This window comes from Gossypium hirsutum, chromosome A07, assembly GCF_007990345.1.
Source record: "Gossypium hirsutum isolate 1008001.06 chromosome A07, Gossypium_hirsutum_v2.1, whole genome shotgun sequence".
Classification (NCBI taxonomy): domain Eukaryota; kingdom Viridiplantae; phylum Streptophyta; class Magnoliopsida; order Malvales; family Malvaceae; genus Gossypium; species Gossypium hirsutum.
Window position 1 is genome coordinate 51,652,573 of NC_053430.1, and position 144,179 is coordinate 51,796,751.

Consider the following 144,179-nt stretch of genomic DNA (forward strand, 5'->3'; position numbering starts at 1 on the left):
GTCAAGTATCTGTTCTAAACCAAGTTCATAGCAGTCAGGGTAAGTCTTTGTCAGGTTAAGTTTGATTGTCTAGAAAGTTAGGTTTGCTTGTATGTTTGTGTATGTTCTATTGGTAACTTGTGTATACCATGTATGTATTTTGTGAACTAGATAGACCATCTACTAGTATGGATAAAGGCAAAGCAAAACTTGTTTGAATTCTCAGCATTTTCGGTGAGTGGTTAAGAATCGCCATATGTGTGTTAACTATCATGTTTTCCAATATGAGTGTTCAAAGTTCATTACTTGTGTGCTAACTGTTATGCTTTCCAAGATCTTTATTTTAAACTAAGTTCCAAAAGTAAGCTTTTCCTATAAAACTTTGTTTTTAAGTTCCGATACTCTGTTTTCAAGATAAGTTTTGAAGTTATGTTTTATGCATGCTCTTGTGCAAGCATATGTTTTAAAGTATGTTTTAAAAAGTACGGTTTTAGAAGCTATGTTTTTACGAGCTCTTTATGCAAGCTCTATGTGATAAGTATTTTGTGCGAGCTCATATATGAGATTATATGTTGGATATATTAGTATTCCAAAGGATTATGAGTACTCACCTATAAGTTCTGTGATTTGGGCGTTGAGGTCTTGGGACATGTGGAGTGATAAGGGAATTTTGGGCTATGCTCCATTCACAGAGTGTATAGCTTTTCGCTACACTTATGGAATATGTTGATGACTCTCTTAGTCACAAGTAAGGCAATATAAGAAGATTTGCTTATCCAATAGTAAGTTAAGACAAGTGTTAAGAGAATGTTTTATGTTCTTCAATGATTCTGATAAGTCAAGTATAAGAGCATGCCTCATGCTACACAAGATCAATATATGAACAAGGCTAAGCCAAGATTTTAAATATGATTTTAAACAAGTACATCTAAAACTATTTTTACAAACTTATGTTTTTTGATAAGCAGGTTCTGCGAACTGGGTCTCACACCTTCACCACAAACCCAAAACGCGATACGATTTTCAAAATAAGTCTTCCTTCTATTTTAAACTCTATATTTTAAGCATACTCTGATGATTCCTAATTATTCACTGAGTTCACAATGAACTCACCCCTTCTTTTCTTACTCTGTAGGTAAGTAGGTCGCAGATAGCAGTGGCAAGGTAGATGAACCAGGTAAGGCCAATCCCTAAACGGAGAACGAAACCTGGAGAAAGGTGATGGGTTTTATATATGTGGGTGTAGAATTATTATAGTTTGATTCTGTTATTAAAATAATTTCCTTAAAAGCTTAAGTTTGTTCTTAAATTTTACGAGCCTTGAAGTTAACCTTTTGTTGTTAATTTCTCTTTCACAGCATGAATAAAGTTTAATGTTTATTAATTCTCCTTGTATGCGTGCCAGTTGTACTTTCTTTAAAACTTTATCAAGGTATGACATAATACCATATGTGATTTAGTTTTACTGCGAAGTACTATTCTTTGTGACCCCTGTATGTTTTTGTAGTAATTATCTTGCTTTTAAGCGAACCCTACAAATTATGCGACCCCTATTGGAATAACCCTACTATTTGCGAAGCCCGTATTACTTGCGAGCCTAGATATATATATTTAGATGCGAACTTCTATATTTTTAATCCCATGTTTTTATGCAAACTTATATCTTATGTTGCAGTGCGAACTCATGTTGTACTTTGTTATGCGAACTTATGTTGGATGATATATGCGAACCTTAATAATAAGTTTTTGGTACTCATGTATTTATGTTTGAATGTGTGTGCTCTATAGTACACTGTTTATTTCCATCATGCGAGCCTATAAGGTTTACTGATTAGGAGGCATGCGAACCATTCCCTCATTTTGTCTGATAAGCTCGCATGTTTTTTCTTCGATGTATGATATTATTCCACTGATTTGCTTTAACTTATCATATTATATGTTGTAAGTAAGTAGTGTGTTGGAGGTTAGGTTGAGAGTTAATGAAGAGTCACTTCGGTGACTTATGTAGCTCACCAAATTTAGGTCGAACCTACTCAATCGGGTTTGGGGTGTTACAATACCGGTCCTGTGGTGCCATGACACTGGAGTGACAGAATGCAATTTTAAGTTAATGATGTTTTCATCTGCACAACACATTTTGTTTAGTCTTATGACTTGTAATTGACGTAGTTAGGGCAGAACATATAGCTATAAATGTTCATATTTAGCCTAAGTTTAGAAGGTTGACCGAGAGAGCCATTTTAGATTAGATTTTTAGGATTTTAATTTTAGTTTTAGTTTTCTTTCAATTTAGTTTTTTTTATTAAAAAAAACATAAATTTTTCTCTTGTTTTGACTCGGATTCGATTTGGATCCAAGCTTTCGTTTATTTAGTTTTTATTAATTTATTTTTGGTTTTAAATTGCAATTGGCGTGATCTTCGCAACTGTCAAAGGAATTTCAACTTTCACATGCAACTCGATATAAAAAAGGATCAATTTCTATATTCCCTTTCTTTATTTAAATATTTACTCTGCATGTTTAATATGAAATGAGGAAAATTGCATCTAGATCCATGAGTAGCTAATTTCCTTAGGAAGATTAACGATTTGAAGTTGGAATAATTAATGGAATAATTAGGGTTTGTTTTTGAATTAGTTGGATTAAATATATGTGATTAAACCTTAGGATTGACGACACTAGGAAATAATTTAGGTAAATGAGGTCGAAAGAATAGTTTATCGAGTACATCATAATTTATCCCAGTTTAAATGGCAAGGTCGAAAGATAAGTTGCTTTTGTTGATTAATTAATTAATTAGAGGTTGAAAGGTAATAATTGGTTAGTTAATAGCTAATTCAATAAAACCCGAGTTCTGAAGTTAATTAGGAACACTGACGTGAGTTAATCTTCTACTTGTTTGTTGGATTTAATTTCGATTGTTAATTTGCCTTGCTTAATTTTATTTAATTTATGTTGTTTCTGTTATTTATTTTCAATTTTATTCGTACTATAATTTTAGGTTATTTCTATTTAGCCCTATTAATGTAGAGAAGTGAATTTTGGTTTAATTCAACCTCTCTTGGGTACAATCCTCGGAATACTTGAAGAAGTGTTTTGTTGTAATACTTTAATATATTATAATTTGACCCGTATATATGTAGACACCGCTGCTTTATTTGATATCTTTTTGCTACATTATTTTCGATTTAGACATTCACACATCTAGCGACGGTCAATACCCGACCTACGTTTTGGATAAAGTTGCGAGGAAGTTGAACTCATGGATAGAATTGTACATATTTTTAGGATATCCAAAGGCAAAAAAGGATGGTTTGATTTATAATCTAAATGAGCAAACTGTTATAGTGTCAACTCATGCTACTTTCCTTGAAGAAAGTTACATGAATGAATTCAAACTTTGGAATAAAGAGGTACTCGAGGAACTTTTAGGAAATATACAAAACCCTACAGAAACAGTTCTAGAACCAACTCCTAATAGTAAACCTGTAAATGACCAGCAGCATAGAGTGCTTAGCCGCAGTGGGAGGGTCTCTTATAGGCCTGTGTTCTTCCAATTTGATGGAAGTGTTTTTAGCACTAAGTCTGCGAAACAGGAAGATGATGAACCACTCACGTATGATGAAGCGATGTAGAGTCCTAATTCCAAGCTTTAGGAAATAAATATTGAAACCGAGATGGATTCTATAGACTCTAACTTAGTTTGGGAACTTGTAAACTTATTAGAAGGGATAAGACCCATAGGGTGTAAATGGATCTACAAGAGGAAAAGAAATTCATATGGAAAAGTGGAAACTTATAAGGCCAAACTTGTAGCAAAAGGTTATGCTTTGAAAGAAGATATCAATTACGAAGAAACCTTCACTCTGATTATGATGCTTAAATTAATCCACATATTACTATCCATTGTAGCGACTATCGATTACGAGATTTGGAAAATAGATGTCAAGACAACATTTTTGAATGACTATCTTAAAGAGAGCATTTATATGATGCTACTCACCAGATATAAAGCTAAAGGAAACAAGCATAAAGTTTGCAAGCTGCTTATTTTCATATATAGACTTAAGCAAGCATCTCACTTATGGAATCAAAGATTTAATCAAGCAATCAAGATTTTTGGATTTAAGCAAAATGTAGATGAACCTTGTGTTTATAAACATTTAGGGGATGGAAAGGTGGTCTTTCTCGTTCTATATGTCAATGACATTCTTAGAATGATGTAGGGATATTATCGTCGGTTAAACTGTGGTTATCATAAAAAAGTGATAGCATTGTCTCCAGCTTCATACATAGACAAGATATTGGAGTATTATGCAATGATCAGTTTGAAGAAGGAAAATCAACCCTCGGTATCAGGATTTCATCTCTCTTTGGAGGATTGTCTTAAGACTGCGGAAGAAAGAGAATATGAGAAGTCCAATTAGCATCTTGGGTGTAATACCCCTTACCCGTATCAGACGCCGGAATAGGGTTCGAGGTATTATCGAACTTTAAAACAAGCACACATAGAAAATCGAGCCATAAAATTTTTATACAAATCAATTTCAGTCATACATATGCGAATTGTCTTTTATATGGGCCTACGAGGCCCCAAACATACATCGAAGGTGGTTCGAGACTAAACCGAGAACTTTAGAAAGCTTTAGGATAACTTTGATTATTTTCATGCTTTGGAGAGTCACACGCCCGTGTGGGTAGGCCGTATGATTGCACACGCCCATGTGACATGGGACACACCTGTATCCTCAACCCGTGTAACTCTCTGACTATGACGTCATCAATCAAATAAGGTCACACGGCCAAGTCACACACCCGTGTGCTTGGGCCATGTGGCAAATTAAATTCCAAAAATTAAGTGCAGACTTCACATGACCTGGGTACATGTGACAGCCCTAAATTGACCCTAGTCGGGAAGTGGTTTAGACACCGCTAAGCCGAGTCACCGAAGTATTTGGATGTGATAATTATTGTCTAGAATATGTGAATATGAATGTGTGAAAGTTTTAAACTTCGATTTAGTCGATTGCATGTGAACCTAGTTAATAGGACTTATGTGTGACACTTTTGAAATGCGATAGGTTAATTTATAAGGACATATTTAAGCATGTAGTGAAAATATTGGCTTTGCATGTCAAATACTCCTTTTGTATGCATAGTGGCCGGCCATGATGGAGCATATATTAGACTATGTGGTAAATTTCCATGAAGTGGTCATTATTTTAAGTAAAAGAAAAGAAATAATAAAAGAAATACTAAGGATACTAAAAGAAAAAAAAAAGAAAGAGGGAGGTTATCACCTTGTTCTTCTTGGCCGATTGTAGAGAGGAAGATAGGAGGGTAGCATTCGGTCACTTGAAGCTTGAGAAGCTCAAGAGCCAAGAGGGTCAAAATCTGATAAAGGAAAGGAAAAAGTGATCGAGTAGTCTATCCACAACTATTCAAAGTATTCGAGGTAAGTCTTCGAGTAATGACCCTACTTGAATTATATTGAAATGATTAGTCATACTATGACGGATAGTCGAATGTGCATAGAGACTAAGTTATAAAGCCAATCGAAATCATGCTCTTTGTGAGTGGCTATTGAGCCGAAATTTGAAAGGTTTAATAAATGATTTGTGTTTGAGCCTTAGTAACGAAAATAAGATATGGATGTGTTAAGATTATAGATATATGTGTGCATGAGCATTTGATATATCCGGGCTAAGACCCGAAGGCATTTGTGCGAGTTGATATATCCGGGCTAAGACCCGAAGGCATTTGTGCGAGTTGATATATCCGGGCTAAGACCCGAAGGCATTTGTGCGAGTTGATATATCCGGGCTAAAACCCAAAGGTATTTGTGCGAGTTGATATATCCGGGCTAAGACCCGAAGGCAATTATGCAAGTTGATATATCCGGGCTAAGACCCGAAGGCATTCGTGCGAGTTGCTATACCCGGGTTAAGACCCGAAGGCAATTGTGCTTGCGGTTATATCCGGCTAAATTTCGAAGAGACTTGGGTTTGAATGTGAGCGTTTTGTGCTGTAACTAATTCAATTAATACGCTCGACTAACCCGAACGATAAGGTATGTTTGCATGTGCTTCGGAAAAGTCGATTCGTTTTAAATAGTATTCGTGCAATCAGCTAACGAACTTTCGGCTTTTAGATAGGTTGATACCTTGTGTGTATATATGTTGATGAAGTGTGAAGTAAGTATGATTATGAGAATGTGTATCAATAAAGTGATTCAGTTAGCTATGTGAATGTAATACTTTAGTCAAAGCCGATTTCATTACTTGAAACTTACTAAGCTTAAATTGCTTACCCGGTTGCTTTGGCTCTCTGTTTTATAGATTTTGTTCGTTAGCTATCGGATTCGAGATCAACGAAGTCGAAGTCATCCACACTATCAAAGCTCTTTTGGTACTCTTTTTGTTGAACTCTGGATATGGCATGTATAGGACTACCCCTTGTTGTTTTAAGTACTTTTTGTGATGTATGTGTGTACAGCCATGCGAAAATGGCTTGTAGAAGTGGAGTATGGCATTAGACCATTTGTGTTTATGTATGTTTATATGGTTTCATGATGTGACTATGGTTTGGAATGGAAGTGTTGGGCAAATGATCAGCCATTGGAATGGCTAAATATGATCATATGTGGACCCATGTATGACGAATCCCTAGTTGGTCCATGGTAACCACGGAACAGGTAAAGTTTACCTTGAAAACAGATGCTGACAGCAGCAGTGGTGTGGATTTGAAAAATCACAAAAATTTGTAGGAATGGAGTTAAATAGTGAATAAATTATGTAATCTAACCTTGATGAATCTATTTTCATATGAAAGTAACAAAAAAATCATATGAACAGTATATTAAGAGATATTAAAGTTCTCGTGAAACAGGGCCAGAACGGTTTCTGGATCTCCTGTTTCGACTTTGATAATTCACCATAAATTATCCAGAGATAATTAGAAGTCATGCTTTATATGTGTGGATTCCCCTCTGAGTCTAGTTTCATTAGAAACAAATGGTATCAGTATTGGAGCCCTGTACAAGGAGATATCCAAGTTGTAATGCGCAAAGGTCAGGGTAGTCGATCCCTGTAACATGGGAGACTTTGACTAATAAATTGTACTAATTGGCCCGACCAAAAATTCTAGAAAAAATTACGTAGATGGGTACATGAGTCTAGTTTCAGGGAAAAATCACGAAACAAATTTTCGAGTTGTGAAACTCAAGATATGATTTTTAAAGCGACTATTACGCAGATTGGCAGTGTCTGGAAAATTTTTAAAAGTCTGTTAACACCTCGTGTTCGACTCCGGTGACGGTCTCGGGTTCGGGGTGTTACATTTGATTGGTATCAGAGCTACGGTTTAGTCGATTCTAGGACTACCGTAATGTGTTGGGGTCTAGCTATACATGCCATTGTATGTGATTAATTGATAGTGTGGTGATTTCTGACATTTGCAAATGTGTTTATTTATAGTAATGGATCCCGATCCCGACCGAGCGGTAGCTGATGATCTCGAGAGTGTAGCGCCTGCTCCCGCATGAGGGACAGCGCCGGTGGACTCTCAACCTAATGCTAGTAACCCGAATGATGAAGCTAGACAAGCTTTCTATAGTGTGATGAATGATTGGTTCAACCAATACATTCGAACTAATACGGCTGTTCCACAACCTCCATTCCCGACTAATACAACCCCCGCACCTACAATACCTCCGGTAACTGACCAAATAAGGTCAAATAAGCCCCCAGTTGACAGAATCCGAAAACATGGGGCCACTGAATTTAAGGCTACGGATAGCGACGATGCCGAGCAAGCTGAATTTTGGTTGGACAACACTATCCGGGTACTCGATGAGCTATCTTGTACACCCGATGAATGCCTAAAGTGTACTATCTCCTTGCTACGCGATTCTGCCTACTATTGGTGGAGTACTCTGACTTCTGTTGTGCCCCGAGAGCAAGTAACTTGGGAGTTTTTCCAAACTGAGTTTCGGAAAAAGTATATCAGTCAGAGATTTGTTGATAAAAAACGAAAGGAATTTCTTGAGCTTAAGCAAGGTTCTATGTCAGTTACTGATTACGAGCGAAAATTTGTTAGACTTAGTAGATACGCTCGGGAATGTGTTTCGTCCGAGGCTATCATGTGTAAACGCTTCGAGGATGGGCTGAATGAAGATATAAAAATGTTCATTGGCATTCTTGAAATACGAGAGTTCGTAGTACTTGTCGAGCGAGCTTGTAAAGCCGAAGAGCTTAGAAAAGAAAAACAAAAAGTTGATGTGGGAACTGGGGAGTTTCGTAAAAGATCCTCGGGAAAGTCTCTTCAACAGGCATCGAAGAAATTTCGAGATGATGTGGGCCGGTCTAGAGGCACTTCTGGCCTTTTTAGACGAGACCGTGATCGACCCCCTATGGGTACCCGAGGCACTTCGATCGCTAGTGTTGGGAATGAACGTCAAGACAGAACAGAATGTCGATATTGCGGTAAATGGCATTCGGGGAGTTGTAGATTCCATGACCGCTCATGTTACAAGTGTGGATCAGTTGACCACTTCATTAAAGATTGCCCGAGGCTGTCTGAACAGAATGTAAATCAGAGTGGGAAACCGGGTGCTACCACTGCTCGAGGTAGACCATCTAGAAATACGGGCAATGCTAGTGGTGGTCAGAGAGGATCTAGAGATGCTACGACCAGATCCGAGGCTCGTGCGCCTGCTAGAGCTTATGCTATACGTGCCCGCGAGGATGCTTCTTCGCCTGATGTTATTACCGGTACTTTTACTCTCTTTGACACTAATGTAATTGCTTTGATTGACCCCGATTCTACTCATTCTTACATATGTGAAACCTTATCATCCAGTAAGACTTTACCTATTGAGTCTACTGAGTTCGTAATTCGGGTGTCAAATCCCTTGGGTCGTTACGTGCTTGTCGACAAAGTGTGCAAGAAATGTCCCCTAGTAATCCGAGGTTCCTGTTTTCCGGCGGACTTGATGCTTTTGCCGTTTGATGAATTTGATGTTATTCTCGGGTTGGATTGGTTGACCGTGCATGATGCGGTTGTGAATTGCAAAAGCAAGACTATTGATTTGAGGTGCGCGAATAACAAAGTAATCCGAGTTGAGTCTACGGACTTGGATGGGGTGCCAGCTGTAATATCCTCAATGTTGGCCCAGAAATATGTAAGAAAAGTGTACGAAGCATACCTTGCGTATGTACTGGATGACCAAGAATTAGAAAGGAAACCCGAATCTGTGCCGGTGGTTTGTGAATACCCGGATGTTTTTCCTGAAGAATTGCTAGGTTTACCACCTGTTCGGGAGATAGAGTTTGGTATTGAGCTTGTACCTGGGACTATGCCGATTTCGATAGCTCCGTATCGTATGGCACCAACCGAGTTAAAAGAGTTGAAAGCTCAGTTGCAAGAATTGACGGATAGAGGTTTCGCTCGGCCAAGTTTCTCACCTTGGGGTGCACCAGTATTGTTCGTGAAAAAGAAGGACGGAACCATGAGGTTGTGCATTGACTATCGTCAACTGAATAAAGTGACGATAAAGAATAAATATCCGTTACCGCGTATTGATGATTTGTTTGATCAACTAAAGGGGGCCTCAGTGTTCTCAAAAATAGATTTGAGATCGGGTTATTATCAGTTGCGGATTCGAGATTCGGACGTACCCAAAACTGCTTTCAGAACGAGGTACGGTCACTACGAATTCTTAGTGATGCCGTTTGGGCTCACTAATGCCCCTGCAGTATTTATGGATTTGATGAATCGGATCTTCAGACCATATTTGGATCGGTTCGTAGTTGTGTTCATTGATGACATCTTGGTCTATTCAAGAGATGAGACCGAACATGCTGAGCACCTGAGACTAGTGTTGCAAATGTTGTGGGATAAGCAGTTATATGCTAAGTTCAGTAAGTGTGAGTTCTGGTTAAGAGAGGTTAGCTTCTTGGGTCATGTGGTATCCGCATCGGGTATTCGAGTTGACCCGAGCAAAATTTTAGCCATACTTAACTGGAAGCCTCCAAGAAATATTACTGAGGTTCGGAGCTTTTTGGGGCTCGCCGGTTATTACCGACGATTTGTCAAAGGTTTCTCGATGATAGCTACACCAATGACGAAGCTACTTCAAAAGGATGTTAAGTTCGAATGGATGGAGAAATGTCAGAAAAGTTTCGATCAACTAAAAACTCATTTGACTGAAGCTCCAATTTTAGTGCAACCCGAATCAGGCAAAGAGTTTGTCATTTATAGTGACGCATCCCTACTTGGGTTGGGTTGCGTATTGATGCAAGAAGGTCGAGTTGTGGCCTATGCGTCGAGGCAATTGAAGCCACACGAGAGAAATTATCCGACCGATGATCTCGAACTAGCTGCCATCGTATTTGCTTTGAAAATATGGCGACATTATTTGTTTGGTGAGAAGTGCCATGTATTTTCGGATCACAAAAGTCTCAAATATTTGATGACTCAGCGAGACTTGAATCTGCGACAAAGACGTTGGCTTGAGTTGTTGAAAGATTACGAGCTTGTCATTGATTACCACCCGGGAAAGGCTAATGTGGTTGCGGATGCCTTAAGCCGGAAGTCATTGTTTGCTTTACGAGCGATGAATGTGCATTTGTCTGTTCTACCCGACAATGTGTTAGTAGCTGAATTAAAAGCCAAACCATTATTGACTCATCAAATTCATGAAGCTCAGAAAGTCGATGATGAATTGGTTGCAAAACGGGCTGAGTGTGTTCCGAACAAGGAATCGGAGTTTCAAATTGATGATGATGATTGTTTGAGGTTCAGAAGTCGTTTGTGTGTTCCAAGGAATTCAGGACTCATTTCGATGATTCTGAACGAAGCCCATTGTAGCCGAATGTCAATTCACCCGGGGAGTACGAAAATGTACAACGATTTGAAACGTTGGTTTTGGTGGCATGGTATGAAACGAGACATCTCCGACTTTGTTTCGAGATGTTTAATATGTCAACAAGTGAAAGCGGAACATCAAGTGCCTTCAGGACTACTTCAGCCGATCATGATACCCGAGTGGAAATGGGATCGAGTCACAATGGACTTTGTGTCCGGACTGCCATTGTCAACAAGTAAGAAGGATACGATTTGGGTTGTGGTTGATAGACTGACTAAGTCGGCTCACTTTATCCCCGTGCGTACGGATTTTTCATTGGATAAACTAGCCGAATTGTATGTTTCTCAGATTGTGAGATTACACGGGGTACCTATTTCTATCGTGTCAGATAGAGATCCGAGATTTACCTCACGATTTTGGAAGAAATTGCAAGAAGCTTTGGGTACCAAGTTGCATTTTAGCACTGCGTTTCACCCCCAAACCGATGGTCAATCCGAGCGGATAATTCAGATACTTGAGGATATGTTGAGATGTTGCATCCTCGAGTTCAGTAGTTCATGGGAACGGTATTTACCTTTGATTGAATTCGCTTACAACAATAGTTTTCAATCAAGTATTAAGATGGCACCTTACGAGGCTTTGTACGGTCGTAAATGCCGTACACCATTGTTTTGGACCGAGCTCGGTGAAAGTAAAATTTTCGGAGTTGATTTGATTAAGGATGCCGAACAGAAAGTAAAAGTAATCCGTGAAAGTCTGAAAGCAGCCACAGATCGTCAGAAGTCGTACGCGGATTTGAAACGAAAAGACATCGAGTATCAGGTGGGAGACAAAGTGTTCCTTAAGGTTTCACCTTGGAAAAAGATACTCAGATTTGGCCGTAAGGGCAAATTGAGTCCGAGATTCATTGGGCCGTACGAAATCTCCGGACGAGTTGGTCCAGTTGCGTATAGATTGATTTTGCCCCTTGAACTTGAAAAGATTCACAACGTTTTCCATGTCTCGATGCTTCGACGATATAGATCCGACCCGTCGCATGTAATCGCTCCATCTGAGATCGAGATTCAACCTAACTTGAGTTATGAAGAACAACCGGTTCGCATTTTGATGCGTGAAGTAAAAGAGTTGCGAAATAAGAAAATCCCATTAGTGAAGGTGTTGTGGCATAAACACGGAATAGAAGAAGCCACTTGGGAACTTGAGAACTCTATGAAGGACCGATATCCAAAATTATTCACCGGTAAGATTTTCGGGGACGAAAATTTCTTAAGTGGGGGAGAGTTGTGACAGCCCTAAATTGACCCTAGTCGGGAAGTGGTTTCGGGACCGCTAAGCCGAGTCACCGAAGTATTTGGATGTGATAATTATTGTCTAGAATATGTGAATATGAATGTGTGAAAGTTTTAAACTTCGATTTAGTCGATTGCATGTGAACCTAGTTAATAGGACTTATGTGTGACACTTTTGAAATGCGATAGGTTAATTTATAAGGACCTATTTAAGCATGTAGTGAAAATATCGGCTTTGCATGTCAAATACTCCTTTTGTATGCATAGTGGCCGGCCATGATGGAGCATATATTAGACTATGTGGTAAATTTCCATGAAGTGGTCATTATTTTAAGTAAAAGAAAAGAAATAATAAAATAAATACTAAGGATACTAAAAGAAAAAAAAAAGAAAGAGGGAGGTTATCACCTTGTTCTTCTTGGCCGATTGTAGAGAGGAAGATAGGAGGGTAGCATTCGGTCACTTGAAGCTTGAGAAGCTCAAGAGCCAAGAGGGTCAAAATCTGATAAAGGAAAGGAAAAAGTGATCGAGTAGTCTATCCACAACTATTCAAAGTATTCGAGGTAAGTCTTCGAGTAATGACCCTACTTGAATTATATTGAAATGATTAGTCATACAATGACGGATAGTCGAATGTGCATAGAGACTAAGTTATAAAGCCAATCGAAATCATGCTCTTTGTGAGTGGCTATTGAGCCGAAATTTGAAAGGTTTAATAAATGATTTGTGTTTGAGCCTTAGTAACGAAAATAAGATATGGATGTGTTAAGATTATAGATATATGTGCGCATGAGCATTTGATATATCCGGGCTAAGACCCGAAGGCATTTGTGCGAGTTGATATATCCGGGCTAAGACCCGAAGGCATTTGTGCGAGTTGATATATCCGGGCTAAGACCCGAAGGCATTTGTGCGAGTTGATATATCCGGGCTAAAACCCGAAGGCATTTGTGCGAGTTGATATATTCGGGCTAAGACCCGAAGGCAATTATGCAAGTTGATATATCCGGGCTAAGACCCGAAGGCATTCGTGCGAGTTGCTATACCCGGGTTAAGACCCAAAGGCAATTGTGCTTGCGGTTATATCCGGCTAAATTTCGAAGAGACTTGGGTTTGAATGTGAGCGTTTTGTGCTGTAACTAATTCAATTAATACGCTCGACTAACCCAAACGATAAGGTATGTTTGCATGTGCTTCGGAAAAGTCGATTCGTTTTAAATAGTATTCGTGCAATCGGCTAACGAACTTTCGGCTTTTAGATAGGTTGATACCTTGTGTGTATATATGTTGATGAAGTGTGAAGTAAGTATGATTATGAGAATGTGTATCAATAAAGTGATTCAGTTAGCTATGTGAATGTAATACTTTAGTCAAAGCCGATTTCATTACTTGAAACTTACTAAGCTTAAATTGCTTACCCGGTTGCTTTGGCTCTCTGTTTTATAGATTTTGTTCGTTAGCTATCGGATTCGGGATCAACGAAGTCGAAGTCATCCACACTATCAAAGCTCTTTTGGTACTCTTTTTGTTGAACTCTGGATATGGCATGTACAGGACTACCCCTTGTTGTTTTAAGTACTTTTTGTGATGTATGTGTGTACAGCCATGCGAAAATGGCTTGTAGAAGTGGAGTATGGCATTAGACCATTTGTGTTTATGTATGTTTATATGGTTTCATGATGTGACTATGGTTTGGAATGGAAGTGTTGGGCAAATGATCAGCCATTGGAATGGCTAAATATGATCCTATGTGGACCCATGTATGACGAATCCCTAGTTGGTCCATGGTAACCACGGAATAGGTAAAGTTTACCTTGAAAACAGATGCTGACAGCAGCAGTGGTGTGGATTTGAAAAATCACAAAAATTTTTAGGAATGGAGTTAAATAGTGAATAAATTATGTAATCGAACCTTGATGAATCTATTTTCATATGAAAGTAACGAAAAAATCATATGGATAGTATATTAAGAGATATTAAAGTTCTCGTGAAACAGGGCCAGAACGGTTTCTGGATCTCCTGTTTCGACTTTGATAATTCACCATAAATTATCCAGAGATAATTAGAAGTCATGCTTTATATCTGTGGATTCCCCTTTGAGTCTAGTTTCATTAGAAACAAACGGTATCAGTATTGGAGCCCTGTACAAGGAGATATCCAAGTCGTAATGCACAAAGGTCAGGGTAGTCGATCCCTGTAACATGGGAGACTTTGACTAATAAACTGTACTTATTGGCCCAACCAAAAATTCTAGAAAAAATTATGTAGATGGGCACATGAGTCTAGTTTCAAGGAAAAATCACGAAACAAATTTTCGAGTTGTGAAACTCAAGATATGATTTTTAAAGCGACTATTACGCAGATTGGCAGTGTCTGGAAAATTTTTAAAAGTCTGTTAACACCTCGTGCTCGACTCCGGTGACGGTCTCGGGTTCGGGGTGTTACAGTACACGCCCATGTCCTAAGGTCATGTGAAGAGACATATTATAACATCCCAAATTAGGGCCTAGTAGGAATAGTGGTTTTGAGACCACAAATCTAAAATAGAAATAATTATTTTATGATTTTCATGAGGTCTATGATATGATTGCATGCTTGTGTGAAAGTTTCATGAACAAATTCTATGCATAAAATGTCCAATTGAACTTTAGGGACCAAATTGAATAAGGTGCAAAAATTGTGTTCTAGAAGCTTTTAGCATGAAATTGCTTTAGATTATAAAATAAAAGGACCTAATTAGCAATTTAAACAATTTATAAAAGTTTGGACAAAATGGACATGTGTGGGAAAAATTTTAAAGAAAGACCCTAAGGGCATTTTGGTCATTTGGTAATTAAAAGAATAAAAAGGGAAAATCAAAGAAAAAAATATTCTCATCTTCTTCATGCTTGGCCAAAACTCTCAAGACACCATAGCTAGGGTTTTGTTCAACTTTCAAGTTTGATTGTAAGTGCTCCCGAGCCCCATTTTTATTATTCTTTACATTTTAGAAGTCCTCGTAGCTTGATTTACCTATTTCCACCCTTATTTTGAAGTCGGGTTTATGTATGAAAATTTACCCATTGTGACATGCATGTATTTTGATAATTTATGGAGGAATATGAGAGTTTAGTGTGTGATAAACATATTTTACTAGGTGATTTTTCATAAAAACACCTAAAAAGGACCTTTTTGTAAAATTTGTAAAATAAATGGTTAAAAATATGATTTGAACGAAAATATGGGCTAATATGAGTGTGCTATAAGTTCGGCTAGGCTTGGGTATCAAAGAAAATGAATACATTTCACTTTACGAGCCTAGGGACTAAGTTATAATTATGTGAAAGTTTAGGGGCAAAATTATAATTTTTCTAAATTGTAATTTATGGACTATTTTGAGCAATGTGATGATTAAATGAGCTGAATTTTCTATTATATATCAAGAAAAACGGAGTGTAGACCTAGACTTGGGAAAGAACAAGATTTTGGACTAAATCATATAAATTATCCATATTTTGTACCGAGGTAAGTTCATGTGTAAATAATGAAATGATATATCATGTTTTTAGTATTTTTTTAATGTATGAGTTTATATGATTACTTATTATGTCAAGTATATGAATGATGTTGTAACCTATGAGCAAGAGATTGTGAATGAATTCGACGAGCATGAGATATCGGGAAAAGCCTGTTTGAACCTTAGGAATAGTTTAGGATACAATGTGACATGTCACTAGAAACTATGTGGATATGAGCTCATGAAAATGGGTGTTCATATATGATATGTGAATCCGAGTGCTGGTCTTGTACATTCTACCGGTGGCTGGGTAGCTCGACATGTGTTGCAGGTACCCGTCAGCTTGTGTGAGTAGCCCGAGTAGTTACGTCCTGGCTGTCAGCTTGTGTGAGCAAGCCCATGATTAGCTCGTGAGTGAGCAATATGTGATTGTGATATGACGTAGCATGTGGCTATATTTGATGCACTATGTGCAAATCTTTTGTGTATCTAATAATATTCCGAGTGTTCAATGGGTAAACTTGTGAGTTAATCGACAAGTAAATCAACGAAGAGAGAATATGACAATGTGATTTGAGTTGGTACAGGTATGTACGATAAACTCATATGAATGAGCTCGATATGAGATGAATGTTTGGTAAGATTGAAAATGTGTAAGTTATGTTTACAAATTTGAGTTATATCTATGAATTCATCATAACACTTAAGTAAATCTATGTTATTTCATAAATGGTTATATATATATCTATGATCATGTTGCTATTTATTTGCATGTGAACTTACTAAGCTTTATGCTTACTTCTTTCTCTTTCTTACTTTCTTATAGTATCTCCAAGCCAATTCGGGGATCAAAGGGCATCGGAGGCTCACTTACACTATCAACTGGACATTTGGGGTATAATTAGTCTCAATATTTTGAGTATGGCTTGTACAGGGACTTGGCCTTTTTGTTATATGTCATATTGGTCTAGTCAAATGTGTTGGCTTATGGAAATATTTGATTTATTTTGTATATGGCCATGTGATGTGGTCCATATTGATCATTTGGGTTGTAACCCTAATCAATTATATATGCATGCAATGTTTTATGTTTGATGTGTTTGTTTGTGGATGAGATGTGTGATGAATGGCACATGTGCTAAGTGAATGAATCATGGTTAAAAAGTATGCTCAATCATTGGTATAATTAGGTAAATTAAAAGTAGGTTTAGCATAATGAATGAATATGAAACTAGTGTGGAATGCCATATGAAAGCATGATGTTTTGGATAAGTGACATGTTGCCATTATAAAGGCATGGAATAATTATGTTTATGAGTTTTCAGGTGACTAAATATACTAGGTTGCATGCCATCTTAGATGAATAAGTAAATAAGCATTTAAGGGTGACAAATGGCTTGGAAAATAGCCTATAATTTGTCCACACAGGTAGACACATGGGCTTGTATGTAGGCCGTATATATACACGGTCTGTGTAATGCCTTAAAAACTTAGGGTTTGTAATTTTATCGGTTTTTGGCACAAATTTTCTGTTTGCTTTTATGGTTGGTTGATTTGGGTGTGTTTGGGGGGCTTGAGGAGTCCTGGGGGTTAAGCTTCGGCTTTTGCAGCATTTTTATTTTGTTCTTAAATGAACCTGGTTGCTGGCACTTGTGTCTTATGAATAATTGTGGTTGGTTGTTGACATAAAGAGCCTTGTGGCTTAGTGGCAAGTGGCGTGTGGGCATCTGAGGATGCCGTAGGCTCGAATCCCATGACAAGTAAGGGAGTGTTTATTTTTTCTATGAGGGGGTAGCAACAGTTAGTGTTGGAGTTTGACACTAAGGATGAGGGGTTTGAATTGGTCTTAAGGGTTGTTGCAGAGGATTTCAAGGAGGCATAAGGGGAGGAAATCGTGGAGAGTATCTTGGAATTTGAATTGGGGAAGAGTTGTAGCCGTATGGGTGAGTGTAAGGGTGAAAAATCGGCCAAAGTGTTTTGGGTTAGGCATTTTTGGCAATTTTTAATGAGTAGGAGTGGGAGCCAAATTCTTCCCTTTCTAATCTCGGGTTTCACTCTTTCGTCATTTGGGTTTCATTGTTCTCTTGTGTCGATTTCTTGGTAGTCACTTGGGTTTATTCAGGATTTATTGGTGCAAGTCTTTTAGTGTCAAGTGGCAAGGGTCTTTATACCGAAAAGCTTGTGACGTTTTCTCTAGATTCTTCTTTATTTCTTTCCCTCTTTGTTCCAAGGGCTGCCGAATTAATCTTAAGCCGAATGTTAGTGACCTTTCTCTTCTAAACCGAATCTATTACTTCTACCAAGTCTCAAGCAATTCTTTTTTTTTTTGGTTTCTAAGGTTGGTAAAGCCGAACTCTACCTCTATCATTCTTTTTCTTTTGCTCATTTCTCACTGCTTCTTTCTTTTGGAGGGTAGCCGAATACTTGCCTTCTGGTGGTTGACCATATCGGAGAGGAGCTAACTGTTTCTTAATCTCGTGGAGTTAAGGTAAGTGGTTCTCTAGCTGAATCTTGGAAAGCTCCTTCCTTTGTGATTGGTTTTGTGTCCCTTTGGCCGAAAGGCTGCTTCCTTTTTGGTTGCACGGGGTCGTCTAACACTTTTCTTTCTCGTTCAATGGTTGCTAGAGTTTCGTTTCCTTTAACCAGGGTGCAGGCCGATTACTCTTTTTCCGTGCAAGGGTCTTCTGGATATTGGTAAGTAGCGTTAGAGGATTAAAGTGGTTTCAATACATTGATATTGGGTTGGTCATAGTTTGAGTGTGCTAATAGGTGGTGGTTATTGTAGGTGATTGATTTTGGAAATGTTTCAACTTCAACCCATAGTAGGTGTGTAATTGCAACCCCCTTTCCTGTTTCTGATCAATAATCAAAAGTATGTATCCACACCACTGCGTGACTGTGCATCGGTGAAAGCCGAAAAGCTGAAACTTTGGCATACGAGGTCTCACCGTGCCATACATTAAGGGTGACAACCATCGGGACCTTGTGGGCTTGAGCCATTTTTGGGCTTTGTTGGGCTGAGATGAGCCGTGTGGGCCCGACGGGCTCGTGGGTCCCACACGAATTGATAGCACGGTAAGTGCCAGACTATAGCTAGGGTTGTGAAATTGCATAGCCGCGACCGAAAAGGGACTAGATGGGCTACACGAGCGTGTGGACCCACTCGGGCCGGGTAATCGGCCTCGGGCCCAATGACACTGTTTTGGCCATATGGATTATTTGAGTTATTCGGGATGACTATAGACCCTCCAAGAGGTCGTTAATTGTATCGAGATCCTAAAATTGGTTAAATGACCGAAATACCCCTGAGGGGTAAAAATTACGATTCTACCCCCAGCTGACGAGAGGACTATTAGGTTCTAGCAATATTTTAACTAAAGTGTGATGATATTTATGTGACTAGCTGTGATTGCAACATACTGCATACACTTGGTAATTATGACATTGCATACTGTATGGGGTTGGGTATATGATATGGAGGAAGTTACTGTGCTGGTGACTATGTCACGATGATTATTACTGGTGGTTTACCACACTTACCGTACTGGCAGCTATGCTGCGTTATTTTTATTACTGGCAGCTTCGCTGCATTATTGGTGTGCTGGTTGGGTGGTTTAATTGATATCCCCACAGGTGTGTTGGTTGGTACGGGTGGTATGCTGGCTAGTATGGGATGGGTTGCATTATGCATTTGTACTGATACTGTATTGGGCTTAGGCCCACTTTGCCACTGTTTAGGGGCTAAGGCCCGGACTGTACTGTTACTAAATAGGGCTTAGCCCAGACTGCATTGATACTGTGTTATCTACTGTTTGTTGTCTTTGGGATTACACACTGAGTTTTCGTAAACTCACCTTGTTTCTAATTGTGCAGGTAATCCCTAAGCGTAGATGGTTTGGAGCTGTGAGGGACTCGAAGATGGCCACACAACTGCTTTTATTTCCTCTATTTTGCAACTAGATTTCGTTTTGGGTTTTAATTTATGTAATAAGGCCGCTAGTGGGTTTTATGTTTTAATTTGGATTGTGATTTCTTTTACCAAACTGCTAGTCTAGGAAAACTCGAGTTTTCAAAATAGCATTATTTTGTAAGGAACACGAGCATCCAACAACAAAGTTTTTAAAATGCTTCTGTTATTTTTAATGAAGCGACCAAGGGCAAACGAGCAGGCAAACTTTTTAACGAGAACCTTAGGTAAATAATAATAATAGGATTTAGATTCAGTATTGGATTTTACCAGAAAGATCAAATTTGAATAACACTCTGATGTGACGCACCAGATTCGGCCGTAACGTCTAGGCCAGGTTTGGGGTGTTACATTTTGTGGTATTAGAGCCAGGTTGCAAAACTCGGCCGTAGATTGGGTTTCAAAATTTTGTAATTAATAAGGTTGTTTTCAAATTATGGAAGGTGTTTTGAAATGTGGTTTAGGAAAGTGTGGCACACCGAGTCTCCAGTGCCAAATCTGTAAGTTCTCTGATAGTATCTACTGATTTAAGTTATAATGTGATGCTAGAAAACTGTTATAGATGGTAGAATTATACCAAAAATCTCTGGTTAGAGCAAACTTAGACTGTAGAAGACTGATTTTGGTAATGGGATCTCGATCTGCAGAAACAAAGCTCTAAATTCGGTTTATCATAAATATCTTTTAATAATAAACTGGAAGTATAAAATGATGACATAAAACTTTAAAATTTAGATAAAACGTGTATCGATATGAGCAATAGAGGTACCCGTGGAAGGGGTTCGCGAGGCCGTGGTAGAGGCCGAGGGGGTGTTAGGGCTGGGTCTTCAGCGTCGGGTCACATGCCTGCTAAGGAGACACCGGCTTCACTGGTAACTGAGACTGGGTCTCATGATCGAGTAATTGGGGATGATGCCTTGTCTTAGGCAATGCTTCGAGTCCTCGAAAGGGTTGCTAGAGCGAGTACGGGATAAGTGGCCTGGGGGTCAATTTCTGAGCGATTCTGGTCCAATGGGGCAGAGATCTTTAGGGGTGTTTCTAGAGTAGCCCCGAATGTGGAAGAATATTGGTTAGAGGCTACGGAGCGGATAATGGATGATCTTGACTATACTGTGGAACAGAAATTGAAAGGGGCAGTGTCGTTGCTGCGAGACGAGGCTTATCAATGGTGGCACACTGTGAGCGAAGGCACGCAAGCTGACCGTCTGACATGGATTTCTTCAAGGCGTCCTTCCAAGGGAAGTTTGTGGGTGCAAGTTATGTGGACGTCCGAAGGAAAGAATTTCTGAACCTGACCCAGGAGAACAGGACTGTGGCGGCTTATGAGGCAGAGTTTCTGCGGTTGAGTCGTTATGCTCGTGGGATAGTAGCTATCGAATATAAACGCTGTGCGCGGTTCGAAGATGGAATTTACGATGAATTGAGAATTCTGATAGCTCCACAGAGGGAGTGAGACTTTACTGCTCTTGTCGAGAGAGCGAAGATTGCTGAAGACGTGAAGCACTCTGAGTGCCAGAATCGAGAGAAAGATAGGGGCAGGGACTTTGGATCCTCGAGTTCTGGAGGTAGGCCTTTTAAGAGAGCCAAGTTGGATGGGCTAGTTAGAGCTGGAGGTTCTATTGTTACTGCAAGACTGCAGCCCTGTTCTGACTGTGGAAGATCTCATTTGGGTGAGTGATGGAAAATGATTGGAGTATGTTTCAGATGTGGGTCCACAGAGCATCAAGTTAGGAATTGTCCTTAGAAGCCTACTCAGATGCAAGCTACGGGACAAGGTCATGTTCAACTAGTGAGGGGTGGTCAGCCACTGGGAGGTTATGGACAGGCCAGAGATGGAAATGGGTTTGGACGTGGTCGTAGAGCACCGGGCAGGGGTACAGGTAATACTGAGGTGAGACAACCAGCCTTGGTTTATGCTGCTCGTCTCCGAGAGGATGGTGATGCCCCTGACATCATAACCAGTACGTTCCTGATTTATAATTTTCCTTATGTTGCCTTAATTGATATTGGATCCACACATTCGTATGTTGCGTGCACTGTGTCTGGAATGTTGGGTATTCAATCTGAGAGCACTGCTAGTAAAATGACAGTGTTGAGTCTGCTGGGACAATCAGTTAGGGTGGATAAGTTGTTCAAGGATGTGTCCTTAGAAGTTCAAGGGGTTGTATTTCCTGCGAATTTGATGGAATTACCATTCGGGGAATTTGATATTATTTTAGGCATGGATTAGCTAGTGGAGCATCGAGCGAAGCTGGATTATGCTGCTAAGCGGTTGGTGTTAAAGACTTCGGAGGATGAGGAGGTGGTTGTAATAGGGGAGCGAAGAGATTATTTGTCTAATGTGATATCGGCGTTAAGAGCCAAGAAGTTGGTTCGCAAGGGTTATGAGGCTTTTCTGGCGTATGTTAGTAATTCCGAGACTAAAAGTCTTTCTGTTGGGGATGTTAGAACTGTTAAGAAATTTCTAGATGTTTTTCTAGAAGAGCTTCCGAGCTTTCCCCTAGACCGAGAAGTCGAATTCAGAATAGAGCTTCTACCAGGAACAGCTCCAGTGTCCATTGCCCCATATAGGATGGCACCAAAGGAGCTAGTGGAGTTAAAGGCTCAGATTTAAGAGTTGTTAGACCGAGGTTCCATTCGACCGAGTGTGTCCCTTTGGGGAGCACCAGTATTGTTTGTGAAAAAGAAGGATGGGTCCATGCACATGTGCATTGACTATCGTCAATTGAATAAACTGACCATCAAGAACAAGTACCCTCTGCCGAGGATTGATGACCTATTTGATCAGTTGCGAGGAGCTACTGTGTTCTCCAAAATAGATCTTTGATCTAGGTATCATCAGCTAAAGGTTAAGGAAGCTGATGTGTATAAGACAGCGTTTAGGACTCATTATGGTCATTACGAGTTCCTAGTGATGCCGTTTGGATTAACGAATGCACCCGCAGCTTTTATGGACATGATGAATTAGGTGTTTCAACCCTTTCTGGATCAGTTCGTGGTAGTATTCATAAACGATATTTTAGTATATTCAGGAACTGAGGAGGAGCATGATGAACACTTGCGAATTGCCCTTCAAATTTTGAGACAGAAACAATTGTATGCAAAATTCAGCAAGTGTGAGTTTTGGCTCAAGACGTGACGTTTCTAGGTCACGTGGTATCTGCTGAGGGGATTAGGGTTGATCATCAAAAAATTGAAGCCATGTTGGGTTGGAAACCACCAAAGACTGTATCTGAGATTCGAAGTTTTCTGGGTTTAGCTGGTTATTACAGACGTTTCGTGGAGGGGTTTTCAGTGATAGCGGCACCTTTGACTAAATTGCTGCGAAAGGGGGTGTCGTTTGTTTGGTATGATAAACAACAGGAGAGTTTTGAAAAATTGAAGAAAGTTTTAACTGAGGCTCCTGTTTTGATACAACCGGAGTTTGGAAGGGAATTTGCTGTTTACAGTGATGCGTCACATATGGGGTTGGGATGTGTGTTGATGCAAGAGGGAAAGGTGGTGGTTTATGTGTTGTGGCAGCTTAAAATTCACGAGGCAAATTATCCCACTCATGATCTGGAATTGGCGGCGGTGGTGTTTGCGTTAAAAATCTGGAGGCATTATATGTATGAAGAAAGAACGGTTATTTATACGGACCATAAAAGCCTCAAGTATCTCCTTACTCAGAAGGAGTTTAACCTTAGGCAACGAAGATGGATTGAGTTGCTTAAAGATTATGATTGTTTAATTGAGTACCATCCAGACAAAGCTAATATGGTGGCTGAAGTGCTGAGCCGTAGAGTTTTCTCTGATTTAAGAGCAATGTTTGATCGTCTTAGCCTGTACAATGATGGTAGCTTGTTAGCTAAACTGCAAGTAAGACCGACTTGGACTGATCAAATTAAGGAGAAACAGTTGTTGGATGAGTCGCTAGTTCCTCATTTTCGGTAAGTGGAAAGTGGTGAGACTTTAGATTTTGGATTGAATGGGGAAGGGCTGTTATGTTTCTGAGGTGGTCTATTCTACGAGAGGCGCATAGTAGCCCTTATGCCATGCATCCTAGTGGGAACAAGTTATATCGAGACCTTTGTGAGACGTATTGGTGGCCTGGGTTAAAATGTGAGGTTACCGAGTGTGTGAGTAAGTGCTTGATGTGCCAGCAGGTTAAGGCTGAGAATCAGTTACCTTCAGGATTACTGCAGCATGTTAAGATTCCACTCTGGAAGTGGGAGAGGGTGAGCATGGATTTTCTGAGTGGGCTACCTTTGACACCTTCTAAGGAGGATTTGGTTTGGGTGATTGTAGATCGATTGACAAACTCTGCCCATTTTATACCGGTCTGCACTGATTATTCATTGCAGAAGTTAGCCAAGTTCTATGTGGCTGAAATTGTAAGGTTGCATGGTGTACCAGTTTCTATTATATCTAACAGAGATCCTAGGTTCACATCTCGGTTCTGGAAGAAACTACATGAAGCTTTGGGTACACGACTAGATTTCAGTACTGCGTTTCATCCTTAAACGGATGGGCAGTCTGAGAGAGTAATACAGATACTGGAAGACATGTTAAGAAGTTGTGTATTGGATTTCAGGGGCAGTTGGGAGGATTATTTGCCGTTGGCGGAATTTGCGTATAACAATAGGTACCAGTCCAGTATTCGAATGGCACCGTACGAAGCGTTATATGGGCATAGGTGTCGTACTCCTACTTGTTGACTGAACTGGGGGAGCGACAAATTCTGGGGCCAGAGCTAATTGCTGATATAGAAGACAAGGTGAAACTGATTCAAGATCGGTTGAAAGAAATGTTTGATAGGCAGAAGTCCTATGCAGACTTGAAATGTAAAGAGATCGAGTACTCTGTGGGGGATTATGTCTTTCTTAAGATTTCACCTTGGAAGAAAATTATGAGGTTTGGACGGAAGGGCAAACTGAGCCCTAGATTTATTGGGCCTTATCGGGTACTTAAGCGTGTAGGACCGGTTGCGTATCAACTTGAGCTGCCTCCGGAGCTGGAAAGAATTTATGACGTGTTTCACGTTTCCATGCTTAGGCGGTACCGTTCTGATCTCTCACACATCGTGCCAGTTCAGGAAATTGAAGTTAGGCCTGATCTAACTATTGAGGAGGAACCTGCGCAGATCTTGGACGTGATGTTAAGGTATTAAGAAAGAAAACTGTTCCACTGGTCAAAGTGCTTTGGCGCAATCACGGCGCTGAGGAGGCCACGTGGGTGTCAGAAGAGATGATTCAGCATCAAGACCCTCAGTTATTTTGACCAGGTAAATTTCGAGACTGAAATTTATTTAAGAGGGTAGAGTTGTAACGCCCTAAAAACTTAGAGTTTGTAATTTTATCGGTTTTTGGCACAAATTTTCTGTTTTCTTTTATGGTTGGTTGATTTGGGTGTTTTTGCGGGGCGTGAGAAGTCCTGGGGGTTAAGCTTCGGCTTTTGCAGCATTTTTCTTTTGTTCTTAAATGAACCTGGTTGCTGGTACTTGTGTCTTATAAATAATTGTGGTTGGTTGTTGACATAAAAAACCTTGTGGCTTAGTGGCAAGTAGCGTGTGGGCATCTGAGGATGGCGTGGGTTCGAATCCCATGACAAGCAAGGGAGTGTTTATTTTTGCTAGGAGGGGGTGGCAACAGTTACTGTTGGAGTCTGACACTGAGGATGAGGGGTTTGAATTGGTCTTAAGGGTTGTTGCAGAAGATTTCAAAAAGGGATAAGGGGAGGAAATCGTGGAGAGTATCTTGGAATTTGAATTGGGGAAGAGTTGTAGCCATATGGGTGAGTGTGAGGGTGCAAAATCGACCACAGTGTTTTAGGTTAGGCATTTTTGGCAATTGATGAGTAGGAGTGGGAGTCGAATTCTTCCCTTTCTAATCTCGGGTTTCACTCTTTTGTCGTTAGGGTTTCATTGTTCTCTTGTGCCGATTTCTTGGTAGTCACTAGGGTTTATTCGGGATTTATTGGTGCAAGTCTTTTAGTGTCAAGTGGCAAGGGTCTTTATACCGAAAAGCTTGTGACGTTTTCACTAGATTCTTCTTTATTTCTTTCCCTCTCTGTTCCAAGGGCTGCCGAATTAATCTTAAGCCAAATGTTAGTGACCTTTCTCTTCTAAACTGAATCTATTACTTCTACCAAGTTTCAAACGATTCTTTTTTTTTGGTTTCTAAGGTTGGTAAAGCCGAATCTACCCCATCATTCTTTTTCTTTTGCTCCTTTCTCATTGCTTCTTTCTTTTGGAGGGTAGCCGAATACTTGCCTTCTGGTGGTTGACCGTATCGTTGAGGAGCTAACTGTTTCTTGATCTCATGGAGTTAAGGTAAGTGGTTCTCTAGTCGAATCTTGGAAAGCTCCTTCCTTTGTGATTGGTTTTGTGTCCCCTTGGCCAAAAGGCTGCTTCCTTTTTGGTTGCACGGGGTCGTCTAACACTTTTCTTTCTCGTTCAATGGTTGCTAGAGTTTTGTTTCTTTTAACCAGGGTGTAGGCCGATTACTCTTTTTTTGTGCAAGGGTCTTCTGAATATTGGTAAGTAGCGTTATAGGATAAAAGTGGTTTCAATACATTGATATTGGGTTGGTCATAGTTTGAGTGTGCTAATAGGTGGTTGTTATTGTAGGTGATTGATTTTGGAAATGTTTCAACTTCAACCCATAGCAGGTGTGTAATCGCAGCCCCCTTTCCTATTTCTGATCAATAATTAAAAGTATGTATCCACACCACTACGTGACTATGCACCGGCAAAAGCCGAAAAGCTGAAACTTCGGCATACGAGGTCTCGCGAGCATGCAATTGCTCATGGGTAAACCGTGCCATACATTAAGGGTGACAACCACAGCGACCTCGTGGGCTTGAGCCATTTTTGGGTTTTGTTGGGCTGAGATGAGCTGTGTAGGCCCGATGGGCTCGTGGGTCCCACACGGATTGATAGCACAGTAAGTGCCAGACTATAGCTGGGGTTGTGAAATCGCATAGTTGCGACCGAAAAGGGACTAGATGGGCCACACGACCGTGCGACCCACTCGGGCCGAGTAATGGGCCTCGGGCCCAATGACACTGTTTTGGCCATATGGATTACTTGAGTTATTCGGGATGACTATAGACCCTCCAAGAGGTCGTTAATTGTATCGAGACCCTAAAAGTTGTTAAATGACGGAAATACCTCTGAGGGGTAAAAATTACGATTCTACCCCCAACTGACGAGAGGACTATTATGTTCTAGCAATAGGTTAACTGAAGTGTGATGATATTTATGTGACTGGCTGTGATTACAGCATACTGCATACACTTGGTAATTATGACATGACATACTGTATGGGGTTGGGTATATGATATGGAGGAAGTTACTGTGCTGGTGACTATGTCACGATGATTATTACTGGTGGTTTACCACGCTTACTGTACTAGCAGCTATGCTGCATTATTGTTATTACTGGCAGCTTTGTTGCATTATTGGTGTGCTGGTTGGGTGGGTTGGTTGATATCCCCACAGGTGTGTCGGTTGGTACAGATGGTGTGCTAGCTGGTATGGGATGGGTTACATTATGCATTTGTACTGATACTATATTGGGCTTAGGCCCACTTTGCCACTGTTTAAGGGCTAAGGCCCAGACTGTACTGTTACTGAATAGGGCTTGGCCCAGACTGCACTGATACTGTGTTACCTACTGTTTGTTGTCTTTGGGATTATACACTGAGTTTTCGTAAACTCACCTCGTTTCTAACTGAGCAGGTAATCCCTAAGCATAGATGGTTTGGAGCTACAAGGGACTCGGAGATGGCCACATTACTGCTTCTATTTCCTCTATTTTGCAACTAGATTTCATTTTGGGTTTTAATTTATGTAATAAGGCCACTGGTGGGTTTTATGTTTTAATTTGGATTGTGATTTCTTTTACCAAACTGCTAGTCTAGGAAAACTCGAGTTTTCAAAGTTTTTAAAATGCTTTCGCGGTTTTAAATAAAGCGCTACACCAAGGGCAAATGAGTTGGCAAACATTTTGACGAGAACCTTAGGTAAACAATAATAATAGGATTTAGATTTAGTATTGGATTTTACCGGAAAGATCAAATTTGAATAACATTCTGATGTGACGCACCAGATTCGGCCGTAATGTCTAGGCCGGGTTTGGGGTGTTACAGTCTGCCCAATGGGCATGTGGTTAGACCATGTGCCCCCTGCACCCTAATTAACGCAAACAGAATGCCCAGTAGGAAACACACGGGTAGAGACACGGCCGTGTGTCTCAGCCGTGTGAAGAGCACGGCCTTAGGGCATGGGTGTGTGCCCAGGCCGTGTGAAGTCTGCACTTATTTTCAAGAATTTAATTTGCCACACGCCTAAGCACACGGGCGTGTCCCAAGCGACATGGGCGTGTGAACGACACGGCCTACCCATACGGGCGTGTGATTCCCCAAAGTAAGAAACTTGCTTAAGTTATCCTAAAATTTTCTAAAGTCCTCGGTTTAGTCCCGCACCACTTTTGATGTATGTTTTGGGCCTTGTAGGCCCTTATAAGGGATAATTTGCATGAAATTGAAAAGTTCTAAAATTGAACAAAATTTTATGGCCCAGTTACACGTAAATACTTATGTTTTAGTCCGGTAATGCCTCGAACCCTGTCCCGGCATCGGATACGAGTAAGGGTTGTTACACACACAGTTGTGTCTCTGCCTTTTGTTTACTACTGGGCAATCTATTTTGTATAATTGGGGTGCAGGGGACACACGACCATATCACACGCCAATGGGGCTGACCGTGTGTCACACATGGCCAAGACACATGCCCGTGTGTCTAATCGTGTGGACAATTTCTAGGCTATTTTCCAAGCCATTTGTCACCTTCAAACACTCATATACTTACACTCACCTCATGGCATACAACATGGCACATTTGATTACTCAAGCATTCACATTTATGGTTAAATTATGACTTGGTAATATCAACATATCATCTATTCAAACTATCATACTTTCACATGGCATTCCACACCAATTTTATATTCATCTATCATCTCTACTAACCTACTTTCAAGTTACACATTTGCACCACATTTATAGGCAAACACATTAATCATATTTCATTCACTCGTCATATATGTCATCCATCACACTAATTCACCATAAGCAATTATGACCACATTAAAGAATAAGCATATTTGCATGCATGCATCAATAATTAGGGTTACAACCCCAAATAATCAATATGAGCCACCTCTCATGGCCATGTACAAAATAATCATAATAGCATTATGAGCCAACACCTTGGCTAATCAATATGACACATAACAAAAAGGCCAAGTCCCTAAACATGCCATATCCAAAATGATAAAGCTAACTATACCCAAGTGTTCAATTAATAGTGTGATCGAGTCTTCGACGTTCTCCGATCCCTGAGCTAGCTTGGCGAAACTATAAGAGATGGAAAAGAAAAGGGGTAAGCATAAAGCTCAGTAAGTTCACATGCAAATAAAAGGCAACTTAGACAAGCTTGAATCGTGCATTTAACATAACGAACATAATCTTGGATTTTATTAATTCTCATAAACTTATTCCTCATATATATATAAATACTTGTTCTTACCATGAGCTCATCATATTTCATGTCATTCACATGAGTTCAATATACATACCTGTCCCCGCTTGCACATTATAACTTACTTTCATGTTTTGATGTAATCGTTACGATTAATCATAGAACTTCTTTAAGCTACCCATTGAACACTCGGAATACTATTGGATACATCAGAAGTCTACACCTAAGTGCCTTATATGTAGCCAATGCTACCTCATATCTCAGATCACATGTTGCTCGTTTACGAGCTACTCACAGGTCTACTCATGCAGGCTGTCAGGTATCCACAACACATGCCAGACTCCTTGCCATCAATAACATATGCGAGACCAGTACCCGGACGCCAAAACATGTGTCACATATATCACGAACTCAGACCAAAACTCAATGAGTTTGGATGTCACATATATCATGAACTCAGACCACAACTTAATGAGTTTAGATTGCATAATTCCTAGTGACATGTCACTTGTATCCTAAACTATTCCTAAGGTTCAAATGAGATTCTTCGATACCACATTTCTGTCGAACTTTCTCGTAACGTCAATTTCAATATCTGTAGCACCAATCACATACTCATAGAATAATCAAAGCATACTACTAATAGTAATAAAGCATTAAAATTCACTTGATATCAAAGTAATAGAGATAAGACATAACATCACATATGAACTTACCATACATACAATATTAAAGCATTTAAAGTATGGTACATGTTGCATTATTTTCAAATGAACTTACCTCGGTACAAAATGATAGAAACGAGCCTAATCTTCGTAAACTTTGTTTTTCCCCCGATCAAGACCCGAATCACGTTTTTCCTGATAATCAAGCTTGAAATGTTAAAAACCCTAGCTATGGAGACTCCCCAAAAATTTGTCACCCTTAGAGAAGATGGACAACTTTTTTTCTTGATTTTTCCCTTTTTATTCTTTTATTAAGCAAATGACCAAAATGCCCTTAAGGCTTTTCTTTCAAAATTTTCCTATTCATGTCCATTTTTGTCCAAAATTTTAGAAATTGGTCAAATTTCCATTTAAGGAACCCTAATTAATAATCCAATGCAATTTCATGCTTAAAGCTTCTAGAACACAAGTTTTACAACTTATTCAATTTGGCCCTTAAAGTCAAATTGGACATCTTAGGCAAGGAATTTCTTCATGAAAATTTCACACAAACATGCAATCATGTCATGGACCATCAAAAAATCATAAAATAATTATTTCTATTTTAGATTTATGGTCTCAAAATTACTGTTTTGACTAAACCCTAATTCAAGATGTTACATTTGGGGCATTCAAAGATGACAACACATCAACCCAATCCCGTAGTTCCTTTACTACAACATTAAGGCTCAATAAGTGAGTTTCAAGTCCTTCTTTCCTCTTAATGCACCAACTTCCTTCAAAGATGCAGAAATCATATATTTAGCATATAAATTAATCAAGATATCAAATTTACCTTAGCATTATTCAACAGCATGGAATTATAATGAAAACTACAAAATTTTTTATTAACCACTCATAATTTGCATGAATTATTAGTCTAAAACCACCGAGGATAACTCTATATTCTAGAGTTATCAGTATACTACAAGTGTGATAGGTCGAGTTGTAATATTTATAATGTTACAATGGAACACTCGATTATTCCAAGTTTGAACCCAAGAGATTTTGGGGACAAAGTGATCTCTAAGAAATAAGCTGCAAGTAGGAAGTCTAACTAACTACTCATTAAGTACTATATTACGAAAATTCATAATCAAGGGAAATTACATTAAATTAACTAACTCACACTAGGAAGGACCAAATTGTAAAATAGTCAAAATTATGCAATTAATAATTCAAAACACACAAGAGTGAAGGCAAGAAAAAGGTTATGGATTTCTTTGATGGCTACTTGGGGAAGATGATGGAGACAACAATGAAGGTGAAAATACCAGTAAAGTTTAGATTTTTATGCTTTGAAAAGGAAATGCAACTAAGATATATTAAAAACTTTGGATGACAACCAAAATGCAATTAATACAAGAGTTACAGTAAAAACTAAATAAAACCAACTAAACCCGAAAAAGCTAATAACTAAAACCTAAAAGATGAAAAAGGCTAACTACTTAGCTAAAAAGATGATGGAAAGTAAAATAAAGTTGGATCCTTTAAGTGTTTAGCCAAATGATGGTTTTATCAATTGATTACAATCCCAAAATTTGGAAAAAGTGCCCCTAAAAGTAGTGTATTGGTTGGAGGTGGTGTTGGACAAAAGACTACCACTGCAAGAGTTTTATACTCGTTAGGCAGTGGCGTCGCGTCATCCAAGCCTCGATGTCGCAACATCCTAGATAGTTGTGCACTCGTGGTTAGAGGGGGTTCTTGGTGTCACGACATCACCGATGTTGGCTCTAATTTCTTATTTTCAACACCTCCAAGGATATCATGACTTTGGAGGCTCAGTATCACGACATTGGCTCAAGGTCACAAGATCCTACCCTCTGTGTCGCGACTCTCTCAATAGTAGGCTTTATGTTGATTTTGCGTTGAAGTTTTGCATCCTCAAGCTAAAGGGGCTCGGTGTCATGATATCCATAGCATCGATGTCATGACACCCGCTCTAAATTATGTTTTACTCGAGGTTGGGCCATTTTCATCTTCCTACACCAACTCAAACACCTCGTTAGGTACTTCATGGCATTGTGTTGCCAATTTGGGTCTCATTAGGGACAAAACTCAGCTAACACGTTTATTAACGGTAAAAGTTAAAACTTGACAAAAGTAAATAAAAGACACTTAGAGTGCTTGAGAAAAAGCTCCTTAAGTGTATTGAAGAGCCTAATTTGACATATTAAATTACGAAAGATTAGTCTCGCACAAAACACAAGTAATTTTCAGTAAAGCTTTTATTACTATAAATATCACTAATCGACTTGATTTTGAAAAATTTTACACTTTCATTGTAATAGTAAATCATTTTCTTAATCGAATTTTTCCAACACAAGTCAATTCCCTTTGGATCACCTCTATTGAGGTGATATTTCCCAAATGACAAGAATTTTATCACCGGAGGGTTGAGCACTAATTGCTACAACTGGTGTTTATACTTACAATAATATCATTTTTTTATCTATTTCTCTCTCTTTTATCCCTAAGTGTTAACTTATTTATTGATTAAACTTTTTTTTATTCCTGATATATGTTATAAACTTCTTATATTTTAAATACTATGAAATATGTTAAATATTATTAAAAAAACTTATAAAATAATAATCTATCACGCTTGAAATAAATGTAAAATATTATTTAAATAAATAATAAATAATTACATCACCAAGAAAAGTTAAAAAATTATTATATATATTATTTTATTAATAAATTATAAATTGATATATTCTTAATAGTTTCTTTAAAATGATATAATTTAAAACTTCTATCATATACAATTTTTATCTTAATGTCCTTAATAGTAAATTTCTATTCTTACCTCATTACTATAGTTACATGTGACAGCCCTAATTTGACCCTAGTTGGAAAGTGGTTTCGAGACCACAAAATTGAGTCACAAAAATAATTAGATGTTATATTCTGTACTTATTGTATGTGGAATTTGTATGTGTGAATATTTCGTGCCTTTATTTTATCAATTAGGTATTAATTTATAAGGAAGGACTCATGTGATAAGATTTGAAAATGTGATAGGTGAATTTCGAAGTGGCCTATTAATGCATGAATTATTGACATGGGGGACTTCCATGTCAAATGGACCACTTTTAATGTAGTGGCCGACCTAGGTGATGGGTAATAGATAATATATGCATTTTAGCATTATAATAGTTAGTGGGTGATGGGCATTTCATGTCTTTTATATTAAAGAATTAAATGTTTAATGGATTAATATTATGAAATATGAATTTTTATTAAAAGAAAAGGGTGATAAAAACAAAGTTGGCTCATCTTTTCTTCTTCCATTGTCGTACCTAAAGAAAGAAAAAGAAGAAATTGAAGCTAAGGCATTTGGTCACCTTTAAGTTGATTAATCTTGAATATTTGGTGCCTAGGGGAAAAGTTTCTAAGAAGTTTGGCCATGCATGTAACTAGATTGAGGTATGTTTGATATTATTCTTTGAGATTCATGTATATTTTAAGTTGTAAGTTTGAAATCTACCTAGCCATGGTTCAAATTTTGTTATTTGATGGAGATGATATTCGGCCATGAATGTTACATTCTTGGTTGGTATTTTGATGTCTTTGGTGATGAGGTATAAAGATGGTTGATTTTGAGTGTTTAATAAAAAGGATACATGAATTGTTGTTAAATAATGGTCGAATGTAGCATGATTAAAGATGTGAATAAATTGAAGTTAAGGAGGTTGTCAATGAAAAATATGAGTTGGATGAGCATGCATGTGCATTAGATGCTAAGGGGAAAAATCGGCTAACATGTTGTGTGTATTATGGCCGAATGTGAACTTTGACAATATTGAGTAATGTTTGTGCTTTAAAATGATGAAATGGAGATTATGCTTAAGTGAATTTATAGGTATGTGATGATTGATTTGTGATATGCATGTTTAAATAACATGCAGGCAAGGTATGTGTAAAAAAAAAAGATTTGGTAATAAATCTGCTTGGGACAGCAGAAGTAACATGATTTTGGAAAATCACCATAAATTGTGGAAGATGAGTTAGAAGCATAATAAATTATTTAATTAAATATTAATGAGTCTAGTTTCTTATAAAAGAAACCGTGTAAGCAAAAGAATTTCCGATAATGAGATATTTGAAGTGATGTGGAACAGGGTCAGAATGACTTCTAGATCCTCTGTTCTATTTTTATAAAATCATTATAAATTTTAAAAAAATGGTTATAAGATGAAGTTTCTATGCTTAGACTCCTTAATGAGTCTAGTTTTAAATGAAATAAACGGAAACATATTTTGAATTCTGTACAATGAGAAATTCGATTCGTAGTGAAGAGTGGTCAGATTAGTCCAACAGTGAAACAGGGGAAACTTTAAGAAAAATCTGGGATTGATTGGCCAAACTAAAAATTCTGAAAATTTTATGGATAAATATATATGAGTCTAATTTCAGTTAAAATTAACAGCAATTGATTTTGAGTTTCTTATCTCCAGGTATAAATGATTTAGTGACTGTTGCTCAGGAAGACAGCTTATAGTGAAATTATGATTATGTGGTAAACATTGACAAAAATTTGTTAATGAGTTGCTTATTGATTTCTTATAAGCTTACTATGATCTGTATGTGTGAAAGTCGAATATATATATTATATATTCTGAAAGTGATGCTTGAATAGTCGAATAATGACTAAGTTTAAAATTGTTGAATTTAAGCTCAAGAGCATAGAGGGGCAAATTCGGATAAGGGAAAAGAGAAAGTAATCGAATAGCCGTTGTAATCGTTCGACAACATTCGAGGTAAGTTCTTAAGTGTTTAAGCTTGATTCCTTTTTATATGCCTAAGAGTTAAATTAATATGGCAAAGAGAATGTAAATTTTATTTAGTTAATGTGCCGAATATGTAATGATTTAAGGCTATAAGCCGATTATGGCTATTATGCTTAAGTTGAATTGGATTTAGAAATTTGATGCACTAAATGAGTGTTACAATGAATAAACTATGCCGTATATGTGCTGGTAGAGATCTCACGATTTGTGATTATTAAATATCTAAAGGAAACCATGATGTGTATAAAATTATTTTTATTAGTCCTTTCTAGTAGCCGAATGTGGCTTGGTACTAACGTGATTGATGTGAATTGAACATATAAGAAATGGTTTCATGTTTATGTTCAACTATGAGACCTTGTGTTAAATCGACAATCGATTTCGTTCAATATATTAAGTTGGTCAGGCATGCGATATGTACTTATGCATGTTAAATCGATTGAAATTGAATCATGAATGTGAATTGAGAAGCATAGGTGAAAATGCCTATGTCATATATGCGAGTAACGATAAAATCATCGTAAATTATCGATAAGGATGGGCTATGTGCGGAACCATCTTATAATTGCTAATTTGAATAGTTGTGTGCAAATCAGTGAGCAAGATGTATTGTATTGAGATGATGCTTCAGTGAAAATATACATATGTTCTTTGTGTTGAATGAATATTAAATTAAAGTTATGAGCCGTATGTGACTAGCATATCTAGTCGAATTTGATACTATCAAATGATGTACTAAGATATGTGTTCCAATATGGAAATTAAACCCTATGTGGTTGAAAGGATGAAAATCTTTGTTCATAGATATGTGTTTCAGTTATACATGATTGAAGTGTAAGTTATGAAAGTGGGAAAGAACAGGTGAATTGTCTATCGAAATATGATATTCGGGCTTCGGGCCTAGCAGGCTATAATACCGGTGAGACGATATCGGGCTTTGAGCCTAGCAGGCTATAATGCCGGTGAAATGAAATGTTATGTGAGTTCGGTGTTCCTTGTAAGATAGGGATTTAGCCGAATGTTAAAGATGAAATGATAGTGTATTGTATCATGCTTATATGGCCTAATGGTAAGTATAACATGTTGGTAAATATGCAATGTGCTTTTATAATCGATTGGTAAGTTTGAAATGAATGCGAGTGAAATGTTATGCATAAGCTATCAAATGCTAAGTGTGAAAATGAGATGAAAGAAAAGTGTTTGAGATGTGTTAATATATGATTAAATATGCATGATATTTGATGTGTATCCGGGCTTAAAGACCCGCAGGCTTCGTCCTGGTAATATATCCGGGTTAAAGACCTGCAAGCTTCGTGCTAGTAATAATCTGGGTTAAATCCCTCAGGCTTCGTGCTGGTAATATATCCGGGCTTAAAGACCCGCAAGCTTCGTGCTGATATTATATCCGGGTTAAATCCCGCAGGCTTTGTACTGGTATTATATCCGGGTTAAAACCCATTATATCCGGGTTAAATCCCGCAGGCTTCGTGCTGGTAATATATCCGGGTTAAATCCCGTAGGCTTCGTGCTGGTATTATATCCGGGTTAAATCCCACAGGCCTAGTACTGGTACTATATTCAGGCCTTTGAGCCTAGCAGGCTATTATGCCGGTGAGATACTATTCAGGCCTTTGAGCCTAGTAGGCTATAATGCCGGTGACACGATATCGAGCCTCGAGCCTAGCAGGCGAAATGTCGGTGAATGAATAAAAGTCTAAGGTTAAGGAACCTCGTGTTAGATTGAAAAATGAATACATTCAATACGTTAAGAGGGCCAGGTACGCATTATGTACTCATATGTGAGTTTGATTTGAATTGAATCATAAGTGTGATGTGATACATATGTGAATAAAGTATGTGAAAGTATTTGATTTGATTATGTTATATGAATTCAGATTAAGTGTGATAAGAATGTTGAACGTGCATTATGTGCTTGTGTATATTCGGCCAGATGGCAATATACCTAGAATATGGCCTCTTGAAAAATTGAATAATCGAAGTATAACTGCGTTTATTTGTTTGCATTGCTTAAAACTTACTAAGCTTATAAAAGCTTACTCCGCTGTTACATTCCTCTGTTTTATAGATTATTGACTCCAGTTACCTGCTCGGGTTGGAGTTCGCCGGAGATATTATCACATTATCGAGCTCACGCTATTGGTGTAAGTAAATCCTAGTATTTCGAGTCTATGGCATGTATAGGGTTTTAATGTTGAGTATGTGATATTATAATTTAGCCAAAGGTGTTGGCTTGTATTGATAAAGTGTTTTGGCCATGTGAATTGGCCTATGTTGGCTAGTGATGTTTTGGGCCTCGTAAGCCCATATATGGGACAGATTACATATGAAAAGAAAAGTTTTAAATTGACTGAAATTTTTCGGCACGGTTTTTGTGTGATTGGCTGAGTTTAAGTCGGGTAACACCTCGAACCCTGCTCCGGCGAGGGATACGGGTGAGGGGTGTTACATTGCATTTGAGTCTAACACGTATTCCATCATTGCTTTTAGTCTTACTGCTACAGTACTCAATCTCACCACCATCGTTGTTTTTAATCTCACTGGACTTAATCTATAACAACCCAAATTTTAGTGGTGAAGGAACAGTGGTTTTGGGACCACAAATTTTCGTTGAGTCGGCTTGGAATTATTATTTTTATAATATTTATAGAGTCATTATAGTCATATTAAAATTTGGTTAAGAAATATTAATGTTTAGTTAGTTAAGTAAAAAAAAGACTAAATTGAAAATGGTGCAAAACTTGCTAATTATAAAAGACTAAATTGAAAAAGGTGCAAAATTTGCTAATTATAGCAATTAGGTGATGAAATGGTGTAATTATTAATTGAGGAAGGACTTAAGTTATAATTAAGCCCAAAATAATATAGTAGGACGGTAAATTGATGGATAATGAAAAAATAATGTAATTATAATGGCAAACTTGTAATTTAGTTAAAATTAAAACAAAATTAAGTAAGAAAAAATGCGTTTTCTTCTTCATTTTCCTCTTTTTTCATTGCCGAAACATAATAGAAATAGCTTGGAGAATCAGTTGAGTATAGGAGCTTCCATGTGAGTTCAATTCTTAATTATTTCTTGTAATTTTTATGTTTTTGAGATTATTGCAACTAGGTCCAGCTAGCCTTACCTTCGTTTTTGATTTTGTTAAAAATTTTAGAAGTTATCATTGATAAATATTAGATGTTTGTGATGAATAACATGGATTTGGAGCTTTGATTGTCTTGTGTGATGATTTTGTAAAGTGATTTTTGTTAAATACTGATTTCAGGATTAAATTGTAAAAATTTCAAAATATTAGGGTTTGATTGTGAAATTTAGGTTTATTAGGGGCTGTATGAGGGCCTAGAATATTTTGATAGATTATTGATATGAGAAAATTATTTAATTTAATAGATTAACTAATTAAGGTATTAAATTGCAAAAATTGTAAAAGTTTGGGGTAATTGCGTAAATTCAAAAAATAAAAGGTTATTAATTGTAAAATGGATTGGAAATGAAATATTTGCTAATAAATGAGTAAATTTATATTTTAGATCAAGATCCCAAGATACTAGTGAAAAAGGAAAAATAGCAAAATAGTCCATGAACTTCTGCAATTACTACAATTCAGTCCATGTAAGTTCGTATGGTTAAAATTTAACATTTGTATAAATTGGTGATTGGTATTATGCATATATTATATTGGTGTAAATGAATTATTCTTTGAATTATAATATTGAATTGGATATTCGGTTTGAATGAAACGCGGGATTTGAGTACATTCGCGATTTGGTGTATGACGGGGGTTTGGAGTGGAGATGATATTGGAGGGAGATATCGGCATTTTACCCAAGTAAATTGGGGTTCAACATTTGTTGCGAATCTCATGTTTTATTTTATGTTTGGCGTGATTGGGTGGATCAGCTCTTACAAGCTTCTATTCAACTCTTATGAGCTTTTGTTCAGCTTTCGAGCTTCTGTTGGTGTGTTCAGGAGGATCAGCTCTTATGAGCTTCTGTTGATGATGTACTCTTACTCGTAAGTCATTATTCAAATGGAAAAATCTTGGTAAGGTGATTTATTTAACGAAATTGAAAGATATGTTATTTATTTTTGTATTGATCTGAATACGGATGTATTCATCAATTGAAGTTATGAATGAAAGAGAGTTTACTTGGATGATTTTTATTTATTTATTATTGTTTGATTTATTATAGTTAGTTCGGTAAGATTTTCCTTTAACTTGTCGAACTTACTAAGCTTCATTAAGCTTACTTGTGTTGTTTAATGACATTGTAGATTTTAGGAAGGTTGGACGATCGGATCGGCACTCAAATCACACTATCCAGCTTATCTCGGTAGTTTTTGAAACATTTAATTCGGATTATATAGCATGTATAGGCTCTTGTGCTATTTTGGTTAATGTTTGGCTTATGTAAATGTGATGAATGATATTTTGTGCAAATAACCAATTTGCAAATGGTATGAGAATGAAGTATAGTTGTTATGCTAGTATGTTTGGCTTACACATATTTGAATTCTTGTGATTGTGGTAACTTTATTACGTATATTATTTTGGTATTGCTTGAATGTGTTGATGAATTAAATGAATGTGTATTTTGAGGTAAATTTGTATATAATTGTGGTACCTATGAGGGTGTATTGGCTAGGTACATATGAGGTTGGTTTTGATGCGTTTTTGAACCGATTAATGTCATTTTGATTTGGTATATTTGTTAGTATTTGAATTTCTTAAGGTTCAAGAAATTTGAAATGTTAAACTTGTGTTTTAATGTTCATTTTGAGGCCACATGGCTTGAGACACGGGCATGTGTCTCAACTGTGTGAGTTACTGTAACGCCCCGTACCTGAGACCGTTGCCGGAGTCGGACACGAGGGGTTCACAAACTAAATTCGCTTACTATCGCAGTCCATTTTAAAAATTTCCAGACAGCTGGCTAACTGTGTCGCTGTCACCTTAAAAATCATATCTTGAGTTTCACAACTCGAAAATCAGTTTCGTGATTTTTCCCTGAAACTAGACTCATATGTCCATCTACATATTGTTTTCTAGAATTTTTGGTCGGGCCAATTAGTACAGTTTATTAGTTAAAGTCTCCCCTGTTACAGGGTGTGACTACACTGACCTTCATGCATTACAATTTGGATATCTCCCTGTACAGGGCTTCAATACTGATTCCGTTTGTTTCTATAGAAACTAGACTCAGAGAGGAATCTATACATATATGGCATGACTCCTAATTATCTCTGGTTAATTTATAATGAATTTCAAAAGTCGGAACAGGGAATCCAGAAACTGTTCTGGCCCTGTTTCACGAAAACCTAATTATCTCTTAACATACCACTCATATGACCGTTTCGTTTCTTCCATATGAAAGTGTATTCATCAAGGTTCATTTAAATAATTTATTCACTATTTAATTCCATTCCTACTATTTTTAGTGATTTTCCAAATCTACATCACTGCTGCTGTCAGCATCTGCCTTTAAGGTAGACTTTACCTATTTCATAGTTTCCATGATTCAACTAGCCCTTTTAGCATAAATAGCACAAATTATGATAATGATTAACCATTCCCATGGCCAATCCTTGTTAAGCATATCCACACCTCTCAATAACCATATCTATACCAAATGATTATAACATTATGCTCAAACATATATAAGCCATTTTCGCATGGCTATCCAAAAATTATACAAAACCGAAGGGTACATGACCAACAACAAAAGGGTAGTCCTATACATGCCATTTTCAGAGTTCAACCAAAAGTGTACCAAAAGGGTTTTGATAGTGTGGGCGACTTCGACTTCAATAATCCAGAGTCCGATAGCTGACGAACCAAAATCTATAAAACAGAGATTCAAAGAACGGAGTAAGCATTTAATGCTTAGTAAGTTTTAAGCAAAACAAAGTGTTCTCAATCACTATCATTGGTCATTCATTTCAACTGTTCGATGAAGTTAAACTAGAGCTTCATCTCGATCTATAATATCATTAAACGCAACACTTGGCTGCCACATATATACTTTCGAATAATAATGACCTAGATGGTCAAATATTTCCAAAGCACATTCTTTATCGATTTTCAACTTTCAATAATCCTTTCCACTTGTTCATAATCACATCCATACTTTTAAGTATTTCAACATGACAAGTACTAAATTACCATAGGCACATAAAGAACCAACATATTCCTTATCACATATATGTAAGCTTACAAATCATAATCCTTACCTTGTACTGGCACATCTAGCCCAACCCAACCCATACTCAGATCATAAGGCTTTTGGGCAGAATATGCACTAATACATAAGAATATTTCATCGCATACTTTATTATACAAACATACCATTACCAATTAGATCATTCGCACATTTGGAGTTATAATATTAATCACATTTACCTACCTCTTTGATACTGATAATTCACCTCGAAATCACTCCACCGATGAGTAAGTAATACGTACCTGAACATCTTAAATACATAATATTTATTTGATGGTAACTTAATGCAGATACTCAATATCAAAGTCTTACTTGAATCCTAGCATTTAGCCGTCGGGTCTTTAAAGCTCAGATATAGTACGAGCACGAAGCCTACGGACATTAATCAGGATAATATTCTCGCATAAAGCCTGCGGGGTTTTAACCCGGATATAGTACTGACACAATTGCCCTTCGGGACTTATCACATTTATACACTTCCACATCCATCACATTGGCCATTCGGCCTTATCACATATATACACTTTCACATTCATCACATTGGCCATTCGGCCTTATCTCATATATGCATGTTCACATTCATCACATTGGCCATTCGGCCTTATCACACATACACATGTTCACATTCATCACATTGGCCATTCGGCCTTATCACACATACTCATGTTCACATTCATCACATTGGCCATTCGGCCTTATCTCATATATGCATGTTCACATTCATCACATTGGCCATTCGGCCTTATCACACATACACATGTTCACATTCATCACATTGGCCATTCGGCCTTATCACATATATATATACACTTTCACATTCATCACATTGGCCATTAGGCCTTATCACATATATATACACTTTCACATTCATCACATTGGCCATTAGGCCTTATAACATATATATATACACTTTCACATTCATCACATTGGCCATTCGGCCTTATCACATATATATACACTTTCACATTCATCACATTGGCCATTAGGCCTTATCACATATATATATACACTTTCACATTCATCACATTGGCCATTTGGCCTTATCACATATATACACTTTCACATTCATCACATCGGCCATTAGGCCTTATCACATATATATACACTTTCACATTCATTCAAATATACTTCACATACCACATATACTATCATGTACAGACTTGGTCTTGGCCGAATCTACATCCATCACTTTCCAATGAATAATTCAATTTTACGCCATACTATCATTTCATATTCGAATACTCATAAGCTTACAATATCATGATTTAGAATTCAAGTATGGGTTTAATCAATAGCTTATGAGCAACTAAAACAAGTTTTATCCATGTTTACAACAAAATCACATATTCACTACGAGCTGTTTTCCTGAGCAATGGTCACTAAATTATTTATAACCGGAGTTACAAAACTCCAAATCACTTGCCGTTAATTTTTCCTGAATATAGACTCGTATATCTTCCATCCATAAAATTTCCAGAATTTTAGGTTTGGCCAATCAATACCAGATTTTTCTTAAAGTTTCCCCTGTTTCACTGTTTGACTAATCTGACCACTCTTCACTACGAATCAAATTTCTCATTTTACGGAATTCAAAATGTTTTGTATTTGATTTCATTTGAAACTAGACTCATTAAGGAGTCTAAGCATATAAATTTTATCTTATAACCATTTTTGTACAATTTATAATGATTTTCTAAAAATAGAACAGGGGATTTCGGAGTCATTCTAACACCATCTCACACAACTTTAAATATCTCTTTATAGGAAATTTCTTTGCTCACAAGGTCTCTTTTATAAGAAACTAGACTAATTAAGCCTTGATTACATATTTTATTCAGCCTATAATTCCACACCAACAATTTATAGTGATTTTCTAAAATCACATTACTGCTGCTGTCCAAAGCAAATTATTACAATTTGCTCTTAAATTTCCAAGTCCAAACACATATGAACTTACCATTTGAGTTTAAGACATATCATGGCCACATCATATCTTATTAAATCAACTCATTATGTCCTATTATGATTGAATTTACTCAACGTTTAATCACTTAAAACTTACCTCGCATGTTGTCGAACGATTTCGGCGGCTATTCGACCACTTTTTCCTTCCCTTTATCGGATTTAGTTCCCCTTTGCTCTTGAGCTTAATTCAAACAAATTTAACTCATTAAAGTCTCATTTTGCTAGCTTATGGCCGAATATCATCTCCATGACATAGTACAGATTTGAACCATGGGCTATTTAGAACTCAAGCTAACTACTAAAACATGCATGCATCTCATGGAACATCATCAAACATACCTTAGTCTATTAGACCACCATAGCCGATTTCCTCAAAGCTCTTTTTCCTTCTTTTTCTTTCTCCTATTCGGCCAAGAACAACATGAGAGCTTTTCTCTTCTTTTTTTTTTGGTCATGCATGAGAATGATGAACACATTTTTTTCTCTTTGTTTTCTTCCTTCAATTTCTTATTAGTTTATTGCCCATGCTTCTTATTTTATTCTTCCATTAACACAACATGTTTCATGACATGTTTTGCCCATGCTTCTTATTTTATTTTTCCATTAACACAACATGTTTCATGACATGTTTTGCCCATCATCCCTTGTCATGGCCGGCCACTAGTACTTAAATGGGGGGAAATTGACATGCAAGTCCACCCCTTTGATTACATGCACTATTAGGCCACTTGCATTTGCCTAGCACATTTCTAAATTTTCTCACATAAGTCCTATCAACTAAATTCACATGCAATTAACTAAATCGAAGCTTAAAACTTTCACACATTTATATTCACATATTTTAGGCAATAATTATCACATTCAAATAATTTGGTGACTCGGTCTAGCAATCCCGAGACCGCTTTCCGACTAGGGTCACTTTAGAGGTGTCACAGTTACACTGCCTGGCAACATGGCCGTGTGACCCTACATCCCAAAATTTTCAACTTTTTCCTAAAATTTCCTAATGTTTTTGATTTAGTCCCGAACTATTTCTATAGTATTTTTAGGGCCTCAAGGGCTAAATTAAGGGACATTATGAATGTATTTGAATGAAATTCGATTATGTTTGTATTAATGTATGATTTGAATGATTTACTATTCCATTTGTTTGGTAATGCTCCATAACCCTGTTTCGGTGACGGATATGGGTTAGGGGTGTTACATAATCTCATTGCCAATACAAAGGCACCCTTAGAGAAGCTTCATGTGAACCGCTGCTACAATTTATGTGACTAAAGTTTGCAAGCTCTAAGAAATGGCTATAAATGGTTGTCAATTTTGTACATGAACCAAAATCGTAGATTATAAAAAATGGTAGTAGAGTTGTTTAAATTGTATAAAAGCAATGTTGGGATCAAGATTGAAGAAGTAATGTCTATAGGGCCTGATTGGGATAGCTTTTGAATATGATGATCAAGAAAAAGCTATTGGTGCCTACATTTGTACAGCTCAACTCAAGGTAGTTGACCGTGCCCTTGCATATGTGCACCAAGTATATGAATCAACACAAATACAATAAAAAATCTAGCGGCGTATTGCAAGTGTGATAGATTAGTTGTAATATTTTTAAGTGTTACAATAGAACACTTCAAGTATACCAAAGATCGAAACCAAGGGAGTTCGGGGACAAAGTTATTAATGTGGAAAAGCATACAAAGAGGAAGTCTAGCTAACTACTTGCTAAATATCATATTATGGAAAATCATATTCAATGAGTAATTACACTAATTAATTATCTAACACTAAAATGGGCTAAATTGCAAAATAGTTAAAATCGCACAATTAATTATTCAATGAACACAAGTGGTTGATTAACTTCCATGTTGTTGATTAGTTTTTGGACTAGGGATCTAAAAGGCTTAAACTTCTAATTGGTTCAATTTTACCCCTCGATCACCATTTTACCAAATTAGAAGATTTAGTTTGTTTTATCTCTCAACTTTACCAAACTAACTCGAGAAAACTAAATTGGTTCTCGATAGGTTCTCTTCTCGATCTCACCTATCTAAATATTCACCTAGAGTTGTCAATTCTATGTTTTGGAGTTTATTCAATTTAGGCTAATTTTTACGATTTAGTCACTTTACCAAAAACGAACCAAGCAACATTTCCATAAACCAATCACCATAGATTTAGTTCATCATCATCATGCAAATAACAGTCAAACACATACTCAAGTAGACTATAAACAAATACAAGAGTAAGGTTAGAGAAAGCTTAGGAATTTCTTGAAAGGTGCTTTAAAGAAGATGATGACAACAACAATAGAGGTGGAAATACAATTAAAGTTAAGATTTTTATGCTCTGGAAAGTAAATATAATTGAAATACATTGAAGGATTGGAATAGAAATCGAAATACAAACTTGAGTACTAAATCGTTAAGGAAGTAAGAAGCTACAGTAAAAATTAACTAAAATACCAACCACACCAACTAAGCTCATAAAAATTAATAACCTAAACCTAAAATGAAGAAGGAAACTAATAATTAAGATAAAAAGATGAAAGATAAGATGGATCCTTTAGTTGGCAACCAAAAAGTGTATTTAAATAGTTGAGAAATTCAACCCTAACATTAACAAAATTTCCCTTAAAATGTGTGTTGACTTGGACTGGTTTTTTATAAAAGACTAGCCCTACATCAATTTTCACCCCATTAGGCAGCGGTGTCATGACATCCAGGCTTCAATGTTACGACACCCTCGATAGTGGCACAAGTGTGGCTTTAAGGGTTCTTGATGTTGCAACATCCATTGACTAGTGTCACGATATCCCTGTTGGTGCCCATGATTTCTCCACTTCAACAACCTCCAGTGGTATTGTGACTTGGAGCTCGGTGTTGCAACTTTGGGATTGATGTCGCGACACCACACCCTTATTATTGCAACTCTATTAATAATTTTCTCCTAGATTGATTTCTCGATGAAGTCTTGCACCTTCGAGGTAAAGGATTTAGTGTCGTGACTTCCATGACATCAATGTTGTGACACCCACATTGAATATTGTTTTCTTCAAGGTCGAGCCATTATCGTCTCCTTACCACAACTTGAACACATCATTAGGTTTCCCATGACACCATTTTGCCAATTTGGGTCTCAAAAAGAGAAAAACTCAAAAACAATTATTAATGACAAAAACTAAAAGTCAACAAAAGTTTGTAAAAGACTCTTAAATTGCTTGGCAGTAAACTCCCCGAGTGTTTTACAGAGTCTAATTTGACGTATCAAATTACAAAAGATCAGTAGTTTTCAGTTTTGATTGATAAGGTCACTTCTAACACAAGTCAATTTAAAGGAAATTAACATTGAAATTTAGTTGAGATGGGAAACACCTTGATTAAAATTTGTGTTTGGCAAATGAGTCTACTGTATATATTTTCTTTTTGGTGATTGTCTAGGATCTGATTCTGGGTTTTGCAATATTGAGTTTGCTTATTGTTGTTATTTTCCTTTACTCAACAATCAACTCTGATTTGAAACTTATTTAGTTTTAGGCATTACTCTCTAAATATATATTAGAAAAAAAAACAGAAATAAATAGCTTGGCGAGAAATATTTCAACAAGTCCTTGAAAGAACTTTGCATATTTACTAGAAAATCCAGTTCAATGCTTATTAAGCGAAGTGATCAATATTATTATTCATATAATCATCTTCTACAATTTTTTTCTCTGTCTTATAAGAAATATCAAGACAAGTAGCAACACTAAATTCATTTTCAATAATAAATCACTATGACTCCACATTTAATGGCTATTACTATGTCTCATCTGTCTAAACACCATGGGAATTCCTAAAACCTTGTAGAAAATCCAGCCATAAATGTTTATTTAGATCAGCACCACCATCAAGATCGGTGAGTCAAACAGGTGCAAGTGTAACGGAGCTAGATCTTTTGTTTTCCGATCTGTGCGACCTTAGGCGATTTGTTCATTCCTAACTCTCCCAAGTTAGCCTTTACTCAAGTGAGGATTCCTTTAGTACTCCTCTAAGGCACCAATTTGTATAGCAGAAGAAAACTATGCTAAAAGAAGCCACAAAGAACAATAGAAAGCTACAGAAAAGAATGAAAGAAAGGTGTTTGAGTAAATGCTCTAAGAATTCTATTACTCTTAAGAATTCAACATACAATGGAATGATTTACAAGTGAGGGGGGAGGCTCTCTATTTATAGTTGAGCTCCCCCAGAATTGGTGAACAAGATTAAGTTACATCGACGGACGAGATTAGCCTATCCATTGATTTTAGGGATTTACAAGATTACATTAAATCAAATTAAATGTAATCTTTACAAGATATGATTCCCTATCAATCTTTAAAGATTAGTTCCCATACTTATCAAGATAGCCTAAGTTGCCATGTCTTCATTATCGGGCCAACCAGGCTTCAATCTGATAGGCTTCTCCAATAGTTCTTTGAATCGGGCCAGTTCTCGTGGGCTAAATGTTCCCCATCTTATCGCTAGACTCCCATGGGGCGCATCTTGTGCCATGGTCACGGGCTTTGTACTTTGGCCCGTGACATTCTCCCCCACCCATTTTCGTAATGCCCTCGTTGCAACTTTTAAATGGCACTGACTTGATTCACCTTGGAACTCTCTTGTTGCCTTGGCTTATTCTCGACTTGTCTTGCGATCGAGTTGTCCCCTCCTTCAAAACCTTTGCATCGGCTTCTGTTGCCTCTTAACTTGATTCATCTCACTCGTTGGTACATCTTGGTGGCAAGAAGTCTCCACTTTAACATGCCCAAATTTGACTTGCTCACTTTGAAACCCCGTGATTCTCACACCTTGGCTTTGTATTGCCTATAGTCCCTTGGCCTCCTTATGAACTTTGAAAGGCCCCTACGACCTTGCCAATTTAACAAGTTAGAATTCAAAAAAGTATCAAAGTGTTTGCAATGTACCTTACTCGTAGCATTTACTCATCCCGACTGCTTATGCATTGCTCTTTTTTCCTTAGAGTCTAATGCACAACCCACCTTTCCTAAAGATATCGGCTCCACAGTCATTTCTACATGCTTTATATCGATTTGTTGAGCCACTAATGCTTTTGAAGGGGCTTTCATAGCATTCCATTCTATTGAGTCAATGTTCCTCCTGTACGAAACATCCTCGACTAGTTGGATTGACGTCAATACCTTTGTCCCAACCTTTATATCCCGATACACCGGCACAATAATTTTTTATAACGGACCGGTGACAATATGAATTTGATTAGCCCACGGATACAGAGCTACCTGAATCATGTCAAGAAAGTTTAAGCCAAGCACATAATTGTAACCATCTAATTGGATTATGTCAAATTCTTCCTTGCCTTTTCATTCGTTGATTTGTAGCTCCACATTTTAAACTACTCCCACAGTTAAGGCCTCCTTAGAATTTTCTGTCTTAATCTTCTTATTCAATTTCCTAATCGAGAGAACAAGTTTCTTCATAGCCTTTTCTGATATGAACTAGTTCGATGCTCCCGTATCAACAAGAGCGCTTCTCTTCTAACTTGCAATATTGATATCTACCAACATCAACCCTTCATTGCCATCCCTTTTCTTAGAAATGAGCACTATCAAATTGACCTTCGATGTGTTTCTCTCAACAGACTTTGCCTCTTTTGGCTCATCATTCCTCTTGATAGTCGAAAAAGAAGATACCTTTGGGTAGTCCTTCTTCATATGCGGTCCCTTACAAAGGTAGCATCTCAACTTCCCCCTCTTCTCTTTTGGGCTATTAGGTTTTCACTTCCCATTTTGTGGATTCCCATTACCACCGTCGCTACTACTACCTTTGCCATCATCGCTATGTTCCTCTTCATCCTCCTCATGGTACCCACCATTGCCCCTCCCGCTCGGCTTTGAAGATTCAAACTTGTCTCTTCTTGAAACAAGTTCCACTAAGGACTTCCCTACCATTATAGCGTTGGTAAGTTCTTGAACTCCTCAGCATTGTAACTCTTGCTTTGCCTATAGTTTCAACCTATCCGTGAAGGAGAAAAATGCTTCATTTTCACTCAAATCAGAAATTTGGAGCATGAGTTCACTGAACTCTCGTACATACTCCCTAACCGTGCCTCGTTGTGTAAGCCATCATAACTTTGCTCGAGCTTTATCCTTTGTATACTCGGGATAAAACTATGTTTTGAATTCCTTTTGGAACTCCTCCTAAGTCCCAATCTCAGTCCTATAATGTCTTACATCTGTGGACCTACGTCGCCACCATAATAAAGCAACATCAATAAAATACATAGCAATAATATTTACCTTTGTGGTATCATCCTCAATGCTCATCGCACGGAAGTATTGCTCCATGGCCTAAAGAAAGTTGCCCACCTCACTTGCAAACCTTGCCCCCTTAAACGCTTTCGATTTGGGCACATCTATTGCTTGTTGCTTCGGTTTCGAAGCTAACATTCCATTACCTATGGTAGCCTTGAAAATCTTGAGTCATTGATCTCTTCCTTCAAAGCTGTCACCATATCTGTAACATCCCGAATTAGGGCCTAGTCAAAAAGTGGTTTCGAGACCACAAATATGAAGTAGAAATAATTATTTTATGGATGTTATGAGGTCCATTATATATATGCATGCCTTTGTGAAAATATCGATGAGAAATTTTACCGATAAAGTGTCTAATTGAGTTATTAGGACTAAATTGCAATAAGTGAAAAACATGTGTTCTAGTTGATTTAAGGGCTTAATTGTGATTAAATTTGAAGTCCTTATTTGGAAATTAGACCATTATATGTCATTATGGACAAAAATAGACATAAAAGGGATAAAATATCAAAGTTATAATGGAAGGGCGGTTCATTAGTTAATAAAAGAATTAAAAGGGAAAAATAGTCAAAATTTGTGTCCATCTTCATCCTCGTTGGCTAAATCTCACAAGAAGCCATAGCTAGGGTTTCTTTCATCTTTCAAGCTCAAAGTAAGCGCATCCTAGCCCCGTTTTTAATATTCTTTATATTTTTGAAATCCTTGTAGCTCGATTTAGCTATTTCTACCCTTAATTTGAGCTAGGGTTCATGTTCAAAAACATACCCATGAATGACATGCTTGTGCTTTGATGTCTAATGGAAGAATATGAAGGTTTGAGGTGTGATAAACAACTTTTACTAAGTTGTTTTTGGTGAAATTGATAAAAAGGACCTAATTGTAAAAGTTATAGAAACTATGTGTAAATGTGTGAAATAAATGAAAATTTTGGGTTGATATAAAAGGGACAATGATTCGGCTAGGCTTGAATAATGAGAAAAATGGGTACTTTTCATTTTACGAGCCTAGGGGCAATTTTGTAATTTTATAAAATTTTAGGGGCAAAATTATAATTTTTCCATATCGTGATTTTTGGACTGAAATGAATAATGCGTGTATTAAATAAACTAAATGTGCTATTATAGATCAAGAGGGACGAGGGATAGACCTTGATTGAGGAAAAGGCAAGGTTGTGGACTAAATTGCAAATTGTCATATTTTGCACCTAGGTAAGTTGTGTGTAAGTAATTCAACAACTCCAATGTTACGTGTTTAATATTTGACATTACATGATACATGTATGTATGCTTTAATGAAATTGACTTGTGATGATCCAATGGAAGTTTAGTGATGTCCTATTGTCTCGGAAGCCCGAGTGACCCAAAGGAATACTTAGGACTTGGATGTTATGACACCGTGCTAAATGAGATTCTGTGTAAGACCATGTCTAGGACATGGTATCGGCGATGATATATGTGCCTGTGTAAGACCATGTCTGGGACATGGCATCGGCGATGATAAATGTGCCTGTGGAAGACCAGGTCTGGGACATGGCATCGGCGGTGATACATGTGCCTATGTAAGACCATGTTTGGGGCATGGCATCGGCAATGATATGTGTGCCAGTGTAAGACCATGTCTGGGACATGGCATCAGCAATGATATGTAGAGTCATCTAAAACCATGTCGGGGACATGGCATTGGTACTTTATTTAGTGTATGATGATCCCGAGTGTCCTTTAGTATTCTGGTGGTTCAACGAGCCATTCAAGATGTTGGGTTAAGAAGTAGAGTGATATGAGTAAGAATGTATGGTATAGGTATGTACGTAAACCTCATGAGTATTGAACTCGATTCATGATGGGAAATTTAACATGAGTAGAAAGGAGTAAGATAAGCTTGATATTTAATGATATTTAGTGTCAATTTTGACTACGTTCATGTGTGTAGTATGATATTGTGGTGATAATTGATAATATGTTTAATCCATGAATATGTTGACTTCTGTTGTTTATCATTTACATGCAACTTACTAAGCCATGTACTTACCCTTCTCTCCTTTCCCTTTTCTTTTAGCATCGCCAAGCTAGCTCAGGGTTCGTGGAAGTCGGAGCTTGTAACACATTCGTAACCATCGCTGGAATAGATTAAGAGGCATTACTGAGCTTATAACTCAGTTCAAAACAATTATATATCAAATACCATCTCATATCAATAATATAAGTCATTCATATTCAATATGAATTTTAAACGAGCATACAAAGTCTAAATCATGCATTCGAGACCAAATTGATAACATATGAAAGTTTCAAAACTTAGAAAAATTTTCAACTTTTTAAAGGTCACACACCCGTGTAAACAGCCTGTGTGCCTCACACGACATTAGACACACCCGTGTGTCTAAGCCATGGAGAAACAGAGCATACATACTGACTTGTCCACATGGCCTCAACACACGACCGTATGCCAGGCTGTGTGAAAATTAAGGAGGCTACTGACTTGGCCACACGGCCGACCACACGTCTGTGTGCCAGCCCATGTGACACACACGACCAATAGGCACGCCTGTGTGTCTAGGCCGTGTCAAAACTGGAGGGTATACTAACTTTAATTCGTAGGGTACCCTAGGGGGCACATGGCTGTGTAACGCGACCGTGTGTCAAACACAGCTGAGACACACACCTATGTCTCTGCCCGTGTGGACAAAAATAGGTCATTTGAATAGCCAACTTGCCGCCCCAATTGGGTCAAACCTACAAGCACCAAACTAAGTATATTTGCAAAACATTTATAACTAATTCACAACCAAAACATAAGCCATTCATGACATATCATTGCCAACCACATTCCCAACTCAATTCATCAACCAAATCATAACAAATCTAAACTAAATACATCATTCAATCTCATGCTCAAAACTTACCAAAACTTATCAACATTGACCATTTCTTTTGGTCATTCAAAACATACCATATAATATTCCCAACCACAAGTTTAAACACAAGCTAGCCATATCACATGGCTAAATATATACATCACAAATCATAATCCAAACACTTCTAGCCTATACATGCCATACTTTAATATATACATTTCAAAAGTACCAAAACAAGGTTCGATAGTGTGGTGACAATCCTCAACGATCCCCGAGATCACAATAGCTTCAATATCTATAAAACAATGAAAACACACACAAAGTAAGCTTTCAAAAGCTTAGTAAGCTTGTATTAAATATAACCAACATTTTATATAATACAAAACATCATCATCTAATAGACACTTAATAGTTCTCAAAGTTTAAAAGATGACTATAATTTCATTTATTCCGTACGAACTTACCTCGTATTCGGAATTGCCGACTCGGATTGTTTACTCTATAACCTTCGACTTTCCTCGGTCTAAATCTGAATTCCTCTTTTCTTGATCTATATGTATTCAAAATTAACCCTTTTATTCACCAAATAATTCAAATCAATCCATAAACATTTATTTAGGGTATTTTGCAAACTAGCCCTCACATTTTTACATTTTGACACTTTGGTTCCTAATTCACAAAATCAAAAAATACACATAGTTTCCATAAACTCATGCTTGGATGAATTCTCATAGTACTCATACTTGCCCACACATTTCATTTATTTCACATTTTAGTCCTTCAATTTGCAAATTTCACAATTTAGTCCATTTTACTCAAAATCACCAAAAATTCAAAGACAAAATATATCAATCCAACATATATCTTTTATTTCTCAAAAATTAACATAAAAAAACTCACAATTTCATCAATGGAACATTTCAAAATAATAATCAAATTCAGAAGTTAAGGCATGGGCTTAGTAAAACCCAAAGCAACAATCACAAAAACGTAGAAATTATCAAAAACCAAACAAAATCCATACCTTAATTAAGGAAATCAATCGCTGAATGAAATGAAGCTTAAAACCTTTTTCTTCTCTTCTATTTTTGATAGAAAAAGATGAATAAAATGGCAAAATTTTGATTTGTTTTGATTAATATTAACATATTAATCAATTTCCCATTTTGTCCTTATTTTATAACATAATTAAACCATTACCAAATGTCCATTTATGTCCATTAATCTTTTCAATGGGCTAATAACCACATAAAGACCCTTGCTTTATAAAGCCATGACAAATAGATACCTTTAAAATATAGGAAGCTACTTTTGCATTTTTACGATTAGGTCCTGTTTATCTAATTCAGCACACAAATAAATAAATTTTCATATGAAACTTTCACACATGCGAATTCACATACCATAAGCACAAAAATTAATATTTAAAATATTTTTTTAACTCAAATTTGTGGTCTCGAAACCACTTTTTCGACTAGGGTCTAAACCGGACTATTACAGAACTCGAGTCACACTATCAACAAATCTTTTGGGGTATATTTTGTTAAATGCTTTTAAGTATTGCATATATAGGGGTCTTAGCATTTTGTTATATGTGTCATCTTTGTTAGCCAAGGTGATGGCTCCTTTTTGGTATATTACTCCAAATTTGTATATGGCCATGAAATATGGTTCATATTGATTATTGGGTTGTAATCCTTAAATACTGTTATATGCATGAGGTGTGTTATTACTTTTGTGGTGTGTGCCAGATGGTTTATAAAAATGTGAAATTCATGCTTAATGGATAAATGATACCAATTAGCATAGTCATTATATGAACAAGGTAAACAAAATGAAATGACTGAACTTGTCAAGTGGGGAGTGATAAACACGAATTCTTTGATATGTGAATGTCATGCATGACGTAAAGTTTTAGAGGTTGAAATAACCCAACCATTGCCTAATCTATCACCATTTACATGTGAATATGTTTGTGTTGTTATGGGTGACAAGAGGACTTGGTAAATAGCCTCAAAATTTGTCCACACAGGTAGACACACTGGCGTATGTCTGGACCGTGTGTGACACACGGTCAGCCCCATGGGCGTGTTGTCCGGTCGTGTATCCCCTGTTCCCTAACTTTTCAAGTTAGTATGCATGGTAGTAAACACACGGGCAGAGACACAGCCATGTGTCTCAACCGTGTGGAGGACACAACCTTAGGACATGGGCGTGTACCCAGGCTGTGTGAACACGTTAAATGCAAAAATTAAATTCACCACACAGGCTAGCAAATGGGCGTGTGACCCTTAATTGATGCTAAGTAATAAACAGAGAGTTACACGGCCTGAGGACACGAGTGTGCCTAGGGCACATGGGCGTGTCCTTGTATCCACACGGGTGTGTGACCTTGGTTTATTAATACTTTTCTAAAGTTCATGGTTTAGTCCCGAATCTCTCCCAATGAATGTCTTGGGTCTCGTAGGCCCATTTAAGGGATGATATGCATGATTTTGAATAAATTTTAAATTTGAACGAAATTTTTTGGCCTAGCTTTACATAGTTGTGTATGTTCAAGTCCGAAAATGCATCATATCCTATCCCAGCGTCGGACATGGGTAAAGGGTGTCACAATAGCCTCGAGAGCATCATCCTTCCTAGCCAACTTATTCTCTGAGGAACCGATAGTATCCCACATATATTCCCTAAGTTGCTCCTTTATCGATTACAACCCATCAGTGAGTCTATCATCGACATAATTGATCCTCTTCTTGAAATCCCCTATAGACTCCTCAAGAGTGACGAATCAACCCTCCAAAGCTTCAACAAGTCCCTTAATTGACTCACTTTTCTGGCCCTTCCACGGGTCTCCATTGGTTCATTTTGACTGACAACTTCTTTCGACATCCTAACGGTGCCTTCGCAACCAATAACTTAGATACCACTTGTCACGGGGCTAATCTCATCCGTCGATGTAATGTAATCTTGGCCGTCAGTTTTGGGGGAGCTCAACTATAAATAGGGAGTTTCTCCCTCATTTGTACTCACTCTATTCATTGTTTCATTATTCTTTGTGAATAAGAGAATATGGAGAGAACATTTACTCAAACACCTCTCATGCATTTTTTCTGTTGTTCTTTCTGGCTTCTTTTGACATAGTTTGCTTCCGCTATACAAATTGGTGCGTTGGAGGAGTTCTTAAGGAATCCTCACTTGAGTAAAGGCTGACTTAGGAGAGTTTGGATGAACGGATCACTTAAGGCTGCACGGATCGTGAGAAGAAAGATCTAGCCCTTGACACAAGTAGTTGGATTCGTCTCATCTCCGCCCTCAATAAACCTTTTCTGATTTCTGGTCAATTTACTTAGAATTGTTTGATAGAAATTGAGTAGCAAACTAAGCACTAATGTTTTATCCCCATAAATTGTCCCATGCAGCACTTGGATCAGCCTTTGAAGCATCAATATAGTTTTGATTCCCATGATGGTTATGGGGTCCAAGAACTCCGCTGGGTCCTGTTAATTCATCTTTCAGGGGTTTTGTTTTGATAGTGACCAATTTTAACACAAATCTAGCTATTTCCCCATACAATAGTCCTGTACGATCAAAAAGCTGCATATAACAATGCCATGAATCTACATCTTACAAATTTCACTCTCTAAAAGACACAACTCCTTGATTCAAATATTGCTTATGAAAATCTACTACAAATTAAATATCTATAGAGATAAATATAAAGAAAGAAGCACTTGTAGAAAAACATACATAAACATATGGAATGCTTGCATATTTTGGTCTATCAGAACAGATATTCAGCCAAAGAAGTTAACAACACCTTGCATCTACAGTCAGTGAAGGAAACAATTATCAATATGACACAGTGAAAGAATACAGCGTCGAAAAGAAAAATTCAAATAAAAGAATAAATTCATTAAAATGTGGCATGAAATAACTTGTAACAGTCGATTTTCAGTGAAATCGGAATAGTGGTTTCAGGACCACAAATCTAAGTTAGAAAGAAATTTATTTTAAAATTATTGCATGGTTTGTATCATGATAAGAACGACGTATGAAAATTTTGATAAGAAAATTTTATTGATTTCATGTTTAATTATAAAAAGGACCAAATTGCATAAAATGAAAAAGTTGAGTTCTAGTAGCTAAAAGTATCAAATAGCAATGGAAGGTCCATATATGGTAATTAGACCATTAAAAGAAGTTAGTAGATATTTTTGATGATTCATCCATAGAAATTTAGAAAAAGAAAAGGACTAAATTGGAATTTGGAATAAATAAAGATGATAATAGCCTAATATCATCTTATTTCATCATCTTAATCCTCGAAATTCTTTGGAAACCCTAGGAAAGAGAAAAAAAATACGTAAGCATAATTGGGTAAGTATTCTTGTCCCATTTTTAGTAATTTTTATATTTTTGAGATTAGAATAACCTAGTCTATCTATTTTAGGGATCAATGAAAAGATATTAAAGAATTGATATTTTTCCATGGATGAATATGCTGAAAATTTAAAATTTATGGTAGAAAATGAAAGGTTGTTGATAGATAAACAACTTTTGTAAAGTGAATTTCCATGAAATTGTGATTTAGAGACTAAATTGTAAAGATGTAAAATTCATGGAAAATTTTTTATTTTTATGAAATATATTTGCTGTAAATGTTATATGTAAAAATTGGTTAGGCTTGGAATAAGGAATAAGTTGCAAGAATTTCATTTTCTAAGCCTAGGGACGAAATCAACATTTTTGAAAAGTATAAGGGTAAATGGTAATTTTTCTTTAGATTTGAATTGAATTAAATTGAGTATGAAATGGATTAAATTGAAGTTAAATTCATTTATATAGATCCAGATAACTCAAATATGAAATTAGATCGAGGGAAAGAAAAAGTGTCAGATTAGTAGATTTCTGTATACGAACAAGTGACAAGGTAAGTTCGTGTAACTAGATTATGTATATTAATGTGCTTGGAATTGAATGTTGAATATGTGTAATTGTATAAATGTTCAATGTATAAAATTAATTACATGCCTGATAGTGATTGATAAGTATAAGTCCCATTCGAATAGATGAAATTCAATGGATATAAGATTTCCCGATTGGTTGTGGTCTTGCATATGTTGCAGACACACCTTAGCTTGAAAGAGCATCTTGTTATAAGCCGTCTCGATACTTCCTGTTACATGGTTCCTGTGAGCATCTTGATCGGTAGTAATCCTGCATGTGTTGCGGACCACCATAGTTCTTTGTCAGCGTCCTGTTATATGATCGGTTGTGATCCTGCATATATTGCAGACACAAACGCAGCTCTTTATGAGTGTCCTGATATAGGCTCTTCTTGAGCTTTCTGACATGGCTCGCTTGAACATCCTGTTATATGGCTATCCCGGGCTCCCTGATAATAACTCTTTAAAGTTACTTGTTAAGCTCAATGAGCTTCCTGTTCTAAACTCTTATGAGTTTCTTGATATAGCCCGGATAAACTTCCTGTTACATGGCTCACATGAGCATCCTGTTATATGGCTTGAGAGAGTGCTTATTGATTATGTGCCCTAATTGGGTACCCCTGAATATGAGTTGACGGTTTATAGTTTTGTACACTTTGAGTGTACTACATCTGTATCCATCGATATTTCAAACAAAATCAATGGGAATAGTTTTGACATGGTTGAATTGAACTTAATATGATTGATTATGGAAATGCACATGTTATATGGAAATATGATTTGAAAAGCACATGTTTATGAAAGTTATTACATGATGAGCTCATCTTTGATTTTTGATGTTTACATGATATACATGACTAACAAGTTTCTTGAGATCATATGTGTTTAGGCAAATAACCGTAATGATTTGGATGCATGTTTGTATACTTATTTTGATGTACACGATTGGTCAGTTAAATTCTTGTTATGCGAACTTACTAAGCATTTAAAATGCTTACTCGATTTTCTTGTCTCTATTTTATTGTGCTCGGAAGCTCGTAAAGATTGAATTGGTTGGAGCATCATCACACTATCCTTAAGCACATTTTGGTATAAACAACAAACTTATTTTGGTATAATGGCATGTATTGGCTAATTTGGCCAATGTTGGCATGTAAATGGTTATTTGTAATCAAGCTATTGGAATGGCTAGTAATGGTATATTTAGTGAATATATACTTGAGGTTATAATATGGTTAATATCCGAGTGCTTGATATGGTTAGATTGAATTATGGTAAACATATATGTTTTTTTTAAAAAAGGTAAGTTTGAATACATGTGATGATATATTAAATATAATGTTAATGTTGGCTTGGTTTTAACATTTTAAATTGGTTGGTATTTGAATACAAGTATTAATGTAAGTACAAGGAAAATTTCGGGTGAGAAATAAGGCTTGGAAATAGGTTTATTTTGTCCACACGGATAGACACACGGGCGTGTGTCTCAACCGTGTGTGACACACGACCATGCGTACGGACATGAAGCTTGGCCGTGTGTCCCCTGCATCTTAAAAATTGAGAAACAAAATGCTCAGAATTGGTCACAAGGACAAAGGCATGGTCGTGTGTCTCAGCCGTGTGAAACACACGGCCCAACACACGGGCGTGCATTTTGGCCGTTTGAATCCTGCACCTTATTTTTGAAATTAAATTGTCCACACGGCCTAGCACACAAACGTGTGGCCGGTTGTGTGACCAAGTCAGTAGCTACCCTAATTTGAACACAGGCTGGGACACAGTCATGTGCCTCACATCGAATGCCCACACGGCTTAAGACATGGGTGTGTCACTGGAACGACAGAAATGTGCAAGTGTACACAATCGCAACAAGTAATAAAGTGACAAGTAAATGTCAAGTTATCGTACCCACAGGAGCTGTGAAAAGAATTATTTATGAATGCAATTTAAAACACTTTGGTGAAGAAAAATATTTTGCTTAAAGAGGGTGATTAAAAACTAAGATTTTAAACTAAGTAAACTAAAGAAATAAATCTCAAATGCACGACTTCAAAATACGAGTTTATTTTAGATGACATAATTGTGTTAGATTAATTCATTTCTTTAACTTAGAATTATTAAACTCATGTTTATATTGTTATGAATAAATTCACGTCAACTCGGTAATTTTCTAACTTGTGAACATACTTACCTACACAAATCTATTCATCTCTTAACATATCCCTATGTCAATTCAATCAATAAACAAATTCTAATAAGCAAGCATACTATTGCACATACACACTCATTAAATTAAACTAATCTTTTGCATATTCCTATGTCAATTCAAACGATTAATTAAATCTAATGAGAACATAAAAGACTATGTGAGGTAACAAGGTATCCTTACCTTGAAATAGTTTAGTCATTATTGCAAATTATGCAAGGCAAGTGTATCGCCAGATACAATGCTAATTTAACCTTCAGCTACCTTAGAAGAATAAACAAGCACTGATTAAGTATTGTGTCCATTAATTACAAATTAATTTATTAGTTCCCTCACAATTATAATGCAAGAATAACCTAGGCATGATTTTACTTAATCAAGCATTTTACTGAGGCTTATAACAGCATAGACACAACTTTAATAATATAAGAGGACAAAATGCAATCAACCCAACACGAATTAAATTCAAGCTAAGCTGATTAAATTAGCCATTCCAAAAACATAAATATTCATAGATATGTTCATCACAAAAAGAACAAAAATTAAAGAGATAGGGAACAAGAATCAAATCCGGTGTTTTTCAGTGGCTTGACTAAGTTACTCCGTTCCCTTCTTTGTTGTCCTTACTAATCAAGGCTGCTATGAACACTCAATTGATGCTCCAAAATGGTTGAATAAGAATCCTTTCTCAAGGGAAGAAATTGGCAAAAGAGCAAGGAACTTTGAATGGGAAAAATGAGAGAAAAAGAGAAAGAGGAGAGAAGAATTGTGAGAGAAGAGATGTGAATGAGGGATGTGTTGAATGATCAGCCAAGGGGGGTTTTGATAGCTGAATGTGGAAGATGAAATTTGCTAAAAATAGCAGCCAAAGAGCCATCCCTTGGCCAGCCTCTTATGTGGCAAAGTTGATGGCTTCAACTTTGCTAAAAATGGCTTGGGGCAAATCTACAAAGCCACCAATTGTGGAGGGGTTTAATTGCAATTCGAAAAAGTTTTCAAGGGCTTCTTTTCAGCTTAAATAATCAGCTAATGAGCTGAATTGGGTCAGCACTTGGACGGTTTGGGGCTGTCCTTTTCTTGGCCAGTTCGGTTTACTTGGTTCGGTTCAATCGGACCACTTTTTCATAATTAATTAATCATAATTTATTAACCTAAATTAAATTGGATATAAATTAAAATTAATTATATTTTGAATAAATAAATATAATTTTGGACCGTCTTAGGCTGAAATTTAGTTTGCCTCTATACTTCAAATTGCTTCTCGGTTTTGTGCTTTTAGCAGTGTCTGCCAAGCCATTTTTCGCCCTTTGTGCAAATCTATTGAAAATAACCAAAATTCATCAAAAATAATTATGAAATTAACTAAAATTTAAAATGTTCATATTTTAAGTGCACTTTAATTATTTTATAAAAATTAATCATTTTTCGACAAGAATTTAACTGAATTCGCATGAATTTAAGTTAAAAAGGGTATGAAAAAGTGTGTAAATTTTTGTGTTTCCAGTCACTTGGCCGTGTGAGCCACATGGCTTGACCAAACGGGTATGTGTCCCCTGCACTTAAGAAAAATGTTGAAATTTCTCGAAAAAATTGTTTGAGTTCTCGATTCAGCCCTGACTTATTTCTAATGTATAAATAGGACCTCGAGGGTCCATTTAAGGGGCAACATGATTGAATTATGATTTGTTTCGGATATGAATAGTAAAAGACATGAATTAATTGTATTTGTTTTGTAAACTCCGGTAATGCTCTGTAGCCCTATTCTAGAGACGGATATGTGTTAGGGTGTTACATTTCTTGGTATTAGAGCTACGGTTTATCCGATTCTCGAACTAACTAAAATTACAAGCTATACATGCCATTATATATAAATTGTGATAGTGTGATATCTCTGATGGTCACTAAACTAACTAAAATTACAAGCTATTGTACCTATCGAATAATAGTATAGCTATGGTGAGTCGGGAATATCATATCCATGAGGACTAAAAGTACTGGTAATGATTGTTTTTGTATTATTTAACCGAAAAATTAATGGGATTGATTTTAATCTAAAATTAATTAACTAATTACTAAGAACGCAACAAAGAATGAATTAGGAAAATATTTGAAGAAAACCTATGAGATAGACAATACCCAGGAAAGAATTCACCTAGACTTCACTTATTATTCTAAATGTGAATTAAACGATTTATTCACTTGCGCCTTGATCTATAGAAATTCCTAAATTATGTTAATATCTCTTTCGAGAATAAGAACAACTGACTCTAGGTTGATTAATTGAAATCTCTTTCTAATTAAAACCCCTATTATCGCATTAACTCAATCTATGGTTTCCCCTATTAGATTTGATTCTAATCCGGTAGATTTATGTCATCCTATTTCTAGGATTGCATGCAACTCCACTCAATTATGCTAGATCTACTCTTAAATAGGGACTTTTGCTCCACTAAAATAAGCATATTAAGCATGAATTAATATCCTGAAAATATTAAAACATGAAATAAGCATACATAATTGAGAACAAGAATCAAGTATTTATCATGTAATTCAGAAATCAAATAATAAGATTCATAAAGGTTTCATCTTCCCTAGGTATCTAGGGATTTTAGTTCATAATCTGGAATAACACCATCTCAAAGTTAGGAAAACAACAAGACATAAAGAAACCCAATAAAACTTCTAAAGAATTTGAATGGAGATCTTTAATCTTGAAGGAGATCTGCTTCTGAAATGAATCGATGGCATTCTTCTCTGCAAGTCCCTTTAGGTCCTCTTCTAGTTTGTATTTATAAACTTTAGAATGCTCAAAATACCTAAAATTTGGTTTTTTTCGCATGAAAAAACAATAAGGTGCGAAATCGACACGAGCTGGCACAGCCCGTGTGGCTCACACGGGCGTGTGACCAGCCTGTGTAGAAATGCCCAGGTTGTGTGGATCCTGAAAACAACTTTTTTGTCTGATTTTGGCCCATTTTCCGCTCGTCTCACTCCCATATGCTCACCTAAGTATAGAAATATGAATATAAAGGATTGGGAGCATCAAATTTACTAATTTACATAATAAATCATCCAAAAATGCATCAAGAATGGGATTAAAAACATGTTACTTTTATAGCTTATCAAATATGTAACGTCCCAAATTTGGGCTTAGAAGAAATAGGCTTCGCGTATCAGAGGAGTTGGAATGTAGTTGTGCAAGTGAATGACACAATTAAATGTCTACTCTGGTGGTTAATGGCCCTGAGAAGTGTTGGAGAAATCTTGGGTTCAAACCTGGGCTTTAGCAAAAATTTTGGTTTTAAGTGAATAAAACCCTGGATGCTTGGAAGTAGGCCTTTTAAATTATTGTGTTAAATAAATGACACAATGGAGCATGTGGTCTAGTGGTTGTGGCGTCATTAAGGTTGCAAGGGAGCCTGGGTTCAAGTCTTGGCTCTTGCAATTTATTTTGGTTTTTATTTAAAGGAACTTAGACTTTGTCCTATAGACCTTATAATTAATTGAGGATATCTTGTGACACAAAAGAGCTTGTGGCAAGGAGGCAAGTGGCGTGTTGAGCTATTGAGGGGGGGCTTGGGTTTGAATTTCCTTGCAAGAAAAACACAATTATTTTGCTACATGGGGATGGTAAGTGGTTGAATTGGATTGAAACTCTCTTGAGGTTGTTGTGGATTTGGTAAAAGGGTGAAGTTTGAACTGGTCATGGTTGTTGAATTGAATTTGAATTGGTGGAAGCTGGAGTAAATTAAGGAGGGATTTGTGGAGAAAATCAAGGAAATTGAAATTGGGAGAGTTGTAACTGAATGGGGAGGTTTGTGTATGACAAATTCGGCTAAGGGTGCTCAAGATCTATTGTTTTTCTTGTGGTCAAATGGTGTTGTGAAGGGGGTTTCTTTCGGGTTTTGGCACTTTGCTTATGCAGCTTTTACCAGTTAGTTCTGTCACTTTTTGCACTTTCGGGTTTTAACTATTGGTTTCATCTTTGGCCGACTTCTCCATCTTCCCCTCCCTCTTCTAGTTTGTTGGTGATCGAGTAACTTGTCTCTCTTTTCTTTCTGTACCTATTTTTTTTGTTAACCACATCTTTTATCATCCTTCCCTTCTTTTGATCCTTTACTAAATACTTCTTCTTTTCTCTTCTCTCATCTTATAACCTTTTCACCCTTTGGTACTGTGATAGTGGTGGCATAACTCTTTTTCCTACCTCTGCTTCCAGCTTTTGCAACTAATTATTGGGCAACCGGTAGGAGCTTGTCTTCCACTCTGTTCTTTTCTTTTCATGGTGTAGTAATCTCTCTTATACCTTTTTACTACCGTTTATGGCTAGGAGCGTGTGGGTACTGAACCTTGCCTTTATCTTTTGGATTCTCACTTCGGGATTAGGGATGACTGCTTTATTTCCACAACCGGTTTCACATTTTCAGAAAGTGATTATATTGGTTAAATCTATATGTGATCGATATTGATATAGGTTAATTGAGTTCGGTTGTATGCAATTCAGTCAAGGAGTGGTATTCAGCCTTTGTCAACAGTTCATTCAGGGTTAATCTCACTCTTGCAAGTAAGGCAAGTGTTGGTGTAATAATTATGTTAAGAGTAGAAAGAGGATGTTAATCCTATTGTTTTGACTAATGGAGTATTTTTGGTGGAGTCTAGGCTTAGGACTCGATGGCTATTTGCGCAACTTCGTTTAAGGTGTGTAATAACACTCTCTCAATAGTTAATCGGCAAAAGCAGAAAAGTCGAAACTTTAGCATTTGAGGCCTCACGAGCGTGCGATCACTCGTGTGGTAAATTGTGCCCAAAAATCAGCGACGATAGATTGTAGAGGCCACCACGAGCGTTCTCGTGCACTTGGGCTGTTCTAGGCCTCATGGGCCAAAATAGGCTGTGTAGGCCCAATGGGCTTGTGGGCCCCGCACGGATATAATCTTCGTAAGTGACAAATAATGAACTGGGCTATGGTGTTCGTATAGCCATGACTGAAATTGGGCTAAATGGGCCACACGAGTGTGTGGGCCCACTTGGGCCGAGTAATGGGCCTTGGGCCTATTTTCACCGTTTTAACCATGTAGGTTACTTGAGTCGCTCGAGGTGAACGCAGACCATCTAAGAGATCGTAATTTGTACTGGGACCCCAAAATTTGTAAAATGATTGTTTTGCCCTTATAGGTAAATGACCTACTTAGACTATGGATTTGATTGATTTGTCCCTAAATTGTATGACTAATTTTGTGCATGACATTCTGCATACTTGACATTCTACTTGGGATTGGATATTGTTATGGAGAAAGAAACCATATCGGTGGTTGTGCCACATATTCTGATATTAGTAGATTTGCTGCGACTCTAGTTAGTACTGCAACCGATGCTAACACTGTAAGTGTAGGGATGGTGTTAGTGATTTATTCCCCACAAGTAGTGCAGGGTGGACAGAGGCAAGTGCAGGGTTGGATGGGTTATCATGCATTATTCATATGGGTTTGATATTGAAATGGGCTAGGCCCAACTGATACTAGTTCTGATATGGGCTAGGCCTAATTGATATTGATTCTGAGATGGGCTAGGCCCAATTGAGACTATGATATATTGAGACCCAAATGTTAATGAACCTAGCTTTGGCCCACATATATTCTGAATTGGACTATTTTGTTATTGAATAGGGCTCAAGCCCAGATTGGTTCTAAATTCTATTTTTGACTGACTGTTTGGATGCCGAGGGAATACACACTGAGTTTTCGTAAACTCACCCCATTTATTAACTGTGCAGGTAATCCTTAGCGATAGATGGATCGGTGCTGTGAGGGACTTAGAGATGGCAACACTGCTTATGTTTTCAGATTTGTTTATTTACTATTGCGTATTTTTTTATATTATTTGGGTTGTAATAAGGCCTCTCTTAATTCTAGTTTTTATTTTAAACTTTGAGATTTTATCTACTATGTTTTATAATTGTTAGAAGTAGATCGCGGTTTTCCAAAACAACAACTATTTTCAAAACACTACGTTTTCGAAACTTAACTTTTAAACATCACGTTTTCGTAAATCGATTACTTTTAAAATTAGCTTCCGCAATTTAAACATCACGTTTTCGTAAATCGATTACTTTTAAAATTCGCTTCCGCAACCCAAAAAGGAATTTTGGGAATAAAATTAATAAGTTTTCAATGTACTACGTTTCAAATAAGAAGGGTTTCTAATGAAAATATGGTTTTTGAAAAACACTTCAATGTGACATGCCAGATTCGGTCCTAACTTCTGGGCCAGATTTGGGGTGTTACAAAATATCCCCACACTTAAACGTTTGCTTGTCCTCAAGCAAAATTCGTGTTTGCTTGTCCTCAAGCAAAATCCTCAACTCACAATTAAAATTAATTTTTCTCAACTTATAATTCCCATCAATAATGTTTCGAAATAATTCACAAATAATCATACATTGATAATTCAACTAAAAGAGCATTAAAGATTCAAACAATCCAAGTCGAGCATTTTTTTAATACATGAAAATATAGGTATTTCCCCTTATCTAAGTAATTACCTTTAATTCAAATCGACAAAAATTGACATCCTCACTAAGGATTCACTCAAAACACTCAAAGTATTTAAGGTTCAAAAATAAGCACTCAATAGTCAAACATGAAAAGTCATTACCACATGCTTGCATGAAAATCAAATCTCCACCACTATAAAGTGAGATGATTCACAAATCAAAAGGTCTTTAAGAGGTTGTAATGGGGCTTAGGTTAAGGGTGTGGAGAAAGGCTGAAAAAAGTTGGTTAAAATCGAGATCGAATTGATAAATTACCAAACTAGAAAATAAACTAATGCTGAATAATTACATCAATCGAAACTTATCAAGGATAACACGAGCTTCTTTTTAAAATATGAATTTAACTATTCAAGCTCAATTAACAAAGAACTAAATAATAATAACTATATATGTATTTTTTTTGTTTTGTTTTGTTTTTTTTTTGTTTTTCTATCATGAGAACAATAAATAATAAGAAATAATTTAGCAACTGAAAAAAAGAGCATAGTTAGGAAATTAACCAAATCAAATCTCGACAAAAAGGGAATTAATAAAACAAGAAAAATTCTCAACAAGTAAAAAAAATGAGTTATGGTTAACATTAATGGGTAAATCAAGAAATGGTGTTTTAGGCTTAAAAAGGTTCACTAACGGTTAATTATGTATATAGGCTTTTTATGGGATAAGTGGGTTAAAACCTAAGTGCCTTTATCATCTCAGTATATCAAATCAAAGGTGTGGTCTCGATATGCATAATCGAAGCAAGTTCTAGAATAACAAAACAATATTGATACACTCATAACCAATAATAAAAATAAGCAAGAAAAATATATGCTCTAAAGGCTCAAAATCTCACACAAATTATGGTTTTTGATGTCAAACTTGCAAATCTCAAACTTCAAGGTAATACCTCAATTCAAAGAAACAACCTAAAAATTTTTAATTCTAAAAATAGACTTGTCATGCTTGATCCTCTCATGTCTTAAAGTTTAATAACCAATTTACAAATATCTATGAATTTAATCTAAAACCTATCAATGAAAACCACAAATCGATAAAAATTCATTCTAATAGAATTATGAGAAAATTACTAAAACATAAGACATAATTCAGGGATTTTCTAATAATTCTATAAATAACCTCCCCACACTTAAGATGTACATTGTCCTCAATGTACGAACATAGATACAATATAATTAGAATATCATAAAAGGGGGAGGAAACTAAAAATGCCCTGAATATTGGATAAAATCCCAGAATAGTGAAGGGTTCTAAGCAAACTACTAAGAAAATAAACACAAGTAGTGAAGAGGATTAAGGGATTATACTCGATTAGAAACAACCATAAAATTAAATATATTTCAAAAGATGAAAACAAAATAAGTCTAAGAAAATAAAAATAAACATAAAAATAAAAATAAAAATAAAAAATAAAATAAAACAAATGGACTCAATGGTCCTCATCATCAGACACGTCAGTGTCTTGAGTCGTCAGCACTGAAGAGGAGAAATGGAGATGCTAACATATCTGCTGCAGTGTCACATCAATATTGTCGAACCTTTAAACGCAATACTGCTCAAAGTGAGTGAACCACTCGGGGAGGTCCGCTAAAGTAACAGTAGAGAGAATAGGGCGGTGACTTGAAGGTGGAGGCTATGGTGGATCCTCGTGATGGAGAGGAACATCATCAGTGAAGTCCTTAGGTTCATTTTGAGTGTCAAAATGAAACAATGGATACCGGGGAGGATCCACTCCATGATGCCGCTCGATCATCCTCATATTAATCATGCTCGAGATTTCCTGTGGGGACATCTGGCCGAATAAGGTAAGTGTAGAGAACTACTCTGATGTGTCGAGAAGATTGAAGTGTCGAGCAAGGTGAGTCACATGAGGGCCTAAACAGATGGGGCCCTTCTTGTTGTGGTTAGTCTAATGGCGGAAGGCTAAGGCAATGAAGTACGCCAAGTTAAATATATGCCCGATGGCCCTGCTCCATAAAAAGTATGCATCATGAGTACTAATGACTCCAGTGCTCTCTCTCCGACTAGTCAAAGTGTGAGCTAAAAGGGAATGAAGATACCGTAAAGCTAAAACAACCCGATTTTGGGGCTAGTTGAAATAGTGGTTTTCAGACCACGAATCTAATGTAGGAAAACTTGTTTTTTATTATATTTTCATAGTTTACAATTTCTTGGAATGATTTCGTTAAAATTTCATTTGAAAATTTTGACGTTTGGGCACTCAATTTAGTAAAAAAGACTAAATTGTAATGAGTGGAAAAGTTGAGTTCTACTTCTTAAAGGTGTCCAATTGCTATAATATTTTAAATTATAGGTCCTTAGTTGGTAATTAGACCATTGGATAAGTTAGTGGACAAAAATTGACATGAATAGATGAAATTTCAAAGTTATGCATTAAGGGCATTTTAGTCATCTGGTAAATAAATGAATAAAAAGGGAAAATAAAGCTAAAATTTTTGTCCATCTTCTCCATGTGTTGAAAATTAAAAGGTTACCATAGCTCGGGTTAGTTCAACTTCCAAGCTTGATTGTAAGTACATCCTAGCCTCGTTTTTAATGCTCTTTACATTTTTGAAGTCGTTATCATCCGATCTAGCTATTTCTACAATTAATTTGAGATATGAATGAGGTCTAGGGTTTGATCCATGTTAGATATTTGTGCGTTTTGGTGTCTAATGGTAGATTATGCAAGTTTAATGTTAGATAAACAACTTTTACTAGGTGATTTTTGATGAAAATGTTAAAAGGACCTATTTGTAAAAAGATTTCAAAATGTGTGTAAAAGTGTGATTTAATGAAATATTTATGCTGTTATAAGCATGTATATGGTTCAGCTAGGCTTGGGTAACAAAGAAATTGAATACATTTCGATTTACGAGCCTAAGGACTAATTTGAAAAAATGTGAAAAGTTAGGGGCAAAATGATAATTTTGCCATAGTATGGTTTTCAGACCGAATCGAGCAATATGATAATTAAATAATTTAAATTTTCTATTATAGATCAAGAAAGACGATGTTCGAACCTTGATCGGGGGAAAACAAGGTTATTGATGATTAGATTCATTTTCGTTATTTTGTGCCGAGGTAAGTTCTTATGTAATTAATGCATTGTTATTTATGCGTTAATTACTTTAATATTGTATGAATTATGATCGACCATTGAGTGTGCTCGAAAAAGTTACGATAAACGTGAAATGCTGATTGAACCTTAGGAATAGATAGGATACAAATGTCATGACGTTAGGGTTACTGAGACTATATGTAAGACCATTCTAGGATATGGCATCATTATGAGACTTCGTGTAAGACCATATCTAGGATATGGCTATGAGATTTTGTTTAAGACCATAGCTGGGCTATTGGCATCGATACAAGTCCCATGTAAGACCATATCTGGGATATGGCATTGGCGTGGTACCTTGTGTGCGAGATACCCAAGTATCCTTTAGTATTCCAAGTGGTTCAACAGGAACTGCAACAAGAATTGTCAAAGTTGTGAAAGAACAGGTTATGTTGTAAACTGATATAGGTATGTACATAAAACTCATGCTTAATGAGCTCGATATGTGATGAATCCCTCGGTAAGGTTGTGAAGAGTAAGTTTGATTATGAGATTATAATGAAATTTAGGTTAATTTACTTCAAGTTAACTGTATGTTAAATGTGATTCTATAATGCTTATTATTTGCATGGGAACTTACTAAGCTATATAGCTTACTCCCTTTCTTTTCCCTTGTTTTATAGTGTCACCAAGCCAGCTCGGGGATCGAACACTGTCGAAGATCCATTCACACTATCAACTTAACATTTTGGGTACCAATGATTTTATTGTTTTGAGTTATAGCATGTATAGGGACTTGGTCTTTTATTTGGCCAAATGTGTTGGCTTATGTTGGTTGATAATTCATTTTGTAAATGGCCACTGAAATTGGCTAATATTGGTTTAAGTATATGCATATGATGATGCCTTTCATGGATGTGGAAATTTGTATGGTTTAAGTTGAATAGCATGTGATGGTTGTATGTGATAGATGATAGTATGTGAATGATGTGTGGATGCCTTGTTTTTGGCTGATTGGGTTGAATGTATATTCTTGGATTGGTATTATATGTTGTTGTGTAGGTTGTGCATGGAAATGTGGCAAATAGGCTTGGTAAATAGCCTTATTTATGTCCACATGGGTAGACACACGGGGTGTGTGTCTAGGCTGTATGTGACACACCTCTTGCCCCATGGGCGTGTGATCCAGCCGTGTGTCCCCTGCACCTTAATTGTTGCAAAACTGAATGCTCAGTATCGATCACATGGGCAGAGACATGGGTGTATGTCTCAACTATGTGGACAACACAGCCTCACACACGGGCGTGTGCCCTGGCCATGTGAAGTTTGCACCTATTTTATGAAAAATTAGGAAAATTAAATCGACCACACAGCCTAAGCACACGGGTATGTGCCTTGGCCGTGTGACTTTTTTTTTGTTCATCGATGAAAAACAGACAAACTCACGGGGTCTGGACACTGGAGTGTGTGACCACACAGCATGCCCACACAAGTGTGTCCCAAGCCACACGGGCGTGTGACCTTTGTTTGATAAATTTTTTTTCTAAGTGTTGTGAAATTTTCCAAAGTTCTCGGTTTAGTCCCGAACCACTGCCAAAGCTTATTTTGGGCCTCGTAGGCTTCTTATAGGGATGAATTGAATGTATGTTAAAATTTTTAAATTTGAAAGGAAACTTATGTCTCGGTTTTGTATGTTTTCTTATGTTTAATTTCGGTAATCCCTCGTACCCTGTTTTGACATCAAATATAGGTAAAGGGTGTTACAAAAGCTGGAGGAAGAGAAGTTGCCTTCGAGTAACTCACGTCATAGGGTGTCTGACTCGCTGTAAGCTCTGTCCAACAACGAGATGGGGTGTAATGGATGTGCCTGTAACACCCCAATTTTTAGGACTTCTGTGAATTTTGGTGAATTTTAGAATTTCTGTGTTTTCACTGTTTGGCGTAGGTTTAATTATGTTAGTGGGCCTCTAGAAGGCCCAAGCTTAAGCTAAAACCCGGTAATTTTAAGTGATTTTAATCCATAGAGGAAAGAGTTCTGGTTAACTGGGCTCTTAAGTATTATTTGGGTAAAATAAGACATAAGGAAGCAAGTGGCAAAGTGGCATGTGGCGCCACTGGGAAGGCTATAAAAGTGGCGTGTAGAAGTGTAGGAAGAGCCCAGGTTCGAGCTGCAAGACAAGCAAATAAGGTGTTTATTTTTGTGCACAAAAAGGGGAGGTGATGGAACTCAAGGGGGAACTCTGTTAGGGAGAGTTTAAGATGATAAAGGGATTGAGTAAGGATAAGGATAGGGGAGGAAATCTAGGAGCTGATCAAGGAGCAAGAGGTGGCCGGCCAAGGGACTTTAGCATAGGAAATTCGGCTAGGTATTGTAGTAGTAGGAATTTCAGCATTTGGGTGTGTTGTGCCGTTTCTCTGACCATCCTTCCTCCTCCTCCTTTCTTTTCTTTTTCTCTCCATTTACTTTTTCCTCTTCTTTTCTCCATAGCTGAATCCTTCTAACACTTTACTCTTCACCACTTCCTTATTCTTTTTATTTTTAAGCCTTACAGCCGAATATCACAAAAGTCGAAGACCCGAAGGTTTATATTGTCTATGCCGAATTCTCCTAGCAAATCTATTGATTTCTTTTTCGTCTTTCTTCATCCTTGGTGATCAACTCTTTCTTTTTTTGAACCCCAAACCTCTGTCGACAAAGCCACTACAAAACCCTCATATCTTCTTTACTGTTACTAAAAGCCGAAAACCCCATATTTTAGGGGCATAGCCAAATTTTTAGATCATTAAAGGATCGAATTCTGCTAAGATTTGAGGATTAGATCTACATCAGAATCAAATAAGAGCTTAAGTGAAATAGTTGGCTGAAGAAATTGGTGGTAAGTTTTCAAATGTATTCTTTATTACAGGAATTAGAAAAACCGAAATCCCTAAAGGCTTAGGGAGGCTATCGATTGGGCTTTAAGGCTCTAAGGGTTGTGACAATTGTTTATTATGATGATAGTGCGATTTAGAGGCTGCTGATCAGAGGCTTGGACAAGGGGAAACGACTGAATCTAAACACAATCGCTAATTTCGGCAAACGTAGGTTCGCTAGTGCCTAAGGTGCTTTGGGCCAAATATGGTAAGGGGTTAGTTATAGTTCATTTTTAGTAGTTAGATTAACATGTTAGTAATCTAATTGTAGGCAGTTCGTGTGGGGATCTCGTCAGCATATCGTCACAAATCAGGTGTGTAACTGACACCCTCTCATAGACTAGATCGGCAAAAGCCGAAATGCTGAAAAGCTGGTATTTTGGTGGGCTTGCGAGTGTGCGAATGCTCGTAAGAAAGACTGATTAACGTATTTGGTAAATTCAAGTGTTAAGACTGTAGAATGCGATATTTTGGTGTATTATGACGTTTTGGGCTTAATGGGCCTAAACTGGGCCAATAGGCCAACAGGCCCACTTTGGTTAAAAGACGAGGTAAGTGTTTCTGAATACTTGGTAAACTCTAAAACAGCATGAAACCCTAGCCATAGGTAATAATTACTGAAATACCCTTATGCATGTAAAATTACCATTATACCCCTAGATGTAAATTGACCATTATACCCTTAGGGTTATTTTTTACTAAAAAGCATGATGACCTGATTCTATATGATGTATGCCATGATTGTGTATCTGTTGCATGGGGGCATGGGTTATATTATGAAGGAAGCGTCCTAGTGGCTATGCCACAAATTATCTGATCTGGTGGCTCTGCCACATATATCTGTTCTGGTGGCTCTGCCACGATTATCTGTGTCTGGTGACTCCGTCACATTATCTGTTCTGGCAGCCATGCTGCATATTTCTGAGGCGTGTAGCGGTTCGGTGGGTCGAGTAGTCTCCCTACATGGTGAAGGGTTGGTAAGGGGGTGTATGTGGTTGGTTATGGGTTGGGTTCTCCATATACATGAAATATCTGATCTGATCTGTTATGGGCTTATGGGCTTAATTCTGTATTCTGTTCTAGGCTAAGGCCAATTTATTCTGTTTTTGTGGTTTGAGTCGATATGGGCTATGGTTGGGTTAATTTTACACATTGAGTTTCCCCAAACTCATCCCCTATTTTCATCCATGCAGGTAATCCCCAACCATAGTGGGCTTGGACCTGTGAGGGATTCGGAGTGGCCACGCGAGTCTGCAAATTCAGTTTCTTTCTGATGAACTGGACGTCCTTTTATTTTCATTTATGGTTTTTGTTTTTTCAAATGTAATAAGGCCGCTCAATTATTTTATGGTTTTGATTTATATTTTATTGTAATGAACTTAATTTATATTAACTATCAGAATTGGGTAGATCTATGGCGCGCTTTCAAAAACATAAATTGATTTCAAAGTAACACGATTACAAGCAAGGCTTCAGCTATGATAACGTTTTCCAAAATCAAATATTTTTTTCTCTAAAAATGAACATAATTACATTCGTAACTTAAAATTATACACGATGTTAGAGTGTGGCAATGGCGATGTCCATGTCTAGGACTGGATCCGAAGGGAGCTTGGTACTTAAGTAGTCCGATGGACTCACCTCCTCTTTTTCGGTCTCCTACCTGGTGCACAGCTTCCATTCACTTTAACCCTTAATGAATTAATCCTTTGAACATCAAGTACGATTTCCTGGACTAAGAATAGAAAAATGTTTTTAACGTTTCGATGTAGCACGTCTAATCCGGTCATAACGTCTAGACCGGGTTTGGGATGTTAGATTTAGTGGTATCAGAACCAGGTTGCAACAACTCAGCTGTGGAATGGGTTTACAAAAAAAAAGATTTTCAAAAAAAAATTTTGAATCTTCTGAAGGTGGCATTCCGAATCTCTGGCCCAAGCCTGTAAGTATTACTCTGAACTTCTTTGAATATTTTATTGAAATATCTGTCTGTACTGAAAACCCATTAGGATAGGATGATATTGAAACCTTAGGAAAATTTTGATAAGAGACTGAAACTGTAGCTAGACTTCGATTCTGTGAAAACAAACTCTGAATTACTGTCTGGTTCATAAAACATCTGTAATAAGAACTGGAATATTGAACTAATGCATAAAATTTGTAATCAGATAATACGATATGAGTACAAGAGCTACTCGTGGAAGAGGCTGTGGATGGGGCCGAGGAAGTGCTCGAGTGAGATCTTCGTCTTCGGGACATATGCCAGCGGCAGATGCACCGGTACCACCGGCAACGGAGGTGGAGTCTCATGACCGCAGTGCTGGGGATGATGCCCTGTCACAGGCAATGCTTCGTGTTCTGGAAAGGGTTGCCAGGGCAAGTTCGAGCAACGGAATTCGAGGGTCAATTTCTGAACGGCTCAGGCTAATGGAGCGGAGATTTTTAAGGGCATGTCCGGTGTAGCCCCAATGTGGTGAAATATTGGTTGGAGGCCACGGAACGGATTATGGACGACTTGGACTGCTCGATAGAGCAGAAGCTGAAAGCAGGCGTATCGTTGCTACGAGACGAGGCCTATCAGTGGTGGCTCACTGTGAGAGAAGGGACCCCAGCTGATAGGGTAACTTGGGAACTGTTTAAGACAGCCTTTAAAGGGAAGTATGTTGGAGCGAGTTATGTGGACGCCCGCAAGAAGAAATTCCTAAATCTGGTGCAAGGAGGTAAAACAGTTGCCGAGTACGAGGCCGAGTTTCTGAGGTTGAGCCGGTATGCCGTGGGCATAGTTGCTACAGAGTATGAGTGAAGTGTGCGCTTCGAGGATGGTCTTAGAGATGACCTCAGGGTGTTGATCGCTCCGCAGAGGGAGCGAGACTTCGCGGTCTTGGTGTAGAAGGCAAAGATAGCTGAAGAGGTTAAGCGTGCTGAAAAGAAAAATCGGGAGAAGGATCGGAACCGTTTTCGAAGGGATTCAGGACCCTCGAGTGGTGCAAATAGGATTATTAAGAGAGCAAGAGTGGAGGAACCAGTTCGAGCAGTGCCGATGAATATGGTCAGACCACCAATCTATGGAGACTGTGGCAAGGTACATTTGGGCGAGTTTAGGAAACTCTCTAGTGCTTGTTTCCGATGTGGATCTATGGAGCATAGAGTACAGGACTGTCCTCAGAAAGCTGATCAGGTTCAAGTTACTGAACAGAGGATTGCTCAACCTGTAAGAGGTGGACCCCAACCACCGAGAGGACGTGGACAAGGTAGGGGTGGAATTGGAAATGGTTGAGGTCGAGGGGTACCTGGCAGGGGTGTCAAAAATGCTAAAGCTTGACAGCCAGCTTTGGTGTATGCAGCTCGTCATCGAGAGGAGGGCGACGTACCTGACGTCATAACTGGTACGTTCTTGGTTTCTGGCATGCCATATACTGCTTTGGTGGATATTGGATCTACTCATTCCTATGTTGCATGTGCCATATCTGGGTCGTTGGGTGTGCACTCTGAGAAGATTGTGAGTGGAGTATCTGTGTTAAGTCCTTTAGGTCATTCGGTTAGGGTAGACAAACTGCATAGGGATGTACCCTTAGAAACTCAAAGTAGGATTTTCCCTGGGGATCTGATGGAATTACCATTTGGAGAATTTGACCTCATACTGGGAATGGACTGGCTTGTTAAGCATAAAGCGACTTTGGATTGTGCTGCTAAGCAAATGGTGCTAAGGACCCCGGGGGTGAGGAGGTTATGATGATAGGTGAGCGAAGGGATTATTTGTCTAATATGGTGTCGACATTGAGGGCCGAAAAATGGATTCAGGAAGGTTGTGAGGCCTATATGGCATTTGTAAGCCAGTCGGAAGAGGAGGGATTGACAGTGGATAAGGTTAGAACTGTAAAAGAGTTCCAAGATGTTTTTCCGGAGGAGCTTCCAGGATTGCCTCCGAACCGGGAAGTAGAGTTTCGAATCGACTTGTTACTTGGAACGGCGCAAGTGTCTTTCGCACCGTATAGAATGGTACCGAAGGAGTTGGTGGAGCTAAAGGCACAAATTCAAAATTTGTTGGATAGGGGCTTCATTAAGCCAAGTGTGTCTCCATGGGGAGCACCGGTGCTATTCGTGAAGAAGAAGGATGGTACAATTCGGATGTGCATTGATTATCGCCAGTTGAACAAACTGAAAATTAAGAATAAATATCCACTGCCAAGGATTGACGATCTGTTTGACCAGCTTAGAGAGGCTTCTGTATTCTCTAAGATCAACCTTCGATCTAGATATCATCAGTTAAGGGTCAAGGAGACAGATATCCATAAGATGGCATTCAGGACTCGGTATGGTCATTACGAGTTTCTGGTTATGCCATTTGGGCTGACGAACGCTGCTGCAGCATTTATGGATCTAATGAATCATGTGTTCCAACCATTTTTGGATCAGTTCGTAGTCGTCTTTATTGACGATATCCTGGTATATTCTGAAACTGAAGCAAAGCATGATGAGCATCTCCGTATAGTGCTACAAGTGTTAAGGGAGAAGGAACTTTATGCGAAGTTTAGCAAGTGTGAATTTTGGTTGAGGGAGGTAACTTTCTTAGGACATGTGGTCTCTGCTGAGGGGATTAAGGTGGACCCTTAAAAAATTGAAGCGGTTTTGGAGTGGAAGCCGCCTAGGTCAGTGTCAGAAATACGGAGTTTTTTAGGATTGGCAGGATACTACAGAAGGTTTGTGGAAGGTTTTTCTGTGATGGCAGCACCTCTGAAAAAACTCATAAGGAAAGGGGTACCGTTTGTATGGACTGAGACCCAGCAGGAAGCCTTTGAGAAGTTGAAGAAAGTTCTAACTGAAGCACCTGTGTTAATTCAGCCAAAGTCTGAGAAGGATTTTACTGTTTACAGTGACGCATCACATGTAGGTTTGGGCTGCGTGTTAATGCAGGAGGGTAAGGTGATTGCATATGCATCACGACAGCTTAAGCCTCATGAGGGGAACTATCCTACGCATGATTTGGAGTTGGCAGCAGTGATAGTTGCACTCAAGATTTGGAGACATTACTTGTACGGAGAAAGATGTATTATATACACGGACCATAAGAGTCTTAAGTACTTGTTGACTCAGAAGGAGCTGAACCTTAGGCAAAGGAGATGGATTGAGTTGCTTAAGGATTATGATTGTTTGATCGAGTATCACCCAGGAAAGGCTAATGTGGTAGCTGATGCCCTAAGTCGTAGAGCTGTATCTGATCTGAGAGCAATGTTTGCTCGTTTGAGTCTGTATGATGATGCCAGTTTGTTGGCTGAATTGCAAGTAAGGCCAACCTGGGTGGACTAGATTAAGGAAAAGCAGTTGAAAGATGAGTCTTTGGTCGCTCGTTTTCAACAAGTTAAGGAAGGGGAAACTTCTGAGTTCGGTTTAAATGGTGATGGAGTTCTGTGTTTCCGAGAAAGAATTTGTGTTCCGAGGGACTCTGATTTAAGGTAGACAATATTGAAGGAAGCTCATGGGGGACTTTGTGCCATGCATCCTGGAGGGAATAAGTTGTATCATGACTTGCGAGAATTGTACTGGTGGCCTGGACTTAAACGAGAAGTAACAGAGTTTGTAGGAAAATGTCTGACATGCCAGCAAGTGAAAGCTGAGCATCAATTACCTTTTGGACATTTACAACCAGTGAAAATACCACTTTGGAAGTGGGAGAGGGTAACCATGGACTTTGTGAGTGGGTTGCCTTTGACACCATCGAAGAAAGACTCAGTATGGGTGATTGTGGATAGGTTGACCAAATCGGCCCATTTATACCAGTACGTACTGACTTTTCGCTTCAAAAGTTAGCCAAGCTGTATGTGGCGGAGATTGTATGACTTCATGGAGTCCCAGTTTCGATTATCTCTGATCGGGATCCCAGATTCACATCTCGGTTTTGGCAAAGGTTGCATGAGGCGTTGGGGACGCGGTTGAACTTTAGTACGGCTTTCCATCCCCAAACTGATGGTCAGTCGGAAAGGGTCATTTAGATTCTGGAGGACATATTAAGGGGATGCGTAATTGACTTTCGAGGTAGTTGGGAGGATTACTTGCAGTTGGCAGAATTTGCATACAATAACAGTTATCAGGCGAGTATTCGAATGGCACCGTATGAAGCACTGTATGGACGAAGGTGTCGTACACCTAGTTGTTGGACGGAGCTAGGGGAGCGACAAGTTCTTGGACCGGAATTGGTGGCAGATACTGAGGATAAGGTCAGAATAATTAGGGATCATTTAAAAGAAGCATCTGATAGGAAAAAATCGTATGTAGATTCGAAGCGTAAGGAGATTGAGTACTCAGTAGGGGATATGGTCTTCTTAAAGGTTTCTCCCTGGAAGAAGATATTGAGGCTTGGTAAGAAAGGCAAGTTGAGTCTGCGGTTCATTGGGCCTTACCGGATTTTGAGGCGAGTAGGCCCAGTGGCTTATCAATTGGAACTGCCTCCTGAGTTAGACAGGATTCACGATGTTTTTCATGTCTCTATATTACAGCACTACCGTTCTGATCCTGCTCATGTCGTACCAGTCGCAGAAATCGACATTCAAACTGATTTGACCTTCGAGGAGGAGCCTGTGCAGATACTGGCTCAAGATGTTAAGGTTCTCAGAAGGAAATCTGTCCCATTAGTGAAAGTACTTTGGCATAATCATGGCAGAGAGGAAGCTACGTGAAAGCTAGAAGAGGCGATGCTACAGCAATACCCTCATCTGTTTGAATCAGGTAAAATTTCGAAGACGAAATTTCTTTAAGGAGGGTAGAGTTGTAACGCCCCAATTTTCAGGGCTTCTGTAAATTTTGGTGAATTTTAGAATTTTTGTGTTTTCACTGTTTGGCGTAGGTTTAATTATGTTACTGGGCCTCTAGAAGGCCCAAGCTTAAGCTAAAACCTGGTAATTTTAAGTGATTTTAATCCATAAGGCAAAGAGGTTCTGGTTAACTGGGCTCTTAAGTATTATTTGGGTAAAATAAGACATAAGGAAGCAAGTGGAAAAGTGGCATGTGGCACCACTGGGAAGGCTATAAAAGTGGCGTGTAGAAGTGTAGGAAGAGCCCAGGTTCGAGCTGCAAGACAAGCAAATAAGGTGTTTATTTTTGTGCACATAAAGGGAAGGTGATGGAACTCAAAGGGGAACTTTGTTAGGGAGAGTTTAAGATGATAAGGGGATTGAGTAAGGATAAGGATAGGTGAGGAAATCTAGGAGCTGATCAAGGAGCAAGAGGTGGCCGACCAAAGGACTTTAGCATGGGAAATTTGGCTAAGTATTCTAGTAGTAGGAATTTCGGCATTTGGGTGTGTTGTGCCATTTCTCTGACCATCCTTCCTCCTCCTTCTTTCTTTTCTTTTTCTTTCCATCTACCTTTTCCTCTTCTTTTCTCCATAGCCGAATCCTTCTACCACTTTACTCTTCACCATTTCCTTATTCTTTTTATTTTTAAGCCTTACAGTCGAATATCACAAAAGCCAAAAATCGGAAGGTTCATATTGTCTGTGCCGAATTCTCCTAGCAAATCTATTGATTTCTTTTTCGTCTTTCTTCATTCTTGGTGATCAACTCTTTCTTTTTTTGAACCCCAAACCTCTATCGACAAAGCCACTACAAAACCCTCATCTCTTCTTTACTGTTACTAAAAGCCGAAAACCCCATATTTTAGGGGCATAGCCGAATTCTTAGATCATTAAAGGATCGACTTCTGCTAGGATTTGAGGATTAGATCTACATCAGAATCAAATAAGAGCTTAAGTGAAATCATTGGCTGAAGAAACTGGTGGTAAGTTTTTTAATCTATTCTTTATTACGAGAATTAGAAAAGCCGAAATCCCTAAAGGCTTAGGGAGGCTATCGATTGGGCATTAAGGCTCTAAGGGTTGTGACAATTGTTTATTATGATGATAGTGCGATTCAGAGGCTGCTGATCAGAGGCTTGGGCAAGGGGAAACGACTGAATCTAAACACAATCGCTAATTTTGGCAAAGGTAAGTTCGCTAGTGCCTAAGGTGCTTTGGGCCGAATATGGTAAGGGGTTAGTTATAGTTCGTTTTTAGTAGTTAGATTAACGTGTTAGTAATCTAATTGTAGGTAGTTCGTGTGGGGATCTCGTCAGCATATCGTCACAAATCAGGTGTGTAATTGACACCCTCTCATAGACTAGATCGACAAAAGCCGAAAAGCCGAAATGCCGAAAAGCCGGTATTTTGGTGGGCTTGCGAGTGTACGAATGCTCGTAAGAAAGACTGATTAACGTATTTGGTAAATTCAAGTGTTAAGACTGTAGAAGGCGATATTTTGGTGTATTATGACGTTTTGGGCTTAATGGGCCTAAATTGGGCCAATGGGCCAACAGGCCCACTTTGGTTAAAAGACGAGGTAAGTGTTTCTGAATACTTGGTAAACTCTAAAACGAGCATGAAACCCTAGCCATAGGTAATAATTACTGAAATACCCTTATGCATGCAAAATTACCATTATACCCTTAGATGTAAATTGACCATTATACCCTTAGGCTTATTTTTGACTAAAAAGCATAATGACCTGATTCTGTATGATGTATGCCATTATTGTGTATCTGTTGCATGGGGGCATGAGTTATATTATGGAGGAAGCGTCCTGGTGGCTATGCCACAAATTATCTGATCTGGTGGCTCTGCCACATATATCTGTTCTGGTGGCTCTGCCACGATTATCTGTATCTGGTGACTCTGTCACATTATCTGTTCTGGCAGCCATGCTGCATATTTCTGAGGCGTGTAGCAGTTCGGTGGGTCTAGTAGTCTCCCCACATGGTGAAAGGTTGGTAAGGGGGTGTATGTGGTTGGTTATGGGTTGGGTTTTGCATATACATGAAATATCTGATCTGATCTGTTATGGGCCTATGGGCTTAATTCTGTATTCTGTTCTGGGCTAAGGAAAATTTATTTTGTTTTTGTGGTTTGAGTCGATATGGGCTATGGTTGGGTTAATTTTACACACTGAGTTTCCCCAAACTCATCCCTTATTTTCATCCATACAGGTAATCCCCAACCGTAGTGGGCTTGGACCTATGAGGGATTCAGAGTGGCCACGCGAGTCTGCAAATTCGGTTTCTTTCTGATGAACTAGACGTCCTTTTATTTTCATTTATGGTTTTGGGTTTTTCAAATGTAATAAGGCCGCTCAATTATTTTATGGTTTTGATTTATATTTTATTGTAATGAACTTAATTTATATTAACTATCAGAATTGGGTAGATCTAGGGCGCGCTTTCAAAAACATAAATTGATTTCAAAGTAAGACGATTACAAGCAAGGCTTCACCTATGGTAACGTTTTCCAAAATCAAATATTTTTTTTCTCTAAAAATGAACATAATTACATTCGTAACTTAAAATTATACACGATGTTAGAGTGTGGCAATGGCGGTGTGCATGTCTAGGACTGGATTCGAAGGGAGCTTGGTACTTAAGCAGTCCGATGGACTCACCTCCTCTTTTCCGGTCTCCTACCTGGTGCACAGCTTCCATTCACTTTAACCCTTAATGAATTAATATTTTGAACATCAAGTACGATTTCCTGGACTAAGAATAGAAAAATGTTTTTAACGTTTCGATGTGGCACGTCAAATCCAGTCATAACGTTTAGGCTGGGTTTGGGGTGTTATAGTGCCGATATAGACGTAGAAAGTTCTCGACACTCATGAACTCCTCAGTGTAGAATCTGATAGTAGCACCGAACTCGTGGACACTTATCTGGTGCACCAATCCACCAAGTCAAAAAGTGATGGTGCTTGGCTCGTCATGAGTCATCATGACCTACTGTAGAATAAATGTCGTGCAGGACTCCAAAGTAGGCTTCATGTAGGTGGGCTCGATGATGGAGAAGAATCTGTCCCACGGAGCTGTGGTAATGAATGCGTGAACATCATCAGCTAGTCGGACCTGCCCCAATGTGGCTGGAAACACAAAAATTTACATACTTTTTCATACCCTTTTTAACTTAAATTAATGCGAATTCGGTTAAATTCTTGTTGAAAAATAATTAATTATTATAAAATAATGCAAGAGCTAGAATGAAAGAAAACTATATGATAAAAAAGGAGAATCAAAACAGTAAAACCAATAATAATACTAAGATAATGACAAGATAAGAAAATGAAGCTTTTTCGTAAGAGAGCAGTAAGTCAACAACGAGTACTAGAACTATATAAATGCTGCAGAATAATAATAAGATGAACAAATAATGAATCATAAAAATAACAATAAGAGAAATAAATAATTATACTAAATAGTAATATATAATATAGCAAAAAGAAAAAAAAAGAAGAATGAAAATAAAAGCTAACCTAATCTTACTGTACTAAATAAGAAAATAAACATAATCAAATAAGGAGAATAGTAAAAACACTAAAATGGGATAAATAAATAAAGGAAATAACATAAACATAATAGTAAAATAAATAATATAAAATAAATAAAATAACTAATAATAAAAATAAGAAAAAGGAAAAAGGGTAAAAGGGTAAAAGGGGAAACCAACTGAACATCGGACGGTGACTGGAAGTATGAGGCTAGTGCAAACAATGATGGGTGGGGCCAGGTCGTGCGCCGGTCGTGGTCGGCGTAAGGGTGAGTGTGCGTGATGGGTGTGTGAACATGAGAGAAAAGAGAGGATTAGGTGCGATGGGTTTGGGTGGCTGGTCAAGGAAAGGAAAAGAGAGAGGAAAAAAGGGGGCAGTTGGATGATGGGGAGAAAAAGAATGGGATCGGGTTTCAGTTGGGGAAGGGGAGAGAAGGCTCTGGAAGGGAGAGGGAAGGGTTGTAGAGTTCGGGGGTGGAGGAGCTACTGTGCGGGTTGGAGGATAAAAATTAGGAAAAGGGAGGAAGGGAAAGGGAAAAAGAAGAGGAAAGAGATGCTAGTGTAGCTCGAAACAAGGACGAATGGTGGTTGTGAGGGTGGTGGAGAACGACGGTGGCCAGAGTTACAAGGTGAAGGCTGACGACGGCTAGGGTTTCGGCAATTTGAAGAAGATGAAAGTAAAAAGAAAAAGTTATGTTTTGGGGTTAAAATAGGACACGGTGGTAAGTTTTCAGCCCGTGTGCTTAAAAATACAAGCCTAGTCTTCACACGCCTCAGACAAGCTCGTGTGTCCAAACTGTGTGGAACACACGGCTGTGTCGCATGGCTATGTGCAATCTCATTTGCTTCTCCCACACCCGTATGACCTTTCACACACTCATGTGGCTTGGCTGTGTCTTGCACACGGCTTTGTACATTGCTCGTGTAACTCTCTGACTTGTTTTAAAATTGGAAATATTAGCTCCAGATTTCACATGGCCTAGGACACGCCTTTGTGTCCTGGCTGTGTGGTCCACACGGCTGTGTCACACGCTCGTGTGGACTATTTTAGGACGTGTCTCTGTTGATTTTTGGACGCCTGTGTGTCTAGGCCATGTGGGTTACACGGCTGTTTCTATAGCCCATGTAACTCACTGTTGATTTCTTTAGAATTTTAAAACTAAGTCTTAAGATTGTACACGGCTAGCGACAGTCTCGTAAGTCCAGGCCGTGTGGGTTTTAAAAACTCATTTTTTTTAAAAAAATTCATGAGATAAAATTAAGAAATTAGCAATGTTAAAGCTCGGGTTGCCTCCTGAGAAGCACTTATTTAAAGTCTAAGCTCGACTTACCTCAAATTTGCACGGTCACGGTGGTTCACGAAGTTGAAACTCCTCTTTCTCGCTGTCAATTCTATTATCAAAATAAGGTTTGAGTTGAGTAATATTTACCTTAAAAGTGTCGAATTCAGAATGAGTTACCTCGACTGTATCGTATAGGAAGACATTCAATACCGTAAAAGGAGTTGTTCCATTTACATTAAGCTCTGAATGGCAATTTGAGGATCTGTTTTATTTAACAGTACCTGGTCTCCAACCTTAAATTGGTTCGTTCCATCCTTCTGCTTGTCATGGCGTCGTTTTGGTTTTGCATCGTGTATTCTTGGTTTCTCCTGGACATGTGTCCGCCATTTGTCTAGTTCATTGATGTGTAACACTCGTTCGTCATGAGTCATTCTGTTTCTGTCACATGGACTGGAATGTGGCTCCATCACATTTTTCTGAGGGGTTTCCTGCAAAGAAGGTTGAGCCACAATGTTATTCATATTAACAGAACTCGTATAACCATCTCAATCACTAGATGTCTTAACAGATTCACGAGCTTGGAGTTTAATCCTGTCATCACCTACACGAAGTATTAATTCACCTGTACCAACATTGATAGTAGTTTTTACAGCTGCTAAAAAGGGTCGTCCTATGATTATCACTATCCTCATCTATGTCTAAAACAACAAAATCCGTTGTGGATATAAATTATCAATTTTAACGAGAACATCTTCAATAATACCCCTAGGAAATCTAATGGTTCTATCTGCTAATTGAATACTCATCCTAGTTTGTTTGGGTTTCCCAAGACCTAGTTGCTTAAACATTTTATAGGGCATTGCATTAATACTTGCCTCTAAATCAGCCAAAGCATTATTAACATTTAAACTACCAATTAAACAAGGAATAGTAAAACTCCCTGGATCTTTCAATTTGTTGAGCAATTTATTCTGCAAAATGGATGAGCACACTGCATTTAGCTCCACGTGCGACGAATCATCTAACTTCCGTTTGTTTTCCAAAAGATCCTTTAAAAATTTAACTGAATTGGGCATCTGCGAAAAAGCTTCAATAAACGGTAAGTTGATATGTAACTTTTTTAAAAGTTTAAGAAATTTACCAAATTGTTTGTTAGTGTGATTGTAACACCTCTAACCCATATCCGTCGTTAAAATAGGGTTTCAGAGCATTACCGAAACTTTCAAAACATTTTGAAATAATTTATGTAAATTACTATTCATTAATCAAGATCATTAAAAACGTCCCTTGATTGGACCTTCAAGGCCAAAAATGAGTATTACAATCAAGTCGAGACTTAATTGAAACCTTTAAGAATTTTTTGCAAAATTTAAAAAATTTTCCAAGGTGCAGGGCTCACACGCCCATATGGTCCAAGGGACATGCCCATGTGACCTTAGTACACGCCCGTGCTGCAGGCCATGTTCAACCCCGTGTAACTCTCTGACTTGTGCACACGGCCATGCCACACACCCGTGTGCTATGCCGTGTGGTCAATTAATTCTTTTCTAAATTAGGTGCATGTTTCACACAGCCAAGACACACGCCCATGTTCTAGGTCGTGTAGCACACACGGCTGAGACACACACTCGTGTCTCTGCTTGTGTGGTCAATTCTGAGCATTCTGTTTCTCAAAATTAAGGTGTAGGGGACACACAGCCTAACCACATGCCCATGTACCAAGCCGTGTGTGACACACGGTCTAGACCTATGCCCGTGTGTCTCCCCATGTGGATAAAATAAAGTCTTTTCCTAGCTTCATTTGTCACCCAAATTTACCATTTTTCTGCTCTAAAACATACCAAGTACATTCCAACCAATTCAAGTATTCAAATTTAACAAATTCCATCATTCCTCATGGCATACCATTACATGCATACATGCTTACAATCTTACCTTGATTCAATCCATATATTAAACATAATTTGATCAACTACTTAGCATATATTTAACTACCATAACATGACATTACAAGTTTATCAAAACAACCATTACTAGCCATTCCAATGGCTAGATTACAAGCATCATTATCATGCCACTAATGGTCAAGTTGTCCTATACATGCCATCATACCAAAATGATTTTACTAAGTATACCCAAAATAAGCTAGATGATAGTATGACGATGCTCCAATGATCTCCAACCTCCGCGAGCTTTCGAGCACTATAAAACAAGGGAAAATAAAATAGAGTAAGCATTACATGCTTAGCAAGTTCGTATAACAGAAACTAAACTTACCAATCTCGTTCATTAAATCTAAGCATACAATATCATGTTTTCCATCCATTAGCAAAATTGCCTAAACATGCATTCAATCAAACATGTTAGTCACCAAAATCTTCATATCTATCAAGTAAAGATAGATGAGCTCGTCATGTAATATTCTTTCAAGTCATTATCATTTCATCTCATAATTCTCATACCATGTCAAGAGTTTTATGTCCGTTGAATCATTGAAATTCCAATGGATGCTCAAGTAGTACACTCAAGGTGTACGATTCAATAATCCATCAATTCTTATTCAAGGGCACCCATAGGGCACTTAACTAAAGACCTCACTCTCGAGCCACATATCGTATTACAAGATTACCAGTCCAGGCTAAATCCATTAAGTAACGTATGCTCAAAAGAGCTCAATTAGGATCACCAGTCCAGGCTAAATCCATTAGGTAATGTATGCTCAAAAAAGCTCAATTAAGATCACCAGTCCAGGCTAAACCTTAATTGTAACATAGTCTCGAGAGAGATTATATCAAGATTACCCATCCAGGACAAATCCTTTCTATAATGAGATCAATAGAATTACTCGTCTGAGATAAATCCCGTCAGCAACAAATGTAGGACCCCATTCATTTTGGGAAAGCACATTTATCCATCGAAATTCAATATTCAAGCGAGACTTTACCCTTTTTCCAACATTTCCGAACATGTAATCATTTCAGACATTTATAACATTCACATAGATATAATTCATATTTCATACAATCATAACATTCAATTTAACATATTTACATACTCGATTAAGTTACACGAACTTACCTCAACACTTTTTCACGTATAAAAATCTACTAATCCGAAACCTTTTTCTTTTCCTCGGTCTAACCTTGCATTTGTGTTGTCCAAATCTATATAAATAGATTTAATCATCAATTTCTCATATTTCATATTTATTTGAACTAAATTTACGTCCTAGGAAAAATTGCCATCTTGCCCCAAACTTTTCCATAAATTTCAAATTCGTCCCTAGGCGCGGAAAAAGAAACTTATGCAATTGACTCCCTATTCCAAGCCTAAACAAAATCCCATTAAAAAATTTACAGCACATGTATTCATAAAAATTCAACATTTTTCTTCAATTTTACAAGTTTACATTTTAGTCCCTAAATCATGTTTTCATCAAAAATCACTTTGTAAAAGTTGTTGATCTATCAACAACCTTTCATTTTCTATCTTAAGTTTCTAATTTTCAGCATATACATCCATGACCCATTTTCCATACTTTGATAACTTTTTAGATTAACCCCCCAAATAGATAGTTTAAGCTATCTCGGTTTCAAAAATATCAAAATTACTAGAAACGGGACAAGGAAACTTACCCAATTAAGCCTTGAAAGTTTCTTCTCTCTCTCCTAGGGTTTCCATATAATTTTGGGGTTGAAGATGAGAAAAATAATAAGATGTTATCTTTTATCATCTTTTTAATTAATTATTTATTTTAATTTACAATTTAGTCCCTACTCTTTTCTAATTTTTCATAGATGAGTCACCAAAAATCTACATACCTTTCTTTAATGGTCTAATTACCATATAAGAACCTCTAGTTTTGAATTCCATAGCTATTTAATCCTTATAGCTACTAGAATTCAACTTTCGCATTTTATGCAATTTAGTCCCTCTCGTAATTAAACACTTAGGCTCCGTTTGTTTGCCAGTAAAATATTTTCCAGAAGATAATTTCTGAAAAATGATTTACTTTTCTGAAAATGATTTACTTTTCTGAAAATGATTTACTTTTCTGGTGTTTGGATGAATATGTGTAAAATATTTTCTGCTGTTTGGTAGATTTTTTGAAAATATTTCATAAAAGCTGTTTTAAATGAAACAAATATACATTTAAGAATTTATTATTATAACTTCTCAACCTTTAGCTATTCAAGTTCTTTTTTCACATGGAATATTATTTTTTTCACATGTTCTAATTATTGATTAATTATAAATCAATCACAACTAGTAACTTTTAGCTATTCATACGACTTGTTTGAGGTAAAAAAAGGAAAATTTTTCACTTATTTTGAAGAAGTCTTATTTTTTACAAATTTTTTTACTTATCTTTATTATTGCATGTTTAAATTTGTACTAATTATTTTTTATTTTATATCTAAAAATTGTAAAACATGTGTTAAATAACATAAAATTATTACAATAGTAACTAAAAATAGCATAAAATTATTACCTTTTATTGAAACAATAACAGCTACCGTAACAGAACAAATTAGTCTATTGACAAAGCTTATACTGTCTTAAACATTTACACTGATTACACAATGCAACCATCCTCATCATCATTCCATCAACCTCTCCATAACCAATTTGAGAATAGCAGGTGCATCAACTGTGACTGCCACCTTTACCGGTGGTTGATCGGACCACTCCGTAATTTTAGCAAACCTACTCAAATGCATCCCACTCAATAACGAACAATCATACATCATTACAGAATTTGAAGGGTACAACTGCATGTCTACACATTATATCTACTTTATCTCCAATCCAAGACTAGCACAACATCACTACATAGAAAAAGCTTTCATATATAATTTGATTTCCTTTACTTTGTATCACTTCATCCAGTAGCTTATTCCATTTTCAAACATTATAAGTCATGGCTTAATAAGAGAATCCTGAAACTGACATGTCATGATACTGCAAAGCTTATTACTCTTTCTCTACAGTCAAGTGTGGCTTAAATAGGGCTTTGTTTAGTTACTCAAAGGAGTCGGTTTTCTTTATTTACAAATTATGGTTAATAGTTTTTTTTTACTACTAGCTGCTGCAATTAAATATTCTAATAAAGCTCATTTAGTCTCCTTTAGTTCCAATACACACAAAAAAGTATCTAACCTCTTCTGTTTGTTGTATACTAGTGTTAGTCCCCGTGTGATGCCATTTGTTTGAACTCTGACAGCACCCTCCACATAGGTGATAAGTGAAGGATTAATGGCTGCAAGAATGGCTGTTGGATCATGAAGGTACACAACTGCAGAATGGTAATGAATAAATTAGAAACGTCACGGTTCAGTAGAAATCCCTTAACCGTTTTCGGCAGACGAACCTTTTGTGCTGTATGCATCATGATGATAATTGAAGTACACCTCTAGTATCTTCAACAAGAACTGAGCAAATCTTCCATTTGAACTAGCCAATGTTTCTCAGTCAAAATCTAAAATATGACAAATTTGATTAAAAAAAAGGTGGAAACTCAAAAGAAAGAATAAAAAAATGAGGAAAGAAGTTCTAGAAATTAAAATTATAAGGTGTTCATATAGACCTATAGATAATAAAATAATCCTCGCTAACAACATATTGACCAAGATAGAGAAATAGCCAAAATGAGAACCTGTCAAAACAACTTGATGAGTTACATTTATCCCCACAGCCAAAACATTTGCTCCACATGTGAACACAATATTTGCAGCATCTAGATCACCAAAGATCTGTCATTCGACTCATCATTTGGAACAAGATGTAAGACAGAGTGTATGCAGCCATGACATTAGCATGCAAAAACATTGAAGCGTCAAAAATTCAAATAAAAGGTTTATTTTCAGAGTTTTTCCTTTTATGAATACCATCTTCAACTGTTGAAATCATATTAACACCTAACATCTTAAGAAGTAAAAGTTAGACCAAGTAGAAAGAATTTTTTTATGAAAGAGGGTAGAAAGAACTTGAAAAGATCAAGATAAGAGAACGGAGGTAGTGATTTTTTATTGTTTAACAATTAACAAGCATGAAGATAATTATATTATAAAGTGCGTATATATAAAGCTAGTTATCATTCAAATTATATCAAGGAAAGGTAAATGAATACAAGCTCAAAACCCCCCAAAATAGTTCTCATACTGAGCTTGAGATGATGTTAAAACTAAAATCTATCTGACTAATGTATATATGTTGAGAATATCACAAGTCCTTCATTTAAATGTTCAAAAACATGCTGCAGTTTCATTTAAATCTTGGGATGACTGTGACAGGAAAGACAACAGGAAGGAAGGTACTATAGAGGTGACTACTTCTCATAGCAATGGTGGTAAACATCGGGAAGGCTGCGAATATTGTCTAGCTATCTGTTGAGCTATATCATAGGTGGCTAAATGTGGACCTTCTTAAACTGTCCCTCCAAGGAAAAATCACAAAGGAAATACTAGAAGTACTTTCTGATTCAGCAACGAACATATTCATGGAATTTAAGAAGAACAATGCGAATCTGTGTCTAATAGATAGCCCTTCAAAGTGGCCTATCAAGGTATTCGCTGTTAATTCCATGTACAGGATAAGCCAATCCCTTTTGCTAGACTATAAAGAAAAAAATTACGAGACGAGTGAAAGACTATTCAAAGCGATAAGGGTCATGGTTTCTGATATATTGGCCGCTTGTCTCACCAACTTACAATGTTTCATTTCAATCAAGTGTTCGACCAACGCCATAGAAGAGAGGGAATAGAGTGTGAGACATACAGCTCATGTTCTGGGGAAAACTTAAAAAATAAAATTTAATCCCAACCCCAGAAAAAATTAAAAAATAAAGAAATAGACAAAGAAATCACGAATAAAGAAATAAAAATCAAAATAGAAAAAGAAGCTACAAAGAGAAGATTACCTTCTGGGAGAGATTCGGAATCGAGAAGATTAAAAAAGAAGACGATTGAAAATTTTCAATTTTGATGAAAAATTTGGGGGAATTTTTCACGGATCAAAGCAAACTCTTACCGAAAAGGATGGGGGAAGGGAAGGGAAGGGGAAGGGGAAGGGGAAGAGGAAGGGAAGATCATGTTGCTTCTTTTCCTGAAATTGTCTTACCGAAATAAAAATGGTAAGACATTTTCCTAAAGTAATGTCTTTGTTTTCCCGTGTTTTGTAATTCATCTTACTTAGGAAATTTTTTCAGCCAAACAAACACTAGAAAATACTGAAAAGCTTTTCCAGAAATGTTTTACTCCCAAACAAACGAACCCTTAATCGATAAAATTTTTGTATCAAAATTTTCACACATGACTATCATAATACAAACCATATTATAAAATAAAGATAAACTTTATTTTCCGATCAGATTTGTGGTCTCGAAACCACTGTTCCGATTTCACTGAAAAATAGGCTATTACAATGATCTTTCTTCATTGCATTTGAATATGAAACTCGAGGTTTATATTCCTTTCCATCCGGTTGTTGATCATTTTGGCTTACCTCAACCTTACATTTACTTACCACACTTTCTTGCCTCAGTTATGGTTTAGATTCAACTAACCCATCTTCATCTCAAACAGTAATTACGTGAAGTTGCTCTCGTGGGTTAGTTTCGGTGTTGCTAGGCAAGCTATCTTGTGGTCTTTCTGAAATCAACTTAGCAAGCTATCCTATTTGGTTCTTGAGCCCTTGGATTGATGCTTGTTGATTTTTAAGTGTTGTTTTGGTGTTTTGGAAGCGAATTTCTGACACTGAAATAAACTTCATCAACATCTCCTCAAGGTTCGACTTTTTCTCTTGCTGTAAGGTTGTTGAAGGCTTGGAGGGGGTTATGGTATCTGGTTTCCTTGACCACCCCAAGAGGAATTGGGATGGTTCCTTCAACCTGCATTATAAGTGTTACTATAGGGATTATTCTGAGACCTAGAATTATTACCCATATAGTTGACTTGTTCGTTCTCTATGCTAAGACCGTGGGGTAAATATTTTAGATTGTTCATTCCACCTCCATTTGTGTCACATTGCATCATCAAATGTACCTGTGTAGAACCATATAAACCATCAATTTTCTTATTTAAAAGTTCTACCTGATTCGATAATATGGTGACCGTATCTACGTTAAAAACACTGTCTGCTTTCATCGGCTTCGTTCTCATGACTTGCCACTGATAATTATTTAGTGAAATCTCTTCTATAAACTCGTAAGCCGCTTCAGGTGTTTTATTATTCAGAGTACCACCGACGGCTACATCGATCAATTACCTAGTTGAGATATTCAAACCGCTGTAAAAAGTTTGAACTTGTAACCATAGAGGTAACCCATGGTGAGGGCACCTTCTCAATAAATCCTTATACATCTACCATGCATCATATAAGGTCTCTAAGTCCATCTTACGAAGGAAGAGATATCATTCCTCAATTTAGCCATTTTAGCCGGTGGAAATATTTCAGTAAGAATTTTTCGGTCATTTGATCCCATGTAGTGATAGAACCTCGTGGTAAGGAGTTCAACCATTGTTTGGCTTTATATTTCAATGAGAATGGAAACAACCGTAAGCGAATTGCATCACCAGAAATTCCATTTATCTTCAAAGTGTTGCAGAATTCCAGAAAATTAGCCAAATGAGTATTTGGATCTTCGTCTTACAATCCATCGAATTGAACAAACTGTTAGATCATCTAAATAGTGTTCAACTTCAGTTCAAAATAGTTCAAAATTATTTGTAGCAACAGCAGGTTTCACGATACTCGATTCAGCCCTAGTTAGATTGGGCTTGGCATAATCATACATAGTACAAGGAGCAGGATTTGGATTTACAGGATTTGCGGTAACCACAGAAAGTAGCTAATTATTCTCATTTTCAGCTATCTCCTCAGTAATATTAACGATGTCTCTTGCTCTTCCACTATATTCTATTGACTGTGCCTTACTTCTCTACGGTTTCTGCGAGCTGTCCTTTCAATTTGGTTGTGAAATACTAAAGGTCCTGACGGGTTTCTTCTAGTCATAAACTAAAGGAACCTACCAAAAGCAAACAAAATAAAAATTAGAAAAAAAAATAAACTAAAAATAAAAATGGCTAAATTAATAAAAATCGAGTGTTCCTAATATTTTAATCCTCGACAACGGCGCCAAAAACTTGATGGTCACTAAACTAACTAAAATTACGACAAAGGTAAGCGCACCTATTGAATAATAGTATAGCTATGATAAGTCGAGAATATCGTATCCACGAGGACTAAGAGTACTATTAATGATTGTTTTTCTATTATTTAGTTGACAAATTAGTGGGATTGATTTTAATATAAAATTAACTAACTAATTACTAAGAATGCAACAGAGAATGAATTAGGAAAATATTGGAAGAAACCCAATGAGATAGACAATACCCATGAAAGAAACCACCTAGACTTCACTTATTATTCTAAATCTGAATTAAACAATTTATTTACTTGCGCCTTAATTTGTAGAAATCCCTAAACTATGTTAATATCTCTTTCGAGAATAAGAATAACTAACTCTAGGTTGATTAATTGAAATCTCTTTCTAATTAAAACCCCTATTGTCGCATAAACTCAATCTATGGATTCCCCTATTAGATTTTACTCTAATCCGGTAGATTTATGTAGTCTTATTTTTATGATTGCATGCAACTCCACTCAATTATACTAGATCTACTCTTAAACAGGGACTTTTGCTCCATTGAAATAAACACATTAAGCATGAATTAATATCCTTAAAATATTAAAACACAAAATAAGCATACATAGTTGATAACAAGAATCAAGTATTTATCATGTAATTCAGAAATCAAATAATAAGATTCATATAGGTTTCATCTTCCTTAGGTATCTACAGAATTTAGTTCATAATCTGGAATAACATCATCTTAAAGTTAAGAAAGCAACAAGACATAAAGAAACCCAATAAAACTTCTAAAGAATTTGAATGGAGATCTTTAATCTTAAAGTAGATCTACTTCTAAAATGAATCTAATGGCATTCTTCGAGGCTTTTCTTCGTTCTTCCATGTGTGTCCCTTTAGGTCCTCTTCTAGTGTGCATTTATAAACTTTGGAATGCTCAGAATACTTAAAATTTGGCTTTTTCTACATGAAAGAGAAATAGGGTGCAAAATCGACACAGGCGACAAGGGCTGGCACATGAGTATGTAGCCAGCCCGTGTGGAAATGCCCAGACCGTGTGGATCCTGAAAACAACTCTTTTTGTCCTATTTTGGCCCTTTTTCACTCCTTTCGCTCCCCTATGCTCACCTAAGTATAGAAATATGAATTTAAAACATTAGGAGCATCAAATTCACTAATTTACATAATAAATCATCCAAAAACGCATCAAGAATGGGATTAAAAACATATTACTTTTATAGCTTAACAATCTCCTGACTATTTTAAATGTGTTTTCCATATAATAATGTCGTCCAACCGAGCTAAAGTTGAATCCGAGGAAACTGAGAGCAATGCTCCAGCTTCAATTAAAAGAGCTGCATCTAGTAGTAGAAGACCTGTATCTTAGGGTCGAGGTAAGGAGGAAAAAGAAACCTTATTTCAAATGATGAATGAGTGGTTCACAGAATTATTAAGAACAAATCCTGCTGTACAAAAGCTTCCCCCTCCTGTTCCTCAACCAGTTCCAGATATGCCACCAGGTATAGAACCTGTTAGAACCGATAAGTCTCTAGTAGATAAAATTAGGAAATATGGGGCAAAAGAATTTAGGGCTATTACCGATGATGATCCGAAAAGGGCTGAATTTTGGTTAGAAAATACTATCAGGGTTTTGGATGAATTGTCTTGTACACCTGAAAAATGTCTGAAATGTGTTGTATCTCTGCTAAAAGACTCAGCCTACCAGTAGTGGAATACCATAATTTCTGTTGTACCAAGGGAAAATGTTAAATGGGAATTTTTCCAGACAGAATTCAAAAAGAAATACATTACCCAAAGATTCCTTGATCAGAAAAAGAAGGAATTTTTAAAGCTTAAACAAGGATATATGATTTTGTCTGAATATGAACGAGAATTTGTTCGGTTAAGCAAATAAGCAAGAGAATGTATCCCGACTGAAGTTGTTATGTGTAAACGGTTTGAAGAGGGATTAAATGAAGACATCAAGTTGTTAATTGCGATTCTGAAATTAAAAGAATTTATTTTACTGGCCGACCGAGCACATAAAGCTGAAGAATTAAATAAAGAAAACAGGCAGGAAAAGATGGAAGCTCGAACTTTGAGTAAAAGATTTATGGTGAAATCATAATTGTCTGCTTTAAAGAAATCAAAGAAATATCATGATTGTTCTGCCTCATTTTTTGGGTATTCTAAAAAAGATTGAGGTTCTCAACGCTCTAATCTGAGATCCCCGTCTCCATCAGTAGCAAGTGCTGGAAGTGTTGGTAATCCTAAACTTAGATGTAAACATTGTAATAAATTTCATTTTGGAGAGTGTCGTATGAGAAGCAAAGCCTGCTTTAGATGTGGTTCTCTCAACCACTATCTTCAAGATTGTCCAGAAAGGCTTGAAAAAGATACTGTTCAGACTTTGAAGCCAAGTAAGCCCGGCTCGAGAGGTAGACAACCCTGTCATCCTAGAAATGTCAGTGGCAGTCGAAGTGCTACAAAAGATTCAATTGTTAAATCTAAAGCACGAGCACCAGCTAGAACATATGCTATACGTGCATGTGAGAATGCTGCTGCATCTGATGTTATTACTGGTACATTTTCTCTTCTTGATACTAATATTATTGCTTTAATTGTTCCTGGTTCAACACATTCATACATATGCACGAATTTAGTGTCTGTAAAAAATTTACCTATTCGGCCCACTGAATTTGTGGTTAAAGTTTCAAATCCCCTGGGCCAGTATGTGATGGTAGATAAAATTTGTAAAAATTGTCCATTAGTGGTATGAGGCTATTGTTTCTTGACTGATTTAATGTTGTTACCATTTGATGAATTTGACGTAATTCTGGGTATGGACTGGTTAACTCAACATAATGCAGTGGTAAATTGTAAACAAAAATATATTGTGTTAAAATGTCAAAATGGTGAATTGCTCTGAGTTGAATCTGATGTACTAAATGGGTTGTCAAATGTAATCTCAGCTATATCAGCACAGAAATATATCAGAAATAGGTATGATGCTTATCTTGCATATGTGTTGGACACTAAAGTATCTGAATCGAAGATTAAGTCAGTATCGGTTGTTTGTGAATTTTTTGATGTGTTTCCAGAAGAATTACCTGGTTTACCTCCTGTTAGAGGTAGAATTTTCTATAGATCTTGTTCAGGGGACAACAATGATATTCATAACACCCTATAGAATGGTTCCTTCTGAATTAAAGGAGTTGAAAACGCAGTTGTAAGAACTAACAAACAAATGTTTTGCTCGACCCAGTTCATCATGTTAAAAAGAAAGATGGATCGTTGATGTTATGTATTGATTACAAATAACTCAATAAGGTTACAATCAAGAACAAGTATCCATTGCCTCGTATTGATGACTTGTTTGGTTAGTTAAAAGGTGCCACTGTATTTTCAAATATTGATCTCCATTTTGGCTATTATCAGTTACGAGTGAAAGATTCAGATGTACCGAAAACAGCCTTCAGAACTAGGTATGGGCACTATGAGTTTCTTGTGATGTCGTTCGGTTTGACTAATGCACTTGCAATATTTATGGATCTGATGAATAGAATTTTTAGACCCTATTTAAACAGATTTGTAGTGGAATTTATTGATGATATCCTAGTATATTCTTGAGATGAAAATGAGCATGCTAATCACTTGAAAATTGTGTTACAAACCCTACGTGAAAAACAACTGTATGCCAAATTCAGTAAATGTGAATTTTGGCTTCGAGAAGTTAGTTTTCTTGGACATATAATATCTACCGAAAGTATTAGAGTTGACCCGAATAAAATATCAGCACTTGTCAATTGAAAGCCACCGAAAAATGTGTCTGAAGTCAAAAGTTTTCTAGGATTAGCCAGATACTATCGGAGATTTGTACAAGGTTTCTCAATGATAGCCTCTCTGATGACCCGTTTGTTACAGAAAGATGTGAAATTTGAATGGACTGATAAATGCCAGTAGAGTTTTAACAGGGTAAAAGCTTTGTTGATTGAAGCATCTGTACTAGTTCAGCCTGAATCGGGTAAGAAATTTGTATTTTACAATGATGCATTATTAAATGGTTTGGGTTGTGTCTTAATGTAAGAAGGTAGAGTAATAGCTTATGCTTCTAGACAGCTAAAGCCACATGAAAAGAACTATTTGATACATGATCTAGAATTGACAGCCATTTTGTTTGCATTAAAAATTTGGCGACACTATTTATTTGGTGAAAAATGTCATATATTCACCGACTATAAAAGTTTGAAGTATTTAATGTCGCAAAAATACTTGAATCTGAGACAACACAAGTGGCTTGAGTTACTAAAAGATTATGATCTGGTTACTGATTATCATCTGGGAAAAGCTAATGTAGTTCTAAATGCTCTAAGCAGAAAATCCCTATTTGCCTTGTGAGCAATGAACACCTAATTGTCGTTATTTGATGATGGTTCAATCATAGCTGAGTTAAAAGCTAGACCGACGTTTCTAAAGTAGATTTCTGAAGATCAGAAAAATGATGATGAACTAGAGCTAAACGGGTACAGTGTGAGTTGAATTCTTATTCAAAATTTCAGATTGGGTCTGATAATTGTCTATTATTCAGATGTAGAATGTGTACCGAAGAATTCAGAACCTATACAGAAGATTTTGAGTGAAGCTCATAAGGGTACTATCTATGTTTATCCGTGAAGTAACAAAATGTACAATGATTTGAAAAAGATATATTGGTGGTCGGGAATGAAATGTGACATTTCTGAATTTATATCAAAATGTTTAATATGTCAGCAAATAAAAACTGAACATCAGGTACCTTCGGGATTGTTACAGCCAATTACAATACCAGAATGGAAATGGAAAAGAGTTACTATGGACTTTGTATCGGGGTTACCCTTATCTTCGAAAAAGAAAGATGACATTTGGGTAATTGTTGATCGATTAACAAATTCTGGACACTTTATTTCGGTACGTATGAATTTCTCCCTGGATAGATTGGTTGAATTATATGTTTCTGAAATTGTCAGATTACGTGAAGTGCCAGTCTCCATTATCTCTGATAGATATCCCCGATTCATATCTCGATTTTGGAATAAGTTGCAAGAAGCTTTGGGTATACAGTTACATTTCAGCACCGCTTTTCATCCTCAGGCTAATGGACAATCTGAACGTGTGATATAAATTTTAGAAGATATGCTTCGGTGTTATGTGTTGGAATTCGAAGGTAACTGGGAAAAATATTAATCTTTATTTGAATTTTCATATAATAATAGTTATCAGCCTAGCATTAAAATGGCCCCATATGAGGCTTTATATGGTCATAAATATAGAACTCCGTTGTACTGGACACAACTCAGTGAGAAAAAGATACATAGGGTTGATTTAATTCATAAGACTAAGAAAAAGGTGAAAGTGATTCAAGATAGCTTAAAAGTAGACTCTAATCATCAAAAATCTTATGTCGATATTAAACGAAAAGAGATAAAATTTCTGGTCAGTGATAAGATATTTTTGAAAGTATCACCTTGGAAGAAAGTTCTTCGATTTGGTTGTAAAGGAAAATTGATCCTACGGTTCATTGGACCATATGAAATCATTGAAAGAATCGGATTTGTTGCATACAGATTGGCATTACCACCGGAGCTTGATAAAATTCACAATGTTTTCCATGTGTTTATGTTACGACGATATCGGTTAAATCCTTCACATGTTATTCCTTCGATAGAAGTGGACATTCAACCTGATATGACTTACAATGAATAACTGATCAAAATTTTAGCACGTGAGATGAAAAAGTTAAGAAATAAAAAGGTAGCTTTAATGAAATTTCTTTGGCAATGACATGGGATTGAAGAAGCTACCTGGGAACAGAGGATACCATGAGAAAGCAATACCTAGACCTTTTTATTGTTAAGATTTTCGAGGACGAAAATTCTTTAAGGGAAGAGAATTGTAACAGCCCGTTTTCAGTGAAATCAGAATAGTGGTTCTGAGACTACAAATCTAAGTTAGAAAGAAAATTTATTTTAAAATTATTTTATGGTTTATATTGATAGGAAAGAAGTACGAAAATTTTGATAAGAAAATTGTACTAATTTCATGTTTAATTATAGAAAGGATCAAATTGTATAAAATGCAAAAGTTGAGTTCTAGTAGCTATAAGTATCAAATAGCTATGGAATTCAAAACTTGGAGTCCTTATATGGTAATTAGACCATTAGGAGAAGTTAGTAGATATTTTTGATGATTCATCCATGGAAATTTAGAAAAAGAAAAGGACTAAATTGGAATTTGGAATAAATAAATATGATAATAGCCTACTATCATTTTATTTCATCATCTTTTTCCCCAAAAATCCATGGAAACCCTAGGAAAGAGAAAGAAAAACAAGCAAGTATAATTGGGTAAGCATTATTGTCCCGTTTTTAGTAATTTTTATATTTTTGAGATCGGAATAACCTAATATATCTATTTTAAGGATCAATTTGAAAAAACATTAAAATATTGAAACTTTTCTATGGATAAATATGCTGAAAATTTGAAATTTATGGTAGAAAATGAAAGGCTGTTGATAGATAAATAACTTTTGTAAAGTGAATTTTCATGAAATTATGATTTAGGGACTAAATTGTAAAGATGTAAAATTCATGAAAATTTATTTTTATGAAATATATATGCTATAAATGTTATACGTAAAAATTGGTTAGGCTTGGAATAAGGATTAAATTGCATGAATTACATTTTCTGAGCCTAGGGACGAAATTATCATTTATGTAAAGTATAAGGGCAAAAATGGTAATTTTTCCTTAGATGTGAATTGAATTAAATTGAGTATGAAATGGATTATATTGATGTTAAATTCATTTATATAGATTTGGATAACTCAAATACAAAGTTAGATCAAGAGAAAGAAAAAATGTCGGATTAGTAAATTTCTATATATGAACAAGTGACAAGGTAAGTTCGTGTAACTAGATTATGTATATTAATGTGTTTGGAATTGAATGTTGAATATGTGTGAATTGTATAAATGTTCAATGTATAAAATTAATTACATGCCTGATAGTGATCGATAAGTATAAGTCCTGTTTGAATAGATGAAATTCGATGGATACAAGATTTTTCGTTTGGTTGTGGTCTTGCATATGTTGCAAACACACCTTAGCTCGAAAGAGCATATTTTTATAAGCTCTTTCGATGCTTCCTGTTACATGGTTCCTGCGAGCATCCTGGTCGGTAGTAATCCTGCATGTGTTGCGGACTACCGCAGCTCTTTGTGAGCTTCCTGTTATATGATCGGTTGTTATCCTGCATATATTGCAAACAAAAACACAGCTTGAGCTTTCTGACATGGCTCGCATGAACATCCTGTTATATCGCTATCTGAAGCTCCTTGATAATAGCTCTTTGGAGTTACCTGTTAAGCTCAATGAGCTTCTTGTTCTAAACTCTTATGAGTTTCCTGATTTAGCCTGGATAAACTTCTTGTTACATGGCTCACATGAGCATCCTATTATATGGCTGGAGAGAGTGCTTCTTGATTATGTACCCTAATCGGGTACCCCTGAATATAAATTGACGGTTTATAATTTTGAACACTTTGAGTGTACTACATGTGTATCCATCGATATTTCAAATAAATTCAACGAGAATAGTTTTGACATGGTTGAATTGAACTTAAGATGATTGATTATGGAAATGCACATGTTATATAAAAATATGATATGAAAAGCACATGTTTATGAAAGTTATTACATGATGAGCTCATTTTTTATTTTTGATGTTTACATGATATACATGACTAACAAGTTTCTTGGGATCATATGTGTTTAGGCAAATAGCCATAATGATTTGGATGCATGTTTGTATACTTATTTTGAATGTACATGATTGGTAAGTTAAATTCTTGTTATACAAACTTACTAATCATTTGAAATATTTACTCAATATTTTTCTGTTTTATAGTGCTTGAAAGCTCGTAAAAGTTGGAATTGGTTAGAGCATCATCACACTATCCTTCAGCACGTTTTGGTAAAAATTGCAAACTTATTTTGGTATAATGACATGTATAGGCTAATTTGGCCAATGTTGGCATGTAAATGGTTATTTGTAATCTAGCCATTGGAATGGCTAGTAATGGTATATATAGTGAATATATACTTGAGGTTATAATATGGTTAATATATGAGTGCTTGATATGGTTAGATTGAATTATGGTAAACATATATGTTTTTTTTTAAAAAAGGTAAGCTTGAATACATGTGATGATATATCAAATATAATGTTAATGTTGGCTTGGTTTTAACATTTTGAATTGGTTGGTATTTGTATGCAATTATTAATATAGGTACGAGGAAAATTTTGGGTAAGAAATAAGGCTTAGAAATGGCCTTATTTTGTCCACACGGGCATGTGTCTCAACCGTGTGTGGCACAAGACCATGTGCACGGGCATGTGGTTTGGTTGTGTCCCTTGCATCTTAAAAATTGAGAAACAGAATGCTCAGAATTGGTCACACGGGCAGAGACACGGGCGTGTGTCTCAGCCATGTGAAACACACGGTAGAACAGTCCGATTTTGGGTCTAGTCAGAATAGTGGTTTCGAGACCAAAAATCTGAGGTTGATAAATTATTTTAATGTTATTTTATGTGTTATAGCATGATTATATGGATGTTTAAAAATTTTGGTGAATTAATTTTAGCGATTGCATGCTTAATTCTGAAAAACGGATTAAATCGCATAAAGTATAAAAGTTTTGTTCTATTAGATAAAGGTGATAATTAGTTATGGAACGTTAAAATAGAGGTCCTTGTTAAGGAAATAGACAAATATTAACGTGGTGGCTGGATATGGAGACAAAAATCATGAAAAGTCAATGGTTAGTTGGCATTAGGCGACAAAATTTGACTAATGAATAAAATAATAATAAAAAGCCTAGTTATCATCTTTTTTTGTTTTCATCTTCTTCTCTCCACCAATTTTCTTTAAGAAAAATGGCCATGGGAGCTTGAAATTTTCAGCAACTTTATACCATTGCAAGTAAGTGATTTTGATGGTCATTTTTGTTGATTTTTATGTTTTTGGAACCCTTATAACTTAATCTAGCTAATGAGGGGACTATTTTGCAAAATGGTTGAAAGTCTAGGGTTTTTCCATGAGAATATTCACGTTGTTTGCTGCATTTTTATGGAAGAAAATGAATATTGGTTGTTAAATAAACAACTTTTATTAAATGATTTTCATGAAAACACCTAAAATGGCTCATTTTGTAAAAATCATAAAATAGGTGGTAAATGTGTGAAATAATGGAAAATATGGGTTGCTATAAGCATGAAAAAGGTTCTGCTATACATGGGTAGTAAGGAAATTGAACACATTTCATTTTACGAGCCTAGGGGCAAAAGTGTAATTATGACAAAGTATAGGGGTAAAAATTTAATTTTACCAAAAATGTGAAATTGGGCTAATTTGAGTAGCATGATGAATAAATAAATTAAATGTGTTGTCATAGATCAAGGAAGATGAAATTCGGAATCAGATCGAGGGAAAAGCAAGATAATCGAGTAATTTACTTATTTCATCGTTTTATACCAAGGTAAGTTCGTATGTGAATAAGCATTAAATTTGATATGTTTAAATGCTTAATCGATATCATGTATTATTTCGTATGCTATTATTGGATCATGAATAATATAAAAATACGAGATCGTAATGAAAGATCAAATTAAGAGAAATGCAGGGTTGAGTATGATCGAATCACGACATGTTATGAATTGACGGTAAAGACCATAGTTGGACCATGGCAATATGTGTAGCCAGTGTAAAACCATATCTGGGACATAGCATCGACATTATTATGTGAGCCAATGTAAGACCGTGTCTGGGCATGGCATCGGCATCGTTATGTGAGCCAGTGTGAGACCATGTCTGGGACATGGCATCAACATGAGGTATCGTGTAAGACTATAGCTGAGTTATTAGCATCGATATGAGATTTCCATATAAGACTATGTCTGGGATATGGCATTGGTATGATACATCATGTACAAGTTTTCCCGATTATCCTTAATATCCCGAGAGGTCAACAGGTAAATCCAAAGATTATGTCAAAGAAATGACAGTGTATGATCATGTTGAAAGGGTACAGGTATGTAAGAAAAATTCATGAGTAATGAATTCGATATATATGGGACATTTGGTAATAATGTAAATGAGTAAGTCTTACCTATGAAAATGATCTTGTGATGACCTTTTGATTATAAGTCTATACATATGATGTATAAATAAGTGGCAAATTTGATTGATGATCATGTGTGAGGGTTTTAGGCCAAATTAAATTGAGACATGATAAGTTTAAGTTTTGTTGTTAATGTATAGGTTAAATTGGCCAATGAATGGCATGTAAATATTTGATAATGACTAGTTATTGGAATGGCTAGTTAAGGATATGCTTTGGTGTTATGTATGATTAAATGGACGTTAATACAAAGAAATCATTAAAGAGTAAAGTTAGCAGTAAAACAGTTCTCGACGAGCAATTGTAAAACTTTGAAAAATCACTAAAAATTGTGGAAATTTAATTAGTGGTTGAATAATATATGAAATTAAATCTTATTGAGACTATTTTAACATAGAAGAAACAATGTAAGTAAAAGAATTTCATATTATGAGATGTTTGAATTTTTGTGGGACAGGATCAGGATGAATTCAAAATCTCCTGTTTTGAATTTGGAAAGTCTTTAAAAATAGTATAAAAATAATTACGAGTTATAATTTATATTTTTTAAATTCTTAATGAATCTGTTTTCAAGAGAATCAAATGAAAACATCATCTGAGTCCTGTTCGAGGAGATAATTAATTTTTAGTGAAGAAGGGTTAAAACTATCAAATAGCAGAACAGGGATGACTTTAAAGAATAAACTGTAATTATTTGTTAAACCAAAAATTTTGAAAATTTTATGGTAAGGAAATATGGGAGTCTAGTTTCAGGAAAAATTAGCAGAACTTAATTTGGAGTTTCGTAGCTTAATATATAAATAATTTAGTGACTATAACTCGTGTAAACAACTTGATTTGAACATAAGTGAATAGTGAAACTTTGTGCAATTATGATTGCATTATCTTGAGAACATATTATGAGGATTGTTAAATGCATGTTAAAAAATTGTTTATCATTTACATACCTACTTACTAAGCTATATGCTTACTCTCTCTTCCTTTCTTTTTTCCTATAGTGTCACAGATGGTAGCTCGAGTTAGAGGTCGTCAGATATCCTATCACACTAACAAGCTATTGATGGGTATTAATGATTTTCTAACATTTTAAGTGTATGGCATGTATAGGGACTTGGTTATTGTGTACATGATATTATGAGTTGGCTGGCCTATGCTAATTGAAGGTTATTGTTGTATAAGGCCATTTAGTGTGGCTAATATTTGCTATATTATAAGTCTATGATGAAGCATTACATGGATGTGCATGCTTGTTTGGGTTAGATGAGTGAATGTGTGATAATTATGTGTGGAAAATACTAAATGTGAATAGTTGAGTAAGTTACATGCTATAATTAGTTAAGTGTGTGTATGGTTGTGCATCATGAATGTGATTTATAATAGTGAGTGAATGCCATAGTGTGGTTATTGGGATGCCTAAAAATGCCATGTTGTGTGTTGATAAACTTAGTATAGGTGTGCAACTGTTTTTGGATGGAAAAAGACTTGGTAAATAGCCTAACTATCATCCACACAGATGACCACACGGGCGTGTGACATGGCCATCTGACCCTAAATGGGTGATGACATCATAAATAGAGAGTTACACGAATAGAGGACACAAGCGTGTCCTGAGCCACGCGGGCAAGTGTGATCACACGGGCGTGTTACTCCCCAAAATGAAAATTTTCTTAATGTCTCAAAAGTTTCAAAAGTTATCGGTTTAGTCCCTAACCACCTCCAATGTATGTTTTGGGCCTCGTAGGCCCATATAAGGGATTTTAAGATAAAAATTGAAAATTTTTAAATTTGAATGAAATTTTATGACCTGGAAATATTGTATGCATGCGTTTGAGTCTGGTAACGTCTCGTATCCTATTCTAGCGACGGACGTGAGTAAAGGGTGTTACACACGGCCCAATACAATGGCATGTATCTTGACCGTATGAATCCTGCACCTAATTTTTAAAATTAAATTGTCCACATAGCCTAGCACACGGACGTGTGGCCAGCCGTGTGACCCAAGTCAATAGCTACCCTAATTTGAACACGGGCTAGGACACGGTCGTGTGCCTCACATCGAATGCCTACATGGCTTAAGACACGAGCGTGTCACCTAGCCGTGTGAGCCTCACGGCCTAACCACAGGGGCTTGTGTCCGCTGCACCTAAGAAAAATTTTTAAATTTCAAAAAATAATTTTCTAAGCTCCCGATTTAATCTCGACTTGTTTCTAATGTATAAATAGGACCTCGAGGGTCCATTTAAGGGACAACATGATTGAATTTATAATTTGTTTCGGATATGAATAGTAAAAGACATGGATTAATTGTATTTATTCTGTAAACTCCGATAATACTCTATAACCCTATTCCGACCACGGATATGGGTTAGAGGTATTACACAACTAGCCCCAAACAGTTCCTATGTAAGCCCCCAAAACTGCAATCAATACCTTACCCTCCATACTTAATATTTTAGTACTAAAGTAAATGGTCAGCAAAAATATGAAATACGATAATATTTCTTGTACAACATAATTTGAGCTCAAGAATCAACAAAGGACAAATCGGGACATTAAAATGTTTGCTTCATATTTAACATCCAGTAAGGAAAAAACCGCTTCTTTGAATTATACAAAATTGTCCATGTTTCCACGTGAGAACATTAATATCTGGGGTGGGATGCCATTATAGCTAGGATTGGACATTTAATCAGATAATAATTTAATCAAAAATAAGGCTAGTAAGGAATTACCATATGGAGGAAGGAAATCCAAAACCCTGGAGGAGATGGTGGAGCACCAAAGGGATTATTTCAATCTTGCTCACCATATGGACCCATGCCTCTCATCCTATATCCACCCATTGGACCTCCAAAGCCACCAAGACCACCACCATACATTCCAGAATTCTCATAAACCACCATAACCTCCTCTATACATGCCATTGCCATATAATCCACCACCATAAGATCCTAATCCACCATATGATGAATCATACATTCCTAAACCATACCTCGAATTATAGTTTAAACCAGAACTATAGCCTGCAACGAATACCGAATTTAGACAAGCTTTATAATACGTAATCGTTAAATAATAATAAAGAATTAAACCTCTACCTCCACAAGTGCTACCATATGTCTGTCGCTCCCAAGGCCTGTTAGGTAAAGGCTTACCGAGAACATTTCTATTCACAGCCGTAGTTCTATCAGTAGTTAAAACAATTTCACTTAGTCTTGCCGTTCCGGATGCCTCAACCACATCGTTGGTACTACCAACTGATGGTGGCTTAAAGGTTCCGGAATCGGACAAGCCCTTAGCTTGCTCCCACGGTTTTGGAGGAGACTCGCCAGTAGCTACAATTGCAGAGTATCAATTACAATCAAAATATACAAAAACAAAAGTAAATAAAAATCAATTTAAAAAGTTAGAAGTTAACACAAAATCCGATGTAATTATAATTTAATTCCTTAATCCCCAAAAGAAAAGCCAAAACAAAAACCCCAAAATTTGGAAAATAAACTTGATTGAGTGTTAATTTTCTCAACCAAATCAACAACCGATTAGGAGCAAATTTAAGAAGAAGAAAGCTTACAAATTTATATTGAATCGGTCGATATGTGAAAACATGATTATAAACCCTAAAAGAATTAAAAGACAAGAACAGACCCGGTAGCTGGGAATTGGCAGCCATTGCTTATGGGTGGATCAATGGCTTTGAGGAGCGAGTTATCTAGAGGCTTTGCCTCTGACAAACAACGATGAATAAGTGAGACCACTTTCGCGTTTTAGCTTTGTTTACTCGCATTTTCTTTGGAAATAATCTTTTATTTTCATTTCAATTTTTTATTTTCCTTCGAGGTTATCACGTTTTTTGCGTTCAAAATTCTTACACTTCTTTTTTCTTTTGAGAGACGGAGAGAGAGAATTCTAACACTTCCTTTAAGATTAACTAAATACGTAATTACATTTAATAAATAAATGTAAAACACGAGTTGCCAACGTCATCCCACTCAAAACAAACAAACAAATAAATGTTAAAAAGTGATATATATATATAAAGAAAGGGATAGCAGTACATGGATTAGACTGAGACTTGTCTCTTAACTCCAATGCCGCTCACATCATCGCCGATCACCTACAAAGCCTCATCTGGTGGGATGGCTGTCCTGCTCATCTCCAAATTTTTAGATTTCGAATTTTTATATATAAATTATCATTCTTTATTAAATTATTTTTCATATAATTTACCTCTTTAAATTATAAATTTATACTTTATATTAACAAAGTGTTTTTCAATTTTTAATTATATAACTTTAATAATAATAATCAAATATTAATACATAATTAGTTTTTAAAGAATAAACTTAAAAGCTCAATTCCAAAATTAAGTAATTTGTTCCATATTCATACATTAATGATTTGATTTTCTTATATTTTTAAAATTACAACGTTTACTTCCCTATAAATTCCGAACAACACATGTATAAACTTAAAAGTAAAATTGTTAGCTGCATAAAAATTTTATTGATAACTTTTTTTATATTATTTTTAGTGGTAACTTTTAGTTTTTCTCATTCCTTAAATAACTATAAAATTTATTATAGTTGTTTTCCTATAATATTTTTAAAAAACCTAAACTTCTCCACTTTATTATTATGTATTTCAATCAATAAAATTATAAAATATTAATAGATTAGCTTTTTACTCATTTGATGCATGAGGTTACTATATGTATAAAATGATTTGAAATATAATATTTCTATAATATTCTAAACATATTACATGAATAAAAGTTACAAGACAATTATTTAAGTTAAACAAATAAAATATGCAGAAACAGTTATTTAGATTGTGTATTTATGAAAAATATTATTTAGTTATATTATTAATTAGATAATTATAATTTAAGATGGTAACCATTTATATTAAATTAGTCACATTTTTATATATAGTAAAAAAATAAATAAATTAGTAAATGTAGCTCAATAGTAGTAAATAGATTCTCATCCAACAAAATTTAGATTCATTCTCCTTGCTAAAATTTATGCATCCCGCACTTTTAATCTTCTAAGATGTAATAATGGAAGAAAGTTGTCATAGATTATAGTATTTGTCCATTATGACTTAAAAGAATAAACAATAATTACTAAGTAGCATTTAGATGATGTAATCGTTAATGCAAGTAGCATCGAAAAGTGACAATAGATATGTTGTATAAAAAAGTGAGATCAAATTTACAACTTTTTAAAAACATCTTCAAAAACCTCACTGTAAACAACATTGTCAGTGCAATTTTACATACAATCATCATTTTGTTCGATTAAAAATTTTAGTCCAGCAGGTGATGCTACTCTTGATGCAACTATATATAATTGTCTATGTGTGAAAGCAGGTCGAGGCAAGTAAACACCAACCGTTTCAAATGTTTACCCTTGACTTTTGTTGATTGTCATTGCAAAACATAATTTTATTATAAATTGCCTTCTTGTGAAATTGAAAGGCCATTTTGAACCGGATGGTGAAATTTCTACTCGAGGAATAAAACAAAGTTGCCCGATATTACTTCCAGTAATGGTTTCAACTTCAATCAACCTAGATCCCAATTTTGTCACAACCAATTTAGTACAATTACAGAAATCAACACTTCGGTTAATGTTTCTCAATAACATTATTGGAACCCCAACTTTCAACTAAATCTCATGACTAGGTACACCAGTAAATTTCAAAGAATTCAGGACTTTTGATGAATACAGAAGGGGTTGTTCTTCAATATTTCCAGATGCAGGAGAAATTCTATCTGCACTGGGATATGTTCTAGATTCACCCGGAATCCTCAGAAGCACAAAATCATTCACCTTGTTTACCACTTCATTAGTAGTTGACAGTATAGCTTAATCCTTTAGGTATGTCGTGTTATTGAAAATTTCCTCGAGTTCTAGATAAATGTAGCCAAATATTGCACAAACTGAATCAGTCGTTAAGGGATTAAGAATCAATATGGTATGGTAATGAGTGGGGAATCTACATTAACCTCTAGTGCGACATTAGGTATTCTTCCTTCACATAAATCCAATAACCATTTGTTAAAATCAGATACCATATCAAAATTTTTATCCTTAAGTTGCATATTTATTATTAAGGTGAACAACCGACAATGATTCCATAGGTATGATTTCGAAATAGAAGCTAAGACAAAATCAGTCTTGCTTCCTTTAGGAACAACGAAAAGGGTTTGATAAAAATCACCACCCAATAGAATCATTTTTCCACCAAATATTTTATGCTCAAAATCATGATCGGTGAACCACATAATGTCCCTCAACATGCGGTCAACTAATTCAAACATATACCTCTGTGCCATTGGAGCTTCATCCCAAATAATTAAACTTGATCTACATAGAAATTCAACAAGTGGAGTACCCTGTATAACATCACACACGAATCTTTATCAAGTTTCGAGGGAATTTTAAATCTAGAGTGAGTTTGTTGGGGATCTGCCCAATTAAACCACAAATAAAATTAAAAAAATTGAACATACAAATTCAACGTGAAAAAATCCTCTAAAGAGGATAAAAAATCATGAGCAAAATAAATTTACTATAATGGAAAATGAACAAAGAGCACAAAAAATAGAAATAAAAACTAAATCCCAAAACCCGAAAATAAAGAACCTTCAAAACGTAAACATTTGAGTTCTAATATTTGAATGGGCGTATTTTCTAAGGTTGTAAAAGAGCCTATTTATCAAATACAAAAAATATAGAGTAATCAGAGTTTGACCGAAATAAATGAATAGAGTTTAATTGGGAGATTATCTCTCAAATTTGACTGAAATATGAGGCATACTCAACAAATCTCCACCTTGACTCATATTTCCACAACACCATGTTTGCCAAAGCCCGTCACGAGCCTATCAGAAACTATGCAGGGAATTAACTGAGTCGAATCTGTGCTTAGAAGCTGGAAAACTTCTAGCCTTCAACTTGTGCATTGCCAGATCAAAACTAACTCCATTTTGATTTTCACGAACACAGTGCCCTAACTTTTCAAAACCTGCATCCAAAAGAGAACATCTATTCAACAAAATGATCATGTCTTTTTCCCTCCTATGACTATGTTGTCTCTTCTCCAAACGAGTTGACTTCTACTCCGTAACGAACGAGGGATGTCCGATTTTATTGGTCACTCTAGAACCTTCCAGAATATTAAGATTGCCGATCCTTTTACCTTTTAAAAAAATGAAAGCCCCATGAGACACCTTAATGCTATTCGACTCGATGTTGATTCTATAACCTTTCAAGTCTAAAGTACTCAAGGAGATGAGATTCTTTTGTAAATCAAGTACATACTTGACATCTGTGAGTGTTCTAATCATCTTATCGTGCATCCTAATTTTAACAGTACCAATATCGATTACCTTACTAGATGAATCGTTTCCTATACGCACAACTCCACCTTCAACCGAATTGTATGTGGAGAACCATTCTCTATTGGGGCACATGTGGAAAGAAAAACCCAAATCTAGGATCCACTTAGACATAAGCTTGGAGCTATCGCTCGATGACACTAACAAGAAATAACCGCTTTCGTCGGTCAAATTAGAACCAGCTACATCTTTCTTGTTACTCTCAGCAGCCCTTTTATTTCACAGTTTATAACAATCTACTTTGACGTGACCTAACTTCTTACAATAGCGACACCTTTTGTCTCGTTTCTTTGCTGCTATCAAAACAGAAGCCTGCCTATCTGCCTTGCTATCCGAATCAAACTCATCGTCGAGTTTGTCTTTACTAAACAAATGACCCTTCACATCCTCGAACGAGAGTTTGTCTTTTCCATAAATCAGAATCTCCCTGAAAGACTTGTATGAAGAGGGTAAAGAGCACAATAATAGCATAACCTGATCTTCATCGTTAAGCTTAACCTCAACATTCTTTAAATCATTCAAAAGAGTAATAAATTGACTAATGTGATCTCTAAAAAGCTCACCTTTGTTCATGTGAAACGTAAATAGACGTTGTTTCAACACTAAACGGTTAGCTAGAGACTTAGTCGCATAAAGAGTTTCTAACCTTTTCCACAATGTGGATGAGGTTCTCCATCAATACCTCCTGTAATACCCTATTCATGAGGCACAATTGGATTGTAGACAATGCATTTTCATCAAGCTCTTCCCATTTTGTTTGATCTAGATTCTCAGTTCTTTTCCCAGTAATGACCTTTTCAGGCCGGTCTGAACTAGAATTACCATCATCCAAACTTGCCACAGATTGAAATTTGTGACACCATCAAACTTTTCAATGTTAAGCCTTATTGCTGCCATCTCTAAACGAACTAATCTATAAAAATTGAACTAGCTCTGATATCACTTATTGGGGATTGACCCGATTAAACAATGAAAAGAAAAAAATAGCGGAAGATATTGAGAAATTGAACACACAAATTTAACGTGGAAAAACCCCTCCAAAAAGGATAAAAAAACTACAGGTAAAGATAATCTTACTATAATGGTAAAAGAAGGAAGAGTACAAAAGATGAAAATAAAAACTAAACCCTTAAAACGTAAACACAAAATTCTCCAAAAGTGTTTTAAGTTCTAATATTTTAATGGGTGTATTTTATAAGGTTGTAAAAGAGCCTATTTATAGACTAAATTTGTAGGTCAAATAAAAAAAATCTAGACTAATTAGAATTCAACTGAAACAAATAAACAAAATTTAACTAGGTGATTATCTCTTAAATTTGACTAAAATATGAGGCATACTTAACAGAGTTCCACCGGGCAATAATAAGAGGCAATTCTCGAGGATGTAACAATAATAACAATCTTCCTTTCTGGTCTAAGTTTAGAAATGATTGATCATAACAAAAATGTTTTACTCGTACCACTGTTACCATATACGAAAAAGAAACCCCTCAAATCTATTATTAACGAAGTTGACAACAACTTCATATACTGGGTTTTGGTCTAAGTTTATGCGTTTATACAAATCATTATACTTACAAAGTAAGGCTCTCTACCACAAATAAATTCTTCCATGAATAAGGGATTACATTCATATTGAAGACCAATCATGCATGGATAAGGAATATTAGTGAATTCCCTTAATAATCTGCCAATTTTATTCATTTTTTCTCAATATCAATCAGAGCATAATTCTTCAATTGATCATCAATCATTCAAAGGTCCAGACATCTATAAGTAGGCCACTGGGAATGTAAAATGTCTTTAGATAGTAATTTCTAAATTTGAAACCATAATTCAGAGTGATTACTAGCTTCACAAAACAAAAAAAATATTTACAAAAAGGGCATGTAGTTGGTTACTTGTGGCCTACAAAGATGCTTCACGTAAAGTCTCATGACATTCACGATCCCCTCTAGTAAGCTCAATTCTTTACATGCTTCTTTGAATGTTGGATAAATAATTTCATTAACTATCCTAATGTTTTTGAAACATTTTGCACCTTTAACAATGTCCAACAACATCTAAAGATAATATCTCTCACCAGATGATGGATGAGCTAATACAATCTATTAACTAATCTTCCATTCTTCCTTGGTCTCCATTATTTTCTATTCTTGTCCCAAACCCATTTTGATGGAAGTCAATAAAAGTTAGATATCGAGCAGTAGGACTCAACTAGTTAGTCCACATCCACTTGTTGAATATAGTTTTCTCTAAGTTAGTTCGATTCAGTACATCATGGATATCATCATTATCATGAAATATGATTGTTTTTTTATTATGTAAATGGAACGTCAATCGTTCAACTGTCGAGTCTCTGTGTTGAGTATCAAACTAAAAGATTCTCCAATATCCCATATAAGCTTATACGTAATGACAGTCTAGATATTTGTTAATTTCATTTTCCTCGATCACTGTTTGAACCCTAGATTCGATGCCAATTAAATTACTCTCCTCAATTAAGCATGTGACTTTATCTCCACCTTTACACATGTACTTGAGAAGGTATTTAACGCTTCTTGATTGGTTATACAATTCAACATTGATGCGTGAATCGAATTTGACAACCAAAACAACATTGTGTGGTAAAACCAAACTATTATCCAAAATAACACAGTTTACCATTACAACCTTTCCACCATCTTGTTGGATCTAATGCCCTAAGTGTAGTATATTTGTTTTGTAAACTTTTATTTTTTGAACAAATTGGATTAATAAAATATTCATTAATTACATTAATACCCTTTGTATATTTTCACAATGTCCTTGCACACAAAGTAAAATGGAAGCAAATATTAGCTCAATGGTTATCTAATGTTTAGCTAACATTAAGCTGCATTACGTGGTTAAATCGTAATACAAAAAGATAACTTGTATTAGTAAATGAACTTAAACATGTCCTTAATATAATCTAAATTTAATGAACTGATTGAAAGACTAATATTCTGTCATTCAATTTCAATTGGGGAGATGTTTAGTCTTGAGTATCGAAAAAGATGACTTTTAGAAGATAGAAACATAGATGTGATTGACTAGACTGATAATAAATTGGAAAGAACCTAAGTAGAATATATCTTAGATTTGTTTATAAATTTATTTACTTGTAACGTTCATAGTGTGACATACCTTAATCTTACGTGGATGATGGACTTTGTATGCGTGACTAATATACTTTGATGTAAGTAAAAGCCTAAATTCAAATAGATAAGGAACAAAAACTAGTGTGTTAGGTATACGACTTTTGTAGTATGTAGCATCATTCATAATATTGGAATTTATAGCCCAACTAATGGGTAAATGATATCCTTTCGTTGGCATTACATGATACATGAAAAGTAAACATGGCCTCGAGTCATTTGTCTTTGCGATAAATGACTTTATTACTATTTGATACTAATTGAATTTTTATGAATGAAGATGTAATGATTACCATGAGATAAAATAGAATCATAATGGGAGAACAAATTTATCCTAGAGAGATTGAGGATCCTATAAAGGTAACACACTTATGACAAGGTCATTAGACAAGCACTTATTGAGTAGTTTTCTTAATGGTAAGTAATTAGGGAGAGTTCAGTAACGATAATGACTTTATGACTAAATAAGTTTATAATTAATAGATGAAAAGTTGGAACTTAGTTATAAATTATTTCAGCCCAATTATATATGTTTAACTTGTCCTTTCAGTAGCTCGTTGAAACCGTAAATGAATTGAATGTAGAACCAAATGAACAAAAATGAATGGAAATGATGAACTTAGAGAATTGAGCCACATTCACAAATGAATGCATTTTCTTGCTAAGTATAGAATGGACTTGAGAATTAATTTAAGGTTTTCAAATCAGTATTTAATTAATTATAATTATAGAAGTTTGAAAATGGAAATGAATTAATTTGTCATTATGAATCCATTGAATTTAAAAATTAAATATATTTACTCATAGATTCTTTTACCGTAAAGTTGTCATGACTTTAATGAAATTTGAATTGGGTTGAGAAAATTATTTAATTGGGAAATTAATGTAGTTAATTTGATTAATTAAATAAAATAATATATATTTTGAAAAATATAAAACAAATATTGGGTTGAATTAAATTATAAAGTGTTGAGTCAAAAGTTAAAAAATCACATATAATATAACCCAATATAGGAGAGGCCCAAAACTATTCATATAACATGTGAGGGGCGACAACCCTAGTGTTATTATCTAAGGCGTGTCACCCCCTCTCTCCTAGTTAGACTATGAGAGTTTTTTTATTAAATAAATATTATTTGTGTTATTCTTATTCAACTAGGATTTTTCTGTCTCTCACTATAAATAGATGACACTAGTAGGGTTATTAACATAAGTTTTAACATATAAATTTCATATATTGTTATTCTGCTAGAAAATAGTGGAAATTTATTTTCTAAGTATAAACCTATTTTCTGAGAATTATAATTTCTACCGGTATCTATTTGAGAGAATTACTTTCTTACTGAAAATAATTAAATTGTTCCTTATTCTGTGTTTGGTCTATGTTGCTTGAGCTCACACTTAACACAATTCGTGGTAAGAGGATAGTGAAGAAAGTCGTTCGGTTGAAAGCTACAAAAATATTTATTGCTATAAATATCATAAATTGACTTGGTTTTAAAAAAAATTTTCAATATAATAAAGACCTTTTTTAATTGAATTTTTTTAATAATTGATATCAGAGCTAAGTTGTGTTATGTTTATAGTATAAGCCAACGTTAAACTTTGTCTCTTCTTTATTTTTGTTTAATTTTGATAAGATGTGGCATTTTTTAATGTCTGATTATATATGATAAATTAATCTTGCCAAAATTGTGATTTCTAAAAATTAGGTTGGGTGTAGTTTTAAGTTTTCTTAAATTTTTGGATTTTTAATTAAATTGTGGACTATCTCTTCCATGTAGGTTTTTATTTTTTTATTTTAGACTAATTCATGTGAGCTGGAAATAGACTTAAGATTTTTGTAATCGATTTTTCAGTGAATCCTGAAGAATCGAGATGTCTAAAAAACTGATCAAGATTACGTGAACCCAATGCAACCAAATGGTAAAAGACCAACAGTGGGCCGACCAACAAAATTTGGCGGCGACTAGTGGTGGCCAACAATGTGCTAATCGGCAGTGGTCGGACGACTAGCCAAAGGCGGTCCAACTACGACGACAACGACATTGATGGCAGTGATAGTGGCGTGGTGTCAGCATTGGTGGTAGCAATAACCCTTTATGATGGCGACGATAGATACCTTTAGTAACAACCAATTCTTAACCCGCTCACCAAATTTGGGATCTAGATGATACAAATTCTGAATAAAAACTAATTCCATTCAACTATACATACTAATCCATACTAAAACAAACATCATTTAAAAAGTTTCCACGTGATAATTTCATTTATGAATTAAGTTGTACAACTCAAAAAACTTGTCCCTAGGCTAAAACTATGAGTTATAGTCTTTGGAAGTTCCCCTTTATATTCATGTTGCGGTTTTTCCCTCAATTTTTTTCTCATGTTGACGAAATCTAGCTCAATCCTCTGCTTAAATTCTGTTGTTAACTTTATCCTACAATCAACCAGACTATTTATAAGCTCAAATGAAATTAGTGAGATTCGGTGAGACTATCAAATAACAAAATCAAGCTAAGGGATTGAGGGTTATAAAGGAAATTATCCACTCCTTGATAAATTCCAACATTAGGCAAATTATATCAAAGAAGTCTTTGCTCTTCTGCTCATAGTTGGTTGACTTCTACTCCAACTGAATTATAAGCTTGTTTTCATTAGAATGGAAGTCCTCCAAGAGTATGGACCTAAATATACCTCAATAGAAGTTCTCTCCCTCAAAATCTTGATTGGAAAACACTATGTCTGTCATTTGTCACCTGGTCTCTATATCCTCGAGTTTCAAATCCATTTCCTCTCTTATTCCTGGTGAGTTGTTCACCCTGGAATAATCTTTGGTGAGCTCCTATCTATATCAACTTAGGTAATTAAGCCCTCTCTAACCTCGATAGACATAACTGCCTTTAATTTTTTTTTATGTCCATGGACTTCTAAAATACCTAATCCTCGGACAAGAGCATCATTTGGCTCAGTCGACCTTATAATTCAATGCACTCAGCAATCCTTGCCAATCATCCCTCATCGAGTTAAGGATATTACCTCCATAAATTATCGAGTCCTCTTTATTCAGCTGTGTCTTAATGATACCATAACCGAGTTATAGTTTTCACACTCCTCCTTCAAAACCAATTTGTCTTAGCAAATCGCCTCAAGCGTATTGTTCTTGAGGATTCTCTGCACAACGCTGTAACCTGGTTATGAACTTATACCATATGCCCCTTGTTTAATGTCCTGTTGACTTTTCGTGTTTAGTTTCCCGATGGACCTCCCTTGTCTATCGTCTAAGTGGATTTCCCCATGTTTAGTGTCTCAATGGACTATCTGTGATGCCATAGTATCTTTCAACCATGGTATTACTATTTTTTTTGCCATCAATTCATCACTTTATGCCATAACATCTCTCAGAAATGGTTTTACTCAATATAACCCTATGTTTTCTGTCTTGGCAGACTGTCAAAGGATGCCAGAGTGTATTTCAGTTATGGTCTTAGTCTTGTTTACTATGATGTCATAGCAAATTTCAGCCATGGTCTTACTCATTTCTGTCATGATGCCATAACGTCTTTCAACTATGGTCTTGCTCATTTTAAGTGTATAGCCTTCGATTGGTTCCATGGTCTCACCATGATCTATACTCTTTCCATTTCATTCCTTCGATTCCTTAATTTCACCGTTCCTATCCTTAATGTTCGAACACCGTAGTGTTCCCTCTACAAGGCCTAGAGCTTTGCCCATCACAATTTGCACTCTACAATTCCATATGGAAATATCTAATAATCTCACCCCTTTTGCCAATCATAACTCCAACTAACCCATCAATACTTCTCATTTTCTAACTCAGGCAATACACTAAATTTATTTTCGTACCAATAGTAATTGCACCATTTTCTAAAAAATGTAATCTTATCTATTTCATGCAAGTTCTACTCATTTATAGCATACATAATCAATAAAGATCTTTCATTGTTTCAAATATGTCACAAAGAAACGCACGTTGCTTTCTCATTCTTAACAACTTAGCTTGTACGAACGTTGAAGCCTCTTTCGCCCTAGAAACTAAGCATAACAACCCTTTATCGTTTGATTTTGACGACATTCACATTTTAAAACCTATAATTTATAGTTCTACCAAGGCTCAAAGGGTCCTTTCTCTACTTTTTCTAAAACCCACAAGATAAGGAAACTTACCAGTTCCCTTTTTCCCTGCTCTAAACTTAAATCCATAAGATAGTTGCAAAATGTAGAACTTCATCCATCCATATTCTCTTATTTTTCAAGACAACTGAAGAAGACAATGCTTAGAGAATAAGATTCGTAGAGCAAAATTGAGAGGCATTTTATTCCTATGCATTTATATATATACCATTGGCATGTTCTTCACAAACCTTTGCTACCACTCAATCCTAATTATTTTTCCTTCCATTGTGGAACCAGCCAGTTCCAATCAAACTAAACCAAGGTTGGAGTTTAGTCATCCCCCAACCAGTCACTCAAATTTTAAAATAACTCATTTGGATCCCTAATTTCTTTTTATCTTTTAATTTTCTCTCAAACTTATCTTTAAGTTTGGGTTCCTAGGGGGACCGAGTGTGAAAACTCTCTCACCCTTAAAGGAAATTTCGTCCTCAATGTTTTATCTTGTGGTGGGTCTAGAGTAGCCTCTAGGAACCTATCCTTCTTAAGGAAACTTTTTGCTCAATTTTGAGACAAATACCCTTTTATGTCTTAGTGATCCTTTTTACCTTAAAATACATAAACATCTTTAAATTGCTATAATGTGATGAGTGAATCCGTAATTCCTATGTACGGTGGTTACTGTTGTACATGTATGTTAGAGTCTCTAGCTTATCTCTTATATTTGATCACTCCTATGGTATCAACTATTGACTTGAGTTTATATAGGTGTGCATTATTCTAACAGATTAGTGTTGTACAATTCACTTAGGCAAAGTTTTTTGTTTTTTGTTTATCGAAGGATTGATGATACCCTTTTTCAAGTCGACAAGTAACAAGAATAGGTTTGAGTATGTGAACAATTTAGTTGTCACACCTCAAATTAGGCTGATCCGAGTAAAAGACGTGTAGACAAAATTTGTCTATTATGGCATACTCTAGTAGTGAGTCCGGCAAGTTATAAGCTTTTGGTGAGCTAATGCTTTAGCATATAGGGTATCCACCAATAGAAGTATATTAGGATTTCGTTCTCATAGTAGTCTTCAATTAATGAAAGAATTCAACTGAAGAAGAGTAAGCCTTGTGTGAGCTACCGCCAAAGGAATAGTACGTCCAATTTGTTCAAGCACTGTGTTGAGTAGGTTTTGGTAATGAGATCTGGTTAGGAACCAACTGGATTGACTGGTCAACCAGTATATAGATAAGACTCTCATTTATATTTCTTTTGGTATTTGTAGGCCAATTAAATGACAGATTCTATTTATAGTGACACTTGTTAAGGTCTATTAAGAAAAGATGAGTATATATATCGGTGAAAAGAGAATGTTGTAAGGATCTTTCCTCCTTGAACACTACTATTTGGTTTGTTTCCTTTAAACTCGAAATGTTTTTTCCTTCTTTATTTAGCTAGAAGTTAATGATTTGGGGAATAAACAATGGATGCTTTTCCTCCTAGGAAGTTTAGTAGCTCTGCATGTTAAGTTTTTAAAAGAATAAGAATACTAAGAATCATATGAATAATGAATCGTGATTAAGAAACCCTGCATGGAGGTCATCTGTAATTGAGATTTTAACCATTTGTTTGTGAATGGGTTTTAATTGTAATTCTATGTTATTTAAGTAGTTGTTGCTGCTAGTTCAAGAGAGATGACCGAGTTTAGAATTTCAATCTGTAGTCTAGGTAAGTATCTGATGAGTTCCTACCTTAACTTATGCAAGTTTGTTAAAAAGGTAAATGTATATGTTAATATCACCATGGATAATTGGTAAAGTGTGAGAAACATGGAAATGTCACTGCATATTCACTTTGGAGGTAAATGAGTCATTATACAAAAAAAGTGTTGTGTGTGGGTAAGGTTTACGAGCATCAGGTATGAAAAGATGAATTTTGTTAATAGAAAATGAGCAAGACAAGAATGAAAATGAATCTGGGTAAAGTATATGTATTTTTGTTAAGTAAAACATCCATTGTGATGCCTCTGGTAGGGCAGTTATATTGCTAAGCAAACTGGCATAGCACAATATGATGATGTGGAGGTCCATATGGTAGAGGCCCATGTCATTATTTGACAAAATACATTCATGGTGATGCCTTCAGTATGATGAAGACTTAGTTGGCAAATCACGACATAAAGGTGTATAAGTCTATGTGGCTGACCCATGGCATAATATGATGAAATGAATATTCATGGTGATGCTTTTGGTAATATGTAATCAAATTGGTAGATCACAGCATGAAGTTATGTACAAGTTCATGAGGAATAAATCCATGACATTTTCTGTGAAAGTTTGCTGGGACAATAAACACGTGATTCTGTATGGTGCATGTGTGGCATGATCTATTAAGCCTTTATAGCGTATTCCAAATTTCCTTTGTGGTGAATCTTGAAATGTTTATATGGCATATTCGATAATATGTATATGTATGGAAAGTTAGGTTATTCGTCTTTGTGTTAATTTTTGGGTAAGTTCTGAGATTTCTTCGATAGTTAGTTTTATGACAAGTATTAGATGAGCTTGAAGATAGTTTGGGTTGTTTGATCTGGTAGTAAATTTGGAGAAGCCGTAAAAGACATATTTTGAATGAGAAATCACGTTTTTACTTTTAAAGGGAATCCGCCATAATAGTCTGTCAGTTTAGGAAACGAAAGTATTCATATTAAGAAAGGTACAACTGTTCGTTAGTTTGAATTTGGTCACGCTATTTAAAATTGAAATATAAGTTATTTGATAGCTATCAAATTTGAGTATTATCATGACTTGTTCTAAGGACATTTGAAACTTAAGTAATTGGTAAATCTGGTGTTCTTATGCTTTGAAATATAGATATTTGGAATTCTTTTGAATGATCTAAAATGTTCCTTATCAGTATGAGTTTGTTTTGGGTTTGAGTCAGGGTATAATTTGATTGTTAGTCTGATAATTATCAAACTCAGTATGAGAATCCACCAAATGTAAGATTAGTAAGTAGTATCCACAAGAGAATAATACATATGATCAATTGTTCTGGAATAAACGTGAAAGTTGTCTGAAGACAATATTTAAAGAAAATGGATTTTTGTACAGATATTCATTTGAGAAGTACCTCCGTTATTTGAAGAGGAAAGAAGATGTAGTTATCGTTTAGTAAGATTTAGAATCAACCAAATAGTAAGTGAAAGTTGATATGTTAAGTATGGTAGGTATATTCATATATCTGACAATATGAAGTTATCTGCAAAAAAACAGAATGGTAATCCAAATTTTCAAAATGAAGAATTTAGAAAGAAAGGCTTCCAGGTATTTTGTATTCAAACTTATTAAGTTTGCGTAACTTACAAGTGTTATGTTTATGTTTTAAGTACTGCTATAAGAATGAGTATGCCAAGAGGGATGATGCCAGGACTGCACCAAGGAAGAGATGAACCAAGTTGTTATGCATACTATGGACAACTTGGGAAAGTGGCATATGGTAGGATTACACCTTAAAGAGTCTATCTATAGTAAACTGTTGTGCTGTAAAAAGTTGTGACAAGACTAATGTATTTTTAAATACTTTTCTTTGTGTCTTTAATATTAAGACATTAAATAAAATAATAAGAAATATGTTTTAAGTAAAGAGTACACATCGACTATTTTGAAATTTTTACTAAGTGAAATGTGAAGAATACTCGATATCTGGACCCGGTAATTTGGATCGAGTTGAGGGCATTACATTAGTATCCATTTTTCAATTGAACCTTTCTTCAGACGATTGGCTAGTTAAACTAAAACATTTGTGGGAAATGCTTTCATCTAATATCAATATTCTTCCCCCAAATTTCCTTTATGTTTGGGTTACTTTTTGAACCCTAATTTGTGTTATTTTACTTCCTTTATCCTTTTTACTTCCTTACTCATGGTTACCTGCCTTTTGCAAGCATTCCTTACTTTCTAAGTAATTCTTTACTTCCCTTCTCTTTTAATATCACTTCGTATTATCATGTTCGAGTTTACACCATCATCTAGTAGATGGACCATGGGTTTCAATCTTTGAAAGCAAAGGATTCTTCAAAATATTTTCCCGTAAAAAATGATGCTGGTTCTCGTATCCCTAGAACTAGCACTATTTTTGAAATGTCACTGTATAGGTGTTCCACCACTCAGGAGGAAATGATGAACTTTCTAACATCCCATGGTATCCATTTTTCCAACTACGTATATCAGTTCAATATCGTGAAAGGGGAAAGATGCTTATGCGATTCCAGTGAGGGCTTTTTTTACCCCTCTATTTGTTGGGAGTTGGCTTTCATCTACTTTTACATCCCTTTTTCAATGGTGTGCTTAAGGAGTATGGGATTGCATTAGGGAAATTTTTTGGTTTGTCCTAGTGGATCTTGATGGTGTATTTACTGCATTGTAGCAACCGCAATGGGCTAACCCTTCTTGACGTGATTTAATGTAACATATCAAAGTAGGACCTAGTCGAAACAGTGGTTTTGAAACCACAAATCCGACGTTGAAATATTTATTTTATGATTATTATGAGGTCTAGAATATGACAATATGCATGTTTTAAAGTTTCATGAGAAAATTCTATGAGCAATGTGTCCAATTGGAAAATAAGGACCAAATTGAATAAAGTGCAAAACTTGGATTCTAGAAGCATTTTGTATGAAATTGCTTTAGATTATTAATTAGAAGTCCTTACGGAGAAATTTTCCCAATTTTTAAGTTTTTGGACACGGGCGACCACAAGGGCGTATCAAGGCCGTGTGAAGGACACGGGCCAAAGACATGGGCGTGTGCTAGTCTGTGTGAAAACCCCTGTAGGTTCGACATGAGAAATAAATTCAATAAATTCCACACAAGTAAGGGACACGAGCGTGTGCATTGTCTCTACACGGGCGTGTGCATTGTCTCCACACGGGCGTGTGAGACATTAACCTAGAAATTTTCTTAAAATTTTCGTAGGTTTTCGGTTTAGTCTCAGACCATTTTCGATGTATGTTTTGGGCCTCGTAGGCCCATAATAGGGACACTAAGATGTTGTTTGATTGGGTTCAAATTAGAAAGAAATTTTATAACCCGTATTCCCTGAAAATATCCAAATATGTGTCAAATAATACCTCGTGCCTGGTCTCAGTCTCGGGAATGGGTAATGAGTATTTCATTTAGTGGTATCAGAGCTACGGTTTACTCTGTTCTAGGACTACCGTAGAGTGCATCGAGTTTAGTTATACATGTCATTATATGAATGTTGATAGTATAACATCTCCTAACTGTTTAATTATCTTTGAATATAGTAAATGTATTTCAATCAAGCACAAGATGAGTCCGAGGGAGCCAAGAGCCATACTCCAGCTTCCGTACAATGAGTTGTTTCTAGTAGTAGTGGAAGGCCTATGTTTGAAGGCTGGGAAGAGGCTAGAGCCTCCTTTTTTGACATGATGGATGAGTGTTTTGGGGATTATTTGAGGAATCGCCCCAACATACCACGACCTCCCCTACCCCCTAACCGACCTGATGAGGAAGTGCCACGAGGTATGGCACCTGTAATATTTGGTAAAGCCCCTATAGACAAGTTTAGAAAGTACGGGGCTAAGGAATTTAGAGCTAAGATTGATGATAATGCTGAACGAGTCGAGTTCTGGCTCAAGAGTACTACACGAGTATTGGACGAGTTATCTTGTACACCTGAGGAGTGTTTAAAGTGTTCTGTATCTCTTTTAAAGGGTACTGCATACCACCAGTGGAAGACCGTATCTTCAGTGGTACCAAAGGAAAACATCACTTGAGAATTTTTCCAAGAGGAGTTTAAGAAGAAATACATCAATCAAAGATTCTTAGACTCGAAGTGAAAGGAGTTCTTGGAACTTAAAGAAGGAAATAAGACGGTCTCGGAATACAAAAGGGAATTTGTAAGAATACGTTAGTATGTGACTGAATGGGTTCAATGGGTTCAAACAGAGTCAGAAATGTGTAAACACTTCGAGGAAGGTCTAAATGAGGAACTCAAGTTGTTGATTGGGATCCTTGAGATACGAGAGTTTGCCGCATTAGATGATCAGGCCAAGAAAGCTGAGGAGCTCAATAATGAAATGAAGCAAGCTAAGAGAGAAGCTCAAGTTGCTAGCAAGAGATCCAGTGGTAAGACGCTCTCATTTCCCACAAAGAAATCAAGGAGCAAACATGAACGCTCCACTTTATCGGTAGGATATCCGGGTAGAGCGAGAGGCTCCAAACGACGTAATCAGAAGTCTTCCTCCCCGATGGTGACTAGTGTGGAGAGTGTAGATGACCAAAATCTGAAGTGTAAAAGCTGTAATAAATTTCACTTAGGAGAGTGTCGGATGAAGAGCGGTGCGTGCTATAGATGTGGTTCTCTTGACCACTTCCTCAGAGACTGCCCAGAGCGAATCGATAAAGAGGTGAAAGTAGCCCCAAAATCGAGTGCTTCTATTTCATGAGGTAGACCTCTGAGATATCCTGGAAGTGCTAGTGGTAGTCAAGTTACGGCCAAAGACACTGGGAAATCAGAGGCTCGAGCCCCGGCAAGGACGTATGCAATACACGCTCGAGAGGAAGCCTTTGCTCTTGACATCATCACGGGTACCTTTTCTCTTTTTAATACTTGTGTTGTTGCCTTAATTGATCCGGGATTGACACATTCATACATTTGCATGAGATTGGTGTCTAGTATGAATATATCCATTGAACCTACAAAATTTATAATCAGAGTGTCGAATCCATAAGGCAAGTTAGTCTTGGTCGATAAAGTCTGTAAGAATTGTCCTTTGACGATTCAGGGTCATTGTTTTTCGGCTAACCTTATGTTATTGCCATTCAATGAGTTTGATGTAATACTTGGTATGGATTGGTTAGCCCTGCATGATGTAATTGTAAATTGTGGTAGCAAGTATATTGAATTGAAGTGCCCAGATGGTAAGATTCTACGAGTTGATTCAAGAGAATTGGGTGCACCGCCGGTTGTAATTACCTCAATGAGGGCTCAGAGTTATGTGAGAAAAGGGTATAAAGCCTACCTTACTTTTGTACTGAACACTAAGGAAACAGAGTTGAAGATTGAGTCTGTACCAATAGTATGTGAATATCCAGACGTGTTCCCGGAGAAACTACCCAGATTACCTCTTGATAGAGAGATAGAGTTTGGCATTAAACTGGTGCTAGTAATAGCTCCTATTTCTATTGCTCATTACAGGATGGCATCAACCGAGTTGAAAGAGTTAAAAGCAAAGTTCCAAGAACTGACGGATAAAGGTTTTGCAGGGCAAGCTTTTCGCCTTGGGGTGCTCCCGTATTATTTGTAAAAAAGAAAGATGGTTCGATAAGGCTATGTATAGATTATCGGCAACTGAACAAGATAACTATTAAGAATAAGCATCCTTTGCCAAGGATTGATGATTTGTTCGACCAGTTGAGGGGAGCCACTGTATTCTTTAAGATAGACCTGAGATCTGGCTACTATTAGTTGCGAGTTAAGGAGTCAGACGTGCCTAAGACAACTTTCAGAATGAGGTATGGTCACTATGAATTTCTTGTCATACCGTTTGGGTTAACGAATGCACCGGCTGTATTTATGGACCTAATGAATAGGATATTTCGGCCATACTTGGACAAGTTCGTTATTGTGTTCATTGATGACATTTTGATTTATTCCAAGGATGAGATAGAGCATGCGAAGCATTTGAGGACTATGTTACAGACCTTACGGGAAAAGCAATTGTATGCTAAGTTTAGCAAGAGTGAATTTTGGCTCTAAGAAGTAGGGTTTTTGGGTTATATTGTTTTAGGTGATGGCACCCGAGTTGATCCTAGTAAGATCTTTGCCGTCGTTGAATGGAAACCACCTAAAAATGTAACCGAGGTTAGCAGCTTTTTGGGCTTAGCAGGTTACTACCGAAGATTTGTGAAAGGATTCTCCATGATAGCAACTTCAATGACGAGGTTGCTACAGAAAGATGTTAAGTTTGAATGGATAGAAGAGTACCAGTAGAGTTTCGAAAAGTTGAAGTCATTGCTGACTGAAGCTCCAGTTTTAATATTGCCTGAGCTGGGAAAAGAGTTTGTGGTCTACAGTGATGCGTCCTTAAATGGACTAGGTTTTGTGCTTATACAAGATGGCAAAGTGATAGCCTATGCTTCACGGCAGTTGAAGCCACACGAGAAGAATTATCTGATACACGACTTAGAGCTTGCCGCCATTGTTTTTGCATTGAAAATTTGGAGGCATTATTTATATGGTGAGACTGTTCGTATATTCACAGACCACAAGAGTTTGAAGTATTTGATAACTCAAAAAGAATTGAATTTGAGAAAGTAGAGATGGTTAGAACTAATTAAAGATTATGAGCTGATCATCGATTATCATCTGAAAACGGTGAATGTGGTCATCGAGGCGTTAAGCAGAAAATCTTTGTTTGCATTGAGGGCCATGAACACTCAATTGGCGTTGTTTGATGATGGTTCTGTTTTGGCAGAGCTAAGGGCTAGGCTGAAATTTCTTCAGGAAATTTATGATGCTCAGACTAATGATAATAACCTGCAAGCCAAAAGAACTCAATGTGAGTCGGGCAATGAATCAGATTTTCAGATTGGTCCTGATGGATGTTTGATGTTCAGAGATAGAGTTTTCGTACCGAGGAATGATGAAATTATTCAGAAAATCTTGCAAGAAGCACATGATAGCCGTTTGACTATTTATCTTGGAAGTACCAAAATGTACAATGATTTAAAGAAAATGTACTGGTAGAATGACATGAAAAGAGACATCTCTGAATTTGTATCGAAATGTTTGATATGCCAGCAAGTCAAGGCAGAACATCATGTACCTTCAGGTTTATTACAACTTGTGGTGGTCCTCGAATAGAAGTGGGACAGAATTACTATGGACTTCGTGACCAGACTACTGTTAACCCCGAAAAAAAAAGATGCTATATCGGTTGTGGGTCATAAGTTGACGAAGCTGACTCATTTTATTCCGGTAAGGACAAATTATTCACTTGATAAGTTGGCCGACTTGTATATATCTAAGATTGTGAGATTACACGGGGTACCGCTATCGATTATTTCAGACAGAGACTTGAGATTCATTTCAAGATTCTAGAAGAAGTTACAAGAAGCCTTGGGTACAAAGTTGAGCTTTAGTACAGGTTTTCACCCACAGACCAATGGTCAGTTTGAGTGGATGATTCAAATTCTTGAGGATATGTTGCGATGTTGCATCCTTGAATTTCAGGGTAGCTGGGAAAAATACCTGCCATTGGTAGAGTTCACCTCCAACAACAGTTTTGAAACAAGTTTGAAGATGGCACCTTACGAGGTCTTGTATGTTAAGAAGTGTCGAACTCTATTGTATTGGACAGAATTCAAGGAGAATCAGATTCATAAAGTTGATCTGATCAAGGAAACTAAAGAAAGGTTAAAGTGATACGTGACTATTTAAAAGCGGCATCTGATAGGCAAAAGTCATATGTTGATCTGAAAAGAAAAGAAATTGAATTTCAAGTGGGAGATAGAGTATTCTTGAAAGTATCTCCATGGAAAAAGGTTTTGAGATTTGGCCAGAAAGGCAAACTGAGTCCGCGATTTATCGGACCATACGAGATCACTGAAAGAGTTTGGCCATTAGCCTATCGCTTGGCATTGCCACTAGAACTAGAAAAGATACATGATGTGTTCCATGTATCTATGTTAAGGCGATATCGGTTAGACCTCTCTCATGTGATTTCACCGATGGAGATTGAAATTAGACAAGACATGACCTATGGTGAAGAATCGGTAAAGATTTTGGCTCGTGTGGTTAAACAGTTGAGAAATAAAGATGTGGCCTTGGTAGAAGTCTTATGGTATCGACATGGTGTGGAAGAGGCGACTTGGGTGCTGGAAGAAACCATGAGAAGCCAATTTCTGAACCTGTTTACTGGTAAGACTTTTGAGTACAAAAGTCCCTAAAGGGGGAGAAATGTAACATCCCATAGGGCCTAGTCGGAACAATGGTTCCGGGACCATAAATCTGACATTGAAATATTTATTTTATGATTATTATGAGGTCTAGAATATGAAAATATACATGTGTTAAAGTTTCATGAGGAAATTCTATGAGCAAGGTGTCCAATTTGAAAATAAGGACCAAATTGAATAAAGTGCAAAACTTGGATTCTAGAAGCAATTTGTATGAAATTGATTTAGATTATTAATTAGAAGTTCTTAAGGAGCAATTTTCCTAATTTCTAAGTTTTTGGACATAGGCGACCACACGGGCGTGTCAAGGCCGTGTGAAGGACACGGGCCAAAGACACGGGCATGTGCTTATCCATGTAAAAACCTGTGTAGGTTCGATATGAGAAATAAATTCAATAAATTCCACACGGGTATGGGGACATGGGCGTGCCCCAAAGCACATGGGCATGTGTATTGTCTCCACACGGGCGTGTGGCACATTAACCTAGAAATTTTCTTAAAATTTTCTTAGGTCCTCGGTTTAGTCCCGGACCATTTTCAATGTATGTTTTGGGCCTCGTAGGCCCATAATAGGGACACTAAGATGTTGTTTGATTGGGTTCAAATTGGAACAAAATTTTATAACCCGTATTCCCCGAAAATATCTGAGTATGTGTCTGGTAATGCCTCGTGCCTGGTCTCGGTCTCGGGAATGGGTAAGGGGTGTTACAATTAACATTTTTATAGGTTAAAGATTTTGACGTAAGGAATTTCTACTGGCATAGTCTACTTTAGTGTTCACCAGGGTCATAAGCATTTACTTAAGGATTGGGCTCTATACCTTTATCTAGACCACAATAAGTTTATCTTGGTCAAAAATAGATTTCCCAACGATTTTGACTTTCCTATGAGGTGGTCTTTTCCACTAAATCTATTTGTGACCACTTTTTAGCCTTTAGACACGAAGATTGCTATAGCAAAAATTGATAGGCTGAGTTTAAGGTGGGTTTTGGAGTTAAGAAAAAACCTTACTCTTTGGAACCCTTTCACTATTGCTTGCAGGGAAGGAGCCCAGACGATTGGCATGCATCCGATCGCTATCTTAGCGTGGTCCCTAACATAGTTTAGTTAGCAAAAGGGGCATGGCCATTTGGGGCTAATAGCGAGTTGGCTTGGGCTCTGGTGGGAAAACAAAGGGAGCCCTTGATTTATGTAACACCCCGAACCCGAGACCGTCACCGGAGTCGAACACGAGGTGTTAACAGACTTTAAAAAAAATGATTTCCCAGACACTGCCAATCTGCATACTAGTTGCTTTAAAAATCATATCTTGATTTCAGAAACTTGGAATCCAGTTCCGTAAATTTTCCCTGAAACTAGACTCATATACCCATCTACATATTTTTTTCTAGAATTTTTGGTTGGGCCAATTAGTACAGTTTATTAGTCAAAGTCTCCCATGTTACAGGGATCGACTACACTGACCTTTGCACATTACGACTTGGATATCTCCCTGTACAGGGCTTCAATACTGATGCCGTTTGTTTATATAGAAACTAGACTCAGAGAGGAATCTATACATATATGGCTTGACTCCTAATTGTCTCTGGTTAATTTATAATGAATTTCCAAAGTCGGAACAGGAAATCCAGAAGCCGTTCTGGACCTTTCTCACAAGAACCTGAATATCTCATAACAGACTGTCCGTATGATTGTTTCATTACTTGCCTATGAAAATAGATTCATCAAGGTTCGTTTACATAATTTATTCACTATTTAATTCCATTCCTACTATTTTTAGTGAATTTCCAAATCTACATCACTGCTGCTGTCAGCATCTGCCTTTAAGGTAGACTTTACCTATTTCATAGTTTCCATGATTCAACTAGCCCTTTTAGCATAAATAGCACAATTTATGATAGTGATTAACCATTCCCATGGCCAATCCTTGTCAAGCATATCCACACCTCTCAATAACCATACCCATACCAAATGATTATAACATTATACTCAAACATATATAAGCCATTTTCGCATGGCTATCCAAAATTATACAAGTCCAAAGGGTCCATGACCCACAACGAACGGGTAGTCCTATACATGCCATTTCGAAGTTCAACCAAAATTGTACCAAAAAAGGGGGGCTTTGATAGTGTGGGCGACTTCAACTTCAAAATCCCGAGTCCGATAGCTGGAGAACCAAATCTATAAAACAGAGAGCCAAAGCAACGGGGTAAGCATTTTAAAGCTTAGTAAGTTTCAAGTAATGAAATCGGCTGTGACTAAAGTATTACATTCACATAGCTAAATGGATCACTTTATTAATACACATTCTCATACACATACTTACTTCACACTTCATCAACATATACACACAAGGTATTAACCTATCTAAAAGTCGAAAGTTCGTTAGTCGATTGAACGAATACTATTAAAAACGAATCGACTTTTCCGATGCATACAAACACATACCTTATCATTTGGGTTTTTCGAGCGTTTTAATTGAATTTATTACAGCACAACACGCTCACCTTCGAACCCAAGTTTCTTTGGAATTTAGCCGGATATAACCACAAGCACAAATGCCTTCGGGTCTTAGCCCGGATTTAGTAACTCGCACAAATGCCTTCGGATCTTAGTCCGGATAAAATCACTAGCACAATTGCCTTCGGGTCTTAACCCGGGTATAGCAACTCGCACAAATGCCTTCGGGTCTTAGTCCGGATAAAATCACTAGCACAATTGCCTTCGGGACTTAGCCCGGATATCATTCAAATGCTCATGCACACATATATCAACAATCATGACACATCCATATTTCATTTTCGTTACTAAGGCTCAAACACAAAGCATTTATTTAATCTTTCCAATGTCGGCTCAATAGCCACACACATGGAGCATGATTTCAATTGGCTTTATAACATAGGCTCTATGCACATTCGGCTATCCGCCATAGTATGACTAATCATTTCAATATAATTCAAGTAGGGTCATTACTCGAAGACTTACTTCGGATGTTGTCGAACAACTTTAATGGCTATTCAATTACTTTTTCCTTCCCTTTGTCGGATTTAGTTCCCCTTTGCTCTTGAGCTTAAAGAATACAAATAGGAGTATTCAATATTTAAACCAATAATATGAATTTATTTATCACATTCGGCAATCACATATCATTAAATTTTCAACCCAAAATGTCATTATATGACCACATATACACATATCCATATACTTAAGCTCAATAATATCATGTACTCACTTTAAGTATATTGCCGAATATACTTAATCATACACACACCTAACCAAAATAATTTCTAAAATCTTTATATCATTTATACACTAAGCCGAATACTCTTACCAAGTTCACCTATATTCTTCAACAAATTCTTCATTGATCAAACACATATTCGGCTAAAGAAATGGAAATTTTAGCAACTTTTGATTTAATACTTAATCAATTATAATACATCTAAATATTCTTTTTCACATTATTAACTCAAATCACATACATTATTTACTATAACATTTTTACATTCGGCATTAGTGTCAACCATAGTAGCCGATTCTTCCTACTTTGTACCCATGCATCTATTTGATCCTTAGTTAGTTCAAACACTTCACACACTAAGACTCATCCAATTTTAACAAGAAATAAAATCCTTAATCCTCAAACTACCATGGCCGAATGTTATAACCCAAGCCACATATATTGTTCCTCAAGGCCCTTCAAGGACCACATTCGGCACCTCCATAATAACAACTCAAATTTCAACCTTCAAGAAAGAAGAAGAAAAAATATATGTGCTAAGAGCTTCAAACTACTTGGCCAACTATCAAACCTCCTAACAATCAAAACTTAAGCCATGGAATGATTAGAACTTGAACTGACCACCTTCTTTATACAAAATTTTTCCAAGAATTTCAAGATACTTACCTCTTCTTAATCCTCATCCAAACCGAACATAAAGCAAGAGAGCTCTTTCTTCTTCCTTTGATTTTTCGGTCAAGAAAACAAAGAGGATGAAGCCTTTTTTTTCTTCTAGTTTCGGCAAAATGGGGGAGCAAGGATGAAACAACTTTGGTTTCTCCTCCCACTCCCCTCATATTTTATTGTTCTTAACACAACATGTTGTCATAAACTTTTCATAATATGTTTTACCCATCACAATTTGTCTATCCACCTTGTCATGGCCGGCCACTACTATTTAGGGGGGGAATTTGACATGCAAGTCCCCCCTTTTTATCTCATGCACTAATAGGTCCTTATGCTTTGACCTATCACATTTCAAAATTTTCTCACATAAGTCCTATTTACAAAAATTCACCTACAATTAAACAAAATTCAAACACGAAATTTTCACACGTGCACATGTATATATAATGAGCATCAATTATGACGGTTAATTATTTTTATGACTCGGTTTAGCGGTCCCGAAACCACTTCCCGACTAGGGTCAATTTTGGGCTGTCACAATTTATTTTATACTGTGTGTAATTTTCCACCTTGTCGTTGGCTTATCTCCATGTCAGGGTTTAAGGGTGAGTTTTCGGGTAGGGACTTAATTGAAAATGTTGCTGACCATACAGTTCCCTAGCAAGTTCTACTCATATTTCACCTCCAGCACCTCTATTCCGTCCAGGAATCATGGATATTGAGGCCTTATTTGAAGGTTCAGAACAATCCATAGATGTAGGTTCTTCAAGTGCTGAGTTGGTCTTAGCAGTCGTAAGAGGTTGAGAGCAAAAAAAAGGGGTCCTCTGGTGCCGCGGAGAGTAGTGGCATCAAGTTACCTCATCACAGACCTGACAAACAACCGGTCTTTCTGGAGGATGACTCCCTTGCTCCTTTATCAATACCCACTACAACATTTCTGCCATCGATTTCTCCTGTATGTTCTTTGCCCCTACCTTCGGTTTCCTTCGAGTCTCGAGTTGATTCCGGCCATGTTGCAAACCTGCCCATTAACACTTTAGTTCCTTGTCCTTCCCTTGTTAGGGCCAGCACTTATACTCCCCCTTAAGGGGTAGTCCAGATTCTTCCATTGGCAAAATCATCTCTATGTGGGCTAATATCCCTTTTCTCCTTTTTATGTTCTACAACTCCAAGACCAAGAGCTACCTGGAATTGTAAGAGTTAGCCTACCCTTCTTTCTCTTCCTCTAGTGTTCACAAGCCTGCTCTAAGTGAGTTGGTGGGTTCTTGCTTAATGTTGTCGACAAATAATGCCCTTGATAATTGGGTTCTCCTATAGGATTATGCCGAAACTGAGGCCAAGCAGGTCGAGTCAGAAAAGACCCTTTTCAATAGCGAACAATCTCTTACCCAGCTTTACCAGTCACATGAGGCTTTTTTTGGGTAGGTTGTCTAGCTTACTAAATTCGTCTCTATTTAGAAGACCAAGTACCAAACCCTAGGGACCAGAGTAAGGGAGTTGGAGGAAAGGGTCCACTAGTTGGAGTCTTGTGAGCAAGAATACCGCACTAATATAGAGTACATCTAGAAGGAGAATGTGGAGGCATTGGCAAATTATAAGGTGGATACCCAGCAGGGCATTCAAAACTTTCTGCTTAGACTAAGGGTTAGCCTAATACTGCATACACGGTTGTCACAGGTCCCTTTGACTTAAGTTGCATCTGCCGGTTTACAAATAATAACCTCAGCTTTAACATTTACTACCCTTTGAGAGAAAACTGAGAGGAATTTTAGAGGGAATAGAGGGAGTCTAGGAGGCTTTTTTATAATCAAAACATGAATGTATTTGACTCTGATTCTCTAGGAGAGTCCCCTTCAAAGAATAACTGAAGGGTCAACCTGTTTTGTAACCGCTCCTTTGAATTTTTAATGACAATTTATTTCTTTTACTTTCTCTCCCTATCTTTCGTGCCTTGCCTCATGTTCCTTCCTGGTCTTTGTTATACCCAATTTTGGCCTTCATAATCTATACAACTACATTCACTCCCTTATTACTCATTAGTCATATACAATGACCAAAGGAACTCAATCACACTTTACTGTAACAAGCTTGCATAGTTACAACTAGCCTTCCTATGTCCAGAAGATCAGTTAAACTTATACTTTGATACCACTAAATTTGAAACACCTAATTCCCGACTGGCTCAGCAAATCAAAGGTCCAGATGATACAAATTCAGAATAACAAACTAATTTTATTCAACTATACACATTAATCCATGCTATAACATACATCATTTAAAAATTTTCCACCTGATAATTTCATTTATGAATTTACTTGTACAACTCAAAGTATTTATGCCTAGGCAAAAACTGCGAGTCATAGTCTTTAGAAGTTCCCCTCTATATGCATGTTACGAGTTTTCCCCTAATTTTTTTCTCACATCATCGATGTCTAGTTCAACCCTCTACTCAAATTCCATTGTTAACTTTATATTGCAATTAAGCAGACCATTTATAAGCTCAAATTAAATTCATGAGACTCTATGAGATTGTCAAATAACAAAATCAAGCTAAGGGATCGATGGTTTTAAAGGAAATTGTCCACTCTCTGATAAATTCCAACATTAGGTAGATTGTATCAAAGAAGTCTTTACCATTCTGCTCATAGCTCGCTGACTTCTACTTCAACTGAATTACGAGCTTGTTTTTTGTTAGAGTGGAGGTCCTTTAAGAGTACAGACCTAAATATACCTTAATAAAAGTTCTATCCCTTAAAAACTTGATTGGAAAACACTATGTCAATCACTGGTGATCTGGTATCTATTTTTGCGAGTTTCAAATCCAATTCCTCCATTATTCCCGGTGAACTGTTCACCCTGGAATAAGCCTTGGTAGGCTCTTACCTATATCGACTTAGGCAATTAAGTCCTCTATAACCTCAATAGACATAATCACCTCTAATTTTCTTCTATGTCTGCAAACTTTTAAAATTACTAACCCTTGTACAAGAGCGTCCTTTGGCGTAGTAAGCCTTAAATTTCATTACACTCAGCGATCATTGTCAATCCTCCCTTACTGAGTCAAGGTATTCTCTAAATAAGCTCTCGAGTCCACTTTACTTGGCTGAATCTTGATGATACCATAACAAAATTATGGTTTTCTTTCTCCTTCTTCACAAGCAATTCGTCCTAGCAAATATCCTCGAGCGTATTGTCCTTGAGGATTCTCTACACAATACTATTACCTAGCTATGAACTTACACCATATGCCCCTTGTTTAATGTCCTGGCTGGCTTCTTGTGATTAGTGTCCCAACGACTTTCCTTGTCTAATGTCTAAGTGGGCTTCCCCATGTTTAATGTCTAGGTAGACTATCTGTGATACCGTAGTATCTTTCAACCATGGTCTTACTCTCTTTTTATAGTCAATTTATCACTTGATGTCATAGGATTTCTCATCTATGTTCTTACTATGATGCCATGACATCTTTCAGCCATGGTCTTCCTAATTTCTATCATGATGCAATAAAGTCTTTCAGATATGGTCTTACTCATTTTAGGCATATAGCCTCCGCTCGATTCCATGGCCTCGCTAGGATCTTTACTCTTCCCATTTCGTTTGTTCCATTTCTCCATTTCACCATTTCTAACCTTGATGCTCAAACACCACAGTGTTCCCTCTACAAGGCCTAGAGCTTCGCTCATCACAGTTTGCACTCTGCAATATTGTATAGCGATATCTGACAATCTCACCCCTTTCCCAATCCTAACTTCATCTAACCTATCAATACTTCCCATTTTCTAACTCAGACGATACATAAAATTCACTTTCGTTCCAACATTAAGTGCACCATTTTCTAAAACATGTAATCCTGTTTATTTCATACAAGTTCTAATCATTTATAGCATACATAATCAACAAAGATCTTTCATTATAACAGCCCAATTGTGGGCTTAGTCGGAACAGTGGTTTCGGGACCACAAATCCAACGAGGAAAAAATTTATTTTTTATTATATTTTTATGGTCTACGATTTCACGAAATGATTTCGTGAATTTTTTTTCAAAAATTTCGATGATTGGGAACTCAATTTAGTCAAAAGGACTAAATCGTAAGGAGTGCAAAACTTGAGTTTTAGAAGCTAGAGGTGTCCAATTGTTATGAAATTTTAAATTGGAGGTCCTTAAATGGTAATTAGACCATTGAATAATGTTTTTGACAAAAATGGACATGAAATACGTGAAATAGAATATTTTTAAGTTAGGGGCATTTTGGTCATTTAATAATTAAATGACTTAATAAACAAATAAAAGCCAAAATTTCTTGTCCATCTTCTTCGTTGGCTGAATTTTACATGAAGAAACCATGGCTAGGGTTTTCCAAGCTTCCAAGCTCGATTGTAAGTTCGTTCTAGCCCCGTTTTTAATGATTTTTACATTTTTAAAATCCTCGTAACAAGATCTATCTATTTCTACCATTAATTTGAGTTATGGTTAAAGTCTAGGGTTTTGACCCATGATGAACGTGTGTGTATTTTGATGATTAATGGTAGAAAATGCATGTTTATGGTTAGAGAAATGACTTTTACTTAGTGATTTTCAGTGAAAATGCCTAAAAGGATGAATTTGTAAAAGTCATAAAATGTGTCATAAAAGTGTGTTTTAATGGAAATTATGGGCTGTTATAGTTATGAAAATGGTTTGCCTAGGCTTAAAGTATAAAGAAATTGAATGAAAATCATTTTACGAGCTTAGGGGCAAAAGTGTAAATATGAAAAAATTTAGGGGCAAAAATGTAATTTTTCCAAATATGATTTTTGGGCAGAATTGATTATGATAATGATTAAATAAGTTAAATGTGATGTTTTAGATCAAGAAAAATGAAGTTCGAGCCTAGAACGAGGGAAAACGAGTAATTGACAGTTGGGTCCCTATTTGCCATTTTGGTGTCGAGGTAAGTTCGTATGTAAATAATGATATGTTATGTTTATATTTTAAGTATTCTAAATGCTTTGATAATGTATGAAATTGATTTTCTAGTTGTATTTGATGAAATTCGGATAAGTGAGAAAAATCTTGTTTGAACATTAGGAATAGAATAGGATACGAGTGACATGTCACAAAGGATACTTGTGATATATGTGTGATTATATGATTCGAGTACTAGTATCGTACATCTACTAGTGGCTGGATAGTTAGGCATGTGTTGCGGATACCTGACAGCTTGTAAGAGTAGTACTGCGTAGTTATGTCTTAACTGTCAGCTTGTGTAAGCAGGCCTTAGATTTGCTCGAGAGCGAGCATTCATGTGATATGAGATATGAGGTAGCTTTAGCTTCATATGTGACTCTTATGTGCAAAGACTTCCCATGTATCCATCTAGTATTCCAAGTTTTCAATAGGTATGCCAAAGATGAGAAAGTAAGTGGTTATGTTACGAGATGGTACAGGTATGTACGTAAAGATTTTGAGTATTGACTTCATGTTATTGTGAGTTATGATCACTATGAAAGTGACTTTGAGATAGCCCTATGATTGTTGATTTATGGTTAGGATGTATAAATGCAAGGAAACACGATTGATGACTATATGTTAGGCCTTGGAGGCCCAATTGATTGGTGAGATAGTAAATGTTGTTCATTTGAATTGTGATTTATCGGTTATGAGTGAAAGGAAATATTGGCACAATTTCCTATTAAAAACCATCTATTTTCATTGTTTAACTCTTTGACAACACGAAAAGTCCATTGTTCAACTCTTTGACAACATGAAAAAACAAAAAGCTCTACCCTCCCTCTCTATCTATCCATGGGATGGAAGGGCGGAGTCCTTTGGTGTCCCCTTCAGTCAAGAATTGGGGATTCATAATCACTACCCAATATGATTTTCCTTTTTAGGGATGCCTTTCTTTGTTCATGGTTCAATATTCTTGTAACACCCCGCACCCGAGACTACTGCCGGAGTCGGACACAAGGGGTTAACGGCTTAAACCACTCATTTTCACAGTCCATTTTAAAAATTTCCAGGCAGTTGGCTAACTGCGTCATTTTCACTTTAAAAATCATATCTTGAGCTCCAAAACTCGAAAATCAGTTTTGTAATTTTTCCCTAAAACTAGACTCATATGTCCATCTACAGATTTTTTCTAGAATTTTTGGTTGGGCAAATTAGTACAGTTTATTAGTTAAAGTCTCCCCTATTATAGGGTGCGACTACACTGACCTTCATGCATTACGACCTGGATATCTCCCTGTACAGGGCTTCAATACTGATTCCGTTTATTTCTATAGAAACTAGACTCAAAAAGGAATCTATACATATATGGCATGACTTCTAAATGTCCCTGGTTAATTTATAATGAATTTCCAAAGTCAGATCAAGGGATCCAGAAACCGTTCTGGCCCTGTCTCACGAAAACTTTAACATCTCATAATATACTGTTCATATTAATGTTTCGTTACTTTCCTATGAAAGTAGATTCATCAAGGTTCGATTACATAATTTATTAACTATTTAATTCCATTCCTACTATTTTTAGTGATTTTTCACATCCACATCACTGCTGCTGCCAGCATCTATTTTTAAGGTAAACTTTACCTATTTCATGATCCTTCATGGATCAACTAGAGTTAGTCATACATATATCAAAAGTGATCATGAATAACCATTCCCATGGCTAACCGTTGCCAGCATTTCCATACCTCTCGACGGGCAACATACAAAACGATTATAATGCTATGATCAAAGTATATTTAAGCCATTCTCGCATGGCTATCCAAATTTACACAATACCGAAGGGTTCATGACCAACAACAAAAGGGTGGTCCTATACATGCCATTTCAAAGTTCAACCAAAAGTATACCAAAAGGAGCTTTGATAGTGTGGGCGACTTCGACTTCAAAATCCCGAGTCCGATAGCTGAAGAACCAAAATCTATAAAACAGAGAATCAAAGAAACGGAGTAAGCATTAAATGCTTAGTAAGTTTTGAGCAAAGAATTTAGACACAACCAAAGTATAGCATTCATGTAGCTAAACAGATAATTTCATATGCACAAATTTTCAATATCATACTTACTTCACATTACCAACCCTTATATTCATACACAAAGATCAACTTAGCCAAAGGCCGGTAGCTCATTTATCAACTGAGCGAATACTTATTTGTAAGGGCTCAACTAATTCAAAGCACATACGAAACATACCTCAATGTTGGGATGTTACAAGCGTATTAACTGAAATTTTTACAGCAAGATCGTTTATTCCCGAATCACGTACTTTCAGAATTTAACCATATATAGCTACTCGTTCAAATGCCTTCGGGACATAGCCCGATTATAGTAACTCGCACAAATGCCTTCGTGACTTAACCCGGATTTAGTAACTCGCACCAATGCCTTCGGGCTTAGCCCGAAATTAGTAACTCGCACAAATGCCTTCAGATCTTAGTCCGGATATGGTCACTTAGTACAAAGCCTTCGGGACTTAGCCCGGACATCATTCGAATAACCATGCACATTTAACAATAAATCATGACACATTCGTATTTCATTTTCATTAGCAAAACTCAAACACAAGACACTTATCACTCTTGCAATTTCGGCTCAATAGCCACACACAAAGAGCATGATTTTGATTTGCTTAAAACATGATCTAATCAAATCATAATTTAAGCTCTATTACTCAAGAACTTACCTCGGATGTTGTCGAACGGTTTCGATGGCTATTCAACCACTTTTTCCTTCCCTTTATCGGATTTAGATCCCCTTTGCTCTTGAGCTTAATTAAACAAAGAAATTGATTTAATCATTTGAGCATCGAAAAGAGGAACACAAGGCACTTAGCCCATATTTATACATTAGACATTAAAGTCACATACATGTGAAATCATGCATCAACTCAACATATTAACCCACACTCCCTTTTAGCCGATTGTCCTAACCAAGATAAAGGCATCAATATGCTTGCCTCTAACCGAATGCATGCAACACTAATCTTCTCATGTGGCCGAGTATGCATGTATATGTTGAGGCCAATTATATGCTTAATACTTCCCACAAGTATGGTTACTTGTATTGGTTATATACCGTTTCGTTTCAAATTCAAAACTCGGCTAATACGCATTTATACACTAGTAATCAAATACTAACATTTTGCATTTTATCTTACTACCATTTCACATCTACTTTCTACCATGGACGAATGCATCAAGACACCATTTACCCTTGCAAGGCATAAATTTCATAATCAAAACTAACAAGGTTATAATCCCATGACCGAAACCTCTAACAACACCAATTAAAATACTTCATGGGTTTGAGGTAAAACCAAGAAAGAAACTCATGAATATCGAGATATAAGCACTAACATTGTTCATCTAGATTTAGCATGACACAACATCCATCACCCTTATATTTACCATAGCCGAAAACCTTACTCATTCCAAAAATTCAAATCTCAACTTGGTCACAAAAATAACTTGATATCTCACCAACACAACATCAACACCGAGCAAGAATGATGCATCCATGGCCGAGTGTCATTTCCATCACATAGCAAGATTTAGACCATGGGCTAGGTAGAACTCAAGCTAACAACTAAAACATGCATGCATCTCATGGAACATCATCAAACATACCTTAGCCTAGTTACATGCATGGCCGAACCTCTTCAACCTTTCTTCTTCCTTCCTCCTTAAAATTTTTGGCCAAGGATGAACCAAAGGATGAACACTTTTTTTTTTGTTTTTCTTTCCTTCAACTCACGGCAATGGGGGGGACAATCACACACATCCTTTCTTTTTTTTTTGTTTCTCATCCTACTAACACTAATATTTTATTGCCCATGCTCTTTATTTTATTAATCCTTACATAATGCATTACCCCAACATGTTTATGACATGTTTTTAGCCATAACACCTTGTCCACCCATGCTCATGGCCGGCCACTACATATTAGGGGGGAAAATTGACATGCAAGTCCTCCCTTTTGATTACATGCACTATTAGGTCCTTGTAGATTAGCCTATCACATTTCAAAAATGTCACCCATAAGTCCTTTTGACTAAATTCACATGCAATTTACTAAATCGAAGCCTAAAACTTTCACACATTCATAATCACATATTTTAGACAATAAATATCACATTCAAATAATTTGGTGACTCGGTTTAGCGGTCCCGAAACCGCTTTCCGACTATGGTCACTTTAGGGCTGTCACAACTCTCCCCCACTTAAGAAATTTTCGTCCCCGAAAATCTTACCGGTAAATAGGTTTGGGTATCGTTCTTTCATAAAGTTCTCGGGTTCCCAAGTAGCTTCTTCGATCCCGTATTTGAGCCATAACACTTTCACTATCGGAACCCTTTTGTTTCGCAACTCTTTCACTTCACGAGCTAGGATACGAATCGGTTCTTCCTCATAACTCATATCGGCTTAAATTTCGACCTCGTAGGGGTTTATTACGTGCGAAGGATCGGATCTGTAACATCGAAGCATCGAAACATGAAAAACGTTGTGGATTCTTTCGAGTTCAGGGGGTAAAAGCAACCTATATGCAACTGGGCCAACTCGTTCGGAGATCTCATATGGCCCAATGAATCTCGGACTCAATTTGCCCTTATGGCCAAATCTAAGTATCTTTTTCCAAGGCGAGACCTTAAGAAACACTTTGTGTCCCACTTGGTACTCAATATCTCTTCGTTTTAAATCCGCATACGACTTCTGACGATCTGATGCTGCCTTCAGACTTTCACAAATTATTCTTACTTTCTGTTCAACATCTTTAATCAAATCCACTCTGAAAATATTACTTTCACCGAGCTCGGTCCAAAACAATGGTGTACGGCATTTACGCCCGTAAAAGGCCTCGTAAGGTGCCATCTTAATACTTGATTGAAAACTATTGTTGTAAGCGAATTCAATCAAAGGTAAATACCGTTCCCATGAACCACTAAACTCGAGGATGCAACATCTCAACATATCCTCAAGTATCTGAATTATCCGCTCGGATTGACCATCGGTTTGTGGATGAAAAGCGGTGCTAAAATGCAGCTTGATACCCAAAGCTTCTTGCAATTTCTTCCAAAATCACGAGGTGAATCTCGGATCTCTATCTGACACGATAGAAATAGGTACCCCGTGTAATCTCACAATCTGAGAAATATACAATTCAGCTAGTTTATCCAATGAAAAATCCGTACGTACGGGGATAAAGTGAGCCGACTTAGTCAGTCTATCCACAACAACCCAAATCACATCTTTCTTACTTGCCGATACTGGCAACCCAGATACGAAATCCATCGTGACTCGATCCCATTTCCATTCAGGTACCATGATTGGCTGGAGTAAACCCGTAGGCACTTGATGTTCCGCCTTTACTTGCTGACATATTAAACACTTCGAAATAAAATCAGAAATGTCTCGTTTCATACCATGCCACCAAAACTGGCGTCTCAGATCGTTGTACATTTTCGTACTCCCCGGGTGAATTGACATTCGGCTACAATGGGCTTCGTTCAGAATCATCGAAATGAGTTCCGAATTTCTTGGAACACACAACCGACTTCTGAACCTCAAACAATTGTCATCATCAATTTGAAATTCGGATTCCATATTCGGAACACATTCAGCCCGTTTTGCAACAATTCATCGTCGACTTTCTGAGCTTCAGGAATTTGATGAATCAATAATGGTTTGGCCTTTAATTCAGCTACTAACACATTGTCGGGTAGAACAGACAAGTGTACATTCATCGCTCGTAAAGCAAACAGTGATTTCCGGCTTAAGGCGTCCGTAACCACATTAGCCTTTCCCGGGTGGTAATCAATGACAAGCTCATAATCTTTCAACAACTCAAGCCAACGTCTTTGTCGCAGATTTAAGTCTCTTTGAGTCATCAAATATTTGAGACTTTTGTGATCCAAAAATACATGGCACTTCTCACCAAATAAGTAATGTCGCCATATTTTCAAGGCGAATACGATGGCAGCTAATTCGAGATCATGGGTCGGATAATTTTTCTCATGTGGCTTTAATTGTCTCGACGCATAGGCCACAACTCGACCTTCTTGCATCAACACGCAACCTAACCCAAGTAGGGAGGCGTCACTATAGATGACAAACTCTTTCCCTGATTCGGGCTGCAATAAAATTGGGGCTTCAGTCAAATAAGTTTTCAGTTGATCAAAACTTTTCTGACATTTTTCCGTCCATTCGAACTTAATATCTTTTTGAAGTAGCTTCGTCATGGGTGTGGCTATCATCGAGAAATCTTTTACAAACCGTCGGTTGTAACCGGCTAGTCCCAAAAGCTCCGAACCTCAGTAATATTTCTCGGAGGCTTCCAGTTAAGTATGGCTGAAATTTTGCTCGGGTCAACTCGAATACCCGATGCAGATACCACATGGCCCAAGAAGCTAACCTCTCTTAACCAGAACTCACACTTACTGAACTTAGCATATAACTGCTTATCCCGTAAAATTTGCAACACTAATCTCAGGTGCTCAGCATGTTCGGTCTCATCTCTTGAATAGACCAAGATGTCGTCAATGAACACAACTACGAACTGGTCCAAATACTGTCTGAAGATCCGATTCATCAAATCCATAAATACCGCAGGGGCATTAGTGAGCCCAAACGGCATCACTAAGAACTCGTAGTGGTCATATCTCGTTCTGAAAGCAGTTTTGGGTATATCCGAATCTCAAATTCGCAACTGGTAATAACCCGATCTCAAATCTATCTTTGAAAACACTGAGGCTCCCTTTAGTTGATCAAACAAATCATCAATACGCGGTAACGGATATTTATTCTTTATCGTCATTTTATTCAGCTGACGATAGTCAATGCACAACCTCATGGTTCCGTCCTTCTTTTTCACAAACAATACTGGTGCACCCCAAGGTGAGAAACTTGGTCAAGCGAAACCTCTATCCGTCAACTCTTGTAACTGAGCTTTCAACTCTTGTAACTCGGTTGGTGCCATACGATACAGAGCTATCGAAATTGGCGTAGTTCCAGGTACAAGCTCAATACCAAACTCTACCTCCCGAACAGGTGGTAAACCCGGTAATTCTTCAGGAAAAACATCCGAGCATTCACAAACCACCGACACAGATTCGGGTTTCTTTTCTAATTCTTTGTCATCAAGTACATACGCAAGGTATGCTTCGCACCCTTTTCTTACATATTTCTGGGCCAACATTGCTGATATTACAGCTGGCAACCCCTTTAAGTTCGTAGACTCAACTCGGATTATCTCGTTATTTGCGCACCTCAAATCAATAGTCTTGCTTTTGCAATTCACAACCGCATCATGCACGGTCAACCAATCCAAACCAAGAATAACATCAAATTCATCAAACGGCAAAAGCATCAAGTCCGCCGGAAAACAGGAATCTCGAATCACTGGGGGCATTTCTTACACACTTTGTCGACAAGCACGTAACGACCCAAGGGATTTGACACCCGAATTACGAACTCAGTAGACTCAATAGGTAAAGCCTTACTGGATGCTAAGGTTTCGCATATATAAGAATGAGTAGAACCAGGGTCAATCAAAGCAATCACATTAGTATCAAAGAGAGTAAAAGTACTGGTAATAACATCTGGCGAGGAAGCATCCTCGCGTGCGCGTATAGCATAAGCCCTAGCAGGAGCACGAGCCTCAGATCTGGTCGCAGCATCTCTAGATCCTCTCTGACCACCACTAGCATTTCCCGTGTTTCTAGATGGTCTACCTCGAGCAGTGGTAGCACTCGGTTTCCCACTCTGATTTACATTATTTTCAGACGATCTCGGGCAATCTTTGATAAAGTGGTCAACTGACCCGCACTTGTAGCAGGAGCGGTCATGGAATCTACAACTTCCAGAATGCCATTTGCCACAATACTGGCACTCCGTTCTATCTCGACGATCATTTCCCACACTGGCGACCGAAGTGAC

General features: G+C 36.6%; 1 long non-coding RNA gene, 1 other non-coding gene and 1 pseudogene across 3 annotated transcripts; 1 reads left to right on the top strand and 2 right to left on the bottom strand.

The window, feature by feature from the left end:
* Positions 1–55,380: 55,380 nt before the first annotated feature.
* LOC107938166 (peroxisomal membrane protein 13-like) lies at positions 55,381–106,553 on the bottom strand (annotated as a pseudogene).
* Positions 87,758–90,424, bottom strand: LOC107938167 (uncharacterized). 2 transcript variants are annotated; one of them, XR_001694842.2, is made up of 5 exons: positions 90,202–90,424; positions 88,939–89,035; positions 88,654–88,761; positions 88,443–88,578; positions 87,758–87,989 (listed from the first exon to the last, which is right to left on the bottom strand). It is a non-coding gene; the product is annotated as an uncharacterized lncRNA (long non-coding RNA). The 2 variants fall into 2 exon arrangements; XR_005930061.1 differs by having other exon boundaries at positions 88,939–89,019; positions 90,202–90,411.
* LOC121204412 (small nucleolar RNA R71) lies at positions 91,602–91,707 on the top strand. Its single transcript, XR_005899337.1, has one exon. It is a non-coding gene; the product is annotated as a small nucleolar RNA R71 (small nucleolar RNA).
* Positions 106,554–144,179: the final 37,626 nt, after the last annotated feature.